The sequence below is a fragment of the Argopecten irradians genome, chromosome 1, assembly GCF_041381155.1.
Source record: "Argopecten irradians isolate NY chromosome 1, Ai_NY, whole genome shotgun sequence".
Lineage (NCBI taxonomy): Eukaryota > Metazoa > Mollusca > Bivalvia > Pectinida > Pectinidae > Argopecten > Argopecten irradians.
In genome coordinates, this window is record NC_091134.1 from 68,542,129 (window position 1) to 68,686,307 (window position 144,179).

A 144,179-nucleotide genomic window follows, 5' to 3' on the forward strand; every position below is an offset into this window, starting at 1 on the left:
CTATGATCAGTTTTAAATTTACGGTCAACTAGGGCAAATATTGATTTTTTTAAAACCCCCCTCGCTACATTTCAGTCTATGAAATGCTATTTTCCCGGATTTCATTTTTTTGCAAAAGAATATGTTGTAAGATTATACCTATAGCATGTTTTTAAAATGGTTTAAAAGTGTGGACAAAATCGATAACATGGCAAATATTTCGAGCAAACCCAATATCATAAATTTTTATCCTGACAAAAATTTGAGTGTTTTTGCTTCAAAATCAATTTGTCGTAAAAATAAGTCGTAGATGTCCATATAAATGGATATGAAATAAAGAATGAAGTATCTTTTATCAACAAAAATAATTAAAAAATGAAAAATGTGTTCAAAAGATGGACACAAGGGGTCCCCTTGCCACATACCCAAAGTAATTGTAGAAAACATCATTTCAGGCCCTTTATGCCTTTTTAAAACATACAAAATAAATTAAAAAAACACATAAAAAGCGGTAATGTACCTAGACCTTTAACACTGCAAAATTTGAAAAAAAATCGGTGCGTGGGCAGATTTTTCACAAAATACTATAAGAATATAAGTTGACCATGCACTCTACGCTTAAACTCTGATTACTTTAATGCGATTATAAATGCTGTGAAGCTCTGTTTGTATTTATTACCAGAATTTATATTTACCAAAGAATATTAAACAACATCTTGAGTGGCGATAATTGGCCTGCTTCCTCATTGAAGTAGCCACTTTTATTCAAATTTCTTAAAAAGAACCGCATAAATCAAAATTATTCATTTAAGTTTGTTTCTTCCATTTTAATGTAATTTCAAAGCAATTGTAAGCGGAATAAAAAAACATACTGCCAAAATGACCCAAAATGTTTATTCTAGACCAAATCCATCCTCGATACTCCAGGGGATACAATCACTGACGTTATATATCCACCCCTGGACTATCTCATAGTTTCACCATTGAAATGAAGTCTCTGCAGGCCTATGACTGGTATTTTTTCTCCTAAACAGTCTCCAGTTTTACAATGAGATAGTCAAATAATAATAATAGTATATACGTAACACCGGCAGTATCGAGGATGAAGCATACCGCGCATCTCTGTCGCCAGTTTTGCCTTCAGACAATACTTTTAACGATCAATACAATTTGTTTTGAAAATGAGTTTCTTTGTGACCAGTTTCCTGAAAGGTGTTGGAAAGGTGAATAAAGATAAAATCCCACATCATACAATAATCTTATCTTAGGTCTTCCTTCATGAGATGTATTCGCATCTATCCGATGTAAATTCCGTTCTTCATCATATCTATGATAAAATGTTCTTGTATGGTAATATCTAAATTGAGTGAAATATATGTTGAATTTAATCCGGTTCTTCTTCTACTGATAAAAATTAAACATATTTTATTGCCATTAATTACATCTCGTGGACATTAGTAACATAAAAACAATATTTCTATATAGAAATTACATCTCGTGGACATTAGTAACATAAAACAATATTTCTATATAGAAATTACATCTCGTGGACATTAGTAACATAAAAACAATATTTCTGTATAGAAATTACATCTCGTGGACAGTAGGAACATAAAAACAATATTTCTATATAGAAATTACATCTGATGGACAGTAGTAACATATAAACAAAAATATTTCTGTATAGAAATTACATCCCGTGGACATTGTAACATAAAAACAATATTTCTATATAGAAATTACATCTGATGGACAGTAGTAACATAAAAAACAATATTTCTATATAGAAATTACATCTGATGGACAGTAGTAACATAAAAACAATATTTCTATATAGAAATTACATCCCGTGGACAGTAGTAACATAAAAACAATATTTCTATATAGAAATTACATCTCGTGGACAGTAGTAACATAAAAACAACAATATTTCTGTATAGAAATTACATCTCGTCGACATTAGTAACATAAAAACAAATATTTCTATATAGAAATTACATCTGATTGACAGTAGTAACATAAAAACAATAATATTTCTGTATAGAAATTACATCCCGTGGACATAAGTAACATAAAACAATATTTTCTATATATAAATTACATCTCGTGGACATAAGCAACATAAAAAAAACCAATATTTCTATATAGAAATTACATCTGATGGACAGTAGTAACATAAAAACAACAACATTTCTATATAGAAAATAAATACCGTGGACATTAGTAACATAAAAACAACAATGTTTCTGTATAGAAATTACATCCCGTGGACATTAGTAACATAAAACAAATATTTTCTATATAGAAATTACATCTGATGGACAGTAGTAACATAAAAACAAATATTTCTATATAGAAATTGCATCTGATGAACAGTAGTAACATAAAAACAACAAGATTATTATATAGAAAATAAATCCCGTGGACATTAGTAACATAAAAACAAATATTTCGATATAGAAATTACATCTCGTGGACAGTAGTAACATAAAAAACAATATTTCTATATAGAAATTACATCTGATGGACAGTAGTAACATAAAAAACAATATTTCTATATTGAAATTACATCTGATGGACATTAATAACATAAAAAAATCAATATTTCGATATAGAAATTACATCTCGTGGACATTAGTAACATAAAAACAAATATTTCTATATAGAAATTACATCTCGTGGACAGTAGTAACATAAAAACAAATATTTCTTTATAGAAATTACATCTCGTGGACAGTAGTAACATAAAAAAACCAATATTTCTATATAGAAATTACATTTCGTGGATAGAAGTAACATAAAAACAACAATATTTCTGTATAGAAATTACATCTCGTCGACATTAGTAACATAAAAACAAATATTTCTATATAGAAATTACATCTGATGGACAGTAGTAACATAAAAAACAACAATATTTCTGTGTAGAAATTACATCCCGTGGCATTAGTAACATAAAACAATATTTTCTATATAGAAAATAAATCCCGTGGACATTAGTAACATAAAAACAAATATTTCTATATAGAAATTACATCTCGTGGACAGTAGTAACATAAAAACAACAATATTTCGATATAGAAATTACATCTCGTGGACATTAGTAACATAAAAAACAATATTTCTATATAGAAATTACATCTCGTGGGCATTAGTAACATAAAAAACAATATTTCTATCTAGAAATTACATTTCGTGGACATTAGTAACATAAAAAGCAATATTTCTATATAGAAATTACATCTCGTGGACATAAGCAACATAAAAAAACAAATATTTCTATATAGAAATTACATCTGACGGATAGTAGTAACATAAAAACAAATATTTCTATATAGAAATTGCATCTGATGGACAGTAGTAACATAAAAAACAATATTTCTATCTAGAAATTACATTTCGTGGACATTAGTAACATAAAGAAATCAATATTTCTATACATAATTTACACCTCGTGGGCGGGCATAAGTAACATAAAAAAACAATATTTCTATATAGAAATTACATCTCGTGGACATTAGTAACATAAAAAATCAATATTTCTATATATAATTTACACCTCGTGGGCATAAGTAACATAAAAAACAATATTTCTATATAGAAACTACATCACGTGGAAATTAGTAACAATTTAATAACCAAGTGTTGTTAGCTTTTATCGACATTCGTAGCACCTGAACATGCTACTGTGTTTAGTATTTAGAAAGGTGTCTTTCTGTTGGTTTTATCAAAGATTGAGTAGAGTATCATTAATTAGCAGAGATCACCAAGCTATCTCGTTAATAAAATTATTTACTTTATTTAATCTGCTCAAATAAGTCTTGGATTAGACTGCCAGAAAACATTTGATTTTAAACAGAATAAAAAGAAAATAGTTTGAGGGTTAAAGATGACTTTTGTGATTTGTTTTTCACGAAACTATTTAAAATAGTTTTCATTTTCTATTTCGTAACTCTTTTTTCTGAAAATCAGATTGATATAGAACATTTACGGTGCTTCAATCATACACAATCAGTGAATTAAAAGTAATTAGTCCAGTGACTTCAATAAAATTAGGTCTATGGCAAGCATACTTATATTAGTCTGTCACAAAAATTCCAAAAGTTCATTTAACCAGTAACACACTTGATAATTTCTGAAGAACCAAGTAATGATTATCATATTCCGAAGGTTTACAATATCAAAATCTGAGAAAATGAGGTTTACACAGACTCTACCAGTTTCTGGGAATTCATATGTTAGCTAGTCAAGGGTGGTCAGTACTCTCTCTTGGTTAGTTAGTCAAGGGTGGTCAGTACTCTCCCTTGGTTAGCTAGTCAAGGGTGGTCAGTACTCTCCCATGGGTAGCTACCCAAGGGTGTTCAGTACTCTCTCTTGGTTAGCTAGTCAAGGGTGGTCAGTACTCTCCCTTGGTTAGCTAGTCAAGAATGTTTAGTACTCTCTCTTGGTAGCTAGTCAAGGGTGGTCAGTACTCTCCCTTGGTTAGCTAGTCAAGAATGTTTAATACTCTCTCTTGGTTAGCTAGTCAAGGGTAGTCAGTACTCTCCCTTGGTTAGCTAGTCAAGGGTGGTCAGTACTCTCCCTTGGTTAGCTAGTCAAGGGTGGTCAGTACTCTCCCTTGGTTAGCTAGTCAAGAGTGTTTAGTACTCTCCCTTGGATAGCTACACAAGGGTGTTCAGTACTCTCCATTGATTAGCTAGTCAAGGGTGTTCAAAAAGAGATGATGAAGGATATGCGCATTCAATCGTGGAATCATAACGATTTTGTTTTACATCCAATCACTTAACAAACACGCATTCAACCAAACAAAGACATCATTCAGTCACAAGTCTACAGGTTCAATGAATGCGATAAATAAACCATAGTCGCACCTAGATCTCAAATCTTCGTTGAGTACGACGATTTAGCCACGAAAGATATACATTCTCGGGGACGTCTTTGGAATCCCCTACATGTAACGTCCGCTGACAGTCATACGGATATACACACATGGTAGAATCACAGTTCCTTTTCCGCAGTAGAGAGTTTTTATACTACAGTCTCACATTGGCTGTACTGGTTTAAGGAAGCAGTGATTTGCGTGACCTGTCCTTTGAAGCATCCGTTTAGTCGAGTCTGTCTGCGAAATATTCAACGACTTCCGAAAGTCCTTTGATATACTCATCCCATTCATCGTTCCCCTGATCTAAAGATGGTAGTTTTGGTACCAGAGTAAGTTCTGTCCTTGATACAACATGGGAAAATGTTTCATCATATAAAAGATCCGAGAATTCACGCACTACCGAAATCTCAATATCCATGTCTTTTAAAATCCTCTGGCAGGAGTCCTTACCCGAATATTGATAACACTTTACATGTTTTTCTCTGGCAAATGTTACACCTTCACCAGGCACGGCCTTTATATGATTTTGATCATCTCTGATTAAAATCGTTACTGTCTTGTTTTTTTCTACATCTAACTTTCTTTCAGACTGCAATTTACATCGCACATCGATCCGTTTTCTTCCACTATGGTTCAATCCTCGACAAATGTCAACTGCCATCCACTTGAAATCAGTCAAACGCTTTTCAATAATATTGAGATCTTCATCAAGTTCAAGCAATTCAGTATTTCTTTCGTTGTGAACGTTAACGCGTGCCTGGAATTTTACATGTGTATGTTTGTGTTGAAAAGACAGTTTTTCCAATATTGCTTCAATGATTTTCTGGTTGCATTCTTGGGGAACGAAAGCTCCACGGATGGGTCTCTGTATGCGGTTTCTGTGAAAATTTTTGGGATCAGGCAAAACCATTTCTTGGTTTTCAGAGAGCTTGTATTCTAATTCCTCTACTGTATAGGGTCCCTTGTCAACATTAAAGAGGTAGTATACTCCGAACGTAAGAGCTATCCATAATTTACCATGGTACAGTCTAACGTAGTCTTGGCGTAGTATGTGCAAACGTTCGGTAAAGAACTGTGTGAAAGCTATTGAGTTGAATGTGTTGCTACTGTTTGAAGTTTTAGGTGAAGCTGTGTAAAGTTCTTTTTCTTTATGGTTAGGATTCCGTCTTCCATTGTACCTGTGAAGTACGAGTTGATCTCCTTGCGTCGTATAACCATCATACACACGTTTGAAAGCACCGTCAGAGAACAGCAGATCCTTCTTTCCAACTGTTGTATTGATTGTAACATTGTTTTCAAGGTCGTGTAAAGATTGGCGGATGTTCCACAGCTGTTCTGGACTTCCCCAAGCCTCAAGCATACGTCCCGGAGAGTTTCTGTATTGTATGCTATGAATCTTCACTTCAGCGCCAAATCTCTTACATAATTGTTTTTCCACATACGTTTCCGCGTTTATCACAGATCTTAATGCACTTACTGACAATTCCATCGTCATAGAATCTTCTTGGACTGGCTGATCGAAAAATACAGCTACAGAACTATTCTTCGCTATTTCTTGGTATGCGAAAAGTATCTCGTCTCTCATATAGTAACACTGCTGTGAGCGAAGTATTCTTGGAATCAAAAGACGTTTCTCTTTCGGGTAGGTAGGATCCACCTCAATCATCTTTACTTCACCGGCTTCATTTGGCTTCATTTTTTTCATCAAAATTCTCAAGAATTTCATCAATAGGAATGCCATATTTTCTTTCTCGTTTCTTGGAATCCACGACCTCTTACATCTTTGCCCCGAGTTTTCTTTGCTCGTAAATGATTTAGACTTTTCCACATTTGTCAGTATTGTGAGGATTAGAATCACAAACTCGTCGTCTGTGAACACTGCTCCTGTGGATATACCTATTAGGTCATACTTTCTGGCCCAGTCGAGAAGAAAGACAATGATCGGTTTATATAGTGGAGAGTCTCTGAGTTGTCTATCGATGAAATGCGTTCGATCCCGAAGTACAGCGTCAGATGTGAAGGTCACGTTAACCTGACCACGGCCTGTTGGAATGGAAAACGATAGCGGTTTGATATTCTTGTATCCATTAAAAGCTTCACATAGGATTTCACTAAGCTCTTGACCTGTCGATGGAAGTTCTACATAAACATCAACATCCGCACAGGATATATCCGCAAGGTATAAAGCTGGCAAACCTATGGCACATACAGTTGCGTTTTGTGCAAGTGTTCTTTTGACTAGATCAGTCACTGAGAGAAGTCTTTTGAAAATCTTCCTTCGTTTCTCGTCATTCGATATCGATTGTTCGTATAGCGACGAACCAATTTTGTCTTGAACACTATTTTGTGGTGACGATTTTATCATCGCGAGTAGGTCGCTCAAAATCCACGGACAGCTTACCATTAACTTCCCATTAAATGTTTGTTGGCAAGATGTGACATAACATGCAGAAGCTTTTGCCAGGGGGGCAACTTTGCCATTGTCTAGATTTTTGAAGCAATGATCCTGGTCACCAAATTCGTTGAAGAAATCCTCTCTGCATTTCTGTCTGATAGCTTTGACCTTTGCCTTGATTACCTGTGTTATATTGAACCTTTCGTTAGGGAAATAACTCCGTTTTGTGTTAAAACTGTGAATGATACCTGTGACAACTTCAGCTTCAGAGCCGATTCCGTATATCGTCATCAGCTGAAAATTTTTGTAGTTGTAACGATTCACAAATTGACGTGCAGAATCCATGAATCTCTCGTATCCTGAGTATATCATTTCTTGGTCCATTGTGACCGAAGGTTGGTGAAGGTCAATGTCACACGTGCGACTGTTAGCTTGTTCTAAAGACCTACACTGGTGGTATATCTTTCCAAGAATCTTCTTGGATGTATATCGAGGTTTGTCTGATTTCATCATAAAGTCTGGGTATTTAGTGGGCCTCAAGCTAGTAGTCAATCTTGGGAATTGTCCAGTCTTTGGAAAGTCGACAGCGTCGGAATGCATCTTGCATAATTGCTCACATTCTGTACAAAAAATATCCTTTGAGTCTGCATGGACAACATGGGCATTTGCAATAACACCGAGCTGGTCTACCTGTATGTAACGGGAAATAAATTCTGTGGTGTCTTGTACCTCTATCGGTCGGAGTAGTTTCTTCTTTTCACGTTTTAGAAAGTCCATCGGTGATCTATTTTCTCCTGGAGGAAGCAGTTTTAAATCCTAGCAAACGAAGTACTTATCCCCATCCAAGTCTGATCCTGACATTTCATCTGGATGCGGACGAGGTCCATTTTGAGGAAAAACAATACAGTCCACAAGGTGATGGAGCTCGAGTACATCAACAGCCTGAAATTTGCGCAGGTCACCAGGGTGAAAACAAGGGTTTTTGGTGACTACGACTTCGGTTTTTAGTATATCAACATCTCTGCTGGACACTTCACCAATCTTCGTGTAAGATACGAACACTTGGCCGTATTCCAAGATCCCTGTTTCATCCACTGTCCCCATCATTATTCTCCCTTTTTCAATCGGTATCTCAATCCTAGCTTTCCGAGTCAATTCCCTCAGTTTGTTTTTGTAAATTGTCAACAACACCGATCTGAAGAAAACATTGGTTGTGAAAGATACACCAGCGTTCCTCAAATCAACGTATTTTATTCCTAGGTTTACCTACAAAATAAAGAAACACATGATATATTTTCAGTGACAATCAAATCACAAGTAAACTTTTAAATAAAGGCAAAATATTGACATTGAGACATATTGAGTTTACTGTTTGTGAAATATGTAGGAACACCTGCATTAAATATTTACCTCATTCAGTGCTTTCATAGCTTTATTGTCATACAATAACATTTCAGCCATTTCAAAAATCATTGTCTCTTGCAGGTCGAGGAATACGTGATCTGGCACCCCAAGTCCCGACATTAGAGTGATCACTTGCCTGTTAAGATATAGTTGAGCTGCAAACACAGAAATCATACATGCTTTAAAAACTATAGACAGTACCGAGTTGCATGTTTCATTCGTATTTATTAAAATGCAGGATCAGAAATAGTTTTAAGATATCCTTTTCAACGAACGAATAAAACTACAAAAAATACTCACTGATAGACAACATTTTCCAAATAGTATATGGCATACAATAAGACTAACTATGCCAGTACGTCATACTATATCATCATGGGAGGGCCTATTGATTCAATCTGTCCCATGTAATCAGAGGTACTGTTCAGTCTAATTAAAATCAAACCAATTCTGCTCCACTACGATGTTCTACGATATGCTCCAATACAATATCTAACAACTAACCGTTCGTGTGGTGGTAATGCTGAGGTGACCCCGAACGAGATGTTGTTAGATCTTTATTTGAGTGTATTGTAGAGCATCGTAATGGAGCGGAATCACAAGTCTAAGTTTTATGTAGATCGAGGTCGTACAAATTCTATCATTAATGTCGCATTATTATATCGCGATATGAGACATCAAAGGAAACTCTGATCACTTTTGGTTTGTCATAAAACATACTTCAACAGGTCTTATATATGTTGAAGGCTAAATCTAGCAATTTGAAATAAACATTAAAACCTGGCCGTGTAGTGTCCAGAATTTCCAGGTGCTTTGACGGAGAATCGAATTTCTTCATACTGGTGCTAATATATAAGATATCATTACTGTCCCCGAGTGTTGGGTCTAGCGCTACCACGCCCTTACATCCACCGTAACGGATCTGAAATGCTGAGGGTACTCTGTCCAGCTTTAACGTCTTCGCTACCTGTAACAATATAACACTTTATTTATCCCATGTGAAGTATTCACTGCTTTATGAAGGTCTCGTCCGTCTATTGCCTATTTCAATATTTAAATATTAATCTGAATTTCACGTTGAAATATATTGTACATCGTCAATGAAGCACACAACTGTATAAGGCTTCCATTTAAACTCCATAAAACAATATTGCGGCGGATGAAAATGTCATTATCTTGTCGAAATTAGTTATAAATGGATAAGTATTCTAAAAAATCAAACCTTTTCAACAATGTGATTTGGGGTCAAATTAGATATAATTTCGAAACATGAAATATTGACTTTAACAATGTATCAACTGTTCAGACACTTTATGTTACACAAAAGATAAAGAATAAAGAAAAGAAACCTTTTTCGCCAGAGATAAGGATATCTTGCCGATTCCATCAGTGAAACAGTAAGATTCGTGTTTGATATCCTCAATGAAAGCTACATTCTTATCGTCGACTTCAAATGTGTCTTTCGTAGCAGAGAAGCATAGGCCCATTCGGGATACATATGTTGCGACACACCGTTCCTCTTTGAAATCGCCGATGGAATTTCTTATCTTTTCTGACGTCCAACCTTCATACGGAGAAAAAAACCACACTCCATGATCCCTCAACTGGCTATTAGAACAGGCCAGAAACTCATAATGTCTATTTCCAATCGTAAATCCTTTATCCATGAAGTCACGTATCCTGTCGGATAGTATGGTCAATCCGTCGCCACTCAGCTTCGTAAAATCTTCATCTCGGAATACTACTCTTATGAAGTAGTCATGTTTGTATTGACGAATGACTCTGTTTGGAACTATCGGTTCCTTTGCCATAGGAATTTCGCGGCTTGGGGTCACGACAAGTCTACGGCACATTGTCAGATGAGGCTCCTTAGTTTCGTCATCATCAGTCTTCCACGAGCTTTTAACCTCTTGTAGACACTCCATAAATGAAGTGTTGAAATCAAAGAATTGATTATTCTCAGCTTTGCTTGCCATCAATTGGAAAACGTCTGGAGTTAGAGCAGAACGATGTTTCCGTAGTATTGGGATCGACTCTGATGTAAGAGAGTCTGTGACTTTAAAACCACAAGAGAGAAGGCACTGCCATCCGTACTCAAGTTCAAACGTACGGAAGGGAAGTGTCCTTGCGAGATCCTCTTCTCGTGGTCTTTTCTCTTTAATTGTAGCGAAGGCTAGTTTAAATCCAAACTGCCTTAACATTGTCAGTAGTGTCTGAATATCTTGCTTGATTTCTAATTTAGATTCACCATATGGTTTCTCTGGAATGTTCAAACAAATAACGGAAGTATTTCCAAAGTCTTTTTTGTCGATTTGTTGAATGGACAAAGCTCGTTTGGGTAATTGGTTGTAATCTGTATAAACTTTTGGAACTTTTTTCAATCCTAAGTAAATATACCAAGAAAGTTTGTGGTGATCAAAAACTATTCTCTCTTCGATCTGGGTGAATGATATTTGCACACTTTCTTGTCTTTTGATTTCAATAAGTTCCTTATTGTAGTCGAATGTAGTTGAGGGAAATAGGAGGCCATCATTAGATGGTGTAGTATCCCAATGGGAAACGAACTGATTCGAAGATACCAATGCACCTCCATACATGCTAACGCCTTTAAAAGATACCTTTGTATTATAGGAAATCTGATACATTCGTCGTTCCATAGGAAGAAACTCGAGCCAAGCAGCATTTTCAGCGTCTTTCTTGAATTCAAACCACTTTGCCAGAAGCAATCTTTCAAGTTCATGGAAACCAACTTCATCTTGAAGTTTAATTTCGGTCCAGAAAGATCTGTTTTCACCAGAAAAGATCTTTTCCACTGAAACAAAAGTAAAGAGATATGCATGTACATATTTATCTATCCCAAGGCGGTCTAATCATCAATGCCATATCTGACAAATTTAGTTTTCACTCTTTCACAATTCAAAACTGGACCAATATTAAACATTTCATATAGAATGGGAGCTGTATGATCATTATTTAGTATTGTATAGATAATTGGATGATCGAGAGACAATGGACAATTATTCGGCATTTATAGAGAACGGCATGGACGAGGCGTTTCTCATGCAAAACGCGACTATCAACACGAGGATACGTTTAAGTAAGACAGACAATTATTGGTGACCCCCACAGAATATTGTATAAAGAGTTTGACCACTGGTTCCTTATCATTTCATGTATATTTTCTATACTGTCCTTTATACGTCAACCCTAGACGGCTCCTTTTTAACTCTATCTTGGAACTTGACAATGATATACCACTGACAACACAAACATTTTTGCAAGGCTCTGAAAGACACGATATAAACATTAACAAAGCTATATTGGATAAAGTTCAGTGCTTTGTCAGAGATACCAATAGATTTCGTTGATTTTGTTGAATAGATTTCGTTGAATTCGTTGAATATCTTGTAAAATCTTTTTTTTTTCTATTTGTTATGATATGAATTAGGAGACATTTTGTATATGATGTTTATCAATATCTAGCTTGATGTTTTAGCAAATCATCATCATTAAATAAATATAGCAATTCAGATTATTTATGTATATGTATCTACTGTTAATATGTAAGGAGAGGACGTGTATAGGCATGTTGCCTGTTGCCCAATTCCGATTGTATGTAACATCTGACAATAAAATATTCTGAAATATTTTGTAGAGGATATTACTACGTTAGGTAATTTTATAGAAGTTTTCCACTAGGATTGGATACTTAAAAAACAACACACGAACCACAAGACGTGTACATGGTATGAAATAAGTAATAAGATCATTCTACAATGCAATGATACACACTTTTAACTTCAAAACTTATATATATTAAACATTATAATATCGTATGGTTAATAAGCAATAAATCTTTGAAGGGAATTATTGATGACAAATTAATGAAAATATATTGATAATACAATATACATTGTATATACTATTTATATATGTATGTCTTGTACACTTCTTCTGAAATATATTTTCTTAAAAAAAATCATTCTACATACAAATAACTGCCAGGGTCATCGCGCCTTCATTTAGATATCGATTCAGGATAATAAAGTAAACACTGTACAGACTGGTGACGTTTTCATCATACCGAGTGGACTAAATTAATGACAAGTATAATGTGATATTTCAATTTTTGACATTACACATTATGTATAGGTCTCACGTATAATTTTCCTTATTGTTTTATTTTAGCTGATGCATTATAAAAATGAAAGGATCATTATCATCAATGTAAAACAATCAGAAGTAATTAAAATGAATACGAATATATAGCATTAAACATATGTGTAAACCTTTGAAGAAGCAGGCTTAAATATTTAAATAAGTAAGAGGTCGATGGGCCTAAATGGTCACCTGGTATTTGATACAAATTATTTATGTTATTTACTAGCCTATTGTTGTCCTTTGTTCCTTTTGACAAAACAATCATGAAATAAGAAACATTTTTGTGTACGTAAAAATATTTACATAACATCTAGTAATCAAGAACATTTAAATACAATAAATTTATTGATATATCATAGATGCAATTTTTAAGTTCCAGTAAATATTATTATTGCAAAATTATAACTCCATCAATTACGATGGAATAAATACATCTTCCGTACTTGTTTTTTTCTAGTGTTAGTTTGCATACATTTCTTTAATTTTGGTGAATATTTACCATGTTCACAACGAAGATCCAATCATAATTATTATTTCAATAACTCCGTAAGTTACAGTCGAATCAAGCTGATTTTCAAACTCGTCCGAGATCTTTCCAATGTTAGTCAACGTACAAAGTTTCTTTAAGCTCTGTGCATATTTCCTCAAGTCATCATGTTCAAAAGGTCCAAAAATAATTATTATTGCAAAGGGCAATAACTCCATAAGTTACAGTCAAATCAAGTTGAATTTTTGAACTCGGCCGAGATCTTTCCAATGTTAGTCTACATACAAATTTTCATTAAGCTCGGTGCGTATATAGTTATTGTGTTTACAATGTCCAATAATAATTATAATTGCAAAAGACGATATCTCCTGAAATTACACTTAAATCAAGTTGATTCTCAAACTCGCCCAAGATCTTCCCAATGTTAGTCTACATACAAAATTTCATTACTATCAATTCATATTCACCTAATTATATAAGTTATCGCGTTCGACGGAAAAAGACTATCGCTATATATCACCATGACCTATGATCAGGTGACCTAAAAATGAAGTTCGGGAAGAATGTAAAATGCCAGTCTGAGATTACTTCTCTTATGTAAAGATCCTGGTAGACTTGAACCCTACTTATACAGATCCTGGTATTGGACTCAACTTATATAAAGATCTTCGTATTATAGTTGGACCCTAGTTATATAAAACATCCTGATATTAGACTCGGGTCTTACTTATATAAGATCCTGGTATTAGACTTGCGTGCTACTTATATAAAGATCCTGGTATAAGACTTGGACTCCACTTATGTAAATATCCTTGTATTAGATTTGGGTCTTACTTATATCAAGATCCTGGTATTAGACTTTAGTGCTACTTATTTATAGATCCTGGTATTATACTGGGACTCCACTTATATTCACTATCCCTCGGCCCATGATTCTGGACGGATGCCGTTGCTGGACATTCAGGTCCAAATTCGCGACACGGATGGGTCTGTGGACTGGAAGTTCTACAAGAAAGATGTTTCCAGCTCACAATTCATCCTCAATCGCAGTGCACTCCCTGTGTCCGTGAAACGCCAATCCCTAATTTAGGACGGCATACGCCGATTGCGTAACACCAGACCATCTTTGGTACCAGAACTGCGCCAAGAGCTTATGGAGGATCTTGCAGAGATGATGCTGATCTCAGGATACACAGAGTCCTTTAGGGCTAATGTTATCATTGCTGCCCTCAGAGGCTATGCCAATCAGGTATCCGCGAGCGAGCGTGGTGATACGCCCCTATATCGGCATAGATCTTGGAAGGAGAATGAGCGCAGGTCTAGGAGGAACGTGAAAAAGGCAGCGTGGTTTCGACCAGCTGACACCGTAATTTTTGTACCATCAACTCCTGGTACAGAACTTGCCAGACGTGTACGAGGGGTGACAGCGGTACAGGGGCCCAGACTTGACGTGAATATCAGGGTGGTTGAAACTGGTGAGCAGACGGTCAAGCAGCAACTTGTTCGTACCGACACTAAATTTGGTGATGAGTGTCAACGAGGAGAGTGTGTTCTGTGTCAACCCTGGTTCTGGTGGTGGGTCATTACATTTCCGGTCCGGTGCGCTGTACAAAGCCACATGCAAAATCTGTGCCAAGCACAACACAGTGGCTGAGTACATTGGTGAAACCGGCCGAAATGCCTATACCCGGTTCCAGGAACACAGCCGCCAAGTAGAGAGTGGTAATATCTCTAATGCTCTGGCTAAGCACTTGCTCAAAGAACACCCAGGAGACGAAGGTGACATTAGAAACTTCAAGTGTGAAGTCCTCAAGACCTTCTCCAAGCCACTCGAACGACAAGTTTCAGAGGCGGTCGCTATACACGGATCAGTTGCTGACAAGCTCCTCAATTCTAAGTCAGAATGGGATCAACCTGCCGTACAGAGATTGGTGGTCACTAGGGAACCACGGCTGTAAACAGCAATACAGATCCTTATAACCACTCCGGTGATTAGAGGATCTGACAGCGTCCCATGGGGGTCATGTCATGTTCAGGTGACCTTTATACCACGTGTACTCACGACCACGTGTAGGTTCTGCACCTTGCTGCATCAAGTGTAAACGACATTTCGTCCCAGTATACATATACGGTAAGCTATGTTGTGCTCTTGGGGCGAGATGACTTTGTCAGTGTCAAGATTTTGCAGGCAGCAATTTGACTGGTCTTTATCAAGGATCACGTGGACGTGGCCCCTAGTGGGATTTTCTCTGATCCTTTTTATCAAACGTAATGATAATAGGAATCTGTGTTTTATTTTATTAGATTTGATGTAATAGGCACTATGTTCACAGAATAGTGTGAGGTGCGAGTTGTCTCAAAACAATAACATACCCTTAGTCGATTGTCAAAATTTTCTTTCGATTGCCACCTCGAAAAGCTGGTATGTCTGACGTTTCGACCGTGCAAGTGATTGCATATAATATCCCCTTTTGATACGTCAGTGTTATGTTTATGGCTACATGAGTCTATCTGATAAAGTATCTTGTGGTTATAACCATTTTTTAACACTGATGTTGATATAGTGCACATAGCATGTTGGGTCGAAATAATCCGCCGTATACATCAAACGGGCCGAGACATTTCGTACCTGCACACAATAGATGTAAACAAACATGTAGACGAACACGTTGTGTTAGTGTTATTTCGGACTGAAGAAGGCCCTATAGTGGCTGAATATATATTCCATAGAAATGATTTTGATTTTACTTTGAATTTATTTTGGCCTTTTATTTCGGATTATTAATATACTAGCTTTATACCGTTTTTACCTCATTACACTTATATAAAGATCCTGGTATTAGACTTGGGTCCTACGTATATCAACATCATGGTATTAGACTTTTTTTTTTTTTATTTCAAAACCTTTTTTTATTCAATAGTACATGTTGATTATAATACAATGTCCCTTCCACCGAAGGCCTCTCTTACAAATTTCCATATTTCTACATATTTTACTCTCTCTCTCTCACCCATCCAATATAGTACTTTATACTTATTTATATACATGTATAAATATAATTCTTGAAAAGACTTTTCTTATTTTAAGTTTTAAATTTTGTGTTTAATTGACCATGCACTTAAGCATTATTTTACAGTGCGGTCTACAATATCTGCATATATATTGAATTATCAAAAAAGGAAATGTTAATATATAAAGTTAGAGTTTTGATATTACAGTAGATAAGATATTTGCTGGTAATAAATAAGGGGAGGTAACTCCTTCTACAAAGAGAATTATATAAGGGAGACAACTCCTATATACAAACCGTATTATTCCTTCCTCTCATTTCTCATTCACTCTCTATTCATACCGCAACTGAAGTTCTGTACATAGTAGTTCAAATTCTATATATATAGTAGAAATAATTCAGAAAGATTATGATATTTTTGACTATACTATGGCATTTGATAACATTTTGTACAGTTCCTTTTTTCTTGAATTTTGACATTTCAAATAATTCCCAATATTTTCTATAATAATGCTTTTAAAGATAATAAGTGCAGATTGGACACTTATATTCTTGTTTTGGTACTTCACAATATTTCTAACTTTCCATACTGTAAATTTAGTGCTGATAATAATTGTTTCCAATAAATCTTTCTCTTCATCTTCATAATTACCTAGCAGAAATTTTGCTTCATTACTAAATATATCAATAATTTTCTGTTTCCAAGTGATTTGATTAGAAATATTGTGTTTTATACAAGACAAGAGATTTTGGACATAATTACATGTATAAAATAAATGACACAGTGTTTCAGCATTTTCACAAAAATGACATTTTCCATCCGATCTATTCATTAACTGCAATTTTGTTTCAGTAAAAATGATTCTATGTAAAAAATTCCACTCAAATTGTTTAATTTTTTGTGATATAGCAATATACTGAAATTTTGTCCATATTATTTGCCAATTCTTTTTATCTAAATTACTGTTTTGGAAATATTCTTTCCATTTTACTTCTGCAATGGGTTCACAATCCGGCATCAGATTTTTTTGTATATATTTCTCTTTTAGCTTTTCAGAAGAAATTAGTGTTTCTTTATTCAATTTGTTGTTTTTAATAATTATTTTTAAATCAGAATTTATATACTGTTCAGTATCTTGAACATAGTTATCTCTGAGTATTTGTAAAAAATTTTGTGGAATTGAACTTTTGATAATAGTAAATTCTGCTATCCAGTTATTTTTTTTTGTGTAGCTTTCTTAGAAGTAGCTCACTATCAATGAACTTTTTTTCATCTTCATTCCAAATATCTTTAATTTTTGTCAGCTGTGACTGTAAAAAAGATTTAAAACATTGTGATTTACCATTTACCATTAAATTGGTATTTTTAAAAAGGTTTTGGTTCATAATTTCATTTTTACTAGTGGCAGGGATTTTGGTTCTGAATGTTGACCATGCTTTGATACATTTTTGATAAAAGAAAGGTATTCCACTTAATTCTAGTCCTTGTAGATTGGAGCAATTACATATAAAATATTTTGTGTTATGTATTTCATCAAACTTTTGTAGGAAGTGTTTCCCAAATGCATTCCAATTATCCAATTTTGACTGCAGTATCATGTATGTAGTCTTCACATATTTACTTAATATAAAAACATCAATATCTACCATATTAATTCCTCCTTTATTTTTATTGTTACAGCACGTTTTTCTATTAACAAGATTAACTTTGCTATCCCATATGAAATTCCATACAATCAAGTTAATTTCATTTTTGTACTTTTCTGGGATACCTCTAGCTTCAATTTCGAAGCTTATTGTAGATAATATTAGAGACCTGATAATCAACACTTTACCTCTAATACTAAGGTTTCTAGTTTTCCATATTTGCACACAGTTTTTTTTATTTTTTGAACTTTATCCTTCCATAGATTGTCTATATCAATATTATATCCATGATGTATACCTAAAGTTTTGACAGAATTTTTTGTCCATTTTATCTTATCAAATACTGGTTTCTTATTTTTCCATTTCCCTAGATATATAGCTTCAGTTTTATCATAATTTATCTTTGAGCCTGATGCTCTCTCATATATTTCAAATAGTTCAAAGGATTGTGTAATAGATTCTTCAGTTCTGTGAAAATGTTGCATATCATCAGCAAATCCATTTAATTTTACTTCTGAATTATTGGTATTTGGTAATTTGATTCCTTTAATATCCGAAGTTGCTCGTATAGTACATGCCAGTGGTTCTGCTTGTAAAATGTACATTATTGGCGCCATTGGGCAACCCTGTCTCGCTGATCTTGATAACTGAAAATATCTTGAAGTAAAACCATTTGTTTCTATACAAGTTGTAGCATTACCTACAAGCATTTTTATCCAATTACAATATTTAGGTCCAAAATTAAATTTTTCAAAGCAATGAAATATCCAATCCCATTCTATTCTATCAAAGGCTTTTTGTTGATCAATGAATACAATGGCTCCATTCTCTTCCTCAATATCACAATATTCAATTATGTCTTGTAATTGTCTGTTGGCATTCATGATATTTCTTCCTGGCACAAAACCCTTTTGGTCTGTATGTATAATTTTAGCAAGAAGAGGTTTGATTCTATTACTGATAACCTTTGCAATAATTTTATAGTCTGTATTTAGTAGCGTTAGAGGCCGCTAATTTTTTATTTTTTTTTGGTATTAGAATTTAGTGCTACTTATTTAAAGATCCTGGTATTAGACCTGGAATCGACTAATATAAAGATCCTGGTATTAGACTTGGGTCCTATTTATATAAAGATCCTGGTATTAGACTTGGGTCCTACTTACATGCTTCTCCTGGTATTAGACTTGAACCCTACTTATAAAGATCCTTGTATCATACTTGGACTCAACTTATATTAAGATCCTGGTATTATTCTTGGACTCCACTTATTTTAAGATCCTGGAATAAGACTTGGGTCTTACTTATATAAGATCCTGGTATTAGACTTGGGTGCTTCTTATATAAAGATCCTAGTATAAGACTTGGACTCCACTTATATAAAGATCCTGGTATTATACTTGCGTGCTACTTTTATAAAGATCCTGTTATAAGACTTAAAATCCACTTATATAAAGATCTTGATATTAGACTCGGGTCTTACTTATATAAAGATCCTGGTATAAGACTTGTGTCCTACTAAGATAAAGATCCTGGTGTTAGACTTAGTTCCTACTTATATAAAGATCCCGGTAATAGACTTGGATGCTATTTATAAAAAGATCCTGGTATTAGACTCGGACTCCAATTATATAAAAAAATCCTGGTATTAGACTTGGGTGTTACTTATATAAAGATCTTGGTATTAGACTTGCGTGTTACTTATATAAAGATCCTGGTATTAGACTTGGACTCCAAATATATAAAGATCCTGGTATTAGACTTGAGTCATACGTATATAAAGATTATGGTATTAGACTTGGACTCCAAATATATAAAGATCCTGGTATTAGACTTGGACTTCAAATATATAAAGATCCTAGTATTAGACATGGACTTCACTTATATAAAGATCCTGGTATTAGACTTGGAATCCGCTTATATAAAAATCCTGGTATAAGACTTGGGTCCTACGAAGATAAAGATCCTGATGTTAGACTTAGGTTCTACTTATATAAATATCCTGGTATTAGACTTGGGTCCTACGAAGATAAAGATCCTGATGTTAGACTTAGGTTCTACTTATATAAATATCCTGGTATTAGACTTGAACCCTACATATATAAAGATCTAAAGTATTAGACTCGGGTTTTTTCTTATATTAAGAGCCTGGTATTATTCTGGGACTCCACTTGTATAAAGATCCTGGTATTTCACTTGGGTCCTACTTATATCAAGATCCTGGTATTAGACTTTGGTGCTACTTATTTAAGGATCCTGGTATTAGACTTGGAAGCGACTTATGTAAAGATCCTGGTATTAGACTTGGGTGCTACTTATATAAAATTTCTGGTATTATACTTAGACCATACATATATCAAGATCCTTGTATTAGACTTGGACTCTACTAATATAAAGCTCCTTGTATTGGACTTGGAATCGACTTATATAAATATCCTGGTATTAGACTTGGACCCTACATATATAAAGATTATGGTATTAGACTCGGGTCCAACGTATATTAAGACCCTGGTATTAGACTTGGGTCATTCTTATATAAATATCCTGGTATTAGACTTGGACCCTACATATATAAAGATTATGGTATAAGACTCGGGTCCAACGTATATAAAGACCCTGGTATTAGACTTGGGTCATTCTTATGTAAAGATTATGGTATTAGACTTGGGTCATTCTTATGTAAAGATTATGGTATTAGACTTGGGTCATTCTTATGTAAAGATCCTGGTATTAGACTTGGGTCATTCTTATGTAAAGATCCTGGTATTAGACTTGGGTCATTCTTATGTAAAGATTATGGTATTTGACTTGGGTCATTCTTATGTAAAGAGTCTGGTATTTGACTTGGGTAAAAATAATAAAATATTAACTTTTTTTAATTTTTTTTTTACATCGATTGCGACACAAGTTATACAACTTATACAAATCACTTTCGACGGGCCGGATGAATGCGCGCGAGGGCTCTTACAGTGGGAGGAGTGCCCGGAGAAACCCCACATGATATGGTAGGTGACCCCTGACCTTTTCACGTCCCCGCCGGAGATCGAACCCCGGTCGGCTAGGTGAAAGGCGAGTGGCATAACCACTACACCACCCGATCACCCATACCCATAGACTTGCGTCCTACATTATGTATCTATCATCTTCTTTGCATAGCGCACAGATATGATAATATCAAAATATTTTCATAGACGAAAAATCGATCACCATGACCTCAACATTGACCTGACAATAGACTAATGGAACTTTGACTAGGTTAGAAATAGTTGTTGAACGGGAATCAATGAAGGTTATCTAAAAACATCCTTCGTGTTGATATTTTATTGGTTCAATAAAACAAAAGTAGATAGGATCTTACCTTCTCTGGCAATGTTTACCGGCGTGTAAGACTTGGCTACTTGTCCGGTAATTATATGTGTAAGAAACTGCTCCGTAAAGTCCAAACTTGGTACATAGTGAAAGAAAACTTTGCAAAACTCGCCTGTGTGTTGCTGGATTTCCTGTGACATCATCAGTTTATCACCTATTGGATAAAAGCCGACAAATTCTGTTACTTGCTTTACCTACATTCAACAAAAGTATTATCGAATAAACATTGTTAAACTTATTATCGTCATCATTATATCATCAACAATAACAGTAGATGTATTCTGTCATGACATTGAACAAGATAAAACTAACCTATGGTTCACTTCATTAATTGCTACCAGAGCTTGCTTATACATATTCTTTATGTGGCATATCTTACCTGTTCATCGTGTATTTCGACAGTTTTTGACATGAGCCATGTCTCTCCGCCATCTTAAACCTCTCTGTAAATATCTCGGTGCCACTGTATATATACTACCGTCACTAAAAGAATGTTCTAGAATGCAATGTATTATTAGACATTATTAACTAGCCCATTGTGACAGTCCCCTTATAGATAAAGGCACATCATTTATTGCTACTTTGCCAAAACCTTACCGCTTGTCTAGCTAGAGTTAAATCAATACAGATTTTAAATAATTGACGTCCTTCACAGTACATGTACGTATTTCAATCATCATCTATCTATATTCAATTACAGCTATCTAACCTGTTTTCAGACACGGACATAATTATCCAGTATTTCAATATCTATTAGAGGACTGTCACAATGGGTTAGTTAATACACAGTTTGCATAGATGACTGAGTTATTACATCCAGTTATATGAAAAGGTAAACTCGCCTGGTGGCACGTGATCACCGCCATAACTTAGATGGTAACACGATCCGGATTTACAGACAATTATTTATCTTATCATTCCCGAAGTACGTAGAGTACAAACCATGCTTTGTTTCTCATAATCGACTTCACTGAAATATTTCCCCATTGATATATTGTCTTAAGATTTGTAAAAAATGAATTTGTCAATTATTAAATAATAAAATTGTGTATTTAGAAACAAACCAACAAGGTAACACTCACTGTCAAGTTATGTATTGCGTTCATGTTATCGATTCAACAAATTTGACATTTGCCTCTATGTACAACATATGTATAGTAATACTATAATGATAGATGGATATTATAATAGTACCACTTTATGTTTATCTTTGACAATATTATGATATATGATAACATTATAATAGCGGCTTCTGAAATTTAAATATTACCAAATTTCTGTGAAAATTAGTATATCGGATCAGGATAAGCTGTAGTCATCAGGTTTCGTCTGTCGTCGTCCGCCTTCTGCTGTCCGCCGTGTTTATTCAAACGACTTCTTCTCAAAAACTGAAAACTGATATTTGGCCTGTAGCATGCTGGGATGCCGGTCTACCAAGTATGTTCAAATGAATGACCTTGACCTTCAGTCAATGGCACAGGGGTAAAAAGCCTAAAATCTTTAAACGGCTTCTTCTCAGTAACTGAATGGCCCAGGATGCTGATATTAGTCCTGTAGTACCATCTTAGAGCCAATCTCAACACAGAGGTGTGCTCGAGTGTCCAACCAGTGGACAGTGCATGTGTACAAAATGTGTACAAAGTATACTTTTACTGAACAGAGTAGTATCATCTTAGAGCCAACCTCAACAAACTAGTTAGAGCAACAAAAGTAACAGCAAGAAACGACAAAATATATTTCACTTCAAAATAATGATTCTCGCTTGATAAATAATAAGTATTTCGTCTTCGTAAAATATCACCCATATACCTTCATAGAGATTCCTGTCATGAGCAGATCTGATACTACATTTTTTTCTATTTATCATGTATTCACGATGGCAAGGAAACACCATTCAAAATTTAGAAAGAAGGTATTTATTCAACCAACAAATGACGGAGTAGATAAACAATTGGCGCGTAGAATGTGACATTTAACATAATAAAAAACAATACAGTTTTTTTAGTAATTACTATCGATTTTAATTAATGAATACCTAGTAGAACGAAGACCAGTGTCCCTGTTTAATTTGGGTACATAAAACATGCGTGTAACCTTTGTAATAGTCATTTGATCTAGATGTCAGAATGTGTGTAACTATAATTGAATGATTGCTGTTACAAATATTTTTCATCTATACACATGTACAAATCGTTCTTTTTGGACACTATAATTTCTCTCAAAAGTTAACAATAAAAATATTTTGTGTACAAACAAATAGATCGGAAACAGCAAACAAACAAAAATTAAGAAACAAATATTGTATATATACTCATTTTATGCAAAGAAGACATTGTTTAACGATTAATTAACATACTTTATCGCATTCTTGGTTAATGGTTTTAAAAACAAAAAGAGATTCAATGTTCTATGAAGCACTTTTTGAATAATGGTGCCCCTTTCTGAAACGAGTCCGTATACGTACGCGTACGTATGCCGTTTATTGTAGTTGTCCCTATTAGAAGCAAAATCACAAGTAAGTGGTAAACGTTCATTAATTATATAATAACACAGTTAAAGTCTTAAAGTTTGCTGAATAGTCGATAAAATATAAAGGTTGACGACAGTACACATAAATAGAACTAGAACTTTGGTCTACATACAAACCGAAACAATCCTATGCTATCATTCGTGGAAATGCCTTCGTAAGCAGAAAACAGGATGTCGATATTTTCTGTAAACGAAAACTAGGCCACGGAAATTCCTTCCAAGTATAAACGTAAAAATGAAAGTGAAACCATACTAGGCAAGGTATGTTGTTTCATGTTAAAGTCTCAAAATCAAGTATTCTAATACGATTGTGTATTCAATAGGATCTCCAACGACGCGTATTTTATACATATCTGGACTTAATACACAAGGTTTAAGGTTTATGTATGCTGAAAATATAAAATTATGTACTTCTGTCAATTACTACCCAGGTGCGTAGTTGAACACGATCAATTAATTGTTATTATAATAATTGCGAACCACGGATCGACATACCATAATGTATTGGACTGCTTGTAAATCTAATCAAATTATCGAGATGCCATCCATACTTGGCACAAGGCTCGGTATGGACATATCGTATTAAATCAAAATAGTATTCTGTAATGTAACTTACAGATGGATTTGTAATATGATACCTTTATTTTCTATCTGACTAAGTACACCAGAACAAACACACGAGTTTCCAACGTCACTAAGATTCTGGATTACAAATATACTTTTTATTTGTACATGAAATCAAAAATGTTCCTCTTTTGTCACAGCATTTTCTCTCCAATTTTACGTTTAAAAACTGTACTTTTTGCACATAAAACAATGAATAATAAGTTAAAATTTTCTTACGTTTGCTGCATGAGATACATATTTTGAATAACATATTTTAAATGTAAACGTCACCAAGCGAAGTGGCCCAAGTTTCGCTCCTATTTACATACGAGTGCACATGTATAGAATGTTATGACTCTATATATAAAATAAAGCAGTGTCCTACACATATATAAACCGAAACCTCCCTACTGTCATTCGTAGAACAGTCTTGGCAAGCAAAAATTAGGACTCAGATATTTCCTGTTAATGAACACTAGGTAATCGAAATTCCACAAAAGTACAACGAAAGTGAAAACAATATTAAGTAGGGATTTTATTCTCAGTCTTAAATCAAGTATTTGAAAACGTTTGTGCTCCCTAATGACTAAATCGGCATATCCGGCACTCATGTTTATTCAGCTTATAATATAATATGATATTTTGCCAATCTATAAATCACTTTTCTGGTGTCTACTTGAACAAAAGTATCTACCAATATTACGTACAAATTGCATTATCATAGCTATTGGGTTCTATTGTGAGGACATCAATGTGGGCAAAATAATAAAATAGAAAATATTTCGGGAGATTTCGTTAATCTCGCTTTGACTACATAACTTTTACAAGCAAGACGTATGATTAGAAATGACGCATACAAACAATTGATCAGTGTTCATCAGCACTAGGTTGATGGTTGTTTTGAGACCTGCACACTGTTACTAGACTTAAACATAAATACATGATATATATATATATATATATATACATAAAAAAACACAACTATAAAACAGTTTTTTGAAGCAAAATCACAAGTAAGTGGTAAACGTTCATTAATTATATAATAACACAGTTAAAGTCTTAAAGTTTGTTGAATAGTCGATAAAATATAAAGGTTGACGACAGTACACATAAATAGAACTAGAACTTTGGTCTACATACAATTTACAAACAATTACATCACATCACATGGACATTGTTCTTTTATATATATATATATATATATATATATATATATTCATAAAAAATAGATCAAGATCCTCCAGAAAACAATTTAATTGAAACATAATGGCAATGTCCATCTAGTGCAACACTCGAAACCTATCTATTGTCTGATCATGTTTTTGATAGAGAAATGTGATTCTTAAGATATTGAATGCAATGTTCAATCCATACACAACAATGATTATCGGACCCAGAACATGCAGATTGGATTTTATAATTATCATTGTACATTATAAAATGGCAAATATTGATCAATATATTACCCTGCATTTGAAAGAAAAATACTAATATAACTAAAAATAAATTCATCTATAATTTACAAAACAATGATACAGTTTGTACATAACAAATATTTCATTGTTGTACATGTGGTCATTGTTGCCGCTTTGCAGCAAAATGAATACGTTTCCAATGGACTGCCAATTCACTGATGATTTCTGCTCAGATACAAATCTATTTCTAGTATATATATATATAATGAAATAAAAAGAAATACACATTATATCTTTTGATCCGAACAGATAGATACGAAGCTATGTTTTCGATGGAGAAAAGCACCTCACAGGGAATATTTTATCATTAATAGTGATTATTGTCCAACTTAATATAAATGATATCAATCTAAAATATTAACAGAATAAGTTCAATAGTTAGACATCCGAACATATAAAGCTTTTAATGTTTGATTTTCTATCGATCAAGGTTTATGTACAACTGTAAATACTAATATTGGATATATATATCAAAAAACACAGTTTTGGCCTAATCAGTAAAAAATCCCCATCACTGGTCAAGCTACAATAGCATCCATATAAACAACATGACCAGTTTTGACCTGATCAGTAAAAAGTCCCAATCACTGGTCAATCTACAAAAGCATCCATATCAACAAAAACATGACCAGTTTTGGCCTGATCAGTAAAAAGTCCCCATCACTGGTCAAGCTACAATAGCATCCATATCAACAAAAACATGACCATTTTTGGCCTGATCAGTAAAAAGCCTCATCACTGGTCAAGCTACAAAAGCATCCGTATCAACAAAAAACATGACCAGTTTTGGCCTGATCAGTAAAAAGTCTCATCACTGGTCAAGCTACAATAGCATCTATATAAACAACATGACCAGTTTTGACCTGATCAGTAAAAAGTCCCAATCACTGGTCAATCTGCAAAAGCATCCATATCAACAAAAAACATGACCAGTTTTGGCCTGATCAGTAAAAAGTCCCCATCACTGGTCAAGCTACAACAAACACAGTTTTGGCCTAATCAGTAAAAAGTCCCCATCACTGGTCAAGCTACAATAGCATCCATATAAACAACATGGCCAGTTTTGACCTGATCAGTAAAAAGTCCCAATCACTGGTCAATCTACAAAAGCATCCATATCAACAAAAAACATGACCAGTTTTGGCCTGATCAGTAAAAAGTCCGCATCACTGGTCAAGCTACAATAGCATCCATATCAACAAAAAACATGACCAGTTTTGGCCTAATCAGCAAAAAGTCCCCATCACTGGTCAAGCTACAATAGCATCCATATCAACAAAAACATGACCAGTTTTGGCCTGATCAGTAAAAAGTCCCCATCACTAGTCAAGCTACAATAGCATCCATATCAACAAAAACATGACCAGTTTTGGCCTGATTAGTAAAAAGTCCCCATCACTAGTCAAGCTACAATAGCATCCATATCAACAAAAAACATAACCAGTTTTGGCCTGATCAGTAAAAAGTCCCCATCACTTGTCAAGCTACAATAGCATCCATATCAACAAAAAACATGACCAGTTTTGGCCTGATCAGTAAAAAGTCCCCATCACTAGTCAAGCTACAATAGCATCCATATCAACAAAAAACATGACCAGTTTTGGCCTGATCAGTAAAAAGTCCCGATCACTGGTCAAGCTACAATAGCATCCATATAAACAAAAAAAACGTGACCAGTGTTGGCCTGATCAGTAAAAAGTCCCCATCACTGGTCAAGCTACAATAGCATCCATATAAACAAAAACCATGACCAGTTTTGGCCTGATCAGTAAAAAGTCCCCATCACTATTCACGCTACAATAATGCTCTCCGACTAAGTTACAAGGCTTCCTACGAATCTATCCTATTCCTATTAAAATAAGGCATACTGCAATGTACATGAAGCTTGTAGATGTATTTAATATGACACATTTATACACATTATACCAAATCTGGTTTCATTCTTTGATACATAAGAACAAACAGGTTTGACAACGCCACCAACATCCTTGAATATGATATACATACATGTTATCTATACTCATCAAGAATTGTACAATACATGGTATAACTAACGTAATAGAAATCGTCCCATTTTGACACGTTTACCGTGCTAATGATGTATGTTTGGCCACCCAAGATGTTTGCCATGGATTCACTTTCAAATCAGGATTATCACGGAGGATTACGTTTTAACAACTAGTACAATTGGTGGTGGATAGGGGTTGTGTTTGTAAAACTTTTTTTTTACTTAAAATGATTCCCACAACAAGGTGAAAATATTATCTTAATGTACAATGAATGCATGGAAAACACATGTATCATGTGGTTTCTTTTTTCACCATTCGTTCTATATGCTATTTTTATCGAACTGTTCGCCTAAGTGTTCTATAAGCTCCCAGATGTTTTCTGCGTATTGCTCCCATTCAGTATCGGAGGTTTCCAATGGCAGAAGTTTAGGTATCACCGTCACTTCCTGTTTCTCCACCATTTCCTGGAACTTGCCACTGACATCTGGTATCGAATATTCGAGTACCTGTGCTATTTCAATTCTCATTTCCTGCCATATGCTATACTCGTCCATTGGTCTGTTACAATGATACGAGTTAACGTGCTTCTCTCTTACAAATGTTACTCTGTCCTTAAACTCTGGTGCAACATACAAAGTGTGGTTGTCTGGTTTCACAAGTACCCGTGTGCTAGGTTCCAGGAGGATCTTTGTGTCTGGCATTTCTTGCACTCCCTCCAAATCCATTACACGTCTTGACTGAAGCTTGCAACGTACATCCAGACGTTTCTTTGCATTTGCCTTGTCTTCATAGCCACGACAGACATCTACAGCCAACCATTTCAAGTCTGATAGTCGAAGTTCAATGAACTTGATATCTTTGTCAAGGATCGCGATGCCTTCATGACGTTTTCCATAATCTTGGTTTCCTATTTTTAAAGTTGCATGATATTTCACTTCTTCATGACGTTTCTCAAAACAAGAGTTGTCAAGAAATACGCCCACGTTGCTTTTATCACATTCCACAGGAAGGAATGAGCCTCGTATATGTCTTGGCTTAGGTTTTGTAAAGCGGCCTTGTCTCTTCCGACTACGCCATATTCTACGTCCTGGCAGGTTCATGTCTGCTTGTTTGTCTTTGGGATTGACACGACTTTCCATTTCCGTTTCAAGTTCAGAAATAGTAAGATTCGGATTATCTACATATGTTAGATAGTATGTTCCAAATGTGAGTGCTATTCGCAGATCTCCGTGGTAGGTGCTCTCAAAATCCTGTCGGATAAGTTCCACCTGTCTTTTGAATACTTCTTTGAATGTGTCTAGACAAGCACTGGTGTCTTGATAAGGTGGTCCAATAGACGCAATGTGCAATGCGAGGTCCTTATGCTGCGGTTGACATCTGCCGTTATATCGCGTCAAGGTAAGCTGCTGGTCAGGACTTGTAGCCCCGTAGAATATTCGTTTAAACGCACCATCAATGAAGACTATCTCTCGGGCTATCGTACTGATGAACTTTGATGATTTATCGTTGAGATCTTGCAGAGATTTTTCAACATTCCAAAGCTGTTCGAGCGATCCCCAAGCCTCCAGTATAAGTCCCCGAGTATCCCTAAATATCTTTCTTCGTATACTGACTTCAGCACCCGTTTCCTCTGATAGTCTCCTAGCAGTGTAAGTTTCTGCAAACATTACAGATCCCCATATTTCTAATGGTAGGTTAATCATTAAGCGACCGTCTTCATAGATGTTTTGTTCAAAGAAGACATCGACCGATCGGTGTTTGGCAATTGATTGGTATGCAAATAAAATTTCCTCCGTCAAATGCTTGCAAGACCTCCAATCCAGCTTAGGAATTAGCGAGGGTTGTCTTCTCTTATCGGTTGGGTCAGGTGAATGAACTGGGATGTCCCCGTCCTGATTTCTGTTCAGTAAGGAAGGTAACTTTTTCAAGACATCCAGCAATAATTTAGCTATATTGGCGTGGTCGTTCTCGATTAATCGCCCCGGAAACCACCTAGGTGCATCAGTTTGCTGCATGTGAGTTTGCTGCATGTGTTCCAGCGTAGTAGAGCAATTGTCTGCATCTGACAAGAGTTGAAGAACAAGCAAGACAAACACGACTTCGTTGCACAATATCCTAATCAATCCGTACTTCCTTGCCCAGTCAAGAAGAAATGTCAAAATGACCGTATAATGCGTATGTAATTGTAGCTGCTGCCGTATAAAATTTGTTCTTTCTAAGTCATCTTTGTTTGTGAATAATCTTACAAATACCTCTGTATCTTCATGTACTAGGGAGATTGTTCTTGGACCTACACGCTTATAACCACTCATAACACTATCGATCAGTTTTTTGATATGCAAATGGGGAAGTTGTCCTTGGAATTGCAAACATACATCAATCTCGCGCGAGTACCTGTCCATAAGGCAAAGTGATTGAATACCTGTGAAGAACAACCTGACATTATCAGTAGGGAGATAACGGGAAACCTTGGTAAAACATTCGTTCAAAAACGCAAATGTGTTCAGTCGTTCATTGTAATTCGTATCGAAATGTCGCACTACCGATGAACCTATTTGGGCTAATACCAATCTATTTTGAGCATTTGGTATGACATTTTCTCTACTTGGGTAATTGCCCGCATTGGCCTTTATTTCTGACAATAACTTGCTAACTATCCACGGAAAACTTACAAGTCGCTTTCCAGCCGTACCCTTTTGGCCATATGCTGCAATGTACCATGCAGACGCTTTTGCCAACACTTTATTCTTGTCATCCTCAGAGATACATGTTTCCTCCCCTTCTCCCACAAACTCTTCGAAGAAGTCTGTCCGCACTTTCTGCCTGATGACGCTCATCTTTCCCTGAATTATTTTCCCTACCTCGTACTTTTCGTTCTGGAGATACCCACGCTTTTTGTGTAGTTTCTGTACAATACCGGTAACGACTTCTGCTTCAGTTTCGATCCCGTAGAGGGACATTAACTGTAGGATTTTGTCATTGTACAAGTCGCGGGATAGATATGCAGAATCCAGGTAAGATTCGTATCCAGGATACATCATGTCAGTATCAACAACAATAGCGCTCTGCAAAAGGTTCTGCTCATATGTGCGGTTGTGGGCTTTCTCTAAAGATTTACATTCACGGTACAATTTTCCTAACACATTTTTTGAAGCATAGCGCGGTTTGTCAGATTTCATCATAAAATCCGGATACTTTTCACATCTTAAATCATGAGTCATTTCTGGTACCTGGCCCGTTTTAGGAAAATCGACGGCATCCGAGTGCTTTTTTGACAGTGTGATGCATTCCGGACAAAAAATGTTTTTTAAGTCTGCATGAACAACATGAGCGTTGGCAATAACACCAAGTTGGTCGTTTCTGATGTAATCTGCTATAAAGTTGGTTACATCAGACACTTCGACATCTCTGTATAAAAGTGATTTTCCAGGAGATTCATAGTCCATTGCCTCTTTGTTCTGTCCTGGAGGATGCATATTCTTATCCCAACAAACAAAGTACATGTCTCCATCTAAATCGGAGCCAGACATCTCGTTAGGGTGTGGACGGAGACCGTTTTGAGGAAACACGATACAGTCCACAAAATGATGGAGCTCCGGTACATCAACAGCCTGGAATTTGCGTAAATCACCTGGATGGAAACAAGGGTTCTTCGCAACCACGACCTCTGTCTGAAGAATCTTGGTGCCTATAAAATTCATACCGTCATATCTGGTGTATGAGACAAAGACCTGTCCGTATGCTAAGGTTCCTGTCTCGTCAACAGTTCCCATCATGCTTCTACCTTGATCATAATCTATCTCTATGCGTGTTTTCCGGATCAACTCTCCATGTTTCCGTTTGTAAATTGTCATCAATACTGACCTGAAGAATGCCTCATTGATCAAAGATACACCAGCTCTCATCAGATCCTTATACTTTATCCCCAAATTGGCCTGCAAGCAGTGACAAAAAGCAGAGTTAGTGAGATAGTAGTTCTTAGTAGTTAAACTAGTTAGACTATCAGGAGCGATATATTAATCTGATTTGAAATCAGCACTTAGATGTATCAACAAAAATATTCATTCATTTTCAATGTGTTTACATGAATATTTGGTTTGCAAACCTCGTACAAGATAGCAATACACGATGTTATTGTAAATGAAATATTACACGCTTACACTATTCATATTTGTAATGATATACCGCATACATTTTGGATTTTCACTGTAATATATGCTATGCATACCCGCTGACATCCCCAATATTTCTGGGGTTACTATCACTTTCGTCATACCCACGCCTGGAATATTTCATAGTAAAACTGAAGTTCTTGTGAGCGACATTCGATGATAGTTTGGTTCTTTGATATACATCAAAGGAATCGAATAAAAGTACCCTGTATGACTTTGAACTTGGGTGTCGCTCTCTGTAAATGTTAAAAGAAAATATCTGTAGGCCTGCGATGGTTTCTCTCCTTTTATCACAGTCCAGGTGTGGATATTACGATAGCGATGGTGACGACTAGAGTATCGTTAAATCCAAACAACCAATCAACCGCCATAGGATAAGCATCATATATCTCTTTTGAACAATTGCACTTCATCTGTTTGTCAAAGAAATCTATTTTTAATGTTTTTAAGACAATACGAAAGCGACTGCACCATACCTCTGCTAGTGCACGTGCTGCCAGTGTGTTGTCAAGAAACATATCAGCCATTTTAAAGAGCATTTTCTCCTGCAGTGCCATAAAGACTGTGTCCTTGACCCCCAGGCCAGACAAAAGAGTGATCACCTGTCTGTTAAGGTGAAGCTGACCTGTATTCAAACATATCAGATATCAGAATAAATCACTTGAATGTTAATAAGGTCATTTAATCAAAATGATAACGAATTATTATGAAATAAAACACATATTCATTTTTATAATAATCTAAAGTAATAAAATGTAACTCTAATATTATCAAGTACATCGCGAATATGTTCATGACTTGTACTATGATGATATCAGGTACATCGCTGATATGTTGATGCGTCAGTGACTATGTAGTGTAATAAGTAGAGAATCTGGCTATAGTGTTTGGAGGGGACAGCGAGATAACCAACTTTTGTTGCTGTGTGTTCGGGGCGGAAACTGTAACCCTATAGAGGTAGGCAGGCTGGTAGCCTTGCTTAAGCCCAAATAATATTATTGGTGATAGATGATTGTAACCCTATAGAGATAGACAGGCTAGTAGCCCTGCTTAAGTCCCCATGAATATCATTAATAGATATGATATTTGAATATTCCCGCTAGGTAAACAGGAAGTGGGGTACCTGTTGAACCTTGACAGAAGTTGTTATGTTAGCCGTGTATAATTGTGGATCGCGGGGCTGAGTTAAATTATAGTGTATTTTATAAGAGTACAAGTATTAGTTATTTAATAACAACCATGTATATATTTATTAGGCTGTGTTTAATTTCACAGTGCATTATTGTGGTGTATAAAGTGCTGCTTAGACCTAGTACCGATGTGTAGTATATTTAAAGGTCAGTAACGCGGGATTGTTTACTCATGTTTGCAGCCAGAGTTAGGTTGTTGTTTTAAGGCATGGCCAAACTAGGTGACCGAAATATCAGTAAATTGTTACGGCACCTACTTAGTAGCGACTACGTGGGATGTTCTGGAAAGCATGACAGGACATCGCACGGTCTATGCACGTGTTAAACTAGGTGACCAATTTATTAGTTAATTGTTACCAAATAGGTATGGGTATGGTAGGGACTACGTGGAATGTTCTGGAAGGAATGACAGGACATCACGTGGTCCACACACCTGTTTAACTGCGCAGTATAGTTTGTGCAAAATGTGCATATTACAGGCGGTTCTGTCCAGCCTCAACCAAGTCCAGTCAGAAAATCAAAACATTTCTATTTTGTTAAGCCTGCATCAGGCGCCGGTAAGGCTGTATTCTGAATTAAAATTAGTAAATTTTGACAGTTTATGATGAGCTGGGTAACCTTTGGGGCAAGCATTGTCCCAACGGCACGTGTACCAGTCACGTACCCAATCATTATAAATAGAGGGCCGCAATAGGCCCCAGTCAGACTGAAACCAGACGGAGACGGAAACTAGACTGAAATTAGACGGACATCAGACGGGAATAAGACTGAGACTGGGTACTTCCGCCTCACATACACCTACGTCACCGCCTCCTCTAGGGCCACCTTGAGAGAGAGAGAAAGTGAGAACTCTTGTCTACACTTTGAATAAAAGACGTCAACAAGCTTCTACCCTACTCCTTGTCGTCATTTCGACCAACACAGCCAGCCATAGGACGACAAGGTGGGGTAAGAGGTTATGTTATTTGGTGCTGCATGACCAGGCTCTTCAATATAAAGAAGAAAAGAAAGAACCTGAAGACGAAGAAACAGACGGCTAAAGGTAAGCGAAATTTCTCTACTTTAATTAGTACCTCTAGTAGCTGACCATTTTTAATGTTGTTTAGGTATTTAGTGGTATAGTTTGGTTAGTTAGAAACCAGGTACTGTCAGTATACATATTTTTGGCAATATTTAAAAAAAAAAAATATGTCTCTCAATTTAGATGTAGACATGGCCCAATTAACTGAGCGTATGGCAGGTCTAACACAGACAGAACAAAATCAAAATATGCCCACAGATCAGAATATTGCTCAGGACGATAGTGAGGTAGTGTTAAGAAACATGGCACAACATTTTAAGAACTTCTCTGCAGCTATGACAGCGCAGGGAGTTTTCCAGGTCGTTAGGTCATTTGAGGGTGACCCCACTAAATTCAAGACCTGGATAAAAGAAATAGAAAAATACGCGAAATTAGTAGGGCTAGATGACAAGGAAATCCCTAAAATAGCGTATCAAACAAGTGTAGGTTCAGTAGGGGATTTTATCAAACGATATTTAGACGATTTAGAGGGAGATCTGTCTTGGGAGGACCTTAAGAAACTCCTCAAACAAAGATTCGCTGACATAACAGATTCGCATCAAGCTATGGCCTTATTACGTAAAACGATACAGAAACAGGACGAAAGCGTCCAGATATACGCTGAACGACTCCTGCAAGTAGCAGAAGACGCGTATCCTGATGCCCAGGAATGTGAAAAGGGCATTGTTCAAAGACAATTAGTTAACGCCTTTTGTAATGGGTTGCATTTCGACTATGTTAAGATGAAGGTTATGCGCGAGGACCCAGACACATTAGAGAGGGCGGTACATATAGCTATGCGCGAACAGAACCTTAGGAAAAGGTTCAATCTAAGGCAAGACATGAATAATGATAATGACATGGTCTTAAGGCCAAGACAGGAACATGTATATGACCCTCAGGTAGCCCCTACGCAAGACACATACTTTAACCTTAGACATAACGAAACTAACACGAGGCGAGAAGTACCAATGGACATTGACCACACCAGACAGAGACAGTGTTATAAATGTAAACAAAACAATATCATAAGACATAGACCACGCACAGTACAAGACAGAAATAGTTTTAGGGAAACACAGAGACAGACACCCCTTAATAGAGCCCCTAGAAATAGGTATTCAGACAATAGCAGATATCATAACCAAACTCAAAATAGGTCGTATAGTACAGGTAACAGAGTGCAAACTCAGAACCCCCCACAAGTGCAGTCATTAGGTCGAAATAAACAAAGATCACAATTCAGATGTTTTCAATGTAAAGGAGAAGGTCACATAAGAAAGAACTGCCCCCAATTAAATAGAAAAGGTAGGCCGTTAAACTAAGGACCTCGCTTCATAAGGAAACCGATGGGGCGAGGTTGAAAAGAAATAAGAAGCATGTGTCTAAGAAAATAGAAATATCAGGTAACCCAAGTACAACTGTGATAAAAATAGGTAAACAAAAAATAAGAGCTCTCTTAGACACAGGTGCTGAGGTTTCCATAATCAGCAATAGGATTTTTAAGATGTTACCGAACAAACCACGACTAAGAAAAGAAAGCATGACTCTCCAATCCGTCAGCAGTACACCGCTCAAGGTAATAGGTTCAGCAGACATTTCATTTCAAATAAGACATTTGACCTTAAGACATAAATTTTATGTTGTTGATGGCATGAACAGAAACTGCATCCTTGGTTTAGATTTTCTTAAACAAAATGGCGTTAGAATGTATTTTGACCTTGCATGTATGCGTATAGGTAAGACCTATGTTCAATTAGAGGAAGACATACATATTGCCTCAATAATAAGGACCACCCACAAGACATTGTTAAGACCGCAAACGGCAACGGTATGTCAGGTAAGACTCCCAAGAACTTTTAAGATACCAGGATCAAAGCTCTTAGAGATATCAGCAAATGACACTTGTATATATGATGAACCTGGTTTGACCTTACAAAACGGTGTAACAAAGGTCACGAACCCTCGCAAGATACCTATCTTGATACTTAACCAAACAAACAGGACGATTAACCTAAAACGAGGAAGTGTAGTAGGCAAAGCACAGGCCTTAGAAGACAAAGACATTTCAAGTATAACTGCGACAAAAGACGATGACAAAGACGAAGAAAACTTTAAGGAGGTAGATGTACCAGACGAGTACAGTGCTGAGACACTTAAGATATTAAGAAGAAACAAGGATCTATTCGCCAAAAAGGATTCTCAGCTTGGACATACAAAAACAGTTAAGATGCATATAGAAACAGGAGATCACAAACCAATTAAGAACCGACCTTACAGGACACCTCTGAAGAAACGTCAAGTAGTGGACGAGGCTATTGACGAGATGTTAAAGGCAAATGTCATAGATAGGTCTAGAAGTCCCTGGAGTTTTGGCTTAGTGGTAGTTGATAAGAAAGATGGAAGTAAGAGAATGTGTGTAGATTTTAGGAGTTTAAATAAGATTGTTACCCCGATGTCAGTACCTCTTTCTTTGATAGATGACATTTTGACCCTCCTAGGACACTCAAAACATTTCACTACATTAGATTTGAAAAGTGGATATTGGCAAGTAGAACTCGACGAGGAAAGTAAACAAAAGACAGCTTTTGCCTGTCACAAAGGACTATTCCAGTTCAACAGAATGCCTTTCGGACTAAGTAACGCCCCTGCTGTCTTCCAAGAATTGATGAATATTGTCTTACAAGGACGTGAACAATTCGCCACAGCTTACCTTGATGATGTCATAATTTACAGTAGGACAGCCGAAGAACACCTGAAACACTTACAGATAGTCTTCAACAAATTAAGACAACATGGACTCAAACTAAAGCTTAAGAAATGCACTTTCTTCAAGAAAGAGACGGAATATCTTGGCTTTATGATTACGGACAAAGGTGTAAAGCCGGACCAAAAGAAAGTTGAAGCTATTAGGGTCTTACCAACCCCTACTTGCGTAAGAGATGTAAGAGCATTCATTGGAATGTGCGGTTACTACAGGAAGCACATCCCCAACTTCTCAAAAATAGCGGAATGTCTTACAGAACTAACCAAGAAGTATGCTAGGTTTAAATGGACTGAAGAATGTCAGAAGTCATTTGACTATCTTAAAGAAAGTCTTACAGTAGTACCTCTACTAGCATACCCAGACCCAAACCAACCATATGTGCTTTATACAGATGCATCAGACACATGCATAGGAGCTTGTCTTACACAGAAGACAAAGGAAGGTGAAGAAATGCCACTTTATTACTTGTCACATAAGCTTAGCCCAACACAGCGTAGGTGGTCTGTGATAGAGAAGGAAGCTTTTGCTGTGGTATATGCTCTTCAGAAGCTTGATAACTACTTACACAACAGTTCCTTTGTAATAAGAACGGACCATCGCCCACTTTCTTACATATTCTCAGACAAGAAGACATTGAATAAGAAACTCTCCTTATGGTCCCTTACTGTAGCGTCCTATAATTGTAAGGTAGAATATATTGAAGGTAGATTTAATTGTTGCGCGGACTTACTATCGCGACTACCAACAGATACAGCGGAAGAAGCTGAGGATAAGCAAGGAGAAACCCAGGAAACTAAAGACATTCATGATGTCTTGGACGTAGATGACAGAGCCTTAGAGATTGGAGCTCTCAACTCTAACAAGTTTAAGCCAAGAGACTTTGTCAGTAGTACAGTTGATACTCCAGACGATATTGTTAAACCTCATATGAATCTCCCTAAAGACATAGACATAAGAAAAACTCAAGACAATGACGAAGACATATCAAAGCTGAGACTTAGACTTTGTAATGGACAAGCAACCAAGAGTGAGGAGGAGCGCTTCTTGGTTGTAGATAACTTAGTGTATTATCTGTCAAACGCGGAATCAGATGACCCGGTCTTGAGACTTTACATTCCGAAGGAACTTGAAGGAATGGTGATAAGACAGTATCATGATTTCCTAGGTCATATGGCAGTTGACAAAACATATGACGTAATAAGAAAGAAGTATTATTTTCCTTTGTTATACAAGAAGGTTCACCAACACATTGAAAAGTGTGTGACTTGTCAGACAAGAAGTCACAGTAACCCTCATCCTCCTCTTCAAGACAGCCAGATACCCCCATACCCTTTTGCTAAGGTAGCAATGGATTTGTCAGGCCCTTATCCCCAGACATTATCAGGAAACAAATACATCGTGTCGTTCATAGATGTTTACTCTGGCTTCCCGGAAGCATTTCCAGTCCCTGACAAATCAGCAGCAAACATTGTACATCTTATCTTGGAAGAACTATTCCCAAGATATGGTAGCGTATTAGAACTGGTTACAGATAACGGTTCAGAGAATATCGCTAGATCAGTAAAGGAGACACTAGAAGCATTGAATATCCACCATGTTACCACTTCCTATTATTGCCCCTAGTCAAATGGAAAGGTGGAGAGATTTCATAGAACGATGGTAGACATTTTGGCCAAGAAGATCAAAGAAAACGTTAACACGTGGGATCTTTTCTTGAACCAAGTATTGGCCGCAGTAAGATTTCATACCAGTGAGGTAACAAAGGCTTTGCCTTTCTTCCCGCTTTATAACCGCGATGTAGTACTCCCCTTGGACACAATCTTAAAGCCAAGACGGCGGTATGCCGGTGAAGAGTTACACAAGATCGCCTTAGAGCAGCAACATAAGTCCTTTGTTCTAGTGCATAGACACATGAAGCAAGCGAAGAAGAAACAGAAGAAACTCGCTGATAGGAACTGTAAAGACGAGAATCTTAAGACAGGAGATCCGGTTTACATAAGAAACCATAAGCGTACCTCAAAACTGGACAATAAATGGACACCTTACTATAGGATTATTGAGCAAACTGGACCAGTAAGTTTTAAGGTAAGAAACCAGCTTACAGGTGAAGTCACGAAGACACACGCGAGGCATTTACGATTAGCAAATGTTGATGAATGGGAGTTGCCCAAAGATAATATAGGTCGACCTTTAAGGAAATCGACATATGTAGTTCCCCCTGAGAGCAGTTCAGAGGAGTCTGAGGAGGAAACATCCTTAAAAAGAGTCGTAAGATATAGGAGACAAGAAAGGTCAGATTCGGACTCTGAGGATGATATTCCGTTAATGGAGCTAAGACAAAGGCTCCGGACCCGAGAATTGGACAAAGCTAGTCCTATTGATTCAGATGATGAACTTATACCCTTATCACAATTGAAAGGTAAGTTAAAAGAAAACAATAACGCTGACACTCAGACAGATGACGATGATGATGATTTTGTAGATGCGTCTGAGACTGGTTGTACTGCTGATGACATGGAGATTGATGCGATAAATAAATTAGCAAATGAAGTTACGCCCCAAATCTCCACCGCAGTAGATAAAACATGTCAAGATGATAGGCTCCACAATAGAAAAGATGTAGATTATAAGAATCAGACAAAGAAAGTTAAGAGAGATATATCAAGAGACTCTGAGGACAATTCAGAGCTATTTAAAAAATGTCTGAAATATTTTCTTCGTGATCAATAACGAGATTCATTAGTGAATCGTTTGTTATTGTTTCAGAAAACGAAATATAAGCTTTTGTTCTTAATCTGAATCCTTACGAGGAAGTTCTTAGAAAGTTAAATAATAGTCTGTCAGAAATAACCAAAAGCTATCTAGCAGAGTCAATAAAACACCATGAAACATCTAGAACGAGATTAGGTCTTAATAACAACCTTATAATACTGAACCATGAAGTTGAAAATTTAAGAAATACACAAGACTTTCTTCAGTCAGAACTTACCGACATTAGGACACTACATCAAGCCAGAACTAAAAGAGCTTTAATTCCTATAATAGGTAAAGCACTGAATTTCCTGTTTGGTACTTTAGATGAAGGTGATATTAATACAATCAAAACTAACGTAAACCTCTTAAGACGTAATCAAGTCAATCTTCAGCATGCAGTAAGGGAAAGCTTAACAATAATTCATGCTGCACAAGGTCAAATCACTGATAATAGAAGGAATATAAATGACGTGATTGATACCTTAGAGAATCTAAGAAGCATAGCTCTAAATTTAACAGAAGCAATACAAGATATTGATGAATATTTAAGTACATACACTAAGATCGACAGGGCCCTTAGTGAAGCAAAGGAATTAGTTGGATTAGCTAGAGATTATCTTAATCATTTGAAACTTCAGATCAATATGCTATCTCTAGGACATTTAAGCCCTTCAGTCATTTCACCCCCAGACTTGTACGAACTCCTTATAGAAGTAGAAAGCAAACTTGACCCAGGTGTTAGAGTACCTTTTGACCCGGAAACTGACCTTTGGAAATTTTATAAGACAGTGACCTGTACGACACTTATTAGTACTGATAGCCTTATTGTAGTTATTTCCATTCCATTAATAGACATGATTGGCAAGTTTGTTGTGTACCGAGCACATAACCTTCCTCTTCCGTACCTTGGATCGAATCAAACAAATATTTTGGCGACTTATAAATTAGAAGCAAAAGCTCTTGCAATTAATGAAGCGAAAACACAATTGGTTACAATGACAATTGAGGAGATGAATCAATGTGTAAATAGCGTTAAAAACTACTGCAGGTTTCGTAGTCCAATGTATACTGTAATGGGAAATAAGAAATGTATTGTTAATCTTTTTATGAATTGGACCAATAATTTAGTTAAATATTGTACTACAGTAGTACAAAATACAAACACTTCCCCTATGGCCCAGTATTTGACCAATGGCCAATGGATAGTTGTCCACGATAGATCTTTGACCTTTACACTGAAATGCCCCTATAGAACCCAATCTGGTACTGTGGTGACCAGATACCCTATTGACACCTTATCCCTTACGGAAGGTTGTTCTGCATCAAATGAATATATGACCTTGCCCTCATATTATCATTCAGAGAGTAAATATAACCTAACAGATCATTTTCAACAGGTGATTTCAAATTATTATGTAGGCTCCAATGAACTCTGGAAACCAATGACCCAAAGACTACCAAATATAAAAACATTAAGATACCCCATAAACTTAAGCCTATAAAGGAAATCCCCATTGATGAGTTGATAAATGAACTTGACAATTCATTTGATCTTGAACCCATGGAATCTGATTTGCCCCTCTCGACCTACTTGTCGATAGTAGGTGTGGTAGTAGTTGTTGTTATAGTGATATATTTATGTCGTAGGAGAATTAGGGATAAATGTCAGAAATGTAGGTTAGGTAAATGGTCAGTGAAAAGGGGAAAGTCAGAGTCGAGCGTCTCGCAAGCCTAAAGACCCATGCAAAGACTCAAAAGTAACCAATCCACAGAAGACATGACAGTCTTAGAAGAATTGATGACAACATACATCAAGGAACTCATCCACCAGGAACAAGAAAACACAGAAAAACATACACTGATGTCAGGAAATTACCCTGAGGGCGTTGACCTCGCCGAGGCAGATGTAACTGCCCCATCAGGAAGTGGAGGAATTGAATCGGGTAAACAAGACTGCCTTACAACCCGAGTACGAAGTGTAATATACCCAGACTTGAGAAAAGAGCTCAGTCTTCCATAGACAGATATAAAGTAACGTCTTGGTCGTAACAAGACAATGTCTAAATATGGAGAAGGAAATGATAATGACCCGGTGAAACATTATGCCGTTATATTTAACGTCTATATGATTAAAGATACTTACGAGACAAAGATATACCTATAATGTCTCGGTTATTACAAGACAATAAGGAAACGTCTTGGTGTTAACAAGACCAACTCTTGTCTGGATATTAACGTTAATCAATTTAAAAAAAATCACAATGTCTTAATGCGGATAAGACAAAATGTGACCTCTTCAAGAACCGTGGTGGATGACGGACCTAAGAACATAAAGAAGCTCTGGATATAATTAAATAAGCAGCAACTGTGGAGATAAACTGTGGATTTTTATATATGAGCAGCCATATTATTACGAATGATTTTTTAACGATGAAGTGACCATGGAACTGTGTGACTGTTAAATAGGTTCAAACTAAAATGGACGTGACTGTGAAATAATATTACTGATTTTCAACGATGTAGTTACCATGGAACTGTGTGACTGTTAAATACATTGTATGTTCGAACTACAATGGAAGTGAATGTGAAATATGTTTTAACTACAATGGACGAACTGTGAAATATGTTTGAACTACAATGGACGAACTGTGAAATATAATTACTCGCCAACTTTATGATGTTGTGACCATAGAACTGTGACTGTAAATAAGACTTTATATTGCATGAATATATTAAAGAGATGTTTATAGTATAACGTCCAAGATAATTACAATATGTGTATGTACATGTACATATTGTGCATTAAGGTAAAAGAGTTTAATAGTTTAACGTTTAATAGGATAACTTCGCGATAATTAAAGATATACTGCATGACGCATGCGAATGAAAGAAGGTTGAAAGGAGAAATGAATGGAATGGCCACTAGTTACTATTTAGGGAATTTTTTTTTAAAAGGAGGCGGTGGTAAATTGAAATATTAATAATACTTGATACTTTGCGTTAAGAAATATGTAAGCCATTCTGAGAAATGCCTTACATATTGTCTTGTTTGAAGAAAGGGGCGATTGTAACCCTATAGAGGTAGGCAGGCTGGTAGCCTTGCTTAAGCCCAAATAATATTATTGGTGATAGATGATTGTAACCCTATAGAGATAGACAGGCTAGTAGCCCTGCTTAAGTCACCATGAATATCATTAATAGATATGATATTTGAATATTCCCGCTAGGTAAACAGGAAGTGGGGTACCTGTTGAACCTTGACAGAAGTTGTTATGTTAGCCGTGTATAATTGTGGATCGCGGGGCTGAGTTAAATTATAGTATATTTTATAAGAGTACAAGTATTAGTTATTTAATAACAACCATGTATATATTTATTAGGCTGTGTTTAATTTCACAGTGCATTATTGTGGTGTATAAAGTGCTGCTTAGACCTAGTACCGATGTGTAGTATATTTAAAGGTCAGTAACGCGGGATTGTTTACTCATGTTTGCAGCCAGAGTTAGGTTGTTGTTTTAAGGCATGGCCAAACTACATGTAGGTGACCGAAATATCAGTAAATTGTTACGGCACCTACTTAGTAGCGACTACGTGGGATGTTCTGGAAAGCATGAGAGGACATCGCACGGTCTATGCACGTGTTAAACTAGGTGACCAATTTATTAGTTAATTGTTACCAAATAGGTATGGGTATGGTAGGGACTACGTGGAATGTTCTGGAAGGAATGACAGGACATCACGTGGTCCACACACCTGTTTAACTGCGCAGTATAGTTTGTGCAAAATGTGCATATTACAGGCGGTTCTGTCCAGCCTCAACCAAGTCCAGTCAGAAAATCAAAACATTTCTATTTTGTTAAGCCTGCATCAGGCGCCGGTAAGGCTGTATTCTGAATTAAAATTAGTAAATTTTGACAGTTTATGATGAGCTGGGTAACCTTTGGGGCAAGCATTGTCCCAACGGCACGTGTACCAGTCACGTACCCAATCATTATAAATAGAGGGCCGCAATAGGCCCCAGTCAGACTGAAACCAGACGGAGACGGAAACTAGACTGAAATTAGACGGACATCAGACGGGAATAAGACTGAGACTGGGTACTTCCGCCTCACACACACCTACGTCACCGCCTCCTCTAGGGCCACCTTGAGAGAGAGAGAAAGTGAGAACTCTTGTCTACACTTTGAATAAAAGACGTCAACAAGCTTCTACCCTACTCCTTGTCGTCATTTCGACCAACACAGCCATCCATAGGACGACAAAACTTGAGGAAAAGAGGGAGAGGAATGTGGCGGGATTGAACTAGGTCGAGCATCGGTGACCAGGTATCTCAATCGGTACAGCGTCCGGCTTGTGTTCGGAGGTCCCGGGTTCGAATCCCGGTCCGGCCGCTACATAACTTCATCAATGAAATATTCTGGTGGCCAGGTGGTGTAGTGGTTTTAACTAGCCTCTCGCTGTACATAAAGCCGGCGTGGGTCCGAGCCTCGGCACGGAAGTAAAAAGGTCAGTGTGACCTGACCGATCACGTGAATTTGGCACTCCCGTTTCTTCCCACTTAAGGACCCCTCGAGCGTTTACATCTGGGCCATCGAAAGTTATTTGTATAAGTGTTATAACTCGTTTTCGCAATCAATGTAAAATAAATGAAATAAAGTTTGTTACAAATGAAATAGTACTAAGTTAAATTTTACGTACATAGCGGACAATAATTTGACATTGATGACACTATTGGGTTATATTTCATTGTGGTATGAACATAATCACAGATAACAAAGTATCTTAGTCCGTGCAACAGAAAAAGCATTTCAAAGAATTTTCGATATCCTGATGAAGTAAGAAAATAGTCCTATCAGTGCCTGAACTAATTTATAAGACTACAGAATAAAATACGTTTTAAAGCACGATTTCATTGATTTTCAGGGAATATAATACGCAACCTCAATGTCTTTAAAATGATATTACGAAAACGAAGCAAGCTTTTTGTACCATTCCCGGATTTATATCATAGAGTTCAAAGACAGCGAGTCAGAAGGTCAATTTTAGTATAAAAAAAAGAAAATTATTTCATCAAATATCTTTTTGTTACCTGGATGTGTTGTCTGTAATATTTCAAGGTTTTTGGAGGGAGAGTTAAACTTGCGCATGCTTTTCCGGATGTGGATTTCCTCTGAGTTTCCTAGGTTGGGATCTTGGGAAACTACGCCTTTACATCCTCCGTAACGTATCTGGAAGGCGGAGGGTACTGGGTCCATCAGTAAGGAGTCCGCAACCTAAAAGGAAAGTGGGTACATCATATTGAGATATTTCGTTTGATGCCCCACAATCGCTGTTTGCAGAAAAAAGGTAGCTAAGTGGAAATCTAACACATCTTAGATGATAATGAAAACATAGGTAAAAGATATGTCGTCTACTCTTGTAAAATTCGGTTGTTCACCATGTAATCGATTTATGATTTTATATCAATGTATCAAAAAACATATAATCTAGAAACAAAATACCTTTTTCGCCAAAGGAACTGATATTTTCCCTATGCCGTCCGTGAAGCAATAATTTCCGGATTTGATGTCGTCAATATACTTCACGGAACCGCTGTCTACATCAACCTCTACCGTAGGCCTTGATGCTGAAAAGCATAGACCCATACGGGACACATATGTTGCAATATTTCTCTCCTGAGAAAGGTCCCCTGCCGCCAGTCGGATACTATCCGCAGTATGTCCATTATTGGGACAGAAGAACCACACACCATGTTCACGCAGCTGACTATTAGAACAAGCCAGGAACTCGTACGTTCTCCCTCCTATTTCGAATTTGGCATCCATAAATCTTCTTATTCGCTCGGTGATATTCTTTAACCCTTCCGCCTGAGCAGCACTAAGTCTTGTAAAATCTTCGTCTCTGAATATCACACGGATAAAGTAGTCGTCATCGTATTGGCGAATAATCCTGTTCTTGACGATCGGTTCTTTCCTAAGCGGAATCACGCGGGTTGGTGTAACGACAAGCCGCCGTGTCATGGAAAAATGAGGAGGTAGTTCGTCGCTCTCGTTTGTCTGTTTAGAAGAGTCCAGCTTATGTAGGCTTTCTGTAAATATTCTTTCGAATTCGAAGAACTGGCAGTTGTCAGCTTTACTCGTCATTTCATGAAATATCCCTGCAGTCACGACAGATTTCTGTTCCTCAAGCTGTATCATGGCTTCTTCGGTGATGGCATCTGTTATTTTAAATCCGCAAGAAAGAAGACAATTCCACGCATATTCTTGTTCGAACGTGTTGTACTTTATTTTATTGTAGCGAGTGTTATCGGGAGTCTTTTCTGAAACATTGGCATACGAAATTGAGAAACCATGGCGTTTTAGTCTTGCTATGACTGTCCACATGTCTTCTGACATTTGCTTTGTTGCCTCTGTTGTTTTGACGACTGGCACTTCTATGCATATCACGGATGTATTGCCTATATCTTCAAGTGTGACGGAGGTTAGGGAAACAATCCTTTTTTCTTCTTTAATTAGCTGCGGAGATCTTCGTCGCTGAGTTTGAGACTTTTCCAACAGTTTTGGTGGGTTTTTCAATCCGATATATAGGCGCCACGCATCACTATTATAATGAGCTATAAAGGTATCGGTTAATGAGTTGTAAGACATTTCCATGACTTCTGTGAGTTCTTCCGGAGGGTTGTCCCTGAGTACTTTGGTGATAGACAACACCTCTTCGTCGTGTTCAAATGTGACTTGCACTTTTTGTTGAATCGACCAATGCTTGACAAACGTCGTCGGAGATATCATGGCACCCCCTGACACTTTACTATTGACGGTACTGACAGATACCATCTTGTTGGATATAGAGTACGCCCGGCGTTTTGCTGGGATTATCTCCATCCAGGCCTGCTGCTCGGAGTCCTCCTGGTAAAGAAACCAGGCTTGGAACAGCCTTTTTTCCACATCCCCTACTACTGGGCCACTCGGCAGATCAAGGGTTGATCTGAAACTTCCATTCAAATCCGCAAATGTCTTATCGCCTAAAACGTGAAACAAAAGAGATATCAACAAGTGTTAATGGAAATATTGAAATTCGCTGACTACTAACCGATAACCGAAAATGTATAATATAGTGATGGGGTTGTGAACAGGTTAGTGTTGACATATGTGAAGAATAACATCTAATTGTATTATCGGCGCAGTGATATATGCACACATTGCTCAGAACAAATTTTACAGAACTTTTACCGAAGGTGGGGAAAAATTTGGCCATGAATGCATTTCATTTCTGGTGTTTTTATATAGTATATAGGGGTATTTTTTTTTACATATTTATACTATATATTATTGACAGAACGTGAAACTCCTGTGGTTTTATAGTCGACAATATGATCTACAAATTGTTCCGTATATAGATACTTTACGTTTGATGATAAATATATATAATGCAATGTGAAGTTAATGGATGTGGCATCTCAGGATTTATACTTGTTGGCTCATTAATTAAGACTAATGACAATGGTTAAATTGTATTAGTCTATAGATTGAGGCTACAATCAAAGTACAAGATTCAGAGCGCTTTTTGTAGCTTCAGTCAAAGTATCATTTCAATAATTCAATCTCACTTGGAACGTGCATTTTGATTGGCTTTAAATTTATCACATGAAGTAAAACAATGTGTTCCCGCTGAGACTAATTCAGGTGTACAAAAGGCTTCTGTAGCTTATGATGTGCGGGTATGAGACTAACCTTTCTCCTCTCCTTGTTTGACGATCTTGATATTAGACGGAAGTGTGCTGTGTAGGAAGCGCCTGACAGTCTCTGTGTTAGATAAATAATGGAATATGACATCGCATAGACCTTCGTATTTCGGTCTCTGTTCTGATATCTTTACCTTTTTCTTTTTCTTGCCACTTTTATCCCTTGGTTTAGATGCCTTTTGTTTTTGTTTATCTTCACTTAATGTTTCTGGTACTTGACCCCTTGATATTGCATCATCTGACTGTTTTGGATGTGAAGCTGTTTGTTCTTTGTCATTACACTGTAGACTTGCTGCTGCATCGCCTGCTGGTGTGGGTTTTGACGCTATGTTTAGTTCTTCGTCAGAACGCTGCAGATTTTTTGCTGCATCGCCTGGGTGATTTATATCTAAAGAAGATGTTTGTTCTTGGTCGGGAGGTGGCACCTCTTGTGACATTGTGCCTTGTGGATATTGTGTGCGGCCGTCCGCGGATGGCTCTTTCAAACATGTTGTATTTTTATTCTCCTGCAGTTCCATAGTTTATTAGCATTCTCCTACCGTTCCATGGCTTTTTTCGCCGTATTCGACAGCCATGCTTCTTAGCAACAACTGCCTTGTTCTGAATCTAGTCACTGGTTCCATCACATCTGTGAAATAGATAATAACAATATAAAGAGGACAGTTCGTTTATAAATCATAGGATGTCACTGAATAGTTAGATCTCTCTACCCCCTCTCTCTTATGTGTTAATGAATCATTCCAAATTGATAACGTGATTTTTTTTATTAATGGTTTGATGGGACTTCATTGTATTAAATCGTTCAATTTTCATGCTTTGTTAATGAAACAAGCATTTCGTAAATACTGTATAACATGAAATATTCGCTGTGTGAAAATTATTACTTTCGTTGTTACTGATTGAATACACATAAAAAACAGCAGAATTTGTTTTTATACAGTACTGAAATATCGAATGGAATATTTCTGTCCACGAAATAATTTTAAAGTTCCAAACCACGACAGAAATTATACACCAGTATTTCATGTTTTAAAGCAATGAACGAGTAACAAAGGCTTGAAGTCTTCAAATGGAGAGACCAAAGTGACTTTGTTAACGTTGTATTAGATACACAAAGCAGGATGAACTTCGACTTATTGTAGAATAGTTCGGATAAATTTAACACATCTGTCGAGGGTCGAAGGCAAGGTGGATAAGGAAGGATAGGGATAATTGTCCCGAATGTAGTAACACACCAGGCTTGCTGAGGGTTTTACAACATTTTGTGATCCAAGCGTAGAATATCCCTATCCTTCATAACCACACATTAAAAGGCTATTATTCTCTCCTGGACGATATTATAACAGATATTCCACTGTTCTGATTTTATACAGTAATAACTTTCAATTTCAACAAATTTTATTTCAAATATTATTTGAAAAGGGATTGAACAACATTTATAGCCTATATAAGTTCTCACCCTAAGTCACAACTAGTACATAGCAAGATATATAAGATATATAAGTTAAGATACGCAGTTTTGTTTACAATACATAACAGTATAAACATATTATAATTATCAGATACAAGATTTGAATGTGGAAGTTTGTAGTTACATATATTTTTTAATCATGTTTAGTTGCTAAAAACTGTATGTATAATTGCCATGTTTTAAAAGGTTATTGGTACTGAATCCAGTATTCAATGAAAGGTTTACCTCCACCGATAGGATACAGACCAACTTGTAAATAACTACGACTACAAAATGCACATCAATTCATTTCAGGTAATAGGGAATAGATTACATTTTCTCATACGTAATATTGGATTATAAAACTGTATCTGTTATACACAAAAGATGACGTCACATAATTTTTCAAACTTATATTAATATGCTAGTCAAAACACTGTACAGTTTTCACCACTCCTTGGAAGACATTATAATTATTGAATGAAAATCAGTCTGAATTAACTCACCTGTGTAATATACATCTAAACATAAAATAGTTGTGTTTCCAATACGTAATTTTAAACCCTTTTGGTATAACCATTGCGTAGAGGATGATTTAATACACGTTTGCTCCCAGCACTTTATAAACTGTATACAACACATACAGACATAAGAGATATGTCGTCACGCCTGAGTGACACCCTGGTATCGATAACGGTGGAAGATCCATTCAGGTTGTTAGCAATGCACAACGCAATACTCAGAAATCAATCATTGTATTTTATGAGCCGACCGTCTGCCCCCAACCAATCATGATCAGCTCCTAACATGCAGACGAACTTGGAATTTCCATTAAAGCTGACAATGCAAGTTAAAATTATTAACATGATTTTTTTTTTAAATAAGTATACTCGTTTTTCCAAGAATCGTTTATGAGACATTCCCCGGTTGAGGACAGCCATTTTTGTTTTACATTCCGACGACTCACCGACCCCTATATAAAGCGCGTGAATCGACACACGTGCGCTCATTCATGTACCTATACACCTAGCAGTCCACAGGTTATATCACCTACAAATAGGTAAACAAAACCCTCACCTGTAAAACTATATGGGACTTTTTTTAGCAAGAAAACATGTCAACTCCTCTAAGTTGTCATTTAGATGTTTCTCAAAATAAAATTCCAACGCAAGTGAATAGAAATCCAAAAATAATCCGTCCACATATCTTCACGTATATCATCGTACCCGACGCACTCAACTGACCATATACACGTGACTATGTACCTGACCCGAACGAGCGACAACTATCAAGGACACACACGTGTCGTTGTACATGTACGTGTAAAACTAAATGTATATTGAAGTGTTTTATTAGTTCGTATTGGACATATGTTGGGATATAGCTGACAACACATTCATCTATTACTTCAATGAAATATTGTCAGGTGAGTGCAGTGTTTATTTTCAATTTGACATTGTTATTTGCAATATCGGGGCATGTGTATCTGAGACAAGATATGCTTAGAATGATACACGTGTGTCAAGTGTCCCGTGCTTTATATAGGGGGTTGGCCAGTGAAGGTTACTAAGCAGAGCAAAAGAAAAATGGCTGCCACTTCCTTAGATACCACACTGTCATAACTAGGGGATGTCTCAGAAACAATTTTTGAAAAAAAATATTTCGTTAATATTTTTTTTTAATTTCAACTGCATGTTTTTAACTTGCATTGCCAGCTTTAACGAGGGGAATACACATAGCATGTGTTGAAATTTAACTCGCCATGTGCAACACGAGTCCAACAGAATCCGGCCAAACTCGGCATGAGATACGACTTCTGTTTCCTCTTTTGCTACATGCTATCTCTGAATTTCATTCCCTAGGCATATCCTGGGAAGCTGCCGATTCCATTCTAATTTCTTCCTTTTTGTTGCTGATTCAGATACATTTTTTTTATCTCACACGCTTTTGTTCAGCTACAGAATTTTATTTTATTTTTAGTACGCAACAATGCTCATGCGCGAAACTTCGACAACTCGCAGCTTCATTTGCATACTGTCCAGTTAGTCTGATATCGTTATAAATCTTGGATTTCCTTCAATTTTGTATTCAAGACACATCTGTTCAACCTCATACGTATAATGAAATTATTCATCTTTTCTTCCGTTTTTGGGTTTCACAAAAAAACTATTTATTTGGTTGGGCGAAACCTAACGTCACCTTTAACAGAAAAAGATGGCACTAACGTGATAGTGATACCTTATTACAGAATACAGATACAATGTATATCCGGGGGAGAACGAATCACGGTCACAGAACCAGTGGAATAGCTATCAAAATCAAGGCTATTGTGAACTATTGGCCAAAACCAGCCACATTTTGCAAACGTTTTCAAATCATCAATATATGAATATGAGTTTTTGCACAAGAGACGTCTTAACGGTGTACCCCCTTCCGCTATTATATAAAGCAGTGTATTTCTAAACTAAGTGTCCAAGCGTCCTTTACATCGGCGTTTTTAACTGACTAGTTTTTACAGGTAGTTTCGGAGTTTATTGATTGATATCTCAGTATCTAGTAATATAGATTTAGCGTAGGTTATATTATAAGATAGTACACTGTGTATACACGTAAGACATACGGACTGTGGTAGGGTAACAGGTTCAACGTGTACAGATTATGGGCTCTACGTAAAGCAGTTGAACTACCTTAATTTGTAAAGCTAGACAATTTTGAACGACCAGAATTATAAAGGGGACATCAAACAAAACTAATATAAAACAATGGTATACATGGACTAACTTGACCTTACCTTAGAAACGATAATCCCTCATGTGTGGCATGAATGATACTTCATATGATCATTATACATTCATGTATCGGAAAACGAAACTGAAAGAACCTAGTTCGTGGAATATCTGTACCGTGCATAATAACCTGATCATTGTGTTTGATGATTATGGATTTTATGTTATAATAAAAGAAAGGACATATTAAAAGAAGTCGTATAAAGTGTAACAAGCTGAACTTATAACTTCTGTTATGTATAACACTAAATAATGTTTTATTTATTTATTTTTTCATTTATTTTTTTATTTTTTTTGTATGTATTAGTATTCATTACTTGAAAAAGTGTTTTTTTTATTGTTTACTTTCTCTGTATAAGTTTTGAGTGTCGTAGCCTTTTTCCTTTTTATATGGAATGTTTGGTGGAATATAGGGCAATGACACTTGATGTATACCTGTACAAATGAAGATTGTGTGCGCATGAAATCAATTTTGTTAAGTATAATTTTATGTAATGTTTTTGGTTCATGACTCGCTTAGAAATTAAATACAGTGTATTTGAAACAATGGTGAAAAAAGATAATAATAATAAAAAAAAATGCACTATGGTGACACTGAAAGAAGAATATCATTAGCAGATATGGAAAAAGTGAGACAGTGGATATTTACAACATTTCAAAAAAAATCACTCAAACGATATATAAATATTCACATTTTTTTTCCTTTCCGCATGATTGTATTATAATTGTATATTAGCGTAATGTGAATTCTTGTAAGAAAGATGATACTTCATGACTCTCACATAGCTTACTTTAGCTTTCGCACTTGCTCTAGCCTGACTCTCATCTCTCCACTCACTCCCTTTACCGGATATTCTATTTTTCTCTAAGCTTTCTCACTCATCTACAGTAGTCCTACTTGCCATGCGCCCATGACCGTCTCGCTTGCCTCCGCATTCTCTCTATTCTCTAACTCCCTCTTCCTGCCTTTTCCGGCTGCTTCCCCTCTCTCTTTTTCCTTTTTTTTCACTCTCGCTGTCTTTTCCCTCTTACCCTCTCTCGTTCTGTTTTTTTCTCCCCTTCCCCCTATTGCTTTATGTATTTTCTCACCATCTCTCTGTATTTCTCTCTATCTTTCTGTATTTTCTCTCCACCAGTCTCTCTCTCCGTTGATCTTTATTCTCACTCCCCTCCTCTCTATCTCGATTCTCCTCTCTTTCTCTCTATCTCTGTCGGAAAAAAAATACTGTTAGAAACAATGAGACTTGTTATTGTGAAAGATATATAAAAGATATACATATGTTATTTATCATTGTCGCATTGGGACCATATATGCATAGAGAATGACCTTATTCCTGTGTGAAAAAAACCACCACTAAATAATGTAGTTATTAGATAAGGGAGATAACTCCTATAGCTATATTATCAATATATCCTAAGGTCATATCATTAATTTAAGTTATATAACTTTCTAGAATATTATAATGTATAAACATTTGTGAGAGGTAATGTTAGGGTATAAATAGATTTCAGAAGATTTAAAAACAAATTATTGCGATATGTTAAGGCGAATGCAAATTACGATAATTGGAAAATTGACCTTCTCTTGCAGCAGAAGTACAAGTATAAACAGCTTACAATGAAGATGGATGATAATGGTTTATACTTTTCAATAATTTTGTCTCCATTTTCGAAACGCATCATCTTTCGTGATAAATATCGACTTCGAGAAAAACTCTTCTATAGCTACCTTTTTTTAACGTTTGGAAAGTGTAGCGGGGAAAGCTTATAATGATTTTCTTAGGACCTATTTCCTCTAGGGGGTGAAGGTTAGACGTCTAATATGCCTTGTGTAATTTGGTTAAATACGTTTGCCTTCTAGATTTATTCATATGGCACATTGAACGTAGCAAAATTCATCAAATAAAATATTCATTCTTAAGAATTAAGATAATTAAACATATATATTTGTTTATGAATATTACATTATATATATGGAAGTGCGATATACATTAAAGAATTTATCTATTTGTTTATTCACAAATATTTACATTTCCGTTTTCACCTTCCTATATAACCTTACTAACCGGACAATCGTTTACACTTGCGTAAACGCAGAGGGGCTGCTGCACAAGAACACAAACCGAAACACTGACTTCCGCCCTTATATGAATGCGCATCCGGTTAGGCCAAAATATATGCTATGACAAAGGTTCGATATCAACATCAGTTTGAATGCAATGGAAAGCATGGTGTTAATATCAAAAACATAAAAAAATGAAAACATTTGGAATAAATGGATTAAAAACGCTAAAGTTATTGTAGACTGGTTCCCGCCTCAGTTACCTCCCTTGCGTACGCTTCACTGAGGATCGGTAGCGAGTAGCCATCTTGAGTGGGAATTCCAACTCCAGAGTAGTGCGCATCATTTCTGCGCATGATATGTCATCATGGAGACGGCTACTTCCGTTAAGAGAAAATAACGTCATTAACGTCGTTCCTATGAACACTCTAAATATTGTTAGCACGAAATGATTTCAAAACTTAAGATCTTATTTACTTTTGTTTATATATCGTTCAAATAAATTATTTATTCTTTACGTTAAGATCCGTCGCTTCGTGCGTAAAGGGGTTTCCCACGCCTAAAAAAAGTGATGCAAGCGAACCGGATATGTAGATTAACCAATCAAAAAAATCATCATGGTTACCCGCTACCGGTCAATAGTGAGCGAAGCGCAGCCTGGCGGAGAGTAGAGAACTAAGGGAAGGGAACCAGTCTAAAGTTATTGTGGAACTATATTTTATTTACTCCCGGAACTTGACACATTTTCCCGCCAAATTGGAGCCAGCTGTTTCGCGATTCCATCAATTACTCAGCTGTTCCATCAATCGTATAACGTTGAAAAAATGAAGTTTTTTTTCACCGGAACACTAAATTTAAATGAAATGGTCGGTCCAAATGTAAATATAAGGTATGTTTTTAATTTTTTGTTGTTTACTGGTGTGTAAACTGCATTTTTTGTACAGATATTTCAACATGACGCGCTGACGCGCGTCATTTAAAATATCTGTACAAAAAATGCAGTTTACACACCAGTAAACAACAAAAAATAAAAATCATTCCTTAGATAAAATACGAATTTATATATGGTAAAAAATACAAATATTTGTTCAGGGAATTGTAGTAAAATTCAAACATTTTAAACAAGTTTTGTAAAAGTAGAAATATTTAAACAGATATTCAATATTTATGACGATGGACGTCTATAACAGCTATTATTTTTTTGTCGTTGTTCAGTCAATATCATCATCCACATGTATTTGAAATAGGCATAAGAAAAAACTTGTGTTTCAAATTACATTTTTAACTATGAATTATGTTTCTATTGGGTTACATCTTGTACGATGATCCTAGCACGTGTTGTACATATGATGTACGATTGTTCAGGATCAGTCCCACAATGACAGGTGGCCCTTAAAACCCACGCAAATGTACCTATACACTTAATCCTCAGTTACTGTTCTTGATTTTATATCCCAGTTGTTTGTTTTTACCTGTCTCAATAAACTTCAATGAAGAAACATAAACTCATTTATTCCATGACAATGGAAAATATTTTACGTGAATATTTAGGCTTTCAGCGGATTTCAGAGTTTCGCCTTGAAAACAGGTGTTTGTTTTTGTGTATATTGGGGATTTACATTAATATCAAAATGATGAAAATCATGTAAGGCTCTGAAGTACTATTGGACTTAAGGAAGAAATGCGGATATTTCACAAATAGTATTTAAAGCCCCTTTATGTTTTGGGGTGAAAAAAATATCGTAATAAAGTACCAAACTTTGCTGAATAGTAGAGCATATATCCTTATGAAAATATCCGCTAATAAAAAATGCCCAACATTTCCATGTTTTTCAAAAACAATAGAAAACCCCTCTTCGGAGAGGGGGAAATCCGTAGTTCCGCCCCAGAGCCAAAACAATCTAGTACGCATGCGTAGGCACATAAAAAGTGGGATTTCCCTAACAAACTTCAACATCATGCATGGCGAACGCAACTCGCCAAACTTATACGTGTCAGCAAACACACATGCGTCTGTTGGAACGTGGTGAAGAGGGATACCAATTCAAGTTGCTCGATCGCGATCGACTTCACGTTACGAACCCACGCATTCCACGCGTGGACCTAAAATTCATGTTGTACATGTAACTTATGTATTTACATGTAGTTTCTATATAAAACTAGGCTAAAACTATTTAAAAAGTGTTTGTTCTTGAATGGAAAGCAAGCAATAACAAAATTATAATTACTATTTTATTTGCTGATCTTATGTATTTTGTATTAACGATTTATAGATGCCTATATGGCCTAATCTGGCTTTATTGAAATGTACATCGAAACCGAACACACGTTTGTGTTACCTGATGAGGCCTCCCATGGGGTGGCTCGACAAAACTCGTAAACAAATGAAAGTAAACACAAACACACCATGTCGTTACCTGCAATATAGATCTTACACTTTGGTTCTTTGTATAACAATACAGCGATGTATACATTCATACGAAGTCTGGTAAGCCCACATGTTCTACCCCATCGAAGACCGAACGTAAACTTAGACCAGTGTATCGGCATTATCAGATATATCCATGACAAGTGATCATGGTCATGAATTACTAACTGAGTACAATCCACATTGTAGCATAAAATTATTAGTATGAACTTTAAAGTGAACAGTCGGGCAAGGATGGCTAAAGTCGGTAAAAATGGTGTTAATGTATCCAGTACAATTTCTTATGAAATGGAAAAATAAAAATCTCTCGTCAAAATCTGTCTGCGTACGAAGAAATTAATTTAAAATATGGGAATTCTAAAACTTCCTCCCGGCACACTATGTCCGTGGTTACATATCCACACAGCCTCGCTTTCAATGCTTTCAACTTTTCTTTACTTTAATGGTCAGAACTGGGAAACAAAGCAGAACTTGACAGTCGTATTAATATGTGAGAACTTTTTGAAGGCCAATGAACGCATTTAGACTGGTTTTCTTTGCCCGACTATTCACTTTAAAATTACTACATGCAGAAACATAATTATGTTTATGTCACAGGGGGCCAACTCAATGAAAATGGATGTTGTCATACATTTTTTTTTGTATTTGGAGGATGGACTGATGAGTATATATGACAGTCATGTGATTTTTTTCAAAAAATACGAGATTTGAAAAATTATTAAAAAATCGGGATATTTACTATAAAACAGAGAAAGGGACGACAGTCGCCATATTGGATTTTTACCCCCACCTCGATTAAAGTTAATTTTTTCACAATAGTATACCTTTTTTCCTAGAGTCATAATCACGCATCAGTCCTCCGATAATCCATAATCACACACAAACCATACAAAAGCATATAAACGATGTCTATATAGTCAAACGCAATATTTTAATCCAAAATTACCGGCGCTTTCTGACTTGTGACATTGAAAGCAACGTCCTAGTGAAGAGCGATTAGAGTGACTTCCCCTGCAGTGTAATTCAATCGGTTTAATCAGAGATCATTACAGATATCATATAACCATCATTAATTTTTGCGTGTCGTTATGACGTCAATAGATATAAAAACTTGAAATGAAGAATGGTAGTGGGAACAATGCCTTAATTTTAAAGATAGTCCTATTGAGAATTTAAAAGTAAAACTATTGATGAAACTGAGATCTGGTCATGAGTCTAGATATGTTGACACCCATCATGTATCAATGACAAGAAAATAGACATTACATCTGTTTCAAAATGGCCAAATTTTTATTACAACTGGACATTAGCTGTGTTATACCATGTATTCTAACAGACACCACCTGCTATGGTAATTGTCCGGACCATTCCTGGTGTGACATTGAGATCAAGAGGTGTAGATGTAATCCTGGTTACGTCGGCGATCCCTATGGTTCTCCTGGCTGTGAATTAAGTATCATTTACATCCTTCAATGTAATGTAAAAAGATATTTTAAATTTCATATCAAATTTTGATATGTTACAGTGATCAGTTCTAAAAGTTCTTAGGATTTTCGATAATTTATTGACTAAGCATTTGTTCATTACAGAAATAATATATTCATTACTGAAATCCGAAGGATGTGTGTTTAAGCCACATCCAAAGGCTTAATTTGATAAACAGATAAGCGTTTTTTTTTGTTTTTTTTTTTTTAAATATTTATTATAGAATACGAATAAAATTTCTCTTATGTTATGTAAAGTTTATTTATTTCTTTCCTTGATTAAGAAAATGGGTTTAGTTCAAATGTCATCACGAGAATAGTAAGATCTAGAATTGTTAAAACCAGAACACTACAGCTAGTTCAATCCGGTGTTTATTCATCATGGCCGCCTTAACATGTGATCACAACTTGTGCGATCCCACTATGCATTCATTAGTCAGGGGGGTAACTCTGCTGTACTTACAGTAACACTACACTAACATAATATATATATGACTAGTGACTAGAAGAAGGTAACTAATTAATGTTTTATCCTATCTAGATTCCGAGTCTTGCTGTAATCAATGTAAGGAAAATACGTTCTGTAAAGATCACAAGTGTTACTGCAATCCTCGATTTATTGGCGATCCGTATGCTGGATGTAAAGGTAAATGTGATCACGAAGCTGAAATATATCTAAATATGTGCCATATTTATTGACCACGACAAAAGTTTGCTACTGGAGAACCCATACTTTAGATAAACGGGTGGTCGGTTAAGAATATTTATAAGTCTTTTATTGGCATGTCTATCTAGTTCTGAAAAAAATTATCATTATTAATTTAAAAAAAGACAGTGCATATCTCCCCAGTATCACAACTTACGTGTACACTGAATGTGTTGATGCCATCTAATGTGTTAACCGACACCTTTTTCTGGAGTAAACTCATCAAACAATAATGACAATATCACGAAACGGTTTTATTTTATTTCAACTTTTAACACAAAACAATATTACGTATGAAAACTCTTTCACGGAACGTTTTAATGAAACAATAGACAGTTATGATCCTACCTAGTGATGCAAAGTTGCTTGCATCAGCGTCCAAGTAACGTGATGTTTTAACCGGAAATTGCATGCTGTCTAGGCGAGGATCTGTGGCTGGTATGCTGGTGCTGTGAAGTAGATAATCATCCTATAACATTTCAACTGACTTTGTAATTTGACATTGAAGATTTTGACATGTTTAACGTAAGCTTCCATGTGGAGAAAACCTCGAGTAAATGAACCATGGAGTTGTGCCGCCGTGTTTCATTTTTAAAGAATAGCATTGGTTCTCGCTACACAACTTCCAAAATGTATAAGGTTCTTTTTTCTGTAGACATATTCTTTCTTGATACGACGGTTCACGAAACATAAAGGCTCTTCAATAATATACGATATATCAGCGTTACATGGTTCCAAGTTACAAATCAATTGGAAAAATTAAGCATGAAAGTTACAGTACATTATCTTATTACATTTTAATGCAACAGTTTTATTGTGTGTTCGATAAAATTGACCATTTTCTTTATTTCAGAGCCATGTGATGGTAAATGCCAAGTGAATTCCTACTGTCGACCTTCAGACAACATATGATACTGTAAATCTGGATTCGTGGGGAACCCGTATGTAGGATGTAGAGGTGGCCAGATTTACTCATATTCATTAGATTTGGCATAGGTCAACCTGTTGTTAAATATATTATAATGCCATTTCTTTCATATTATACACCAAGACATAAGTCAATGTATATCCATGTACTGTTTTCTGAATCTTACAGTTCCCTGTGATGGTAAATGTAAGACGAATGCCTACCGTCGGTCCTCAGACAACAAGTGTTATTGTAAATCTGGCTATGTAGGGAACCCGTATGTAGAATGTAAAAGTAAGCAGACCTTCTGCTAATTTTAGTTTCCTGATCGTTCATAACCCTTCTTGCCGAATGAAGCTTTAATAAAACATATCATATACTTAAGAGGCAAGCATTTACTATGATACCAGAAACAACAGATATCATATCACGATGGACTTTTGTAATATATAAAGATATAAAAACTTGAAATGAAGAATGGTAGTGGGAACAATGCCTTAATTTTAAAGATAGTCCTATTGAGAATTTAAAAGTAAAACTATTGATGAAACTGAGATCTGGTCATGAGTCTAGATATGTTGACACCCATCATGTATCAATGACAAGAAAATAGACATTACATCTGTTTCAAAATGGCCAAATTTTTATTACAACTGGACATTAGCTGTGTTATACCATGTATTCTAACAGACACCACCTGCTATGGTAATTGTCCGGACCATTCCTGGTGTGACATTGAGATCAAGAGGTGTAGATGTAATCCTGGTTACGTCGGCGATCCCTATGGTTCTCCTGGCTGTGAATTAAGTATCATTTACATCCTTCAATGTAATGTAAAAAGATATTTTAAATTTCATATCAAATTTTGATATGTTACAGTGATCAGTTCTAAAAGTTCTTAGGATTTTCGATAATTTATTGACTAAGCATTTGTTCATTACAGAAATAATATATTCATTACTGAAATCCGAAGGATGTGTGTTTAAGCCACATCCAAAGGCTTAATTTGATAAACAGATAAGCGTTTTTTTTTTTTTTTTTTTTTTAAATATTTATTATAGAATACGAATAAAATTTCTCTTATGTTATGTAAAGTTTATTTATTTCTTTCCTTGATTAAGAAAATGGGTTTAGTTCAAATGTCATCACGAGAATAGTAAGATCTAGAAGTGTTAAAACCAGAACACTACAGCTAGTTCAATCCGGTGTTTATTCATCATGGCCGCCTTAACATGTGATCACAACTTGTGCGATCCCACAATGCATTCATTAGTCAGGGGGGTAACTCTGCTGTACTTACAGTAACACTACACTAACATAATATATATATGACTAGTGACTAGAAGAAGGTAACTAATTAATGTTTTATCCTATCTAGATTCCGAGTCTTGCTGTAATCAATGTAAGGAAAATACGTTCTGTAAAGATCACAAGTGTTACTGCAATCCTCGATTTATTGGCGATCCGTATGCTGGATGTAAAGGTAAATGTGATCACGAAGCTGAAATATATCTAAATATGTGCCATATTTATTGACCACGACAAAAGTTTGCTACTGGAGAACCCATACTTTAGATAAACGGGTGGTCGGTTAAGAATATTTATAAGTCTTTTATTGGCATGTCTATCTAGTTCTGAAAAAAATTATCATTATTAATTTAAAAAAAGACAGTGCATATCTCCCCAGTATCACAACTTACGTGTACACTGAATGTGTTGATGCCATCTAATGTGTTAACCGACACCTTTTTCTGGAGTAAACTCATCAAACAATAATGACAATATCACGAAACGGTTTTATTTTATTTCAACTTTTAACACAAAACAATATTACGTATGAAAACTCTTTCACGGAACGTTTTAATGAAACAATAGACAGTTATGATCCTACCTAGTGATGCAAAGTTGCTTGCATCAGCGTCCAAGTAACGTGATGTTTTAACCGGAAATTGCATGCTGTCTAGGCGAGGATCTGTGGCTGGTATGCTGGTGCTGTGAAGTAGATAATCATCCTATAACATTTCAACTGACTTTGTAATTTGACATTGAAGATTTTGACATGTTTAACGTAAGCTTCCATGTGGAGAAAACCTCGAGTAAATGAACCATGGAGTTGTGCCGCCGTGTTTCATTTTTAAAGAATATCATTGGTTCTCGCTACACAACTTCCACAATGTATAAGGTTCTTTTTTCTGTAGACATATTCTTTCTTGATACGACGGTTCACGAAACATAAAGGCTCTTCAATAATATACGATATATCAGCGTTACATGGTTCCAAGTTACAAATCAATTGGAAAAATTAAGCATGAAAGTTACAGTACATTATCTTATTACATTTTAATGCAACAGTTTTATTGTGTGTTCGATAAAATTGACCATTTTCTTTATTTCAGAGCCATGTGATGGTAAATGCCAAGTGAATTCCTACTGTCGACCTTCAGACAACATATGATACTGTAAATCTGGATTCGTGGGGAACCCGTATGTAGGATGTAGAGGTGGCCAGATTTACTCATATTCATTAGATTTGGCATAGGTCAACCTGTTGTTAAATATATTATAATGCCATTTCTTTCATATTATACACCAAGACATAAGTCAATGTATATCCATGTACTGTTTTCTGAATCTTACAGTTCCCTGTGATGGTAAATGTAAGACGAATGCCTACCGTCGGTCCTCAGACAACAAGTGTTATTGTAAATCTGGCTATGTAGGGAACCCGTATGTAGAATGTAAAAGTAAGCAGACCTTCTGCTAATTTTAGTTTCCTCGTTCATAACCCTCTTGCCGAATGAAGCTTTAATAAAACATATCATCTGGACTTTTGTAATATATAAACACCGATGTTGTATGTTGGTGATGTGGTGAGCTTAAAATGAAGAAATGGAATATTAAAAACTGAGGATGTCTGATTGTCATTATATATATAGGATCTTACAGGAGTTTTCATTTCATATCAGTTATGTAATGAGCTTAATTGATTTTTATTTTTACGAGACTTGGTGAGCAAAAATTAAAACTTCGAGAAGGGTTTAATATAATCTCGTGTAAAATAAAAAAAAATATCCTAGATGATACTTTTATTATCACATAACTCTTAAAACCTACATTTTGGAAATCTTATGTCAAAATGTATTGCGAAAATACAACGGAGGCCGCCATTTTGTCCCACCAACCTTGAAATCCTGACATCTCAATTATTTTGCGGCCAATGAAAATCGCTCCAGATCATATTACACAAGTAACATAAGCAAAAATAACACAAGTAACATAAGCAAAAATATTACTGGCTATCAGGCTGATTATGTAATAGAATAATGCAATGTAACGGCTATCATTTTCGCTTTCTGAATGTTACAGTTCCGTGTGATGGTAAATGTAAGACGAATGCCTATTGTCGATCTTCGGACAAGTGTTATTGTAAACCCGGCTTTGTAGGGAACCCATATGTAGGATGTAAAAGTATGTAGCCCTAATTCTTATTTAACTTTACTCATTAATGAAATAAAACATTATGCTTTATGTGTATCTTGATGAAATACATCGCATGAACTTCGATGTGGCACAATACAGGATATTGCATTGTAGTATTAGATGTGTATTTGTATTTCTGAATGTTACAGTTCCCTGTGATGGTAAATGTAAGACGAATGCCTACTGCCGTTCCTCAGACAACAAATGCTATTGTAAATCTGGCTTCGTCGGGAACCCGTACCAGGGATGTAGAGGTATGCAGAACTCCTCGTCTATTTAACTTAATTCCTATACAATGTATGTAGTTAGGACTGGACGTGGCAACAATCAACAAAACAACATGTTTCTAGCAAAACATATACTTAATGAACTGTAACGACACTGGATCTGGATTAGTCCTACTTAAAAACGGGCACTTTATTGTACCCCTAACCTACCAAATAGATACATTGACCTTAATTAGCAAAACGGTTTTAGGATTCTGCTAGAAATCATGAACTTGCTCTAAACGACATAACATAAAAATACCGTTTGTATCAATTCCTCTGAGGTTTCAGTCCCGTTTAAATCTCGTTTCGACATAGATCAAAGACGTTATGAGGTTTATAAATAAAAGTTATCAATATCTGTAGCAAGTTGCCAGTTTCAAATATTGTCAAAATATTACATAATTTACTAAATTGTACACTTTTATCACTTTAATTTTACATTTAATGGCTTTTTTGAGCATTTGTATTTTTAACTCTAAAATGTTGAAAAATAAGAAATATTTGAATGGGGCAAAAATGTAATCACACGGGCCCCATATTTCCGACTCATTTAGAAAGAACGACATTTTCCCAATTGATATGCAAAATAATTACATATTAAAGTTAAATATTAGAACCTTTTCTATATAGGGTTTAAGGCCGTATTCTCCTGAGGTTTCAGTCCCGTTGAAATCTCGTTTCGACAAAGATCAAAGAAGTTATGAGATTTTCAAATACAATTTATCAATATCCGTAGCAAGTTGCCAGATGCAAATTTTGTCAAAAAATTACATATCCATTTTTAGTAGTTGTTTTTATACAGGAAATTTAAGAAATGGCCGATCTGGCGGCCATTTTTAAAAAGTGTCCTTTTTCACTTTAAGTAGAGCCACAGTTTTTCCATTTTTTACTGAAATTGTTTTATTTAAATAATCACTGCGAAAGCATTTTTAGCTGTATCGAGCTAAATTTTGCTGTAAATCTTTACTAGGTTCGTGGTAATTAGGGTAATGAGCATTAATGCGTGAACTGATACAGTTTTGTCACTTTAGTTTTACATTTAATGAATGATTTGGCATAAGTAAACCTCTTGTTAAATACATTTTCAATGAAATATAATGTCATTTCCTTCACATATACATTAACACGTAGGTCAATGTATATACATGTGCTGTTTTCTGAATGTTACAGTTCCCTGTGATGGTAAATGTAAGACGAATGTCTACTGCCGTTCCTCAGACAACAAATGTTATTGTAAATCTGGCTTCGTAGGGAACCCATATGTAGGATGTAAAAGTAAGTTGCCCTGTTGCTAATTTCAGTTTCCTCGTTCATAACCCTCTTGCTGAATGAAGCTTTAATAGTACATATCATCTGGACTTTGATAATATATAAACACCGAGTGTTGGTGATGTGGTTAGCTTACTATAAAGAAATGGAATAATGTCTGATTGTCATTATATATCTATATTCTATAGGATCTTAAATGAATATTTATTTTATTTGAGTTGTTATGAACCGTATGTAAGAAGTAAAAGTAAGTAGACCTGCTGCTTATTTTAGATTAATTGTTAATATAAAGTTAAAGCTTCTTGATGAATGTATAATTTGATAAAACACATTGCCTAAATATTGCTGATGCAGAATAAGGAGACATAACTTTGTCGTAATAGATGTGTTCTTGCATGCTGAGGTTTTTTCCCCCTGAATGTTACAGTTCCCTGTGATGGTAAATGTAAGACGAATGCCTACTGTCGATCCTCAGACAACAAATGTTATTGTAAATCTGGCTTCGTAGGGAACCCGTACCAGGGATGTAGAGGTATGCAGAACTCCTCGTCTATTTAATTTAATTCCTATACAATGTATGTAGTTGGGACTGGACGTGGAAACAATCAACATAACAACATGTTTATAGCAAAACATATACTTAATGAACTGTAACGACACTGGATCTGGATTAGTCCTACGTAAAAACGGGCACTTTATTGTACCCTAACCTACCAAATAGATACATTGACCTTAATAAGCAAAACGGTTTCAGGATTCTGCTAGAAATCACGAACTTGCTCTAAACGACATAAAACAAAAAAAGGTGTTTGTATGTATTCCTCTGAGATTTCAGTCCCATTTAAGTCTCGTTTCTAAAGTTATCAATATCTGTAGCAAGTTGCCAGTTGCAAATATTGTCAAAAATTACATAATTTACTAAATTATACACTTTTATCACTTTTTTTTTCTATTTGAGCATTTGTTTTTTTTTAACTCTAAAATGTTGATATTTGAGTGGGGCAAAAATTTAAGTACACGGGCCTCCCATTTTTCCGCCTAATTTAGAAAGAACAACATTTCCCAATTGATATGCAAAATATTTACATATTAAAGTTAAGTATTAGAACTTTTTCATACAGGGTTTAAGGACGTATTGTTCTAAGGTTTCAGTCCCGTTGAAGCCTCGTTTCGACAAAGATCAAAGAAGTTATGAGATTTTCAAATACAATTTATCACTATCTGTAGCAAGTTGTCAGATGCAAATTTTGATAAAAAATTCATTTCTATTTTTAGTAGATGTTTTTATACAGGGAATTTAAGAAATGGCCGATATGGCGGCCATTTTGAAATAGTGTCCTTTTTCGCTTTGGTAAGAGCCACAGTTTCACCATTTTTTACTGAAATTGTTTTTACTGAAATCATCACTGCGACAGCATTTTTAGCTTTATTTAGCTATTTTTGCTGTAAATCTTTACTAGGTTCGTGGTAATTAGGAAAATGAGCATTAATGCGTGAACTGATACACTTCTGTCACTTAATTTTTTACATTAAATGAACGATTTGGCATAAGTAAACCTCTTGTTAAATACATTTTCAATGAAATATAATGTCATTTCTTTCATATATACATCAAGACATAAGTCAATATATATACATGTGCTGTTTTCGGAATGTTACAGTTCCCTGTGATGGTAAATGTAGGACGAATGCCTACTGTCGGTCCTCAGACAACAAATGTTATTGTAAATCTGGCTTCGTAGGGAACCCGTATGTAGGATGTAAAGGTAAGTAGACCTACTCTTATTTAAGTTTACTTCTTAATATGTTAAAGCTTCTAGATGAATGTATATTTTGATAAAACACATTGCCTTAGTTTTGGCAATGCACAATAAGAAGACATAACTTTGTCGTAATAGATGTGTTCTTGTATGCTGAGGTTTTTTTCTGAATGTTACAGTCCCCTGTGATGGTAAATGTAAGACGAATGCCTACTGTCGATCCTCAGACAACAAATGTTATTGTAAATCCAGCTTTGTAGGAAATCCGTACCAGGGATGTAGAGATAAGCAGAGTTGCTTAGTGAACTTTGCCTCATCTAATTAAATTCCTATATGAAATGGGTATTGGATATGGCAACAATTAACATGATAACATTTATTTAGCGAAATCTATATTTAATAGATTGTAACGATAATGGGGCTTAATACATTAAAGATGGTATTTTTCTCTTATCAAAAACAGGACCAGACGAATTTGTATTTATCTTCAGGTACATAAGTTACTTACTTTACACCATTACCACCATTGAAATGTTTCTTTATCTCATGATAAAAATGTCAAAATTTAGTAGTTGCGCCCCGAAAGAAGTCAAGGCATTATATGAAGTACAGATTGTGCATCAATCAAAAGCAAAACAATTAATCTTATGTTATTTTTTGTGTTAATTAGACATACGTTTACTTGAGTAAAAACTAATTATTGTTCAAATGACGAGTTTCGTTTATTCTGTGTCAGTGATGAAGCATTTTAAATCTATATTTAGGTTCGTATGTCACTTGAATCTAATATGCTGTCTACTTGTTGTCTATATTATGTGTTGAAAATAACAATGATGTTTTTATTACATTTGTTTTCTTTATTTCAGTTCCATGTTGGGGTAAATGTAAAGCCAACTCTTATTGTCGGTCCTCAGACAACAAGTGTTATTGTAAATCTGGCTTCGTAGGGAACCCGTATGTAGGATGTAGAGGTAAATAGAACTACAAATGTACTAACTGACCTTTTTCTCTTCTAATTTAATTCCTATACATATTCGTAGGGAACCCGTATGTAGGATGCATCCGATGTATTGTGTTGTACACAACAATCGGGGTTGCATACTAGATTTTAGGTTTTCTTAATACCATGGAATTCGTTATACACTCTTATACATTTCATATCTGTATCAACACCTGTACGTTTTAAATAGAAAGGGACACAATTCTTCAAATGAAAAAAAATGCATGATTTTTGGACTGACTGTAAACAAACGTTCATAGTCAATTCCGCGATTTATCTAAAATTAAACATTCCAGACCATTGCTTATATTTTACAGATCATGTACAACATCACATTTCAGGTAGCACATTTATGGGAGAATATTTTTTGTTTCATGTCAATGAAATTTAGTGAAAATGAACTTGAAAACCACGTATACTACGATATCAACTGTGCCATTCTCAGCCTCCAGAACTCAATCATACAACAATTGGTTTTTCCGTTTTTAATGTCAGAATGGAATTTTCCGTCCTGTCCGTTTTCCTCTATGTCATCCATACTTGAAATGAAAAAGGATTGCTTACAATTTGGTATTACCGATAATTTCCCAAATAGGTTCGGGAAGGATTTAGATATTCTGGCGAAAGACAAATAAATATTACATTATGTCAGTTAGGAAATTCTGCTAGTAATCTAAATTCTGATTTATTTAAGTCTCATTTAAGTGATCGTCCTGCCTGCCTATGTGGGTTTCCAATAAGAAATTCTTATAGTTATTTCTGTTATTGTTCTCTCTAGAATAATCAAAGAACTCTATTCATGCACTATATATAATCATTCCTCATTCTTACGTAACTTACCTCTATGGATATTGTAGTCAATATTTTAACTCAATTGATACATTACAATAAATTGTACAGGAATACATAAAATATACCACACGCTTTATATAAGAGGTCATAGAGAGTGAGAGCATTTTAAATGTAGTCATTAAGATATTGTTAACATTTATTAATATGTTCAGAAATTGTAAAAACTTGTGTAATATTAATTTCATGACTTTATTTTCAGTATGTGTGACTTACCTAAATTGTGTTGTCATTTCACCAATACAATACTACTCATATTATCTAAATGTGGATTTAATGTATTGTACTGTTATCTATGTAGTTACCAGGAGAGGACAAATATAGGCATTGCCTGATGACCAAATCCTTTTGTATACGACAATCTTACAATAGAATATTATGAAATGAGAATAAATGCCATTCTCCATCCAATGTTTTAGTGCCATGTCTTGGTAGATGTAAGGCCAATTCCTACTGTAGGATATCAGACAATAAGTGCTATTGTAAAACCGGCTACTCAGGAAATCCCTATTTAGGTTGTGTCCGTAAAGGTATGTAAAATGTTCGGAAGCTGATATATGTAATTGTTCCGTGTACTGAGCTACATACATCCCTGATTATATAATCGGAGTCTATATTAAATTCCATATTTTTTTCTTTGTACAAATGAACTTCATGGTTGATATCGGTTCCTAGAAGTTTAGATTTTAAACAGTTCTTACTCAGTGTAAGCGGAACAGAATATAAGCCCCGTTTAGGGAATATTAGTTGAAAATGAAATGAATTGGGTCTCTGATATGCAAAACACTGATATATAAGATTTTCCCCTGTAAACAAAATTTAGCTTCTAATGTTTGGGATTTGTACTATGATTGGTCTACATTTTACCTTAAATTACGTCTTTGTCGCACGTAAATTAAACTTTTCTCAAGAAAGGTAAACAGGTTGGAATGTACAAAGTTTTGAATTATATTGGAGTTTTTTTAGTTCAGCATAACGCTAGTACTGAAAACACTACTCCGATTGATTGAATGTATGGTCGGCACACGTCCGTCATACAGCTGACATTACTCTATTTGACTAATGTTAACGACACACACGTCCGTCATACAGCTGACATTACTCTATTGGACTAATGTTAACGACACACACGTCCGTCATACAGCTGACATTACTCTATTGGACTAATGTTAACGACACACACGTCCGTCATACAGCTGACATTACTCTATTGGACTAATGTTAACGACACACACGTCCGTCATACAGCTGACATTACTCTATTGGACTAATGTTAACGACACACACGTCCGTCATACAGCTGACATTACTCTATTGGACTAATGTTAACGACACACACGTCCGTCATACAGCTGACATTACTCTATTGGACTAATGTTAACGACACACACGTCCGTCATACAGCTGACATTACTCTATTGGACTAATGTTAACGACACACACGTCCGTCATACAGCTGACATTACTCTATTGGACTAATGTTAACGACACACGTCCGTCATACAGCTGACATTACTCTATTGGACTAATGTTAACGACACACACGTCCGTCATACAGCTGACATTACTCTATTGGACTAATGTTAACGTTAACGACACACACGTCCGTCATACAGCTGACATTACTCTATTGGACTATTGTTAACGACACACACGTCCGTCATACAGCTGACATTACTCTATTGGACTAATGTTAACGACACACACGTCCGTCATACAGCTGACATTACTCTATTGGACTAATGTTAACGACACACACGTCCGTCATACAGCTGACATTACTCTATTGGACTAATGTTAACGACACACACGTCCGTCATACAGCTGACATTACTCTATTGGACTAATGTTAACGACACACACGTCCGTCATACAGCTGACATTACTCTATTGGACTAATGTTAACGACACACACGTCCGTCATACAATTGACATTACTCTATTGGACTATTGCTAACGACACACACACGTCCGTCATACAGCTGACATTACTCTATTGGACTATTGTTAACGACACACACGTCCGTCATACAGCTGACATTACTCTATTGGACTATTGTAAACGACACACACACGTCCGTCATACAGCTGACATTACTCTATTGGACTAATGTTAACGACACACACGTCCGTCATACAATTGACATTACTCTATTGGACTATTGCTAACGACACACACACGTCCGTCATACAGCTGACATTACTCTATTGGACTAATGTTAACGACACACACACGTCCGTCATACAGCTGACATTACTCTATTGGACTAATGTTAACGACACACGTCCGTCATACAGCTGACATTACTCTATTGGACTAATGTTAACGACACACACGTCCGTCATACAGCTGACATTACTCTATTGGACTAATGTTAACGACACACACGTCCGTCATACAGCTGACATTACTCTATTGGACTAATGTTAACGACACACACGTCCGTCATACAGCTGACATTACTCTATTGGACTAATGTTAACGACACACGTCCGTCATACAGCTGACATTACTCTATTGGACTAATGTTAACGCACACACGTCCGTCATACAGCTGACATTACTCTATTGGACTAATGTTAACGACACACACGTCCGTCATACAGCTGGACATTACTCTATTGGACTAATGTTAACGACACACACGTCCGTCATACAGCTGACATTACTCTATTGGACTAATGTTAACGACACACACGTCCGTCATACAGCTGACATTACTCTATTGGACTAATGTTAACGACACACACGTCCGTCATACAGCTGACATTACTCTATTGGACTAATGTTAACGACACACACGTCCGTCATACAGCTGACATTACTCTATTGGACTAATGTTAACGACACACACGTCCGTCATACAGCTGACATTACTCTATTGGACTAATGTTAACGACACACACGTCCGTCATACAGCTGACATTACTCTATTGGACTAATGTTAACGACACACACGTCCGTCATACAGCTGACATTACTCTATTGGACTAATGTTAACGACACACACGTCCGTCATACAGCTGACATTACTCTATTGGACTAATGTTAACGACACACACGTCCGTCATACAGCTGACATTACTCTATTGGACTAATGTTAACGACACACACGTCCGTCATACAGCTGACATTACTCTATTGGACTAATGTTAACGACACACACGTCCGTCATACAGCTGACATTACTCTATTGGACTAATGTTAACGACACACACGTCCGTCATACAGCTGACATTACTCTATTGGACTAATGTTAACGACACACGTCCGTCATACAGCTGACATTACTCTATTGGACTAATGTTGACGACACACACGTCCGTCATACAGCTGACATTACTCTATTGGACTAATGTTAACGACACACACGTCCGTCATACAGCTGACATTACTCTATTGGACTAATGTTAACGACACACACGTCCGTCATACAGCTGACATTACTCTATTGGACTAATGTTAACGACACACACGTCCGTCATACAGCTGACATTACTCTATTGGACTAATGTTAACGACACACACGTCCGTCATACAGCTGACATTACTCTATTGGACTAATGTTAACGACACACACGTCCGTCATACAGCTGACATTACTCTATTGGACTAATGTTAACGACACACACGTCCGTCATACAGCTGACATTACTCTATTGGACTAATGTTAACGACACACGTCCGTCATACAGCTGACATTACTCTATTGGACTAATGTTAACGACACACACGTCCGTCATACAGCTGACATTACTCTATTGGACTATTGTTAACGACACACACACGTCCGTCATACAGCTGACATTACTCTATTGGACTATTGTTAACGACACACACGTCCGTCATACAGCTGACATTACTCTATTGGACTATTGTAAACGACACACACGTCCGTCATACAGCTGACATTACTCTATTGGACTAATGTTAACGACACACACGTCCGTCATACAGCTGACATTACTCTATTGGACTAATGTTAACGACACACACGTCCGTCATACAGCTGACATTACTCTATTGGACTAATGTTAACGACACACACGTCCGTCATACAGCTGACATTACTCTATTGGACTAATGTTAACGACACACACGTCCGTCATACAGCTGACATTACTCTATTGGACTAATGTTAACGACACACACGTCCGTCATACAGCTGACATTACTCTATTGGACTAATGTTAACGACACACACGTCCGTCATACAGCTGACATTACTCTATTGGACTAATGTTGACGACACACACGTCCGTCATACAGCTGACATTACTCTATTGGACTAATGTTAACGACACACACGTCCGTCATACAGCTGACATTACTCTATTGGACTAATGTTAACGACACACACGTCCGTCATACAGCTGACATTACTCTATTGGACTAATGTTAACGACACACACGTCCGTCATACAGCTGACATTACTCTATTGGACTAATGTTAACGACACACACGTCCGTCATACAGCTGACATTACTCTATTGGACTAATGTTAACGACACACACGTCCGTCATACAGCTGACATTACTCTATTGGACTAATGTTAACGACACACACGTCCGTCATACAGCTGACATTACTCTATTGGACTAATGTTAACGACACACACGTCCGTCATACAGCTGGCATTACTCTATTGGACTAATGTTGACGACACACACGTCCGTCATACAGCTGACATTACTCTATTGGACTAATGTTAACACACACGTCCGTCATACAGCTGACATTACTCTATTGGACTAATGTTAACGACACACACGTCCGTCATACAGCTGACATTACTCTATTGGACTAATGTTAACGACACACACGTCCGTCATACAGCTGACATTACTCTATTGGACTAATGTTAACGACACACACGTCCGTCATACAGCTGACATTACTCTATTGGACTAATGTTAACGACACACACGTCCGTCATACAGCTGACATTACTCTATTGGACTATTGTTAACGACACACACGTCCGTCATACAGCTGACATTACTCTATTGGACTAATGTTAACGACACACACGTCCGTCATACAATTGACATTACTCTATTGGACTATTGTTAACGACACACACACGTCCGTCATACAGCTGACATTACTCTATTGGACTATTGTTAACGACACACACGTCCGTCATACAGCTGACATTACTCTATTGGACTAATGTTAACGACACACGTCCGTCATACAGCTGACATTACTCTATTGGACTAATGTTAACGACACACACGTCCGTCATACAGCTGACATTACTCTATTGGACTAATGTTAACGACACACACGTCCGTCATACAGCTGACATTACTCTATTGGACTAATGTTAACGACACACACGTCCGTCATACAATTGACATTACTCTATTGGACTATTGTTAACGACACACACACGTCCGTCATACAGCTGACATTACTCTATTGGACTATTGTTAACGACACACACGTCCGTCATACAGCTGACATTACTCTATTGGACTAATGTTAACGACACACACGTCCGTCATACAGCTGACATTACTCTATTGGACTAATGTTAACGACACACACGTCCGTCATACAGCTGACATTACTCTATTGGACTAATGTTAACGACACACACGTCCGTCATACAGCTGACATTACTCTATTGGACTAATGTTAACGACACACACGTCCGTCATACAGCTGACATTACTCTATTGGACTAATGTTAACGACACACACGTCCGTCATACAGCTGACATTACTCTATTGGACTAATGTTAACGACACACGTCCGTCGTACAGCTAACATTACTCTATCGGACTAATGTTAACGACACACGTCTGTCATACAGCTGACATTACTCTATTGGACTAATGTTAACGACACACGTCCGTCATACAGCTGACATTACTCTATTGGACTAATGTTGACGACACACGTCCGTCATACAGCTGACATTACTCTATTGGACTAATGTTAACGACACACACGTCCGTCATACAATTGACATTACTCTATTGGACTAATGTTAACGACACACACACGTCCGTCATACAGCTGACATTACTCTATTGGACTATTGTTAACGACACACACACACGTCCGTCATACAGCTGACATTACTCTATTGGACTAATGTTAACGACACACACGTCCGTCATACAGCTGACATTACTCTATTGGACTAATGTTAACGACACACACGTCCGTCATACAGCTGACATTACTCTATTGGACTAATGTTAACGACACACGTCCGTCATACAGCTGACATTACTCTATTGGACTAATGTTAACGACACACACGTCCGTCATACAGCTGACATTACTCTATTGGACTAATGTTAACGACACACACGTCCGTCATACAGCTGACATTACTCTATTGGACTAATGTTAACGACACACACGTCCGTCATACAGCTGACATTACTCTATTGGACTAATGTTAACGACACACACGTCCGTCATACAATTGACATTACTCTATTGGACTATTGTTAACGACACACACACGTCCGTCATACAGCTGACATTACTCTATTGGACTATTGTTAACGACACACACGTCCGTCATACAGCTGACATTACTCTATTGGACTAATGTTAACGACACACACGTCCGTCATACAGCTGACATTACTCTATTGGACTAATGTTAACGACACACACGTCCGTCATACAATTGACATTACTCTATTGGACTATTGCTAACGACACACACACGTCCGTCATACAGCTGACATTACTCTATTGGACTATTGTTAACGACACACACGTCCGTCATACAGCTGACATTACTCTATTGGACTATTGTAAACGACACACACGTCCGTCATACAGCTGACATTACTCTATTGGACTATTGTTAACGACACACACGTCCGTCATACAGCTGACATTACTCTATTGGACTAATGTAAACGACACACACGTCCGTCATACAGCTGACATTACTCTATTGGACTAATGTTAACGACACACGTCCGTCATACAGCTGACATTACTCTATTGGACTAATGTTAACGACACACACGTCCGTCATACAGCTGACATTACTCTATTGGACTAATGTTAACGACACACACGTCCGTCATACAGCTGACATTACTCTATTGGACTAATGTTAACGACACACACACGTCCGTCATACAGCTGACATTACTCTATTGGACTATTGTTAACGACACACACGTCCGTCATACAGCTGACATTACTCTATTGGACTAATGTTAACGACACACACGTCCGTCATACAGCTGACATTACTCTATTGGACTAATGTTAACGACACACACGTCCGTCATACAGCTGACATTACTCTATTGGACTAATGTTAACGACACACACGTCCGTCATACAATTGACATTACTCTATTGGACTATTGCTAACGACACACACACGTCCGTCATACAGCTGACATTACTCTATTGGACTATTGTTAACGACACACACGTCCGTCATACAGCTGACATTACTCTATTGGACTATTGTAAACGACACACACGTCCGTCATACAGCTGACTGGACTAATGTTAACGACGACACACGTCCGTCATACAGCTGACATTACTCTATTGGACTAATGTTAACGACACACGTCCGTCATACAGCTGACATTACTCTATTGGACTAATGTTAACGACACACACGTCCGTCATACAGCTGACATTACTCTATTGGACTAATGTTAACGACACACACGTCCGTCATACAGCTGACATTACTCTATTGGACTAATGTTAACGACACACGTCCGTCATACAGCTGACATTACTCTATTGGACTAATGTTAACGACACACACGTCCGTCATACAGCTGACATTACTCTATTGGACTAATGTTAACGACACACACGTCCGTCATACAGCTGACATTACTCTATTGGACTAATGTTAACGACACACACGTCCGTCATACAGCTGACATTACTCTATTGGACTATTGTTAACGACACACACGTCCGTCATACAGCTGACATTACTCTATTGGACTAATGTTAACGACACACACGTCCGTCATACAGCTGACATTACTCTATTGGACTAATGTTAACGACACACACGTCCGTCATACAGCTGACATTACTCTATTGGACTAATGTTAACGACACACACGTCCGTCATACAGCTGACATTACTCTATTGGACTAATGTTAACGACACACGTCCGTCATACAGCTGACATTACTCTATTGGACTAATGTTAACGACACACGTCCGTCATACAGCTGACATTACTCTATTGGACTAATGTTAACGACACACACGTCCGTCATACAGCTGACATTACTCTATTGGACTAATGTTAACGACACACACGTCCGTCATACAGCTGACATTACTCTATTGGACTAATGTTAACGACACACACGTCCGTCATACAGCTGACATTACTCTATTGGACTAATGTTAACGACACACACGTCCGTCATACAATTGACATTACTCTATTGGACTATTGTTAACGACACACACACGTCCGTCATACAGCTGACATTACTCTATTGGACTATTGTTAGGACGACACACACGTCCGTCATACAGCTGACATTACTCTATTGGACTAATGTTAACGACACACACGTCCGTCATACAGCTGACATTACTCTATTGGACTAATGTTAACGACACACACGTCCGTCATACAGCTGACATTACTCTATTGGACTAATGTTAACGACACACACGTCCGTCATACAGCTGACATTACTCTATTGGACTAATGTTAACGACACACGTCCGTCATACAGCTGACATTACTCTATTGGACTAATGTTAACGACACACACGTCCGTCATACAGCTGACATTACTCTATTGGACTAATGTTAACGACACACACGTCCGTCATACAGCTGACATTACTCTATTGGACTAATGTTAACGACACACACGTCCGTCATACAGCTGACATTACTCTATTGGACTAATGTTAACGACACACGTCCGTCATACAGCTGACATTACTCTATTGGACTAATGTTAACGACACACACGTCCGTCATACAGCTGACATTACTCTATTGGACTAATGTTAACGACACACACGTCCGTCATACAGCTGACATTACTCTATTGGACTAATGTTAACGACACACACGTCCGTCATACAGCTGACATTACTCTATTGGACTAATGTTGACGACACACACGTCCGTCATACAGCTGACATTACTCTATTGGACTAATGTTAACGACACACACGTCCGTCATACAGCTGACATTACTCTATTGGACTAATGTTAACGACACACACACGTCCGTCATACAGCTGACATTACTCTATTGGACTAATGTTAACGACACACACGTCCGTCATACAGCTGACATTACTCTATTGGACTAATGTTAACGACACATACACGTCCGTCATACAGCTGACATTACTCTATTGGACTAATGTTAACGACACACACGTCCGTCATACAGCTGACATTACTCTATTGGACTAATGTTAACGACACACGTCCGTCATACAGCTGACATTACTCTATTGGACTAATGTTAACGACACACGTCCGTCATACAGCTGACATTACTCTATTGGACTAATGTTAACGACACACACGTCCGTCATACAGCTGACATTACTCTATTGGACTAATGTTAACGACACACGTCCGTCATACAGCTGACATTACTCTATTGGACTAATGTTAACGACACACACGTCCGTCATACAGCTGACATTACTCTATTGGACTAATGTTAACGACACACACGTCCGTCATACAGCTGACATTACTCTATTGGACTAATGTTAACGACACACACGTCCGTCATACAGCTGACATTACTCTATTGGACTAATGTTAAACGACACACACGTCCGTCATACAGCTGACATTACTCTATTGGACTAATGTTAACGACACACACGTCCGTCATACAGCTGACATTACTCTATTGGACTAATGTTAACGACACACACGTCCGTCATACAGCTGACATTACTCTATTGGACTAATGTTAACGACACACACGTCCGTCATACAGCTGACATTACTCTATTGGACTAATGTTAACGACACACACGTCCGTCATACAGCTGACATTACTCTATTGGACTAATGTTAACGACACACACGTCCGTCATACAGCTGACATTACTCTATTGGACTAATGTTAACGACACACACGTCCGTCATACAGCTGACATTACTCTATTGGACTAATGTTAACGACACACACGTCCGTCATACAGCTGACATTACTCTATTGGACTAATGTTAACGACACACACGTCCGTCATACAGCTGACATTACTCTATTGGACTAATGTTAACGACACACACGTCCGTCATACAGCTGACATTACTCTATTGGACTAATGTTAACGACACACGTCCGTCATACAGCTGACATTACTCTATTGGACTAATGTTAACGACACACACGTCCGTCATACAGCTGACATTACTCTATTGGACTAATGTTAACGACACACACGTCCGTCATACAGCTGACATTACTCTATTGGACTAATGTTAACGACACACACGTCCGTCATACAGCTGACATTACTCTATTGGACTAATGTTAACGACACACGTCCGTCATACAGCTGACATTACTCTATTGGACTAATGTTGACGACACACGTCCGTCATACAGCTGACATTACTCTATTGGACTAATGTTAACGACTCACACGTCCGTCATATAGCTGACATTACTCTATTGGACTAATGTTAACGTTAACGACACACACGTCCGTCATACAGCTGACATTACTCTATTGGACTATTGTTAACGACACACACGTCCGTCATACAGCTGACATTACTCTATTGGACTAATGTTAACGACACACACGTCCGTCATACAGCTGACATTACTCTATTGGACTAATGTTAACGACACACACGTCCGTCATACAGCTGACATTACTCTATTGGACTAATGTTAACGACACACACGTCCGTCATACAGCTGACATTACTCTATTGGACTAATGTTAACGACACACGTCCGTCATACAGCTGACATTACTCTATTGGACTAATGTTAACGACACACACGTCCGTCATACAGCTGACATTACTCTATTGGACTAATGTTAACGACACACACGTCCGTCATACAGCTGACATTACTCTATTGGACTAATGTTAACGACACACACGTCCGTCATACAGCTGACATTACTCTATTGGACTATTGTTAACGACACACACACGTCCGTCATACAGCTGACATTACTCTATTGGACTAATTTTAACGACACACGTCCGTCATACAGCTGACATTACTCTATTGGACTAATGTTAACGACACACACGTCCGTCATACAGCTGACATTACTCTATTGGACTAATGTTAACGACACACACACGTCCGTCATACAGCTGACATTACTCTATTGGACTAATGTTAACGACACACACGTCCGTCATACAGCTGACATTACTCTATTGGACTAATGTTAACGACACACACGTCCGTCATACAGCTGACATTACTCTATTGGACTAATGTTAACGACACACACGTCCGTCATACAGCTGACATTACTCTATTGGACTAATGTTAACGACACACACACGTCCGTCATACAGCTGACATTACTCTATTGGACTATTGTTAACGACACACACGTCCGTCATACAGCTGACATTACTCTATTGGACTATTGTAAACGACACACACGTCCGTCATACAGCTGACATTACTCTATTGGACTAATGTTAACGACACACACGTCCGTCATACAGCTGACATTACTCTATTGGACTAATGTTAACGACACACACGTCCGTCATACAGCTGACATTACTCTATTGGACTAATGTTAACGACACACACGTCCGTCATACAGCTGACATTACTCTATTGGACTATTGTTAACGACACACACGTCCGTCATACAGCTGACATTACTCTATTGGACTAATGTTAACGACACACACGTCCCGTCATACAGCTGACATTACTCTATTGGACTAATGTTAACGACACACACGTCCGTCATACAGCTGACATTACTCTATTGGACTAATGTTAACGCACACACGTCCGTCATACAGCTGACATTACTCTATTGGACTAATGTTAACGACACACACGTCCGTCATACAGCTGACATTACTCTATTGGACTAATGTTAACGACTACACACACGTCCGTCATACAGCTGACATTACTCTATTGGACTAATGTTAACGACACACACGTCCGTCATACAGCTGACATTACTCTATTGGACTAATGTTAACGACACACGTCCGTCATACAGCTGACATTACTCTATTGGACTAATGTTAACGAACACACGTCCGTCATACAGCTGACATTACTCTATTGGACTAATGTTAACGACAACACGTCCGTCATACAGCTGACATTACTCTATTGGACTAATGTTGACGACACACACACGTCCGTCATACAGCTGACATTACTCTATTGGACTAATGTTAACGACACACGTCCGTCATACAGCTGACATTACTCTATTGGACTAATGTTGACGACACACACGTCCGTCATACAGCTGACATTACTCTATTGGACTAATGTTAATGACGACACACGCCGTCATACAGCTGACATTACTCTATTGGACTAATGTTAACGACACACACGTCCGTCATACAGCTGACATTACTCTATTGGACTAATGTTTAACGACACACACGTCCGTCATACAGCTGACATTACTCTATTGGACTAATGTTAACGACACACACGTCCGTCATACAGCTGACATTACTCTATTGGACTAATGTTAACGACACACACGTCCGTCATACAGCTGACATTACTCTATTGGACTAATGTTAACGACACACACGTCCGTCATACAGCTGACATTACTCTATTGTACTATTGTAAACGACACACACGTCCGTCATACAGCTGACATTACTCTATTTGACTAATGTTAACGACACACACGTCCGTCATACAGCTGACATTACTCTATTGGACTAATGTTAACGACACACACGTCCGTCATACAGCTGACATTACTCTATTGGACTAATGTTAACGACACACACGTCCGTCATACAGCTGACATTACTCTATTGGACTAATGTTTACGTCACACGTCCGTCATACAGCTGACATTACTCTATTGGACTAATGTTAACGACACACACGTCCGTCATACAGCTGACATTACTCTATTGGACTAATGTTAACGACACACACGTCCGTCATACAGCTGACATTACTCTATTGGACTAATGTTAACGACACACACGTCCGTCATACAGCTGACATTACTCTATTGGACTAATGTTAACGACACACACGTCCGTCATACAGCTGACATTACTCTATTGGACTAATGTTAACGACACACACGTCCGTCATACAGCTGACATTACTCTATTGGACTAATGTTAACGACACACACGTCCGTCATACAGCTGACATTACTCTATTGGACTAATGTTAACGACACACACGTCCGTCGTCATACAGCTGACATTACTCTATTGGACTAATGTTAACGACACACACGTCCGTCATACAGCTGACATTACTCTATTGGACTAATGTTAACGACACACACGTCCGTCATACAGCTGACATTACTCTATTGGACTAATGTTAACGACACACACGTCCGTCATACAGCTGACATTACTCTATTGGACTATTGTAAACGACACACACGTCCGTCATACAGCTGACATTACTCTATTGGACTAATGTTAACGTTAACGACACACACGTCCGTCATACAGCTGACATTACTCTATTGGACTATTGTTAACGACACACACGTCCGTCATACAGCTGACATTACTCTATTGGACTATTGTTAACGACACACACGTCCGTCATACAGCTGACATTACTCTATTGGACTATTGTTAACGACACACACGTCCGTCGTCATACAATTGACATTACTCTATTGGACTATTGTTAACGACACACACACGTCCGTCATACAGCTGACATTACTCTATTGGACTATTGTAAACGACACACACGTCCGTCATACAGCTGACATTACTCTATTGGACTAATGTTAACGACACACGTCCGTCATACAGCTGACATTACTCTATTGGACTAATGTTAACGACACACACGTCCGTCATACAGCTGACATTACTCTATTGGACTAATGTTAACGACACACACGTCCGTCATACAGCTGACATTACTCTATTTGGACTAATGTTTAACGACACACACGTCCGTCATACAATTGACATTACTCTATTGGACTATTGCTAACGACACACACACGTCCGTCATACAGCTGACATTACTCTATTGGACTATTGTTAACGACACACACGTCCGTCATACAGCTGACATTACTCTATTGGACTAATGTTAACGACACACACGTCCGTCATACAGCTGACATTACTCTATTGGACTAATGTTAACGACGACACACGTCCGTCATACAGCTGACATTACTCTATTGGACTAATGTTAACGACACACACGTCCGTCATACAGCTGACATTACTCTATTGGACTATTGTTAACGACACACACGTCCGTCATACAGCTGACATTACTCTATTGGACTAATGTTAACGACACACACGTCCGTCATACAGCTGACATTACTCTATTGGACTAATGTTAACGACACACGTCCGTCATACAGCTGACATTACTCTATTGGACTAATGTTAACGACACACACGTCCGTCATACAGCTGACATTACTCTATTGGACTAATGTTAACGACACACACGTCCGTCATACAGCTGACATTACTCTATTGGACTAATGTTAACGACACACACGTCCGTCATACAGCTGACATTACTCTATTGGACTAATGTTAACGACACACACGTCCGTCATACAGCTGACATTACTCTATTGGACTAATGTTGACGACACACACGTCCGTCATACAGCTGACATTACTCTAATTACGCACACGTCGTCATACAGTGACATTACTCTATTGGACTAATGTTAACGACACACGTCCGTCATACAATTGACATTACTCTATTGGACTATTGCTAACGACACACACACGTCCGTCATACAGCTGACATTACTCTATTGGACTAATGTTAACGACACACGTCCGTCATACAGCTGACATTACTCTATTGGACTAATGTTAACGACACACACGTCCGTCATACAGCTGACATTACTCTATTGGACTAATGTTAACGACACACACGTCCGTCATACAGCTGACATTACTCTATTGGACTAATGTTAACGACACACACGTCCGTCATACAGCTGACATTACTCTATTGGACTAATGTTAACGACACACACGTCCGTCATACAGCTGACATTACTCTATTGGACTAATGTTAACGACACACACGTCCGTCATACAGCTGACATTACTCTATTGGACTAATGTTAACGACTCACACGTCCGTCATATAGCTGACATTACTCTATTGGACTAATGTTAACGTTAACGACACACACGTCCGTCATACAGCTGACATTACTCTATTGGACTATTGTTAACGACACACACGTCCGTCATACAGCTGACATTACTCTATTGGACTAATGTTAACGACACACACGTCCGTCATACAATTGACATTACTCTATTGGACTATTGCTAACGACACACACACGTCCGTCATACAGCTGACATTACTCTATTGGACTAATGTTAACGACACACACGTCCGTCATACAATTGACATTACTCTATTGGACTATTGTTAACGACACACACACGTCCGTCATACAGCTGACATTACTCTATTGGACTATGTTGTTAACGACACACACGTCCGTCATACAGCTGACATTACTCTATTGGACTATTGTTAACGACACACACGTCCGTCATACAGCTGACATTACTCTATTGGACTAATGTTAACGAAAACGACACACACGTCCGTCATATACAGCTGACATTACTCTATTGGACTAATGTTAACGACACACGTCCGTCATACAGCTGACATTACTCTATTGGACTAATGTTAACGACACACACGTCCGTCATACAGCTGACATTACTCTATTGGACTAATGTTAACGACACACACGTCCGTCATACAGCTGACATTACTCTATTGGACTAATGTTGACGACACACACGTCCGTCATACAGCTGACATTACTCTATTGGACTAATGTTAACGACACACACGTCCGTCATACAGCTGACATTACTCTATTGGACTAATGTTAACGACACACACGTCCGTCATACAGCTGACATTACTCTATTGGACTAATGTTAACGACACACACGTCCGTCATACAATTGACATTACTCTATTGGACTATTGTTAACGACACACACACGTCCGTCATACAGCTGTCATTACTCTATTGTACTATTGTAAACGACACACACGTCCGTCATACAGCTGACATTACTCTATTGGACTAATGTTAACGACACACACGTCCGTCATACAGCTGACATTACTCTATTGGACTAATGTTAACGACACACGTCCGTCATACAGCTGACATTACTCTATTGGACTAATGTTAACGACACACACGTCCGTCATACAGCTGACATTACTCTATTGGACTAATGTTTACGACACACACGTCCGTCATACAGCTGACATTACTCTATTGGACTAATGTTAACGACACACGTCCGTCATACAGCTGACATTACTCTATTGGACTAATGTTAACGACACACACGTCCGTCATACAGCTGACATTACTCTATTGGACTAATGTTAACGACGACACACGTCCGTCATACAGCTGACATTACTCTATTGGACTATTGTTAACGACACACACGTCCGTCATACAGCTGACATTACTCTATTGGACTAATGTTAACGACACACACGTCCGTCATACAGCTGACATTACTCTATTGGACTAATGTTAACGACACACACGTCCGTCATACAGCTGACATTACTCTATTGGACTAATGTTAACGACACACACGTCCGTCATACAGCTGACATTACTCTATTGGACTAATGTTAACGACACACACGTCCGTCATACAGCTGACATTACTCTATTGGACTAATGTTAACGACACACACGTCCGTCATACAGCTGACATTACTCTATTGGACTAATGTTAACGACACACACGTCCGTCATACAATTGACATTACTCTATTGGACTATTGTTAACGACACACACACGTCCGTCATACAGCTGACATTACTCTATTGGACTATTGTTAACGACACACACGTCCGTCATACAGCTGACATTACTCTATTGGACTATTGTTAACGACACACACACGTCCGTCATACAGCTGACATTACTCTATTGGACTAATGTTAACGACACACACGTCCGTCATACAGCTGACATTACTCTATTGGACTAATGTTAACGACACACACGTCCGTCATACAGCTGACATTACTCTATTGGACTAATGTTAACGACACACACGTCCGTCATACAGCTGACATTACTCTATTGGACTAATGTTAACGACACACGTCCGTCATACAGCTGACATTACTCTATTGGACTAATGTTAACGACACACGTCCGTCATACAGCTGACATTACTCTATTGGACTAATGTTGACGACACACACGTCCGTCATACAGCTGACATTACTCTATTGGACTAATGTTAACGACACACACGTCCGTCATACAGCTGACATTACTCTATTGGACTATTGTTAACGACACACACACGTCCGTCATACAGCTGACATTACTCTATTGGACTAATGTTAACGACGACACACGTCCGTCATACAGCTGACATTACTCTATTGGACTAATGTTGACGACACACACGTCCGTCATACAGCTGACATTACTCTATTGGACTAATGTTAACGACACACACGTCCGTCATACAGCTGACATTACTCTATTGGACTAATGTTAACGACACACACGTCCGTCATACAGCTGACATTACTCTATTGGACTAATGTTAACGACACACACGTCCGTCATACAGCTGACATTACTCTATTGGACTAATGTTAACGACACACACGTCCGTCATACAGCTGACATTACTCTATTGGACTAATGTTAACGACTCACACGTCCGTCATATAGCTGACATTACTCTATTGGACTAATGTTAACGTTAACGACACACACGTCCGTCATACAGCTGACATTACTCTATTGGACTATTGTTAACGACACACACGTCCGTCATACAGCTGACATTACTCTATTGGACTAATGTTAACGACACACACGTCCGTCATACAGCTGACATTACTCTATTGGACTAATGTTAACGACACACACACACGTCCGTCATACAGCTGACATTACTCTATTGGACTAATGTTAACGACATACACGTCCGTCATACAGCTGACATTACTCTATTGGACTAATGTTAACGACACACACGTCCGTCATACAATTGACATTACTCTATTGGACTATTGCTAACGACACACACACGTCCGTCATACAGCTGACATTACTCTATTGGACTATTGTTAACGACACACACGTCCGTCATACAGCTGACATTACTCTATTGGACTATTGTTAACGACACACACGTCCGTCATACAGCTGACATTACTCTATTGGACTATTGTTAACGACACACACGTCCGTCATACAGCTGACATTACTCTATTGGACTATTGTTAACGACACACACGTCCGTCATACAGCTGACATTACTCTATTGGACTAATGTTAACGACACACACGTCCGTCATACAGCTGACATTACTCTATTGGACTAATGTTAACGACACACACGTCCGTCATACAGCTGACATTACTCTATTGGACTAATGTTAACGACACACACGTCCGTCATACAGCTGACATTACTCTATTGGACTAATGTTAACGACACACACGTCCGTCATACAGCTGACATTACTCTATTGGACTAATGTTAACGACACACACGTCCGTCATACAGCTGACATTACTCTATTGGACTAATGTTAACGACACACGTCCGTCATACAGCTGACATTACTCTATTGGACTAATGTTAACGACACACACGTCCGTCATACAGCTGACATTACTCTATTGGACTAATGTTAACGACACACACGTCCGTCATACAGCTGACATTACTCTATTGGACTAATGTTTACGTCACACGTCCGTCATACAGCTGACATTACTCTATTGGACTAATGTTAACGACACACACGTCCGTCATACAGCTGACATTACTCTATTGGACTAATGTTAACGACACACACGTCCGTCATACAGCTGACATTACTCTATTGGACTAATGTTAACGACACACACGTCCGTCATACAGCTGACATTACTCTATTGGACTAATGTTAACGACACACACGTCCGTCATACAGCTGACATTACTCTATTGGACTAATGTTAACGACACACACGTCCGTCATACAGCTGACATTACTCTATTGGACTAATGTTAACGACACACACGTCCGTCATACAATTGACATTACTCTATTGGACTATTGTTAACGACACACACACGTCCGTCATACAGCTGACATTACTCTATTGGACTAATGTTAACGACACACGTCCGTCATACAGCTGACATTACTCTATTGGACTAATGTTAACGACACACACGTCCGTCATACAGCTGACATTACTCTATTGGACTAATGTTAACGACACACACGTCCGTCATACAGCTGACATTACTCTATTGGACTAATGTTAACGACACACACGTCCGTCATACAGCTGACATTACTCTATTGGACTAATGTTAACGACACACACGTCCGTCATACAGCTGACATTACTCTATTGGACTAATGTTAACGACACACACGTCCGTCATACAGCTGACATTACTCTATTGGACTAATGTTAACGACACACACGTCCGTCATACAGCTGACATTACTCTATTGGACTAATGTTAACGACACACACGTCCGTCATACAGCTGACATTACTCTATTGGACTAATGTTAACGACACACGTCCGTCATACAGCTGACATTACTCTATTGGACTAATGTTAACGACACACACGTCCGTCATACAGCTGACATTACTCTATTGGACTAATGTTAACGACACACACGTCCGTCATACAGCTGACATTACTCTATTGGACTAATGTTAACGACACACGTCCGTCATACAGCTGACATTACTCTATTGGACTAATGTTAACGACACACACGTCCGTCATACAGCTGACATTACTCTATTGGACTAATGTTAACGACACACGTCCGTCATACAGCTGACATTACTCTATTGGACTAATGTTAACGACACACACGTCCGTCATACAGCTGACATTACTCTATTGGACTAATGTTAACGACACACACGTCCGTCATACAGCTGACATTACTCTATTGGACTAATGTTAACGACACACACGTCCGTCATACAGCTGACATTACTCTATTGGACTAATGTTAACGACACACACGTCCGTCATACAGCTGACATTACTCTATTGGACTAATGTTAACGACACACACGTCCGTCATACAGCTGACATTACTCTATTGGACTAATGTTAACGACACACACGTCCGTCATACAGCTGACATTACTCTATTGGACTAATGTTAACGACACACACGTCCGTCATATAGCTGACATTACTCTATTGGACTAATGTTAACGTTAACGACACACACGTCCGTCATACAGCTGACATTACTCTATTGGACTATTGTTAACGACACACACGTCCGTCATACAGCTGACATTACTCTATTGGACTAATGTTAACGACACACACGTCCGTCATACAGCTGACATTACTCTATTGGACTAATGTTAACGACACACACGTCCGTCATACAGCTGACATTACTCTATTGGACTAATGTTAACGACACACACGTCCGTCATACAGCTGACATTACTCTATTGGACTAATGTTAACGACACACACGTCCGTCATACAGCTGACATTACTCTATTGGACTAATGTTAACGACACACGTCCGTCATACAGCTGACATTACTCTATTGGACTAATGTTAACGACACACACACGTCCGTCATACAGCTGACATTACTCTATTGGACTAATGTTAACGACACACACGTCCGTCATACAGCTGACATTACTCTATTGGACTAATGTTAACGACACACACGTCCGTCATACAGCTGACATTACTCTATTGGACTAATGTTAACGACACACACGTCCGTCATACAGCTGACATTACTCTATTGGACTAATGTTAACGACACACACGTCCGTCATACAGCTGACATTACTCTATTGGACTAATGTTAACGTTAACAACACACACGTCCGTCATACAGCTGACATTACTCTATTGGACTAATGTTAACGACACACACGTCCGTCATACAGCTGACATTACTCTATTGGACTAATGTTAACGACACACACGTCCGTCATACAGCTGACATTACTCTATTTGACTAATGTTTACGTCACACGTCCGTCATACAGCTGTCATTACTCTATTGTACTATTGTAAACGACACACACGTCCGTCATACAGCTGACATTACTCTATTGGACTAATGTTAACGACACACACGTCCGTCATACAGCTGACATTACTCTATTGGACTAATGTTAACGACACACACGTCCGTCATACAGCTGACATTACTCTATTGGACTAATGTTAACGACACACACGTCCGTCATACAGCTGACATTACTCTATTGGACTAATGTTAACGACACACACGTCCGTCATACAGCTGACATTACTCTATTGGACTAATGTTAACGACACACGTCCGTCATACAGCTGACATTACTCTATTGGACTAATGTTAACGACACACACGTCCGTCATACAGCTGACATTACTCTATTGGACTAATGTTAACGACACACACGTCCGTCATACAGCTGACATTACTCTATTGGACTAATGTTAACGACACACACGTCCGTCATACAGCTGACATTACTCTATTGGACTAATGTTAACGACACACACGTCCGTCATACAGCTGACATTACTCTATTGGACTAATGTTAACGACACACACGTCCGTCATACAATTGACATTACTCTATTGGACTATTGCTAACGACACACACACGTCCGTCATACAGCTGACATTACTCTATTGGACTATTGTTAACGACACACACGTCCGTCATACAGCTGACATTACTCTATTGGACTAATGTTACGACACACACGTCCGTCATACAGCTGACATTACTCTATTGGACTAATGTTAACGACACACACGTCCGTCATACAGCTGACATTACTCTATTGGACTAATGTTAACGACACACACGTCCGTCATACAGCTGACATTACTCTATTGGACTATTGTAAACGACACACACGTCCGTCATACAGCTGACATTACTCTATTGGACTATTGTTAACGACACACACGTCCGTCATACAGCTGACATTACTCTATTGGACTAATGTTAACGACACACACGTCCGTCATACAGCTGACATTACTCTATTGGACTAATGTTAACGACACACACGTCCGTCATACAGCTGACATTACTCTATTGGACTAATGTTAACGACACACGTCCGTCATACAGCTGACATTACTCTATTGGACTAATGTTAACGACACACACGTCCGTCATACAGCTGACATTACTCTATTGGACTAATGTTAACGACACACACGTCCGTCATACAGCTGACATTACTCTATTGGACTAATGTTAACGACACACACGTCCGTCATACAGCTGACATTACTCTATTGGACTAATGTTAACGACACACACGTCCGTCATACAGCTGACATTACTCTATTGGACTAATGTTAACGACACACACGTCCGTCATACAATTGACATTACTCTATTGGACTATTGTTAACGACACACACACGTCCGTCATACAGCTGACATTACTCTATTGGACTATTGTTAACGACACACACGTCCGTCATACAGCTGACATTACTCTATTGGACTAATGTAAACGACACACACGTCCCTCATACAGCTGACATTACTCTATTGGACTAATGTTAACGACACACACGTCCGTCATACAGCTGACATTACTCTATTGGACTAATGTTAACGACACACACGTCCGTCATACAGCTGACATTACTCTATTGGACTAATGTTAACGACACACGTCCGTCATACAGCTGACATTACTCTATTGGACTAATGTAACGACACACGTCCGTCATACAGCTGCATTACTCTAGACTAATGTTAACGACACACGTCCGTCATACTGACATTACTCTATTGGACTAATGTTAACGACACACACGTCCGTCATACAGCTGACATTACTCTATTGGACTAATGTTAACGTTAACGACACACACGTCCGTCATACAGCTGACATTACTCTATTGGACTATTGTAAACGACACACACGTCCGTCATACAGCTGACATTACTCTATTGGACTAATGTTAACGACACACACGTCCGTCATACAGCTGACATTACTCTATTGGACTAATGTTAACGACACACACGTCCGTCATACAGCTGACATTACTCTATTGGACTAATGTTAACGACACACACGTCCGTCATACAGCTGACATTACTCTATTGGACTAATGTTAACGACACACACGTCCGTCATACAGCTGACATTACTCTATTGGACTAATGTTAACGACACACGTCCGTCATACAGCTGACATTACTCTATTGGACTAATGTTAACGACACACACGTCCGTCATACAGCTGACATTACTCTATTGGACTAATGTTAACGACACACGTCCGTCATACAGCTGACATTACTCTATTGGACTAATGTTAACGACACACACGTCCGTCATACAGCTGACATTACTCTATTGGACTAATGTTAACGACACACACGTCCGTCATACACAGCTGACATTACTCTATTGGACTAATGTTAACGACACACGTCCGTCATACAGCTGACATTACTCTATTGGACTAATGTTAACGACACACACGTCCGTCATACAGCTGACATTACTCTATTGGACTAATGTTAACGACACACACGTCCGTCATACAGCTGACATTACTCTATTGGACTATTGTTAACGACACACACACGTCCGTCATACAGCTGACATTACTCTATTGGACTATTGTTAACGACACACACGTCCGTCATACAGCTGACATTACTCTATTGGACTAATGTTAACGTTAACGACACACACGTCCGTCATACAGCTGACATTACTCTATTGGACTAATGTTAACGACACACACGTCCGTCATACAGCTGACATTACTCTATTGGACTATTGTTAACGACACACACGTCCGTCATACAGCTGACATTACTCTATTGGACTAATGTTAACGACACACACGTCCGTCATACAGCTGACATTACTCTATTGGACTAATGCTAACGACACACACACGTCCGTCATACAGCTGACATTACTCTATTGGACTATTGTTAACGACACACACGTCCGTCATACAGCTGACATTACTCTATTGGACTATTGTAAACGACACACACGTCCGTCATACAGCTGACATTACTCTATTGGACTAATGTTGACGACACACACGTCCGTCATACAGCTGACATTACTCTATTGGACTAATGTTAACGACACACACGTCCGTCATACAGCTGACATTACTCTATTGGACTAATGTTAACGACACACACGTCCGTCATACAATTGACATTACTCTATTGGACTATTGCTAACGACACACACACGTCCGTCATACAGCTGACATTACTCTATTGGACTATTGTTAACGACACACACGTCCGTCATATAGCTGACATTACTCTATTGGACTAATGTTAACGACACACACGTCCGTCATACAGCTGACATTACTCTATTGGACTAATGTTAACGACACACACGTCCGTCATACAGCTGACATTACTCTATTGGACTAATGTTTACGACACACGTCCGTCATACAGCTGACATTACTCTATTGGACTAATGTTAACGACACACACGTCCGTCATACAGCTGACATTACTCTATTGGACTAATGTTAACGACACACACGTCCGTCATACAGCTGACATTACTCTATTGGACTAATGTTAACGACACACACGTCCGTCATACAGCTGACATTACTCTATTGGACTAATGTAACGACACACACGGACGTGTGTGTCGTTAACATTAGTCCAATAGAGTAATGTCAGCTGTATGACGGACGTGTGTCGTTAACATTAGTCCAATAGAGTAATGTCAGCTGTATGACGGACGTGTGTCGTTAACATTAGTCCAATAGAGTAATGTCAGCTGTATGACGGACGTGTGTGTCGTTAACATTAGTCCAATAGAGTAATGTCAGCTGTATGACGGACGTGTGTGTCGTTAACATTAGTCCAATAGAGTAATGTCAGCTGTATGACGGACGTGTGTGTCGTTTACAATAGTACAATAGAGTAATGACAGCTGTATGACGGACGTGTGACGTAAACATTAGTCAAATAGAGTAATGTCAGCTGTATGACGGACGTGTGTGTCGTTAACAATAGTCCAATAGAGTAATGACAGCTGTATGACGGACGTGTGTGTCGTTAACAATAGTCCAATAGAGTAATGTCAGCTGTATGACGGACGTGTGTGTCGTTAACGTTAACATTAGTCCAATAGAGTAATGTCAGCTGTATGACGGACGTGTGTGTCGTTAACATTAGTCCAATAGAGTAATGTCAGCTGTATGACGGACGTGTGTGTCGTTAACATTAGTCCAATAGAGTAATGTCAGCTGTATGACGGACGTGTGTGTCGTAAACATTAGTCCAATAGAGTAATGTCAGCTGTATGACGGACGTGTGTGTCGTTAACATTAGTCCAATAGAGTAATGTCAGCTGTATGACGGACGTGTGTGTCGTTAACATTAGTCCAATAGAGTAATGTCAGCTGTATGACGGACGTGTGTCGTTAACATTAGTCCAATAGAGTAATGTCAGCTGTATGACGGACGTGTGTGTCGTTAACATTAGTCAAATAGAGTAATGTCAGCTGTATGACGGACGTGTGTGTCGTTAACATTAGTCCAATAGAGTAATGTCAGCTGTATGACGGACGTGTGTGTCGTTAACATTAGTCCAATAGAGTAATGTCAGCTGTATGACGGACGTGTGTGTCGTTAACATTAGTCCAATAGAGTAATGTCAGCTGTATGACGGACGTGTGTGTCGTCAACATTAGTCCAATAGAGTAATGTCAGCTGTATGACGGACGTGTGACGTAAACATTAGTCCAATAGAGTAATGTCAGCTGTATGACGGACGTGTGTCGTTAACATTAGTCCAATAGAGTAATGTCAGCTGTATGACGGACGTGTGTGTGTCGTTAACATTAGTCCAATAGAGTAATGTCAGCTGTATGACGGACGTGTGTCGTTAACATTAGTCCAATAGAGTAATGTCAGCTGTATGACGGACGTGTGTCGTTAACATTAGTCCAATAGAGTAATGTCAGCTGTATGACGGACGTGTGTCGTTAACATTAGTCCAATAGAGTAATGTCAGCTGTATGACGGACGTGTGTGTCGTTAACATTAGTCCAATAGAGTAATGTCAGCTGTATGACGGACGTGTGTGTCGTTAACATTAGTCCAATAGAGTAATGTCAGCTGTATGACGGACGTGTGTGTCGTTAACAATAGTCCAATAGAGTAATGTCAGCTGTATGACGGACGTGTGTGTGTCGTTAACAATAGTCCAATAGAGTAATGTCAATTGTATGACGGACGTGTGTGTCGTTAACATTAGTCCAATAGAGTAATGTCAGCTGTATGACGGACGTGTGTGTCGTTAACATTAGTCCAATAGAGTAATGTCAGCTGTATGACGGACGTGTGTGTCGTTAACATTAGTCCAATAGAGTAATGTCAGCTGTATGACGGACGTGTGTCGTTAACATTAGTCCAATAGAGTAATGTCAGCTGTATGACGGACGTGTGTGTCGTTAACATTAGTCCAATAGAGTAATGTCAGCTGTATGACGGACGTGTGTGTCGTTAACATTAGTCCAATAGAGTAATGTCAGCTGTATGACGGACGTGTGTCGTTAACATTAGTCAAATAGTAATAGTAAGTAATGTCAGCTGTATGACGGACGTGTGTCGTTAACATTAGTCCAATAGAGTAATGTCAGCTGTATGACGGACGTGTGTGTCGTTAACATTAGTCCAATAGAGTAATGTCAGCTGTATGACGGACGTGTGTGTCGTTAACATTAGTCCAATAGAGTAATGCCAGCTGTTAGACGGACGTGTGTGTCGTTTACAATAGTACAATAGAGTAATGTCAGCTGTATGACGGACGTGTGTGTCGTTAACATTAGTCCAATAGAGTAATGTCAGCTGTATGACGGACGTGTGTGTCGTTAACATTAGTCCAATAGAGTAATGTCAGCTGTATGACGGACGTGTGTGTCGTTAACATTAGTCCAATAGAGTAATGTCAGCTGTATGACGGACGTGTGTGTCGTTAACATTAGTCCAATAGAGTAATGTCAGCTGTATGACGGACGTGTGTGTGTCGTTAACATTAGTCCAATAGAGTAATGTCAGCTGTATGACGGACGTGTGTCGTTAACATTAGTCCAATAGAGTAATGTCAGCTGTATGACGGACGTGTGTGTCGTTAACATTAGTCCAATAGAGTAATGTCAGCTGTATGACGGACGTGTGTGTCGTTAACATTAGTCCAATAGAGTAATGTCAGCTGTATGACGGACGTGTGTCGTTAACATTAGTCCAATAGAGTAATGTCAGCTGTATGACGGACGTGTGTCGTCGTTAACATTAGTCCAATAGAGTAATGTCAGCTGTATGACGGACGTGTGTGTCGTTAACATTAGTCCAATAGAGTAATGTCAGCTGTATGACGGACGGACGTGTGTGTCGTTAACATTAGTACAATAGAGTAATGTCAGCTGTATGACGGACGTGTGACGTAAACATTAGTCCAATAGAGTAATGTCAGCTGTATGACGGACGTGTGTGTCGTTAACATTAGTCCAATAGAGTAATGTCAGCTGTATGACGGACGTGTGTGTCGTTAACATTAGTCCAATAGAGTAATGTCAGCTGTATGACGGACGTGTGTGTCGTTAACATTAGTACAAGCTGTATGACGGACGTGTGACGTAAACATTAGTCAAATAGAGTAATGTCAGCTGTATGACGGACGTGTGTGTCGTTAACAATAGTCCAATAGAGTAATGTCAGCTGTATGACGGACGTGTGTGTCGTTAACATTAGTCCAATAGAGTAATGTCAGCTGTATGACGGACGTGTGTGTCGTCAACATTAGTCCAATAGAGTAATGTCAGCTGTATGACGGACGTGTGTCGTTAACATTAGTCCAATAGAGTAATGTCAGCTGTATGACGGACGTGTGTGTCGTTAACATTAGTCCAATAGAGTAATGTCAGCTGTATGACGGACGTGTGTCGTTAACATTAGTCCAATAGAGTAATGTCAGCTGTATGACGGACGTGTGTGTCGTTAACATTAGTCCAATAGAGTAATGTCAGCTGTATGACGGACGTGTGTGTCGTTAACATTAGTCCAATAGAGTAATGTCAGCTGTATGACGGACGTGTGTGTCGTTAACATTAGTCCAATAGAGTAATGTCAGCTGTATGACGGACGTGTGTGTCGTTAACATTAGTCCAATAGAGTAATGTCAGCTGTATGACGGACGTGTGTCGTTAACATTAGTCCAATAGAGTAATGTCAGCTGTATGACGGACGTGTGTGTCGTTAACATTAGTCCAATAGAGTAATGTCAGCTGTATGACGGACGTGTGTCGTTAACATTAGTCCAATAGAGTAATGCCAGCTGTATGACGGACGTGTGTGTCGTTAACATTAGTCCAATAGAGTAATGTCAGCTGTATGACGGACGTGTGTGTGTCGTTAACAATAGTCCAATAGAGTAATGTCAATTGTATGACGGACGTGTGTGTCGTTAACATTAGTCCAATAGAGTAATGTCAGCTGTATGACGGACGTGTGTGTCGTTAACATTAGTCCAATAGAGTAATGTCAGCTGTATGACGGACGTGTGTGTCGTTAACAATAGTCCAATAGAGTAATGTCAGCTGTATGACGGACGTGTGTGTGTCGTTAACAATAGTCCAATAGAGTAATGTCAATTGTATGACGGACGTGTGTGTCGTTAACATTAGTCCAATAGAGTAATGTCAGCTGTATGACGGACGTGTGTGTCGTAACATTAGTCCAATAGAGTAATGTCAGCTGTATGACGGACGTGTGTGTCGTTAACATTAGTCCAATAGAGTAATGTTCCAGCTGTATGACTGTGACGGACGTGTGTGTCGTTAACATTAGTCCAATAGAGTAATGTCAGCTGTATGACGGACGTGTGTGTCGTTAACATTAGTCCAATAGAGTAATGTCAGCTGTATGACGGACGTGTGTGTCGTTTACAATAGTCCAATAGAGTAATGTCAGCTGTATGACGGACGTGTGTGTCGTTAACATTAGTCCAATAGAGTAATGTCAGCTGTATGACGGACGTGTGTGTCGTTAACATTAGTCCAATAGAGTAATGTCAGCTGTATGACGGACGTGTGTGTCGTTAACATTAGTCCAATAGAGTAATGTCAGCTGTATGACGGACGTGTGTCGTTAACATTAGTCCAATAGAGTAATGTCAGCTGTATGACGGACGTGTGTGTCGTTAACATTAGTCCAATAGAGTAATGTCAGCTGTATGACGGACGTGTGTGTCGTTAACATTAGTCCAATAGAGTAATGTCAGCTGTATGACGGACGTGTGTGTCGTTAACATTAGTCCAATAGAGTAATGTCAGCTGTATGACGGACGTGTGTGTCGTTAACATTAGTCCAATAGAGTAATGTCAGCTGTATGACGGACGTGTGTGTCGTTAACATTAGTCCAATAGAGTAATGTCAGCTGTATGACGGACGTGTGTCGTTAACATTAGTCCAATAGAGTAATGTCAGCTGTATGACGGACGTGTGTCGTTAACATTAGTCCAATAGAGTAATGTCAGCTGTATGACGGACGTGTGTGTCGTTAACATTAGTCCAATAGAGTAATGTCAGCTGTATGACGGACGTGTGTGTCGTTAACATTAGTCCAATAGAGTAATGTCAGCTGTATGACGGACGTGTGACGTAAACATTAGTCCAATAGAGTAATGTCAGCTGTATGACGGACGTGTGTGTCGTTAACATTAGTCCAATAGAGTAATGTCAGCTGTATGACGGACGTGTGTGTCGTTAACATTAGTCCAATAGAGTAATGTCAGCTGTATGACGGACGTGTGTGTCGTTAACATTAGTCCAATAGAGTAATGTCAGCTGTATGACGGACGTGTGTCGTTAACATTAGTCCAATAGAGTAATGTCAGCTGTATGACGGACGTGTGTGTCGTTAACATTAGTCCAATAGAGTAATGTCAGCTGTATGACGGACGTGTGTGTCGTTAACATTAGTCCAATAGAGTAATGTCAGCTGTATGACGGACGTGTGTGTCGTTAACGTTAACATTAGTCCAATAGAGTAATGTCAGCTATATGACGGACGTGTGTGTCGTTAACATTAGTCCAATAGAGTAATGTCAGCTGTATGACGGACGTGTGTGTCGTTAACATTAGTCCAATAGAGTAATGTCAGCTGTATGACGGACGTGTGTGTCGTTAACAATAGTCCAATAGAGTAATGTCAGCTGTATGACGGACGTGTGTGTGTCGTTAGCAATAGTCCAATAGAGTAATGTCAATTGTATGACGGACGTGTGTGTCGTTAACATTAGTCCAATAGAGTAATGTCAGCTGTATGACGGACGTGTGTGTCGTTAACATTAGTCCAATAGAGTAATGTCAGCTGTATGACGGACGTGTGTCGTTAACATTAGTCCAATAGAGTAATGTCAGCTGTATGACGGACGTGTGTGTGTCGTTAACATTAGTCCAATAGAGTAATGTCAGCTGTATGACGGACGTGTGTGTCGTTAACATTAGTCCAATAGAGTAATGTCAGCTGTATGACGGACGTGTGTGTCGTTAACATTAGTCCAATAGAGTAATGTCAGCTGTATGACGGACGTGTGTGTCGTTAACATTAGTCAATAGAGTAATGTCAGCTGTATGACGGACGTGTGACGTAAACATTAGTCAAATAGAGTAATGTCAGCTGTATGACGGACGTGTGTGTCGTTAACATTAGTCCAATAGAGTAATGTCAGCTGTATGACGGACGTGTGTGTCGTTAACATTAGTCCAATAGAGTAATGTCAGCTGTATGACGGACGTGTGTGTCGTTAACAATAGTCCAATAGAGTAATGTCAGCTGTATGACGGACGTGTGTGTCGTTAACGTTAACATTAGTCCAATAGAGTAATGTCAGCTATATGACGGACGTGTGTGTCGTTAACATTAGTCCAATAGAGTAATGTCAGCTGTATGACGGACGTGTGTGTCGTTAACATTAGTCCAATAGAGTAATGTCAGCTGTATGACGGACGTGTGTGTCGTTAACATTAGTCCAATAGAGTAATGTCAGCTGTATGACGGACGTGTGTCGTTAACATTAGTCAAATAGAGTAATGTCAGCTGTATGACGGACGTGTGTGTCGTTAACATTAGTCCAATAGAGTAATGTCAGCTGTATGACGGACGTTGTGTCGTTAACATTAGTCCAATAGAGTAATGTCAGCTGTATGACGGACGTGTGTGTCGTTAACATTAGTCCAATAGAGTAATGTCAGCTGTATGACGGACGTGTGTGTCGTCAACATTAGTCCAATAGAGTAATGCCAGCTGTATGACGGACGTGTGTGTCGTTAACATTAGTCCAATAGAGTAATGCCAGCTGTATGACGGACGTGTGTGTCGTTAACATTAGTCCAATAGAGTAATGTCAGCTGTATGACGGACGTGTGTGTCGTTAACATTAGTCCAATAGAGTAATGTCAGCTGTATGACGGACGTGTGTGTCGTTAACAATAGTCCAATAGAGTAATGTCAGCTGTATGACGGACGTGTGTGTGTCGTTAACAATAGTCCAATAGAGTAATGTCAATTGTATGACGGACGTGTCATCGGACGTGTGTCGTTAACATTAGTCCAATAGAGTAATGTCAGCTGTATGACGGACGTGTGTGTCGTCAACATTAGTCCAATAGAGTAATGTCAGCTGTATGACGGACGTGTGTCGTCAACATTAGTCCAATAGAGTAATGTCAGCTGTATGACGGACGTGTGTCGTTAACATTAGTCCAATAGAGTAATGTCAGCTGTATGACGGACGTGTGTCGTTAACATTAGTCCAATAGAGTAATGTCAGCTGTATGACGGACGTGTGTCGTTAACATTAGTCCAATAGAGTAATGTCAGCTGTATGACGGACGTGTGTGTCGTTAACATTAGTCCAATAGAGTAATGTCAGCTGTATGACGGACGTGTGTGTCGTTAACAATAGTCCAATAGAGTAATGTCAGCTGTATGACGGACGTGTGTGTGTCGTTAGCAATAGTCCAATAGAGTAATGTCAATTGTATGACGGACGTGTGTGTCGTTAACATTAGTCCAATAGAGTAATGTCAGCTGTATGACGGACGTGTGTGTCGTTAACATTAGTCCAATAGAGTAATGTCAGCTGTATGACGGACGTGTGTGTCGTTAACATTAGTCCAATAGAGTAATGTCAGCTGTATGACGGACGTGTGTGTCGTTAACATTAGTCCAATAGAGTAATGTCAGCTGTATGACGGACGTGTGTGTCGTTAACATTAGTCCAATAGAGTAATGTCAGCTGTATGACGGACGTGTGTGTCGTTAACATTAGTCCAATAGAGTAATGTCAGCTGTATGACGGACGTGTGTGTCGTTAACATTAGTCCAATAGAGTAATGTCAGCTGTATGACGGACGTGTGTCGTTAACATTAGTCCAATAGAGTAATGTCAGCTGTATGACGGACGTGTGTGTGTCGTTAACAATAGTCCAATAGAGTAATGTCAGCTGTATGACGGACGTGTGTGTCGTTAACATTAGTCCAATAGAGTAATGTCAGCTGTATGACGGACGTGTGTCGTTAACATTAGTCCAATAGAGTAATGTCAGCTGTATGACGGACGTGTGTGTCGTTAACATTAGTCCAATAGAGTAATGTCAGCTGTATGACGGACGTGTGTGTCGTTAACATTAGTCCAATAGAGTAATGTCAGCTGTATGACGGACGTGTGACGTAAACATTAGTCCAATAGAGTAATGTCAGCTGTATGACGGACGTGTGTGTCGTTAACATTAGTCCAATAGAGTAATGTCAGCTGTATGACGGACGTGTGTGTCGTTAACATTAGTCCAATAGAGTAATGTCAGCTGTATGACGGACGTGTGTGTCGTTAACATTAGTCCAATAGAGTAATGTCAGCTGTATGACGGACGTGTGTGTCGTTAACATTAGTCCAATAGAGTAATGTCAGCTGTATGACGGACGTGTGTGTCGTTAACATTAGTCCAATAGAGTAATGTCAGCTGTATGACGGACGTGTGTGTCGTTAACATTAGTCCAATAGAGTAATGTCAGCTGTATGACGGACGTGTGTGTCGTTAACATTAGTCCAATAGAGTAATGTCAGCTGTATGACGGACGTGTGTGTCGTTAACATTAGTCCAATAGAGTAATGCCAGCTGTATGACGGACGTGTGTGTCGTTAACATTAGTCCAATAGAGTAATGTCAGCTGTATGACGGACGTGTGTGTCGTTAACATTAGTCCAATAGAGTAATGCCAGCTGTATGACGGACGTGTGTGTCGTTAACATTAGTCCAATAGAGTAATGTCAGCTGTATGACGGACGTGTGTGTCGTTAACATTAGTCCAATAGAGTAATGTAGCTGTATGAACGTTTACTTAATAGAGTATGTCAGCTGTATGACGGACGTGTGTGTCGTTAACATTAGTCCAATAGAGTAATGTCAGCTGTATGACGGACGTGTGTCGTTAACATTAGTCCAATAGAGTAATGTCAGCTGTATGACGGACGTGTGTGTCGTTAACATTAGTCGAATAGAGTAATGTCAGCTGTATGACGGACGTGTGTGTCGTTAACATTAGTCCAATAGAGTAATGTCAGCTGTATGACGGACGTGTGTCGTTAACATTAGTCCAATAGAGTAATGTCAGCTGTATGACGGACGTGTGTGTCGTTAACATTAGTCCAATAGAGTAATGTCAGCTGTATGACGGACGTGTGTGTCGTTAACATTAGTCCAATAGAGTAATGTCAGCTGTATGACGGACGTGTGTGTCGTTAACATTAGTCCAATAGAGTAATGTCAGCTGTATGACGGACGTGTGTGTCGTTAACATTAGTCTAATAGAGTAATGTCAGCTGTATGACGGACGTGTGTGTCGTTAACATTAGTCCAATAGAGTAATGTCAGCTGTATGACGGACGTGTGTGTCGTTAACATTAGTCCAATAGAGTAATGTCAGCTGTATGACGGACGTGTGTGTCGTCAACATTAGTCCAATAGAGTAATGTCAGCTGTATGACGGACGTGTGTGTGTCGTTAACAATAGTCCAATAGAGTAATGTCAATTGTATGACGGACGTGTGTGTCGTTAACATTAGTCCAATAGAGTAATGTCAGCTGTATGACGGACGTGTGTGTCGTTAACATTAGTCCAATAGAGTAATGTCAGCTGTATGACGGACGTGTGTGTCGTTAACATTAGTCCAATAGAGTAATGTCAGCTGTATGACGGACGTGTGTGTCGTTAACATTAGTCCAATAGAGTAATGTCAGCTGTATGACGGACGTGTGTGTCGTTTACAATAGTCCAATAGAGTAATGTCAGCTGTATGACGGACGTGTGTGTCGTTAACAATAGTCCAATAGAGTAATGTCAGCTGTATGACGGACGTGTGTGTGTCGTTAACAATAGTCCAATAGAGTAATGTCAATTGTATGACGGACGTGTGTGTCGTTAACATTAGTCCAATAGAGTAATGTCAGCTGTATGACGGACGTGTGTCGTCGTTAACATTAGTCCAATAGAGTAATGTCAGCTGTATGACGGACGTGTGTGTCGTTAACAATAGTCCAATAGAGTAATGTCAGCTGTATGACGGACGTGTGTGTCGTTAACGTAAACATTAGTCCAATAGAGTAATGTCAGCTGTATGACGGACGTGTGTGTCGTTAACATTAGTCCAATAGAGTAATGTCAGCTGTATGACGGACGTGTGTGTCGTTAACATTAGTCCAATAGAGTAATGTCAGCTGTATGACGGACGTGTGTGTCGTCAACATTAGTCCAATAGAGTAATGTCAGCTGTATGACGGACGTGTGTGTCGTTAACATTAGTCCAATAGAGTAATGTCAGCTGTATGACGGACGTGTGTGTCGTCAACATTAGTCCAATAGAGTAATGTCAGCTGTATGACGGACGTGTGACGTAAACATTAGTCCAATAGAGTAATGTCAGCTGTATGACGGACGTGTGTGTCGTCAACATTAGTCCAATAGAGTAATGTCAGCTGTATTGACGGACGTGTGTGTCGTTAACATTAGTCCAATAGAGTAATGTCAGCTGTATGACGGACGTGTGTGTCGTTAACATTAGTCCAATAGAGTAATGTCAGCTGTATGACGGACGTGTGTGTCGTTAACATTAGTCCAATAGAGTAATGTCAGCTGTATGACGGACGTGTGTGTCGTTAACATTAGTCCAATAGAGTAATGTCAGCTGTATGACGGACGTGTGTCGTTAACAATAGTCCAATAGAGTAATGTCAGCTGTATGACGGACGTGTGTGTCGTTAACAATAGTCCAATAGAGTAATGTCAGCTGTATGACGGACGTGTGTGTCGTTAACATTAGTCCAATAGAGTAATGTCAGCTGTATGACGGACGTGTGTGTCGTTAACATTAGTCCAATAGAGTAATGTCAGCTGTATGACGGACGTGTGTGACGTAAACATTAGTCCAATAGAGTAATGTCAGCTGTATGACGGACGTGTGTCGTTAACATTAGTCCAATAGAGTAATGTCAGCTGTATGACGGACGTGTGTCGTTAACATTAGTCCAATAGAGTAATGTCAGCTGTATGACGGACGTGTGTCGTTAACATTAGTCCAATAGAGTAATGTCAGCTGTATGACGGACGTGTGTGTCGTTAACATTAGTCCAATAGAGTAATGTCAGCTGTATGACGGACGTGTGTGTCGTTAACATTAGTCCAATAGAGTAATGTCAGCTGTATGACGGACGTGTGTGTCGTCAACATTAGTCCAATAGAGTAATGTCAGCTGTATGACGGACGTGTGTGTCGTTAACATTAGTCCAATAGAGTAATGTCAGCTGTATGACGGACGTGTGTGTCGTTAACATTAGTCCAATAGAGTAATGTCAGCTGTATGACGGACGTGTGTGTCGTTTACAATAGTCCAATAGAGTAATGTCAGCTGTATGACGGACGTGTGTGTCGTTAACATTAGTCCAATAGAGTAATGTCAGCTGTATGACGGACGTGTGTGTGTCGTTAACAATAGTCCAATAGAGTAATGTCAATTGTATGACGGACGTGTGTGTCGTTAACATTAGTCCAATAGAGTAATGTCAGCTGTATATGACGGACGTGTGTGTCGTTAACATTAGTCCAATAGAGTAATGTCAGCTGTATGACGGACGTGTGTGTCGTTAACATTAGTCCAATAGAGTAATGTCAGCTGTATGACGGACGTGTGTGTCGTTAACATTAGTCCAATAGAGTAATGTCAGCTGTATGACGGACGTGTGTGTCGTTAACATTAGTCCAATAGAGTAATGTCAGCTGTATGACGGACGTGTGTGTCGTTAACATTAGTCCAATAGAGTAATGTCAGCTGTATGACGGACGTGTGTGTCGTTAACAATAGTCCAATAGAGTAATGTCAGCTGTATGACGGACGTGTGTGTCGTTAACATTAGTCCAATAGAGTAATGTCAGCTGTATGACGGACGTGTGTGTCGTTTACAATAGTACAATAGAGTAATGACAGCTGTATGACGGACGTGTGACGTAAACATTAGTCAAATAGAGTAATGTCAGCTGTATGACGGACGTGTGACGTAAACATTAGTCAAATAGAGTAATGTCAGCTGTATGACGGACGTGTGTGTCGTTAACATTAGTCCAATAGAGTAATGTCAGCTGTATGACGGACGTGTGTCGTTAACATTAGTCCAATAGAGTAATGTCAGCTGTATGACGGACGTGTGTGTCGTTAACAATAGTCCAATAGAGTAATGTCAGCTGTATGACGGACGTGTGTGTGTCGTTAACAATAGTCCAATAGAGTAATGTCAGCTGTATGACGGACGTGTGTGTCGTTAACATTAGTCCAATAGAGTAATGTCAGCTGTATGACGGACGTGTGTGTCGTTAACATTAGTCCAATAGAGTAATGTCAGCTGTATGACGGACGTGTGTGTCGTTAACGTAACATTAGTCCAATAGAGTAATGTCAGCTGTATGACGGACGTGTGTGTCGTTAACATTAGTCCAATAGAGTAATGTCAGCTGTATGACGGACGTGTGTGTCGTTAACATTAGTCCAATAGAGTAATGTCAGCTGTATGACGGACGTGTGTGTCGTTAACATTAGTCCAATAGAGTAATGTCAGCTGTATGACGGACGTGTGTGTCGTTAACATTAGTCCAATAGAGTAATGTCAGCTGTATGACGACGTGTGTCGTTAACATTAGTCAATAGAGTAATGTCAGCTGTATGACGGACGTGTGTCGTTAACATTAGTCCAATAGAGTAATGTCAGCTGTATGACGGACGTGTGTGTCGTAACATTAGTCCAATAGAGTAATGTCAGCTGTATGACGGACGTGTGTCGTTAACATTAGTCCAATAGAGTAATGCCAGCTGTATGACGGACGTGTGTGTCGTCAACATTAGTCCAATAGAGTAATGTCAGCTGTATGACGGACGTGTGTGTCGTAAACATTAGTCCAATAGAGTAATGTCAGCTGTAATGACGGACGTGTGTCGTTAACATTAGTCCAATAGAGTAATGTCAGCTGTATGACGGACGTGTGTGTCGTTAACATTAGTCCAATAGAGTAATGTCAGCTGTATGACGGACGTGTGTGTCGTTAACATTAGTCCAATAGAGTAATGTCAGCTGTATGACGGACGTGTGTGTCGTTAACATTAGTCCAATAGAGTAATGTCAGCTGTATGACGGACGTGTGTGTCGTTAACATTAGTCCAATAGAGTAATGTCAGCTGTATGACGGACGTGTGTCGTTAACATTAGTCCAATAGAGTAATGTCAGCTGTATGACAACCACTTTACTCTAAATATACTCATCTTTATTCCCTATCCAAGTATAATAACCTCCCACTATTATGACTGTCTAACATACATAAATCTTCCTATAATACTAACCAAACCCAACTATTACATCATACATACCTTCCTATATACATTCCAACTATATACTCTACCATACCCTACACTACACCTTCCTATACTAACCCAAACTACCCATACATCCTTACCTTCCTCATACATCCTTATATACCTCCTAACCCAACTACCCCAATCTACCATACCTCATACATCCTTACTTATATATACTAACCCCAACTACCCCACTCTACCATACCTATACATCCTTCCTATATATACTAACCCCAACTACCCCAATCTATACATACTCATACATCCTTCTTATACATTACCTACTTAAACAAATACCACACCATCTAACATCCATCATAATTCCTTATCCTATATACAAACAAAATACCCCACCAATTACCATACCTCATACATCCTTCCTATCATACCCTAACCCAACTACCAATCATCTATCACGATGTAGGTCAGTATCTGTTACAGTAATACCGTGTACAGCACGATGTAGGTCAGTATCTGTTACAGTAATACATGTACAGCATGATGTAGGTCAGTATCTGTTACAGTAATACATGAACAGCACGATGTAGGTCAGTATCTGTTACAGTAATACGTGTACAGTACGATGTAGGTCAGTATCTGTTACAGTAATACATGAACAGCACGATGTAGGTCAGTATCTGTTACAGTAATACATGTACAGCACGATGTAGGTCAGTATCTGTTACAGTAATACATGTACAGCACGATGTAGGTCAGTATCTGTTACAGTAATACATGTACAGCACGATGTAGGTCAGTATCTGTTACAGTAATACGTGTACAGTACGATGTAGGTCAGTATCTGTTACAGTAATACATGTACAGCACGATGTAGGTCAGTATCTGTTACAGTAATACGTGAACAGCACGATGTAGGTCAGTATTTGTTACAGTGATACGTCTATAGCACGATGTGGGTCAGTATCTGTTACAGTAATACATGTACAGCACGATGTAGGTCAGTATCTGTTACAGTAATACATGTACAGCACGATGAAGGTCAGTATCTGTTACAGTAATACGTGAACAGCACGATGTAGGTCAGTATCTGTTACAGTAATACATGTACAGCACGATGTAGGTCAGTATCTGTTACAGTAATACATGTACAGCACGATGTAGGTCAGTATCTGTTACAGTAATACATGTACAGCACGATGTAGGTCAGTATCTGTTACAGTAATACATGTACAGCACGATGTAGGTCAGTATCTGTTACAGTAATACGTGAACAGCACGATGTAGGTCAGTATCTGTTACAGTAATACGTTGTACAGCACATGTAGGGTCCGTATATGTTACAGTAAGTACGCATGATCAGCACGATGTAGGTCAGTGATACGTGTACAGCACGATGTAGGTCAGTATCTGTTACAGTAATACATGTACAGCACGATGTAGGTCAGTATCTGTTACAGTAATACATGAACAGCACGATGTAGGTCAGTATCTGTTACAGTAATACATGTACAGCACGATGTAGGTCAGTATCTGTTACAGTAATACATGTACAGCACGATGTAGGTCAGTATCTGTTACAGTAATACATGAACAGCACGATGTAGGTCAGTATCTGTTACAGTAATGTACGTGTACAGCACGATGTAGGTCAGTATCTGTTACAGTGATACATGTCTTTAGCACGATGTAGGTCAGTATCTGTTACAGTAATACATGTACAGCACGATGTAGGTCAGTATCTGTTACAGTAATACATGTACAGCACGATGTAGGTCAGTATCTGTTACAGTAATACATGTACAGCACGATGTAGGTCAGTATCTGTTACAGTAATACATGTACAGCACGATGAAGGTCAGTATCTGTTACAGTAATACGTGAACAGCACGATGTAGGTCAGTATCTGTTACAGTAATACGTGAACAGCACGATGTAGGTCAGTATCTGTTACAGTAATACATGTACAGCACGATGTAGGTCAGTATCTGTTACAGTAATACATGTACAGCACGATGTAGGTCAGTATCTGTTACAGTAATACATGAACAGCACGATGTAGGTCAGTATCTGTTACAGTAATACATGAACAGCACGATGTAGGTCAGTATCTGTTACAGTAATACATGTACAGCACGATGTAGGTCAGTATCTGTTACAGTAATACATGTACAGCACGATGTAGGTCAGTATCTGTTACAGTAATACATGAACAGCACGATGTAGGTCAGTATCTGTTACAGTAATACATGTACAGCACGATGTAGGTCAGTATCTGTTACAGTAATACATGTACAGCACGATGTAGGTCAGTATCTGTTACAGTAATACATGTACAGCACGATGTAGGTCAGTATCTGTTACAGTAATACATGTACAGCACGATGTAGGTCAGTATCTGTTACAGTAATACATGTACAGCACGATGTAGGTCAGTATCTGTTACAGTAATACATGTACAGCACGATGTAGGTCAGTATCTGTTACAGTAATACATGTACAGCACGATGTAGGTCAGTATCTGTTACAGTAATACATGTACAGCACGATGTAGGTCAGTATCTGTTACAGTAATACATGTACACACGATGTAGGTCAGTATCTGTTACAGTGACAGACGATTAGGTCAGTATCTGTTACAGTAATACGTGTACAGCACGATGTAGGTCAGTATCTGTTACAGTAATACATGTACAGCACGATGTAGGTCAGTATCTGTTACAGTAATACATGTACAGCACGATGTAGGTCAGTATCTGTTACAGTAATACATGTACAGCACGATGTAGGTCAGTATCTGTTACAGTAATACGTGTACAGCACGATGTAGGTCAGTATCTGTTACAGTAATACATGTACAGCACGATGTAGGTCAGTATCTGTTACAGTAATACATGTACAGCACGATGTAGGTCAGTATCTGTTACAGTAATACATGTACAGCACGATGTAGGTCAGTATCTGTTACAGTAATACATGTACAGCACGATGTAGGTCAGTATCTGTTACAGTAATACATGTACAGCACGATGTAGGTCAGTATCTGTTACAGTAATACATGTACAGCACGATGTAGGTCAGTATCTGTTACAGTAATACATGTACAGCACGATGTAGGTCAGTATCTGTTACAGTAATACATGTACAGCACGATGTAGGTCAGTATCTGTTACAGTAATACATGAACAGCACGATGTAGGTCAGTATCTGTTACAGTAATACATGTACAGCACGATGTAGGTCAGTATCTGTTACAGTAATACATGTACAGCACGATGTAGGTCAGTATCTGTTACAGTAATACATGTACAGCACGATGTAGGTCAGTATCTGTTACAGTAATACATGTACAGCACGATGTAGGTCAGTATCTGTTACAGTAATACATGTACAGCACGATGTAGGTCAGTATCTGTTACAGTAATACATGTACAGCACGATGTAGGTCAGTATCTGTTACAGTAATACATGTACAGCACGATGTAGGTCAGTATCTGTTACAGTAATACATGTACAGCACGATGTAGGTCAGTATCTGTTACAGTAATACATGTACAGCACGATGTAGGTCAGTATCTGTTACAGTAATACATGAACAGCACGATGTAGGTCAGTATCTGTTACAGTAATACATGAACAGCACGATGTAGGTCAGTATCTGTTACAGTAATACATGAACAGCACGATGTAGGTCAGTATCTGTTACAGTAATACATGTACAGCACGATGTAGGTCAGTATCTGTTACAGTAATACGTGTACAGTACGATGTAGGTCAGTATCTGTTACAGTAATACATGAACAGCACGATGTAGGTCAGTATCTGTTACAGTAATACATGTACAGCACGATGTAGGTCAGTATCTGTTACAGTAATACATGTACAGCACGATGTAGGTCAGTATCTGTTACAGTAATACATGTACAGCACGATGTAGGTCAGTATCTGTTACAGTAATACATGTACAGCACGATGTAGGTCAGTATCTGTTACAGTAATACATGTACAGCACGATGTAGGTCAGTATCTGTTACAGTAATACATGTACAGCACGATGTAGGTCAGTATCTGTTACAGTAATACATGTACAGCACGATGTAGGTCAGTATCTGTTACAGTAATACATGTACAGCACGATGTAGGTCAGTATCTGTTACAGTAATACATGTACAGCACGATGTAGGTCAGTATCTGTTACAGTAATACATGTACAGCACGATGTAGGTCAGTATCTGTTACAGTAATACATGTACAGCACGATATAGATAAGTATATGTTACAGTAATACATGTACAGCACGATGTAGGTCAGTATCTGTTACAGTAATACGTGTACAGCACGATGTAGGTCAGTATCTGTTACAGTAATACGTGTACAGTACGATGTAGGTCAGTATCTGTTACAGTAATACGTGTACAGTACGATGTAGGTCAGTATCTGTTACAGTAATACATGTACAGCACGATGTAGGTCAGTATCTGTTACAGTAATACATGTACAGCACGATGTAGGTCAGTATCTGTTACAGTAATACATGAACAGCACGATGTAGGTCAGTATCTGTTACAGTAATACATGTACAGCACGATGTAGGTCAGTATCTGTTACAGTAATACATGTACAGCACGATGTAGGTCAGTATCTGTTACAGTAATACATGTACAGCACGATGTAGGTCAGTATCTGTTACAGTAATACGTGTACAGCACGATGTAGGTCAGTATCTGTTACAGTAATACATATACAGCATGATGTAGGTCAGTATCTGTTACAGTAATACATCTACAGCACGATGTAGGTCAGTATATGTTACAGTAATACATGTACAGCACGATGTAGGTCAGTATATGTTATAGTAATACATGTAATGTACAGCACGATGTTAGGTCAGTATCTGTTACAGTAATACATGTACAGCACGATGTAGGTCAGTATCTGTTACAGTAATACATGTACAGCACGATGTAGGTCAGTATCTGTTACAGTAATACATGAACAGCACGATGTAGGTCAGTATCTGTTACAGTAATACGTGTACAGTACGATGTAGGTCAGTATCTGTTACAGTAATACATGTACAGCACGATGTAGGTCAGTATCTGTTACAGTAATACATGTACAGCACGATGTAGGTCAGTATCTGTTACAGTAATACATGAACAGCACGATGTAGGTCAGTATCTGTTACAGTAATACATGTACAGCACGATGTAGGTCAGTATCTGTTACAGTAATACATGTACAGCACGATGTAGGTCAGTATCTGTTACAGTAATACATGTACAGCACGATGTAGGTCAGTATCTGTTACAGTAATACATGTACAGCACGATGTAGGTCAGTATCTGTTACAGTAATACATGTACAGCACGATGTAGGTCAGTATCTGTTACAGTAATACATGTACAGCACGATGTAGGTCAGTATCTGTTACAGTAATACATGAACAGCACGATGTAGGTCAGTATCTGTTACAGTAATACATGTACAGCACGATGTAGGTCAGTATATGTTACAGTAATACATGAACAGCACGATGTAGGTCAGTATCTGTTACAGTAATACATGTACAGCACGATGTAGGTCAGTATCTGTTACAGTAATACATGAACAGCACGATGTAGGTCAGTATCTGTTACAGTAATACATGTACAGCACAGTCACAGTAGATGTAGGTCAGTATCTGTTACAGTAATACATGTACAGCACGATGTAGGTCAGTATCTGTTACAGTAATACATGTACAGCACGATGTAGGTCAGTATCTGTTACAGTAATACATGTACAGCACGATGTAGGTCAGTATCTGTTACAGTAATACATGAACAGCACGATGTAGGTCAGTATCTGTTACAGTAATACATGTACAGCACGATGTAGGTCAGTATCTGTTACAGTAATACATGTACAGCACGATGTAGGTCAGTATCTGTTACAGTAATACGTGTACAGTACGATGTAGGTCAGTATCTGTTACAGTAATACGTGTTTACAGCACGATGTAGGTCAGTATCTGTTACAGTAATACATGTACAGCACGATGTAGGTCAGTATCTGTTACAGTAATACATGTACAGCACGATGTAGGTCAGTATCTGTTACAGTAATACATGTACAGCACGATGTAGGTCAGTATCTGTTACAGTAATACATGTACAGCACGATGTAGGTCAGTATCTGTTACAGTAATACATGTACAGCACGATGTAGGTCAGTATCTGTTACAGTAATACATGTACAGCACGATGTAGGTCAGTATCTGTTACAGTAATACATGACACACGATGTAGGTCAGTATCTGTTACAGTAATACATGTACAACGATGTAGGTCAGTATCTGTTACAGTAATACATGTACAGCACGATGTAGGTCAGTATCTGTTACAGTAATACATGTACAGCACGATGTAGGTCAGTATCTGTTACAGTAATACATGTACAGCACGATGTAGGTCAGTATCTGTTACAGTAATACGTGTACAGTACGATGTAGGTCAGTATCTGTTACAGTAATACATGTACAGCACGATGTAGGTCAGTATCTGTTACAGTAATACGTGTACAGTACGATGTAGGTCAGTATCTGTTACAGTAATACGTGTACAGTACGATGTAGGTCAGTATCTGTTACAGTAATACATGTACAGCACGATGTAGGTCAGTATCTGTTACAGTAATACGTGTACAGTACGATGTAGGTCAGTATCTGTTACAGTAATACGTGAACAGCACGATGTAGGTCAGTATCTGTTACAGTAATACATGTACAGCACGATGTAGGTCAGTATCTGTTACAGTAATACATGTACAGCACGATGTAGGTCAGTATCTGTTACAGTAATACATGTACAGCACGATGTAGGTCAGTATCTGTTACAGTAATACATGTACAGCACGATGTAGGTCAGTATCTGTTACAGTAATACATGTACAGCACGATGTAGGTCAGTATCTGTTACAGTAATACATGAACAGCACGATGTAGGTCAGTATCTGTTACAGTAATACATGAACAGCACGATGTAGGTCAGTATCTGTTACAGTAATACATGTACAGCACGATGTAGGTCAGTATCTGTTACAGTAATACATGTACAGCACGATGTAGGTCAGTATCTGTTACAGTAATACATGTACAGCACGATGTAGGTCAGTATCTGTTACAGTAATACGTGTACAGTACGATGTAGGTCAGTATCTGTTACAGTGATACGTCTATAGCACGATGTGGGTCAGTATCTGTTACAGTAATACATGTACAGCACGATGTAGGTCAGTATCTGTTACAGTAATACATGTACAGCACGATGTAGGTCAGTATCTGTTACAGTAATACATGTACAGCACGATGTAGGTCAGTATCTGTTACAGTAATACATGTACAGCACGATGTAGGTCAGTATCTGTTACAGTAATACATGTACAGCACGATGTAGGTCAGTATCTGTTACAGTAATACATGTACAGCACGATGTAGGTCAGTATCTGTTACAGTAATACATGTACAGCACGATGTAGGTCAGTATCTGTTACAGTAATACATGTAATACATGACAGCACGATGTAGGTCAGTATCTGTTACAGTAATACATGTACAGCACGATGTAGGTCAGTATCTGTTACAGTAATACATGTACAGCACGATGTAGGTCAGTATCTGTTACAGTAATACATGTACAGCACGATGTAGGTCAGTATCTGTTACAGTAATACATGTACAGCACGATGTAGGTCAGTATCTGTTACAGTAATACATGTACAGCACGATGTAGGTCAGTATCTGTTACAGTAATACATGTACAGCACGATGTAGGTCAGTATCTGTTACAGTAATATACATGTTACAGTAATACATGAACAGCACGATGTAGGTCAGTATCTGTTACAGTAATACATGTACAGCACGATGTAGGTCAGTATCTGTTACAGTAATACATGTACAGCACGATGTAGGTCAGTATCTGTTACAGTAATACATGTACAGCACGATGTAGGTCAGTATCTGTTACAGTAATACATGAACAGCACGATGTAGGTCAGTATCTGTTACAGTAATACATGTACAGCACGATGTAGGTCAGTATCTGTTACAGTAATACATGTACAGCACGATGTAGGTCAGTATCTGTTACAGTAATACATGTACAGCACGATGTAGGTCAGTATCTGTTACAGTAATACATGTACAGCACGATGTAGGTCAGTATCTGTTACAGTAATACATGTACAGCACGATGTAGGTCAGTATCTGTTACAGTAATACATGTACAGCACGATGTAGGTCAGTATCTGTTACAGTAATACATGAACAGCACGATGTAGGTCAGTATCTGTTACAGTAATACATGTGTACAGCACGATGTAGGTCAGTATCTGTTACAGTAATACATGTACAGCACACGATGTAGGTCAGTATCTGTTACAGTAATACATGTACAGCACGATGTAGGTCAGTATCTGTTACAGTAATACATGTACAGCACGATGTAGGTCAGTATATGTTACAGTAATACATGTACAGCACGATGTAGGTCAGTATCTGTTACAGTAATACATCTACAGCACGATGTAGGTCAGTATCTGTTACAGTAATACATGTACAGCACGATGTAGGTCAGTATCTGTTACAGTATACTGTACAGCACGATGTAGGTCAGTATCTTTAAGTAATACATGTACAGCACGATGTAGGTCAGTATCTGTTACAGTAATACATGTACAGCACGATGTAGGTCAGTATCTGTTACAGTAATACATGTACAGCACGATGTAGGTCAGTATCTGTTACAGTAATACATGTACAGCACGATGTAGGTCAGTATCTGTTACAGTAATACATGTACAGCACGATGTAGGTCAGTATCTGTTACAGTAATACATGTACAGCACGATGTAGGTCAGTATCTGTTACAGTAATACATGAACAGCACGATGTAGGTCAGTATCTGTTACAGTAATACATGAACAGCACGATGTAGGTCAGTATCTGTTACAGTAATACATGTACAGCACGATGTAGGTCAGTATCTGTTACAGTAATACATGTACAGCACGATGTAGGTCAGTATCTGTTACAGTAATACATGTACAGCACGATGTAGGTCAGTATCTGTTACAGTAATACATGTACAGCACGATGTAGGTCAGTATCTGTTACAGTAATACATGTACAGCACGATGTAGGTCAGTATCTGTTACAGTAATACATGTACAGCACGATGTAGGTCAGTATCTGTTACAGTAATACGTGAACAGCACGATGTAGGTCAGTATCTGTTACAGTAATACGTGTACAGTACGATGTAGGTCAGTATCTGTTACAGTAATACATGTACAGCACGATGTAGGTCAGTATCTGTTACAGTAATACATGTACAGCACGATGTAGGTCAGTATCTGTTACAGTAATACATGTACAACACGATGTAGGTCAGTATCTGTTACAGTAATACATGTACAGCACGATGTAGGTCAGTATCTGTTACAGTAATACATGTACAGCACGATGTAGGTCAGTATCTGTTACAGTAATACATGTACAGCACGATGTAGGTCAGTATCTGTTACAGTAATACATGTACAGCACGATGTAGGTCAGTATCTGTTACAGTAATACATGTACAGCACGATGTAGGTCAGTATCTGTTACAGTAATACATGTACAGCACGATGTAGGTCAGTATCTGTTACAGTAATACATGAACAGCACGATGTAGGTCAGTATCTGTTACAGTAATACATGTACAGCACGATGTAGGTCAGTATCTGTTACAGTAATACATGTACAGCACGATGTAGGTCAGTATCTGTTACAGTAATACATGAACAGCACGATGTAGGTCAGTATCTGTTACAGTAATACATGTACAGCACGATGTAGGTCAGTATCTGTTACAGTAATACATGTACAGCACGATGTAGGTCAGTATCTGTTACAGTAATACGTGTACAGTACGATGTAGGTCAGTATCTGTTACAGTAATACATGAACAGCACGATGTAGGTCAGTATCTGTTACAGTAATACATGTACAGCACGATGTAGGTCAGTATCTGTTACAGTAATACATGTACAGCACGATGTAGGTCAGTATCTGTTACATGCACGTGATACAGTACTGACATGTAGGTCAGTATCTGTTACAGTAATACATGTACAGCACGATGTAGGTCAGTATCTGTTACAGTATTGACACACGATGTAGTCAGTATACAGTATGTACAGCACGATGTAGGTCAGTATCTGTTACAGTAATACATGTACAGCACGATGTAGGTCAGTATCTGTTACAGTAATACATGAACAGCACGATGTAGGTCAGTATCTGTTACAGTAATACATGTACAGCACGATGTAGGTCAGTATCTGTTACAGTACACGATGTAGGTCAGTATATGTTACAGTAATACATGAACAGCACGATGTAGGTCAGTATCTGTTACAGTAATACATGTACAACACGATGTAGGTCAGTATATGTTACAGTAATACATGAACAGCACGATGTAGGTCAGTATATGTTACAGTAATACATGTACAGCACGATGTAGGTCAGTATATGTTACAGTAATACATGTACAGCACAATGTAGGTCAGTATCTGTTACAGTAATACATGTACAGCACGATGTAGGTCAGTATCTGTTACAGTAATACATGTACAGCACGATGTAGGTCAGTATATGTTACAGTAATACATGTACAGCACGATGTAGGTCAGTATCTGTTACAGTAATACATGTACAGCACGATGTAGGTCAGTATCTGTTACAGTAATACGTGTACAGTCAGTATCTGTTACAGTAATACGTGTACAGCACGATGTAGGTCAGTATCTGTTACAGTAATACGTGTACAGTACAGCACGATGTAGGTCAGTATCTGTTACAGTAATACATGTACAGCACGATGTAGGTCAGTATCTGTTACAGTAATACATGAACAGCACGATGTAGGTCAGTATCTGTTACAGTAATACATGTACAGCACGATGTAGGTCAGTATCTGTTACAGTAATACATGTACAGCACGATGTAGGTCAGTATCTGTTACAGTAATACATGTACAGCACGATGTAGGTCAGTATCTGTTACAGTAATACATGTACAGCACGATGTAGGTCAGTATCTGTTACAGTAATACATGAACAGCACGATGTAGGTCAGTATCTGTTACAGTAATACATGTACAGCACGATGTAGGTCAGTATCTGTTACAGTAATACATGTACAGCACGATGTAGGTCAGTATCTGTTACAGTAATACGTACAGCACGATGTAGTCAGTATCTGTTACGTAATACGTGTAGGTACGATGTAGTCAGTATCTGTTACAGTAATACATGTACAGCACGATGTAGGTCAGTATCTGTTACAGTAATACATGTACAGCACGATGTAGGTCAGTATCTGTTACAGTAATACGTGTACAGTACGATGTAGGTCAGTATCTGTTACAGTAATACATGAACAGCACGATGTAGGTCAGTATCTGTTACAGTAATACATGTACAGCACGATGTAGGTCAGTATCTGTTACAGTAATACGTGTACAGTACGATGTAGGTCAGTATCTGTTACAGTAATACATGTACAGCACGATGTAGGTCAGTATCTGTTACAGTAATACATGTACAGCACGATGTAGGTCAGTATCTGTTACAGTAATACATGAACAGCACGATGTAGGTCAGTATCTGTTACAGTAATACATGTACAGCACGATGTAGGTCAGTATCTGTTACAGTAATACATGTACAGCACGATGTAGGTCAGTATCTGTTACAGTAATACGTGTACAGTACGATGTAGGTCAGTATCTGTTACAGTAATACGTGTACAGTACGATGTAGGTCAGTATCTGTTACAGTAATACATGTACAGCACGATGTAGGTCAGTATCTGTTACAGTAATACATGAACAGCACGATGTAAGTCAGTATCTGTTACAGTAATACGTGTACAGCACGATGTAGGTCAGTATCTGTTACAGTAATACATGAACAGCACGATGTAGGTCAGTATCTGTTACAGTAATACATGAACAGCACGATGTAGGTCAGTATCTGTTACAGTAATACGTGTACAGTACGATGTAGGTCAGTATCTGTTACAGTAATACGTCTATAGCATCAGTATCTGTTAAACAAACAAAGAAACTTTATATGGTGTTCATTGGCTTGATTTATTAAATCATAACCAATGTTATATTCTGTTCCTGCGTTATTGTGATAGAATGAAATATATAAGGTTTATGGTGCAGATATGTTCTATTTTTTACTCGAGTGAAAATATCAGTTGAATACTGATCAATCTGACATTAGGTGTTTGATATGCATGGCTGTTTGTATAGTTTATTTCCCATAAGTCTTCTTTTAAAAACATATAGCAGTTATGATTAATAAGACCCAATTTTTACTCAGAATAACAACATATGCTACCTCTACAATATGCTCCAATTTTCAGCCATTTTTGCCAGATTAAACCCATTATAGAAAAAGTTCTGGTATTAAACTTTTGGAAATATATTGCATATCAATATGGAAAATTTTGCTCTTTCTAAATCACGCAGTAAAATGGGGGGTCCGTGTGCTTACTCTTTTGCCCCATTTCAATATCTGTTATTTTTCAATATTTTAGAGTAAAAATTAAAATGCTTAAATGACCATTAAATGATATAATAAAGTGATAAACGCGTATCATTTCACACATTAATGCTTAATATTTTAATTACCAAGAAATTGGTTAAGAATTATATCAAAATTAGCTCGGTACAGCTAAAAATGCTCATGCAGTGATTATTTAAGTAAAAACAATTTAAGCAAAAAATGGTAAAACTCTTTAAAAAGCGAAAAAATCCACATTATCAAAATGACCGCTAGATGAGTCATTTCTTAAAATCCCCGTATACAAACTATATAAAGAATAAAAATGTAATTTTTTGGCAAATTTGCAACTGACTCCTTGCTACAGATATTGATAGATTTTATTGGAAAATCTCATAACTTCTTTGAACTATGTCGAAACGAGACTTCAACGGGACTGAAACCTCAGAAAAATACATCCTAAGCAAATGATAGGTGGACCACTTTTAGATGAAGGTCAGTGATCATGTTAATAAGCTTATTTTCCTCAAATACTTTAATATTTCTGTGGAAATCAATAATTTGGATTTGATAATGTAAAAAAAAGGATATTGCTCAAAGGCGCGAAGAAACAAAATGTGCTGTGTTTTGTCAATGACTTTATAAACCAAAAACATAATGAGAATGATACTTATAATATAATTTGAATAAATCAATGAGGTACTAATTAGGCATTGGTTGCAGTGCTTTTTCGCATTTTACAATAAAACAAATTCAGTTGTAGCGCATTGTATCTCTAAGCCATTAGTTTAAGTTAGTCATTGACCGACACGCTGTTAAAATTCCCCGCGAAACGTTCTGCCTGTATGCAAGAATAACCTTAAACTTTTATCCAATGGAAATTAGTGTAACACATTCAAATAAAGTATTTATAGTAAGAAAGCAACAATACGTATAATACAGAAATAAGATATACCAATATAAGGTACAGTTGTGTTGGTCCAATAGTTTTTTTCCTGAGGTTGACCATTTATGTTTGTAATGTTTCAAATGACAAGGTTTTTATTTTTAATTATGCACAAACAATAATTAGAGCAATCAATTCTAACTTAAATCTTAGACACATCTTTCCAATTTTTTTGTTATAAGTTTAAAAAGTAACAAGCTTTGGTATAAGTTTAAATATTTATCCAGCAACATTTTATGTTGCAGAAACATTCAGATCGATTGTGTTGGAGAATGTCCATGTAAAAAACAATGTAACGTCCCCAAACGAACGGTCTATGTGTGTGGAAAGGATGGCTACACGTACAATCACAGGCGTCTGGCGAAGTGCGCGTGAGTTCACGTTTGTTTCAGTTTTACCTGTATTGTACATTAAAACTGAAATTATGGAGACCTGATTGCAATGTTAAAGCCGTGTGACTAAACAGTAGGAGAGCATATTTACATTTTCTTCAGTCTTTATATACATGTCTAACAGCTTTACTTATATTTTAACTATGTTAATCATTCGATATTCTGTCTTTGATAAGTTAATTGACAAACCCTTCATATAATTGTACATCACGAAAATCACCCCCTTGTACAATCGTACACTATCTTTCATTTATGTTATTTCTTTATCCCGTATTTTTTAAATATGAATATTTTCGTATCCTAAATGATAAATAAGTATCTGTGTACATATGTGACGTGTATACGGAAGATAGGTATAGGGTTATTGTGTTGTTTAATACAGCGGGACGTCCGTCGATTGTCGAGGAGTTTGCCCCTGTTTTGGAAAGCCTGGATGTCGATGCTCAAGAAAGTACAGACCGATTTGTGGAGCAGATGGTGTTACCTATGACAATAAATGTTTTGCGAAGTGCAAGTAAGTTAAGTTCAGTTGTTTGAAATTTGTCATCAATATTCTATTTTTATTCTATTGTTAATCGAATTGATGACCGTGCCAGATAATATTCTATTTGGGTGAATGTCCTATATGATATGATATATGTTTTCAGGATGACACACACTCAACTAACGTTACACATGAATAAGGCTATTAATTGTCATAACGTGGTCTCTTGGAAAATGCTGATTATTCAATGTTCAATACATATAGTTCTTTCATTATCGCTAACTAATTTTCATTTCGGACCAAACATGGTTTGACCCGAGATAGCCATCCTAAAAGTTCGACAAGTATTAGCTTCCCAAAAAAGCGAATTGGGCTACACGGAAGCTGAACTCTTTTGTTTTTGGTTTATCTATGCTCCGATTTTCATTCCGCTTTTAGTATGTACTGTCATTTTGCATTCTGCATTTTAGCATGTTCCGTGTTCTGTCAATTAGCATTATCTGTTTTTAATTTTTACACGATTGTGATCTAAATATGAAATATAAAAATAATGTCTCTTACATGGGAGTATACTTCTACATATATATTGGAACTAGATTTCATTAAAATTCTTTATTAATTTCTTGAAAAACCAACTCAAACAAAAACCAATTCAGAATAGTTTTAACACGAATGCTTGTTCTACACTTAAATCTCAACAGATGCAAGTGCTGTGTCACCATGCTTTTCAGGATGATGGCGTCCTAATCCGGACAGATTCAAGTCTGTTTCCGTCATTTGTTGTCATATTATTTCAACAGGCAAATCCTTAAATGAAACACATAGTCAATCATCTGATTCAAGCGTTCTTGCTACATGACTATCGTGCACAAAACCACAAGATGGCGTGATATGATTAAAAATCTATCTGCCACACCTCAAGCGACATACATACCGATGAGAACGTTTATTTTTGTTCGGAGCAATCTTCTCGCTTTACTCTTTTCGGCAGTCGGTGTTTAGACTTGAATTTACACTAAATGTTTGAGTTATTTTCTTTTACTTTTTAATGTTATCATGCATCGTCCGTCGTCGTGCGTCGTCCGCCGTACACCATGCTCTGTGCGTAAACTTTTCATTCAAACGACTTCTTCTCAATAACCGAAATGCCCAGGATACTGATATTTGGGCTGTAACATGCTTGGATGAAGGGAAAATAAGGTTGTTGTTGGTTTTTTTTTTCCAAATGAATGACCTTGACCTTCATTCAAGGTCACATTTGCCAAAAAGGCAAAAATCTTCTCAAGAACCGAAAGGCTCATGGTACTCATATTGGGCCTGCAGCTTGCTGGCATGAAGGGCTACCATGTTTGTTCAGATGAACGACTTTGACTATCATTCAAGGTCACAGTGGTTAAAAAGCCTAAAACCTTAAAACGACTTATTCTCAAGAACCGAAAGGTCCATGGTATTCATAGTGGGCCTGTGACATGCTGGGATGAAAGGTTACACAGTCTTCATTAATTTGCTTACAAGGGGAAGTAATCACCCCCGTCCTGATATAAATTCAGCAATGTGTGCATACATTAAGAAATACATTGAATCAACAGGTAGACTTTAAAGCTATTATTAAAATGCCCAGGATACTGATATTTGGGCTGTAACATGCTTGGATGAAGGGAAAATAAGGTTGTTGTTGGTTTTTTTTTCCAAATGAATGACCTTGACCTTCATTCAAGGTCACATTTGCCAAAAAGGCAAAAATCTTCTCAAGAACCGAAAGGCTCATGGTACTCATATTGGGCCTGCAGCTTGCTGGCATGAAGGGCTACCATGTTTGTTCAGATGAACGACTTTGACTATCATTCAAGGTCACAGTGGTTAAAAAGCCTAAAACCTTAAAACGACTTATTCTCAAGAACCGAAAGGTCCATGGTATTCATAGTGGGCCTGTGACATGCTGGGATGAAAGGTTACACAGTCTTCATTAATTTGCTTACAAGGGGAAGTAATCACCCCCGTCCTGATATAAATTCAGCAATGTGTGCATACATTAAGAAATACATTGAATCAACAGGTAGACTTTAAAGCTATTATTAATTTTGAAGTAAAATTAATATATTGATTAAATATTGATTAATTAAAGCCCCATTATGTTTTGGGGTGAAAAAAATATCGTCATAAAGTACCAAACTTTGCTGAATAGTAGAACATATATCCTTATATTTACACTTGCTAGGCTTGGTCACTATACGCTAATACTAGCCGATTTTGTTTACCATAACTGCATGGTAACATTGAACTTTGAACTTGCGTATGAAAATGTTCTGTGCAACGTAAAAGGACTACTTTTTTTTAAAAGAAACACATGGCTTTGTTTACATTTTGACGCAACATTACGTGTATATTGTTGTTTTTCATAGAATTTTGGAAAAATGTAAACGATATATACATGTTTTATATTTATATATGATTCAAACAATTTTTAAATTAACAATTGTATAAAGAAACGGAAAAATATCCCGACCGGGGCGACGTGCTTTCATTTTTGTTAAAAATGATGGTTGTCAAATGTAAACATTACCTCTGTGCCTATGTTCGTCCTACGATCGAGTCTTTGGGATGGACGGGCGTGAGACCCTCTGATAGAGGTCAGTTATAAACATATCCTCTTGTCTTTGTTCTTTGAGAATTTAATCGTGTGTATTATAAAACATGCACCGCTAATAAGCCACGTGTTGACAGTTACGCGTCACCACAAATACATTGTACATATCCATCGAACACAAGTGAATTTGTTTCATCTATCGATGGCGATATGGATCTAAGCGTAGATTATATAATCACATGGCTCCCAAGGATGTAATATCGTCAAGTCAGACGACATCTCAAACACATTGAGCTACTTGAAAATCGGTGTTTTGCCAACTTCGGCAAACTCAAGTGTGTAAGCGTGCGTCAGCTTCGCCTCGCTGCACAATAACGGTCACCGAGTTCACACATGTGGCCGTGTACAAATTCTTTATGTTATTACGCTATATATTAACTTTTAGCAAAATTGAATATATATTTAAAGTTCTGATCTGATTAAATAAAATTATCTCTGAAATTTACTTTGTTTGTCATGTTTATTTTACACTAAAATATTGAACTTTTTTTGTCTTCGCGGATGAATAATTCTACCTTACGTGAAGCGTCATAATTCGCTGTTCAATTGAATAAGCTCCTCCCACTTTTGACCGACTTTTATTGAATAATTACGTCACTTTCAAATGACGATTTTATTGCATAAAATATAAATATAAAGTCGTGTGAGTGTAAATATAGGGATTGGATTTCGTTTTTATGTTAACCATGCTTGTATGGAGCAATTCCTCTAAGAATATATTCAATATGGGGCGCTAACGCGCCCCATAGAATATATTCTTAGAGGAATTGATCCATACAAGCATGGTTAACATAAAAACGAAATCCAATCCCTATATGAAAATATCCGCTAATAAAAAATGCCCAACATTTCCATGTTTTTCAAAAACAATAGAAAACCCCTCTTCGGAGAGGGGGAAATCCGTAGTTCCGCCCCAGAGCCAAAACAATCTAGTACGCATGCGTAGGCACATAAAAAGTGGGATTTCCCTAACAAACTTCAACATCATGCATGGCGAACGCAACTCGCCAAACTTATACGTGTCAGCGAACACACATGCGTCTGTTGGAACGTGGTGAAGAGGGAGACCAATTCTTCAAACAACGACAATTGAGCGGTCAAGTTGCTCGATCGCGATCGACTGCACGTTACGAACCCACGCATTCCACGCGTGGGCCTAAAGTTCATGTTGTACATCTAACTTATGTATTTATATGTAGTTTCTATATAAAACTAGGCTAAAACTATTTAAAAAGTGTTTGTTCTTGAATGGAAAGCAAGCAATTAACAAAATTATAATTACTGTTTTATTTGCTGATCTTATGTATTTTGTATTAACAATTTATAGATGCCTATATGGCCTAATCTGGCTTTATTGAAATGTACATCGAAACCGAACACACGTTTGTGTTACCTGATGAGGCCTCCCATGGGGTGGCTCGACAAAACTCGTAAACAAATGAAAGTAAATACAAACACGCCATGTCGTTACCTGCTATATAGATCTTACACTTTGGTTCTTTGTATATCAATACAGCGATGTATACATTCATACGAAGTCTGGTAAGCCCACGTGTTCTACCCCATCGAAGACCGAACATAAACTTAGACCAGTGTATCGGCATTATCAGATATAACCATGACAAGTGATCATGATCATGAATTACTAACTGAGTACAATCCACATTGTAGCATAAAATTATTAGTATGAACTTTAAAGTGAACAGTCGGGCAAGGATGGCTAAAGTCGGTAAAAATGGTGTGAATGTATCCAGTATAATTTCTTCTGAAATGGAAAAATAAAAATCTCTCGTCAAAATCTGTCTGCGTACGAAGAAATTAATTTAAAGTATGGGAATTCTAAAACGTCCTCCCGGCACACTATGTCCGTGGTTACATTTCCACACAGCCTCGCTTTCAATGCTTTCAACTTTTCTTTACTTTAATGGTCAGAGCTGGGAAACTAAGCAGAACTTGACAGTCGTATTAATATGTGAGAACTTTTGGAAGGCCAATGAACGCATTTAGACTGGTATTCTTTGCCCGACTATTCACTTTAAAATTACTACATACAGAAACATAATTATGTTTATGTTACATGTAAAGATACATGTATATGAACCACAGGTGTTTGGCTCTATTTTTTCTACACACACACATATACATGTATATATATATGTGATACTGTGTCAGTATATAGAGAGAGAAAAAAAGTCTATAGAGCCAAACACCTGTGAATGAACCACATGTAGGCCTATGTGATTCATATCATCTCATAATTCATTGCATGCACGGGACAGGAAAAGGAATGCATGTACAAAATGTAGAATAATTTGGTTTGATTGAATAGTACTAAGAAATGAAGTATAAAAACAGTCAGTTAATGATTTCTATACAGTTCATCAAGTGAACTAAAATCTGGTGGAAAAGTATACCAGAAAAGCTAAAGAAACCCTGGATCAGTCCTTCATTAAAAGAAGAGAACATGGGGAAATATCCGTTTTGATAAGACTGGTAAAGTCCTAGCAGGTATCACGAACCTATTTTTCTTACATATTTTATTTAGCGCATAAACTTTTAGACTTGCTCCATAAATCGAACTTTTTCTATGAAAACAAATAGGCTGAATGCTAATAAACATAATTCACGTTCGGCGTAAAATGGAATGCACACTCGTGAAATTAGAGAAATTTCAGTTTCAATTCCCTTTTCCTTTTTACTACGTACATGTATACCGTACTAAGAATTACGTACTGGCGGAAATTGATAGTCCGCCAGGTAGCATCATGGGTCAAAATAATATATGTTGTGTCTTTTTAATGATGAAATAGTCTGACAATATTTATATCCCCTTAGTTCACTCTAATACTGACGTTTGTACGAATATAAATGCGAGTCTTTGATTACTTTAATTCGTTCCGTGTACATAAAAATGTAGGCCTACATGTATATTTAAAAATGCCCATACGATAATTAAGACTCATGCACCTGGTAATCAATACTTGATGTATATACACGCGTACTCTGATGAAATGTATGATGATCCTTTTCTAACCACACGAAACGTAATCGAGAAACATTTAATCAGTTAATTATACAGAAATGAAATCTCGACAGGTATCGGTATCCCCCCCCCCCCCCCCCCCCCGGTTGGAATATATACCAGAAAATTTTTACATGTATAATTGATAAAAAAAATAAAGGAGGTAATAGCAACGGTATATATGTCAATTAAGTGCTGGGTCCTAACAAACACATATAAGTTGGGTACATGAATACTGAGAATAGATATGTATAGATGTAATATACGAATTAATAGTACAGTCGTCATGTTGCAAAGCAGAAAGTTGATAAAACGAACTTTCTGCCTTACAAAGCAATAAATAAAACTAAAGTCGTTCAGGTTTGGGTGATAATCTAGCCAAGGTTTATTACTGTATCATGGTATTATGTAATGTTACATAATTATAGATAGATGATATAATCATGACACAATATTGCAAAATATTATTGCATAACATATTTTTTATAATTATGATTACAGTAAGTGGAAGAACCACATGTAATAAACCAGGTAGTAATTTGTCCGTCTAGAGACCGACTAACCTCGACTAATTAAGGACTAAACTAAGTAATCTATTCTAAGCTATTCTACACATATAAAGGTACACAGTTTAACACAACCTACACAATTAACGTAAATACCGGGCGGGAAGGGAAGGGAGAATTTTTGTTGAATTTCACTACGAACAAGCGCGATCTGTTCTGCACGGCCGAAAATTTGAAAGTGACGCTTTGCTTTGAATTTTCTTTATACATATCAGAGGTTGGAGCAAGTTTTAAAACGATTGGATGCTACCTACCCTATCGTAGAGTTGTTGTGTCCCAGGGGGAATCACAACACGCTCTCTATTTGTTTACATATCTACGACGCATGGAAAAGTCCGAGAGACTCGAACGACAGTAAACCACGTTAACGAGACCTTGCGAGACTTGGTAAAACATTGTTAATAAACACTAATTTCGTTAAAAAGGAAATATCTAGAAAGTGTGTACATGTAAAGCGAATTCCTAAACTGTAATCTAAATTTAAAAGGGGGCATGTACAACGAAAGATAATAAAATGAGGAGTCGCAGCAAACCGGAAGTTACACTACACAGACGTAAATAAGTACAGTACACTGCCGAAGAACAAGTGTGGTGTGTAGCGAGACAGGTATTGCATGTAATATTGTATACATATTACAAATGATTCTTCCGCCTACAATTGATAAAATATTATCTAGATAATACATACTATGTATACTATCGTATATATATATATGCAGTAACCGTGTTGATAACGAGCAAAGTAATATATATAATACAGACATGTCTCAACATACAGATTGGCGTATCTCGACTAGCACCGATTCCAGTAATCTTTCATCTACATGTACTATCACATATTTCATAGACATAAGAATACCGTTATAAGATACCCAAAGAAGAAATAGAAAGCAGTTATACATGTATATAGTAAGCTATATTGGTCCACCTCTTTACGTATGTTCTAAGTATTTTAGATATACTGTGCTCTCCTAACTCTTAAATTATGAATAGACTAGTAGCATCATGATATTTACTTATCAATATATAATTTGGGATAAATACTGTATTTATCTCAAATTATTACACGAGAGGAAAGTTAAAATCAACCGATCATTACCAAAATTGACACGGCCACGTGTTTATATTGGTACGATAAAATACCCCATATGTTGCCCCATGTACGCATTTCACTATTTACATCCACTATTTTTCGATTAATACGTATTCTGTATTAAGCTTTATATAAACGATATGTAACCATTGACAGGACACATTTATAATTTGTGAAATCTGATATGTATCATATACTAAAACAATTATAGAACATTGTATTGCTCACCGTTTACTCAAAACTGCCCTCTCTCTCGGCCATGCGTGTTTTTGTTTACTATCCGGGTACCGAACATACGTATACACGAGGTATTTTTAACTATGCAAATCAACCCGTTCTATTTTAAGTATTCTTTACTAATTGATAATTGCGTAATTATCTTCATTGGAAAGAAACCAAATGAAGAACCTTTCATAAGGGATGTTAATAAATATTTTAGCAAAGTTTGGTGAAAGCATAATGGGACTTTAAACTGCACTTATACTGCACTGATACTATGTTTACTTCTACTTTACCCTTTACTGTATCATATATTTTCATGTGACTTGGCTCTCAGATAGATGAAAGCATGAATGTGAAGAATAAACTAATTAATCCATTTTCCTTTATAAATTAAATGTAAAAGTAAATATACATGCATATATATATATTCACTCAATGTTGCTCATACTCACTATATTTGTGACGGGGTACATTATGCAGGTACTTAGTGGTAAAACACTATGGACATTTTAGTGCTGCCCGATTACAATGAATGTCCGGAGTGAGAGTGACTTTGAGGGATTAAGTTTTAAGTTTGAAGTTATCAGTTTTAATCATATTCATAATTCAGTAAAACTAAAATTAGAACCTTTTGATTAAGCGAAAATTGATCAATCAATACCGTTATTAATTAAGATATGCATGTTATTCTCGCTATAGGTAATTTCTTCTAATTTTATATTTAAATAACGATTTATATGTGTTTTCAGTAATATGCATGATTTGTGTTAATTCTAAAAATGATTAAATATTATTTTATAGATCCAGTCCAGTGCGAGTAATCTTTTAAAGATAAAATATGTAATCATGTGGAGAGGGCATATATAGGCTTTGTCTGCTGCCCGATCCAAAATTAAAAATTTTAATTTAATAAAATATTTTAAGATGTAAAGGTCAAGGCTAAAATCTTGAAACAACGTCTTGTAAATAACTAAGATTCCTAGAGACCTTATATTGGACTTGTAGCATGGTGGGGATCAAGGGACACCACGTTTATTAAAATGAATGACCTTGACCTTTATTCAAGGTATAAGTCATCAAATATATCCTGAACCTGAACTTCTATTAAAAGTGTGATGGCTTAATTGTTCACCACTACTATTTTTTGAGGTGTTGTATTGTGTCAATAGTCAGATGACCGTTGAAGCCTATGGGCCTCTTGTTTTTTCTCTACTGTGGCGCGACCAGTTACCGTGATTTTTCTAATTTTTTGAAGGATTTTGTCAAAATTAACGCACAGAAAGAAATAGTTGACAAATCGACATGAATAATATTTAGTCCAAGATACTTCAGTAACAAAGGTCATTGTTTAATTTTGAAAATGTGTGGGTTTTTTTTTTTTTTTTTTTTTTTTTTGTCCAGGTGGCATTTATTTTCACCGCTAATTGATACAGTTGACGATGCATGCAGGACTAGTTTATATAATTAGTTATCGTGATTTCAAAATCTTAAGGACATGTGCTTTTAAAAACCTGCTAACTGCACCAAGTGTTCAAAAACGCGACAAAAATTACATCACTGATAGCAAGATTCAGCTTTTGATAGTATAAGATAGACAAACGAAGCGGCAGAGGACCTATAACTTACAGAAATTCAATAAATATATATAAAAAATTGCTTAAAGAAGTAAACATCAGATGTATGCACCGGATAAAAGAATATCTTCTCTATTTCGATCCTGTCCATCCATGCCCGATCAGTACATTGCCTTTCCATCCGTGATTTTGCATCCTTTGACCTACTATGATGGAGATGATTTTTTGAAAATGCTTGTAAAACAAAATAAACGATGATTTCATGTTTCAAGATTAATAGGCAAGTAAGTCATGATTTCAATCTGTCTCCTGCAGTCATTGAAAAATACAAACATTCAAATAAAAAACGTTGATTTGGTAGCAATATCGATTGCAAATGAACAAATTTGTTTTGAATAAACACTTACATGGTTACCGTAATTCAGCTTTTGAAAAAAATAGAAATATAAAAAAAAATGTGCGGAAAAATCACTGTAACTTGTACATCACGGTAACATGTCGCGACCCAGAACAGAAAATTAAAAACAACTGCGAATGTCCAAAGACGAAAAGCATTGTTTATGACGAGGATGGCAAGGCATACGAAAATACACGTATCGCAGAATGTTTGTGAGTATAGCTATATCGCAGAATGTTTGTGAGTATATCTGTATCACAGAACGTTTTTGAGTATAGATGTATTTCAAAATGTCGATGGGTATTGTTGAATCGCAGAATGTTTGTGAGTATAGCTGTATCGCAGAATGTTTGTGAGTATAGATGTATTGCAAAATGTCGATGGGTATTGTTGAATCGCAGAATGTTTGTGAGTATAGATGTATTACAGAATGTTTGTGAGTATAGATGTATTACAGAATGTCTGTGAATATAGATGTATTACAGAATGTTTGTGAGTATAGATGTATTACAGAATGTTTGTGAGTATAGATGTATTACAAAATGTTTGTGAGTATAGATGTATTACAAAATGTTTGTGAGTATAGATGTATTACAGAATGTTTGTGAATATAGATGTATTACAGAATGTTTGTGAGTATGATTGTACAGAAGTATAGATGTATCACAGAATTGTTTGTGAATATAGTATAGATGTATTACAGAATGTTTGTGAGTATAGATGTATTACAGAATGTTTGTGAGTATAGATGTATTACAGAATGTTTGTGAGTATAGATGTATTACAGAATGTTTGTGAGTATAGATGTATTACAGAATGTTTGTGAGTATAGAGTATTATGTTTGTGAGTGTATAGATGTATTACAGAATGTTTTGTGAGTATAGATGTATTACAGAATGTTTGTGAGTATAGATGTATTACAGAATGTTTGTGAATATAGATGTATCACAGAATGTTTGTGAATATAGATGTATTAACAGAATGTTTGTGAATATAGATGTATTACAAAATGTTTGTAGTATAGATGTATTACAAAATGTTTGTGAGTATAGATGTATTACAGAATGTTTGTGAATATAGATGTATTGCAGAATGTTTGTGAGTATAGATGTATTACAAAATGTTTGTGAGTATAGATGTATTACAGAATGTTTGTGAGTATAGATGTATTACAGAATGTTTGTGAATATAGATGTATTACAGAATGTTTTGAGTATAGATGTATTACAGAATGTTTGTGAGTATAGATGTATTACAAAATGTTTGTAAGTATAGATGTATTACAGAATTTTATGTTACAATGTTTGATATAGATGTATTACAAAATGTTTGTGAGTATAGATGTGATTACAAATGTTTGTGAGTATAGATGTATTACAGAATGTTTGTGAGTATAGATGTATTACAGAATGTTTGTGAGTATAGATGTATTACAGAATGTTTGTGAGTATAGATGTATTACAGAATGTTTGTGAATATAGATGTATTACAGAATGTTTGTGAGTATAGATGTATTACAGAATGTTTGTGAGTATAGATGTATTACAGAATGTTTGTGAGTATAGATGTATTACAGAATGTTTGTGAGTATAGATGTATTACAGAATGTTTGTGATATAGATGTATTACAGAATGTTTGTGATATAGATGTATTACAGAATGTTTGTGATATAGATGTATTACAGAAGTGTTTGTGAATTTGTTTGTGTATATAGATGTATTACAGAATGTTTGTGAGTATAGATGTATTACAGAATGTTTGTGAGTATAGATGTATTACAGAATGTTTGTGAGTATAGATGTATTACATAATGTTTGTGAGTATAGATGTATTACAGAATGTTTGTGAATATAGATGTATCACAGAATGTTTGTGAATATAGATGTATTACAGAATGTTTGTGAATATAGATGTATTACAAAATGTTTGTGAGTATAGATGTATTACAAAATGTTTGTGAGTATAGATGTATTACAGAATGTTTGTGAATATAGATGTATTACAGAATGTTTGTGAGTATAGATGTATTACAAAATGTTTGTGAGTATAGATGTATTACAGAATGTTTGTGAGTATAGATGTATTACAGAATGTTTGTGAATATAGATGTATTACAGAATGTTTGTGAGTATAGATGTATTACAGAATGTTTGTGAGTATAGATGTATTACAAAATGTTTGTGAATATAGATGTATTACAGAATGTTTGTGAATATAGATGTATTGCAGAATGTTTGTGAGTATAGATGTTTTACAAAATGTTTGTGAGTATAGATGTATTACAGAATTTTTGTGAGTATAGATGTATTACAGAATGTTTGTGAGTATAGATGTATCGCAGAATGTTTGTGAATATAGATGTATTACAGAATGTTTGTGAATATAGATGTATTACAGAATGTTTGTGAATATAGATGTATTACAAAATGTTTGTGAGTATAGATGTATTACAGAATGTTTGTGAGTATAAATGTATTGCAGAATTTTTGTGAGTATAAATGTATTACAGAATGTTTGTGAGTATAAATGTATTACAGAATGTTTGTGAGTATAACTGTATTGCAGAATTTTTGTGAGTATAGTTGTATTTTGTCAGTATAGTTGTAACGCAGAACGCTTGTGAGTATACTTGTATTGCAATACTACGCGAGTATATAGGTATGCTATACCTATACCCGTGTTCCCATAAAGCCCACAGAGGCATAATTTAGTCACAGTATAGTTTTTTTAGAAGAAGTTAATACTATTTGAAAATTCGTGCATTTAACATGTTAAATAATAACGATAGAAGGTTTGTGGTGTAGAGAGCTTTTTTGAAAGATTGTACAACTGATCACAGTGGACATTATATGTATATTGTTATTTTGTGGAGAGAACAGGTAGACCTACCCAATTCAGCCTTTGTCAGTAAGTAATTATATTGCCTGGTTTTACGCAGCATGGTAGAAACAACCAGTTCCAGGAGTAACTGATATCAATTATTTCCAGTATCATCTTGGAACTTACAATGCAGTCCATCGCAGCGTTATCATTACACCACTTGTACTAGTAGCGTGTTAACATAAGAGGTAACCAGACCACTGTTGATCTTCTATCAGATAATTTTGATATTTCCCTCCCTAACAGGAAGACCGCCATGAAGTGCAAGGGGGAGTGTCCATGTCCTGAACCGTGTATCTGCACAAAGGAATATCAACCTGTGTGCGGAACAGACGGTAACACTTACAGTAATCAGTGTGGAGCAGAATGCGAGTAAGTATGACCGACACAAAACTATTTACTTACCGCAGCATACAACAATCAATCATAATTGCATGTCACTCGTTGTAATTCCATCGGGGTATAATTGCCATTTTCTTATTTTCATAAACGTCGGATTAATGAAAAAATTAAAATCAATCTGTGAGCCTGTTGTTTACCGTTCTGTAACGTTTTCTCTTTCTTTTTTGTTGTAACGATTTCAATTATTTATTTCTTTGAACCTTACGGTTCATCAGAAATGGCGATTCCTTTAGTGTTTTCTTAGAGACGTAATATGTATGCTATCTATCGTATTACGGTTGTTTACCTAACAGGAAGGTAAAAGTACAATGTGAGGGAGAGTGTCCGTGTCCTGAACCGTGTATCTGTACAGAAGAATATCAACCTGTGTGCGGAACAGACGGTAACACTTACAGTAATCAGTGTGAAGCAGAATGCGAGTAAGTATGACCGACACAAAACAAATTACTTACCGCAGCATACAACAATCAACCGTAATAATGGGACAATAGTAGTAAGTGTCAAGATCTCATTGAAGCATTGATGTAACTATTTCTATTTCCATCGGGGTATGATTGCCATGTTCTTATTTTCATAAACGTCGGAGTAATGAAGAAATTTGAAATCAACAATCTGTGGGCCTGTTGTTTACCGTTCTGTAACGTTTTCTCTTTCTTTTTGGTTGTAACAATTTCAATTCTTTATTCCTTTGAACCTTACGGTTCATCAGAAATGGCGATTCCTTTAGTGTTTTCTTAGAGACGTAATATGTATGCTATCTATCGTATTACGGTTGTTTACCTAACAGGAAGGTAAAAGTACAATGTGAGGGAGAGTGTCCGTGTCCTGAACCGTGTATCTGCACAAAGGAATATGAACCTGTGTGCGGAACAGACGGTAACACTTACAGTAATCAGTGTGGAGCAGAATGCGAGTAAGTATGACCGACACAAAACTATTTACTTACCGCAGCATACAACAATCAATCATAATTGCATGTCACTCGTTGTAATTCCATCGGGGTATAATTGCCAGTTTCTTATTTTCATAAACGTCGGATTAATGAAAAAAAATCAATCTGTGAGCCTGTTGTTTACCGTTCTGTAACGTTTTCTCTTTCTTTTTGATTGTAACAATTTCAATTCTTTGTTTCTTTGAACCTTACGGTTCATCAGAAATGGCGATTCCTTTAGTGTTTTCTTAGAGACGTAATATGTATACTATCTATCGTATTACGGTTGTTTACCTAACAGGAAGGTAAAAGTACAATGTGAGGGAGAGTGTCCGTGTCCTGAACCGTGTATCTGCACAAAGGAATATCAACCTGTGTGCGGAACAGACGGTAACACTTACAGTAATCAGTGTGGAGCAGAATGCGAGTAAGTATGACCGACACAAAACAATTTACTTACCGCAGCATACAACAATCAACCGTAATAATGGGACAATAGTAGTAAGTGTCAAGATCTCATTGAAGCATTGATGTAACTATTTCTATTTCCATCGGGGTATGATTGCCATGTTCTTATTTTCATAAACGTCGGAGTAATGAAGAAATTTGAAATCAACAATCTGTGGGCCTGTTGTTTACCGTTCTGTAACGTTTTCTCTTTCTTTTTGGTTGTAACAATTTCAATTCTTTATTCCTTTGAACCTTACGGTTCATCAGAAATGGCGATTCCTTTAGTGTTTTCTTAGAGACGTAATATGTATACTATTTATCGTATTACGGTTGTTTACCTAACAGGAAGGTAAAAGTGCAATGTGAGGGGGAGTGTCCATGTCCTGAACCGTGTATCTGCACAAAGGAATATCAACCTGTGTGCGGAACAGACGGTAACACTTACAGTAATCAGTGTGGAGCAGAATGCGAGTAAGTATGACCGACACAAAACTATTTACTTACCGCAGCATACAACAATCAATCATAATTGCATGTCACTCGTTGTAATTCCATCGGGGTATAATTGCCATTTTCTTATTTTCATAAACGTCGGATTAATGAAAAAAAAAATCAATCTGTGAGCCTGTTGTTTACCGTTCTGTAACGTTTTCTCTTTCTTTTTTGTTGTAACGATTTCAGTTCTTTATTTCTTTGAACCTTACGGTTCATCACAAATGGCGATTCCTTTAGTGTTTTCTTAGTGACGTAATATGTATGCTATCTATCGTATTACGGTTGTTTACCTAACAGGAAGGTAAAAGTACAATGTGAGGGAGAGTGTCCGTGTCCTGAACCGTGTATCTGTACAGAAGAATATGAACCTGTGTGCGGAACAGACGGTAACACTTACAGTAATCAGTGTGGAGCAGAATGCGGGTAAGTATGACTGACACCGACACCGGAACTAGGTACCCCCTAAAGCGAGAGTGAGAAAATCAGAATTTGAACAGAGCTAAGATTGTCGCTTTTAACTGCATTTAGAGATATTTTTGGATACTGACGTTTGGTGCATGTGTTTCCAAATATATCAGCCACACAATGATATATAAATGATTTTCTCTAACTGTCGCAAAAAAACAATCTTGACAGATGTAAACATGTCACCACGCCAAGGGAGGTACCGACGTAAATCGCCTGTCGTTAGAACAGATGCTGGAAAAGATATTTCCATCGACCATAAATACATATTTAGTACTACATTACTCTATTATGATATTTAAGAGTAGATTCACAAGCAAAATACTTCCCATCCCGTCTTATTTATGTCAAAAGGCTCGCCCAAATCGCAATGGTGTACCAAGTTACCAAGTTCTTATTTTCATAAACGTCGGAGTACTGTAATTTCCTGCGTAATACCCGCACCGGGGTATAGCCAACGGGAACAAAATCGGGCACTTTCTGTGATTTTGTCAATTAAATCCCAGATAACCTGCACCGGCAAATTGCCCGCGGGTTATAAATTGATGTAATCCTTGAAAGCACAGTAAGTATGTAGTAATAAATAATAAAGCATGTATTACGTGAATCTACATGATACAGTGATTTCATTTCAAAGGGACATGAAAAGTTATCAATAACATATATTTCTGTAAATAGCCGAATATATTCGAGAAGAGGAAAACAGATTGGTGTTCCTCTTTTCGCTGGGCATTTCCAGGAATATGCATTTGTATAAAGTGGTTTATACACGTGTAAGAAGCTTAATACTCTCAAACCATTTATTTATGCCATTGCATTTCCTCATGTATGGTATATAGGTTTCGAACAACTGTTTTGAAAACAAGTTAACAGCACACCCTTTTTTCAAAATTTCTTCCAAAATTGACAATTTCTGGGATAAATCCCAAATGTATGTAGGTCCCAAAAGTATTTCTGCAAACACTATTTTCGGGATTGATCCCAAAGTTTCCAGGTCCCAAGCGGATTTCTGCTGCCAAAATGGTTTTCGGGATTGAAAAAAATGTGTCGATGCCAAACGTTTGTTTCTGCTAAAACGTTTATGGGATCGATACCAAAAATGTTCTTCAACTCAACTGCATAACTTGCCGCCAATGTGTTTGAATAAAGATATGCATATCCTTTTAACTTGCATATGTAATGAAATTGAAATAAAACCAAAGATGAAACCTTTTTGAATTTTAGAGAAAAAAAACTTTCGTAAATAAGATTTTTCATTTTCATCTCTGAAAAATATGCATTTGATACACTGGAATAAACTTGGTTAGTAGCGTTCAGGTATTCTTTTCTGGTTTTGGAATGGCACTAGAGTTCACACCATATCTAGATAAAGGAAATCTGTTTGCACCAGTCTAGAAGATAAGGCAGGCGATGTTGGTAACTTGAAACAATTAGACTGTTATACTGGGTAGTGGGGTGTGTCAATGTCAGAATAATACATGGTATAAGTATCACAACCATTTTGTTTAAAGGGACAATTCACTCAGGCTAATTCTTTTACATAACTAAGAAGCAAAATATGGCATAAATGTATTGTTCTACATTTCTTATGAAACATATCACATAAAAAAATTGACAAATTCCACGTCATTGTTTAGTATTTTAATTAATATCGTTGAAATATCAAATCGTTGATCAATACGATTAAGCAGGTACAATATGGACGCTGTAGCCATACCCGAGCCAAAGTCACGCACGTTAAACAAATAAACTACATAACCACTGAGAATGTGATAAAATGATTTTAGGCAAGACAATTCACCTAATTAGGTAAACACACTACTGTCAGAGCGATTTGAGCAGTTCTAGACAAAAGTTGCATTACTCTACGAGCAAGGGGCAGGGTTCGGCTTACAAGAAGTTCGACCACAATGTGTAATGGCGGACAGCGAGCGATTTTGAACATCTACACACATGTCACCACCATGGGCTTTTCAGGCATATCACATTAAAACCGACTGATCTAATTTCCATTAGAACTGGTTTTTATCGATATAAGTACAAATTTTAATGTTCTCTTAGACTGAATTGTCCCTTTAATATGAAAATATATCTAAAAATCTACTTAACTTAAATGATCAAATGTTGAAACATTTGCGAAACATATATTGTAGCTTAAACTGTGTATTCCTAAGAAGCACATAAAAACTGACAAATCCACCTTTGTTTACCTTTCATTCCCATTCATATACAGAGTGACCATCACTTTCCCCAAGGAGGTTAGTTATAGATAAGAAAACTAGGACTGTGGAAATACCCGCAGCTGGTTCTTTTTATCTGTGAAAAATTTGATTCTCCAATTAACACAATCTGGAGAGAATAGAGAAAAATGATTTTAAAATGTGAGGAAGGCGTCTGCTGCCCTCTGCCGGTATGCGTTAAGATAGCAATATAAAATAGGTAGACGTTCAACTATTGTAAAGAGACAGAACACGAGTATACCACTGCCTCACAAAATATACAGAAATTTATAAACAATTGTATCTCTGTTGGATAAAACGAGGTCACGAGGTTTCCAACATGTGGTCGCATTAGATTTAGAATCTCGGACTTGGTTTAGATAATGAAGGTTGTCGTTCTTTGCCGTCACACCATTCGCGACACGATGGTGGCTAAGAAATGCCTCGTGTAAACGGCACTCAGAGAAATAGAAACAATATCCGTCAAATGTTAACAGTAATGACACTTTTAAAATTGAAATAGGCAAATATTATCTAAAGTTACTATAGAATCATATATTTCATTTGTAAATAGTTTCAGCGTTCCCCCACATATTTGCACTGAAGATGTAATTCAACTGGCTTTGAGTTGAAATGTTTATATTGCAGACGTATTGCGATCGCCTGTGAGGGTATATGTCCTTGTCCTTCTGAGGAAGTGCCTTCAAGTATGTATACATTGCAGCTCGTTCGTGAACAACACCAGGCTTTGTTTATTAAGTGTTATTGTAAACATAGCGACCAAGTAACACATCAAAGACACACAAATTAAGAACTAAAATTGTGTAATTAAAAATTGTTCATCGATCACGAAGACAACATGAATCAGAAAAGTTAGTCCACCGGACTGTTGTGTTTATATTATAGTTGACATTGCTCTTCTATTGTCATTGCTGGTATATCAGAAAACAGCGACGTTGAACCACAAATATATCCTTACATAATACATATTACTTATTCTATTTAAATGAAGATTTAGTTACAGAAAACATAAGGTAATTTGAAAAATTCAAATGAAGTTTTTCACGCATTTTCTCTGCTTTTTGTTTATGATTTGTTTTGTATGATTACCCCAATATTTCATTCTTTGATCTAACCGAACTCGTTATTTATATTGCAGAGGGGTAGCTTTCAATTGTGAGGGTGGATGCGATGAATAACTTAAATTATGGTAATTACAGATAAAGTTTTCACTTGACAATATTATCTGATAAACGATGCTCGTTTATATAAATTATTTCAAAGTATATAACGAAGACAATATAACGCTGATTTATAATTAATTAAAATCAATAAAGAACTTACCCTCTCTAACACCGTAATGTTTATGTCTGCACTATAGAAGTCCGGCACGTTTATATAAGTCCCATGGTACCCCCCATCCACATATCTAGCCAACAATATCACACTTTTCACTCTATCAGATACATTTTAATATGATAAATATTTAGACAAACGCAAAAGTAAGATTTTGTCCTGGCTGTGTGACCTATAATTAACTCTTGTTTATTTGTTTCAGATGAAACCACGTTGCGTGTGTACCGTTCATATCAAATAAACACCTTGAAGATAAATAAATCGTTGCAAACAAAACCTTGAGTTAATTATTATTAGTTAATTATTAATAGTTATTAATACATAGACCAGTCGTAAAGGATTTATAGCCTTTAATGAGTAAACACAGACTTATAAAATGCAGTAGATTACCTAAGACACGTTACAAGTTTTGGATTAGTTACTTACTGGAGTGTTATACGCTAGAAAAAGTCTTAATAAGAGGAAGATTTTGGAACGCCATAAGCATGCACACATTTACCAGCATATTGTTTATATATAGTGCACATGTTCCACAGGCAGACACTGCTGTGAGTTGTAGGAAGGTTAGTTTTGTGAGTTCATCAGTTGTTGCTTTCCTGGCAGGATTGTCCTTTATAGTACGATTTCATACTTTAGAAAAGGTATATTGACACACAATTAATAACGACTGTTTGACTCAACAATTAATCAATAACTGGAGGGATTTGTCTTAAATTGCATATGTAGACTCCCGTTTGATGTACGTTATGACTGATCATACAAACAAAAATGCCTAGAGGCAGCCATGTAGAGTAATGAAGAGGTCTTCCTCTAATTAAACCTGTAGGATGAGCTGCATACAGTTGGCAACTATGGTAGGATGAATGTCAACTGGACAACTGTGCATTCAAAAAAAAGCCTAGATATATTTGTCTTTGTACAGTTGACATTCATCCACCCATAATTGCCAACAGAAATAATGAAAACTATTAAGTTAAGCAAAATTAGGCACGTAGAAAATCAAAGGTAATTATATGCAAATAAAACAGAAAGAAAATCTAAACAAATCTGATAATAAAAATGAATTTATTTGCATGCTAAAAGCAGATATTTCTCATTGAGACTAGAAATGTGTCATAATTATGTTCTCGTATCACAGTCAGCATCACTTGTTATATATCACAGTTGAATATAATTTACATATATCATGTATATACAACATATCAATAAGAAAGATAGCAAAACAGTTCATTTAAACATATCAATAAGAATTATAGCAATGCAGTTTATTTAAACGATACCGACCACCAGATCTGTTATATACATTTTGTACCCACGTGTTTACATACCAACGTAACGTACATTGTACATGGCCAGATAAATGGTAGCGGATTATGTGACATGGTTATTGTACATTAACAAGTCATTATCCATTGTATGACTACTTCTAGGTTTACAATTATTAAAACGAAACGTTAAACAGCATGTATTTATCAAAAGTTTATCAGCATTACCATATAATTATTAATGCCCCAAATTATTTATCTAAACCATTTACTACATTTAATACAGCTTCACGTTAGACTGATTACATTAGGATATTCTTCGCTTATTCACACTCATAGCAAGGACATATTCATACAAATCACAATTTAATAATAAAAAACTGAGCATGTAACACAATTATTTTTCTTTATATTGCTGTCAGTTGATTTCCTGAGTTAAAAGCACACTGCTCAATGGCAATAGATAAAAAATAATTATAGATAAAATAATTATTCAATTTTCATTAAGGACGAATACATTTATAAATACAGTGCAACAATTTGTTTATTAAATTCTGCCGATAAAAAGTCCTTTAAAATTCAACATCAGTACGATAGAGGAGTGAATAAAGTAATAATTACAAAGGTATTAAGGTATTAACCTAAACCGTAATTACATATATTATTACCTCTATACCGTCATTTGGTTATAATAAAGTTGATAATTTCAAATAACATATCTTGAAATAATTTCCAGAAATATATGTAAAGAATATGAAATAACAGCACTTATACAATTACAGCTTTAGGTGACATCACAATATCTTTAAGTTCATATTTGGTAAAGAACAAAATCTGTAAACGGGAATTTAAGACCGGATTGTTTCCCGTAGCCACATTCTTTATCTAAGACCAAACCCCTGTTATGGAATGGACATCTGTTGACTGATTTCACTCTATTGGTTTTTGGTTTCCTATTCCTGTGTGCAGAGGAAAATATTTCCCGGCTAAATCTAATCATTGACTTCGTTTTTCTCTTCCACAGAGTTTTCTTTGTTTTTCTTTTTCTTATTCTTTTTGCGTTTCTTTTTCTTTTGTTTCTTCGGGTGGTCATCTTGTCTTGATATTGGTTCAAGATTGCGATGTAGAGGTAAAGGCACTTTGGTCGCCCACGGTGCCGTGTTGGGAATAAATGTTTCTTCATTGAATATATCGTTATCTTGGATGTCATTTTCAGTTTCTTCTGGAGCAACTTTAGGATTCTGTCAATAAACACAAAGAACTATTACTAACAGACATACAGTAGAACCTTGAGGTGAATATCGTACAATGGAGTGTGTGATACATAGAAGTATAACTAACAGACATACAATAGAACCTTATGATGAATATCGTACAATGAACCATGTGATAATAGAACTATAACTAACAGACATACAATAGAACCTTGAGGTGAATATCGTACAATGGAGTGTGTGATACATAGAAGTATAACTAACAGACATACAGTAGAACCTGTGTGATATGTAAAGTAGAAACCTTGTGGTGAATATCGTACAATGGACCGTGTGATAATAGAACTATAACTAACAGACATACAGTAGAACCTTGTGGTGAATATCGTACAATGGACCGTGTAATACATAGAACTATAACTAACAGACATACAGTAGAACCGTGTGGTGAATATCGTACAATGGACCGTGTAATACATAGAACTATAACTAACAGACATACAGTAGAACCGTGTGGTGAATATCGTACAATGGACTGTGTGATACATAGAACTATAACTAACAGACATACAGTAGAACCGTGTGGTGAATATCGTACAATGGACTGTGTGATACATAAACTATAACTAACAGACATACAGTAGAACCTTGTGGTGAATATCGTACAATGGACTGTGTGATACATAGAACTATAACTAACAGACATACAGTAGAACCGTGTGGTGAATATCGTACAATGGACTGTGTGATACATAGAACTATAACTAACAGACATACAGTAGAACCTTGTGTATATCAATATCGTACAATGGACTGTGTGATAATAGAACTATAACTAACAGACATACAGTAGAACCGTGTGGTGAATATCGTACAATGGACTGTGTGATACATAGAACTATAACTAACAGACATACAGTAGAACCGTGTGGTGAATATCGTACAATGGACTGTGTGATACATAGAACTATAACTAACAGACATACAGTAGAACCTTGTGATCAATATCGTACAATGGACTGTGTGATAATAGAACTATAACTAACAGACATACAGTAGAACCTTGTGGTGAATATCGTACAATGGACTGTGTGATACATAGAACTATAACTAACAGACATACAGTAGAACCGTGTGGTGAATATCGTACAATGGACTGTGTGATACATAGAACTATAACTAACAGACATACAGTAGAACCGTGTGGTGAATATCGTACAATGGACTGTGTGATACATAGAACTATAACTAACAGACATACAGTAGAACCTTGTGGTGAATATCGTACAATGGACTGTGTGATACATAGAACTATAACTAACAGACATACAGTAGAACCTTGTGGTGAATATCGTACAATGGACTGTGTGATACATAGAACTATAACTAACAGACATACAGTAGAACCGTGTGGTGAATATCGTACAATGGACTGTGTGATACATAGAACTATAACTAACAGACATACAGTAGAACCTTGTGATGAATATCGTACAATGGACTGTGTGATACATAGAACTATAACTAACAGACATACAGTAGAACCTTGTGGTGAATATCGTACAATGGACTGTGTGATACATAGAACTATAACTAACAGACATACAGTAGAACCGTGTGGTGAATATCGTACAATGGACTGTGTGATACATAGAACTATAACTAACAGACATACAGTAGAACCTTGTGGTGAATATCGTACAATGGACTGTGTGATACATAGAACTATAACTAACAGACATACAGTAGAACCTTGTGGTGAATATCGTACAATGGACTGTGTGATACATAGAACTATAACTAACAGACATACAGTAGAACCTTGTGGTGAATATCGTACAATGGACTGTGTGATACATAAAACTATAACTAACAGACATACAGTAGAACCTTGTGGTGAATATCGTACAATGGACTGTGTGATACATAGAACTATAACTAACAGACATACAGTAGAACCGTGTGGTGAATATCGTACAATGGACTGTGTGATACATAGAACTATAACTAACAGACATACAGTAGAACCGTGTGGTGAATATCGTACAATGGACTGTGTGATACATAGAACTATAACTAACAGACATACAGTAGAACCTGTGGTGAATATCGTACAATGGACTGTGTGATACATAGAACTATAACTAACAGACATACAGTAGAACCGTGTGGTGAATATATCGTACAATGGACTGTGTGATACATAGAACTATAACTAACAGACATACAGTAGAACCTGTGGTGAATATCGTACAATGGACTGTGTGAT

At 37.3% G+C, this 144,179-nt stretch overlaps 5 protein-coding genes across 7 annotated transcripts in view; 2 read left to right on the forward strand and 3 right to left on the reverse strand.

Moving 5' to 3' along the window:
• Positions 1 to 8,072: 8,072 nt before the first annotated feature.
• LOC138306630 (uncharacterized) lies at positions 8,073 to 22,296 on the reverse strand. The gene is made up of 6 exons (XM_069247073.1): positions 21,712 to 22,296; positions 21,322 to 21,486; positions 10,010 to 11,472; positions 9,441 to 9,627; positions 8,667 to 8,815; positions 8,073 to 8,522 (listed from the first exon to the last, which is right to left on the reverse strand). Exons 2-6 carry the CDS (start codon positions 21,473 to 21,475, stop codon positions 8,073 to 8,075), a joined length of 2,403 nt encoding a protein of 800 aa, XP_069103174.1. The 5' UTR covers positions 21,476 to 21,486; positions 21,712 to 22,296.
• Positions 22,297 to 28,143: 5,847 nt separating this feature from the next.
• Positions 28,144 to 51,951, reverse strand: LOC138306613 (uncharacterized). Of its 3 annotated transcripts, none has more exons than XM_069247053.1 (6): positions 51,877 to 51,951; positions 47,625 to 48,263; positions 45,396 to 46,915; positions 44,984 to 45,167; positions 32,600 to 32,748; positions 28,144 to 31,886 (listed from the first exon to the last, which is right to left on the reverse strand). In XM_069247053.1, the coding sequence occupies exons 2-6, from the start codon at positions 48,151 to 48,153 to the stop codon at positions 28,272 to 28,274; spliced, it is 5,997 nt and encodes a 1,998-aa protein (XP_069103154.1). In that variant the 5' UTR covers positions 48,154 to 48,263; positions 51,877 to 51,951; the 3' UTR covers positions 28,144 to 28,271. The 3 variants fall into 3 exon arrangements, with proteins under 3 accessions (XP_069103154.1, XP_069103159.1, XP_069103165.1); XM_069247058.1 differs by lacking the exon at positions 51,877 to 51,951 and adding an exon at positions 49,592 to 49,746; XM_069247064.1 differs by lacking the exon at positions 51,877 to 51,951 and having other exon boundaries at positions 47,770 to 47,909.
• Positions 51,952 to 57,639: 5,688 nt separating this feature from the next.
• On the forward strand, positions 57,640 to 69,102 carry LOC138310659 (platelet endothelial aggregation receptor 1-like). Its single transcript, XM_069251997.1, has 15 exons — positions 57,640 to 57,805; positions 58,387 to 58,491; positions 59,060 to 59,104; positions 59,405 to 59,416; positions 59,648 to 59,752; positions 60,837 to 60,941; positions 61,510 to 61,554; positions 61,921 to 61,959; positions 62,825 to 62,926; positions 63,088 to 63,192; positions 64,378 to 64,482; positions 64,904 to 65,008; positions 66,138 to 66,242; positions 67,103 to 67,207; positions 68,505 to 69,102. The coding sequence occupies exons 1-15, from the start codon at positions 57,640 to 57,642 to the stop codon at positions 68,621 to 68,623; spliced, it is 1,368 nt and encodes a 455-aa protein (XP_069108098.1). The 3' UTR covers positions 68,624 to 69,102.
• Positions 69,103 to 119,582: 50,480 nt separating this feature from the next.
• LOC138310723 (serine protease inhibitor dipetalogastin-like) lies at positions 119,583 to 139,707 on the forward strand. The gene is made up of 12 exons (XM_069252098.1): positions 119,583 to 119,587; positions 120,080 to 120,205; positions 120,609 to 120,740; positions 133,360 to 133,485; positions 133,809 to 133,934; positions 134,303 to 134,428; positions 134,748 to 134,873; positions 135,242 to 135,367; positions 135,689 to 135,814; positions 138,724 to 138,782; positions 139,235 to 139,285; positions 139,634 to 139,707. The coding sequence occupies exons 1-11, from the start codon at positions 119,583 to 119,585 to the stop codon at positions 139,240 to 139,242; spliced, it is 1,086 nt and encodes a 361-aa protein (XP_069108199.1). The 3' UTR covers positions 139,243 to 139,285; positions 139,634 to 139,707.
• A 772-nt stretch (positions 139,708 to 140,479) lies between these two features.
• The window catches only part of LOC138306653 (uncharacterized), a 24,219-nt gene continuing 20,519 nt past the window's right edge, over positions 140,480 to 144,179 (reverse strand). The window contains exon 6 of the mRNA XM_069247098.1: positions 140,480 to 141,937. Within this exon, the coding sequence (XP_069103199.1) occupies positions 141,689 to 141,937 (249 nt within the window). The 3' untranslated portion in view covers positions 140,480 to 141,688. The remainder of the gene's footprint in view (positions 141,938 to 144,179) is intronic.

Excerpts from the sequence above, each read along its gene's own strand:
- LOC138306630 (XM_069247073.1), bottom strand. The coding sequence starts at position 21,475 with ATGATGTCACAGGAAATCCAGCAACACACAGGCGAGTTTTGCAAAGTT. Across the intron at positions 9,628-10,009 it reads CCTTATCTCTGGCGAAAAAG|GTAGCGAAGACGTTAAAGCT; the intron begins GTTTCTTTTCTT and ends ATATTGTTACAG. Across the intron at positions 8,523-8,666 it reads CTATGAAAGCACTGAATGAG|GTAAACCTAGGAATAAAATA; the intron begins GTAAATATTTAA and ends TTTATTTTGTAG.
- LOC138306613 (XM_069247053.1), bottom strand. The coding sequence starts at position 48,153 with ATGGAACTGCAGGAGAATAAAAATACAACATGTTTGAAAGAGCCATCC. Across the intron at positions 45,168-45,395 it reads CAGTTCCTTTGGCGAAAAAG|GTTGCGGACTCCTTACTGAT; the intron begins GTATTTTGTTTC and ends CTTTCCTTTTAG. Across the intron at positions 31,887-32,599 it reads CAGCACGTGCACTAGCAGAG|GCCAATTTGGGGATAAAGTA; the intron begins GTATGGTGCAGT and ends CACTGCTTGCAG.
- LOC138310659 (XM_069251997.1), top strand. The coding sequence starts at position 57,640 with ATGGCCAAATTTTTATTACAACTGGACATTAGCTGTGTTATACCATGT. Across the intron at positions 66,243-67,102 it reads CCCGTATGTAGGATGTAAAG|TTCCATGTTGGGGTAAATGT; the intron begins GTAAGTAGACCT and ends TCTTTATTTCAG. Across the intron at positions 67,208-68,504 it reads CCCGTATGTAGGATGTAGAG|TGCCATGTCTTGGTAGATGT; the intron begins GTAAATAGAACT and ends CCAATGTTTTAG.
- LOC138310723 (XM_069252098.1), top strand. Across the intron at positions 120,206-120,608 it reads AGGCGTCTGGCGAAGTGCGC|CGGGACGTCCGTCGATTGTC; the intron begins GTGAGTTCACGT and ends TGTTTAATACAG. Across the intron at positions 133,935-134,302 it reads CAGTGTGAAGCAGAATGCGA|GAAGGTAAAAGTACAATGTG; the intron begins GTAAGTATGACC and ends TTTACCTAACAG.